At 43.6% G+C, this 118,685-nt stretch overlaps 4 protein-coding genes across 9 annotated transcripts; 1 reads left to right on the top strand and 3 right to left on the bottom strand.

Annotated features, from left to right (window-relative positions):
• Positions 1 to 2,595: 2,595 nt before the first annotated feature.
• On the bottom strand, positions 2,596 to 78,706 carry NUP93 (nucleoporin 93). Of its 6 annotated transcripts, none has more exons than XM_083870405.1 (22): positions 78,674 to 78,706; positions 74,050 to 74,263; positions 73,372 to 73,489; positions 33,525 to 33,587; positions 31,677 to 31,805; positions 25,118 to 25,192; positions 22,887 to 22,976; positions 21,385 to 21,524; positions 19,142 to 19,274; positions 18,001 to 18,158; positions 16,337 to 16,502; positions 15,476 to 15,569; positions 14,223 to 14,414; positions 13,891 to 14,017; positions 13,706 to 13,778; positions 13,332 to 13,376; positions 11,745 to 11,861; positions 10,997 to 11,115; positions 8,998 to 9,115; positions 8,544 to 8,627; positions 7,701 to 7,829; positions 2,596 to 2,972 (listed from the first exon to the last, which is right to left on the bottom strand). In XM_083870405.1, the coding sequence occupies exons 2-22, from the start codon at positions 74,226 to 74,228 to the stop codon at positions 2,862 to 2,864; spliced, it is 2,460 nt and encodes an 819-aa protein (XP_083726531.1). In that variant the 5' UTR covers positions 74,229 to 74,263; positions 78,674 to 78,706; the 3' UTR covers positions 2,596 to 2,861. The 6 variants fall into 6 exon arrangements, with proteins under 6 accessions (XP_083726531.1, XP_083726532.1, XP_083726533.1 ...); XM_083870406.1 differs by lacking the exon at positions 78,674 to 78,706 and adding an exon at positions 78,244 to 78,336; XM_083870407.1 differs by lacking the exon at positions 78,674 to 78,706 and adding an exon at positions 74,357 to 74,417.
• A 5,267-nt stretch (positions 78,707 to 83,973) lies between these two features.
• Positions 83,974 to 85,041, bottom strand: LOC310914024 (metallothionein-2). Its single transcript, XM_083869916.1, has 3 exons — positions 84,918 to 85,041; positions 84,761 to 84,826; positions 83,974 to 84,209 (listed from the first exon to the last, which is right to left on the bottom strand). The coding sequence occupies exons 1-3, from the start codon at positions 84,946 to 84,948 to the stop codon at positions 84,115 to 84,117; spliced, it is 192 nt and encodes a 63-aa protein (XP_083726042.1). The 5' UTR covers positions 84,949 to 85,041; the 3' UTR covers positions 83,974 to 84,114.
• Positions 85,042 to 88,829: 3,788 nt separating this feature from the next.
• LOC310913981 (metallothionein-1) lies at positions 88,830 to 90,243 on the bottom strand. Its single transcript, XM_083869855.1, has 3 exons — positions 90,113 to 90,243; positions 89,709 to 89,774; positions 88,830 to 89,110 (listed from the first exon to the last, which is right to left on the bottom strand). Exons 1-3 carry the CDS (start codon positions 90,141 to 90,143, stop codon positions 89,016 to 89,018), a joined length of 192 nt encoding a protein of 63 aa, XP_083725981.1. The 5' UTR covers positions 90,144 to 90,243; the 3' UTR covers positions 88,830 to 89,015.
• A 9,008-nt stretch (positions 90,244 to 99,251) lies between these two features.
• Positions 99,252 to 118,485, top strand: BBS2 (Bardet-Biedl syndrome 2; the record flags this gene model as incomplete). The annotated part of the gene is made up of 17 exons (XM_083870041.1): positions 99,252 to 99,368; positions 100,695 to 100,922; positions 101,303 to 101,428; positions 101,700 to 101,762; positions 104,240 to 104,317; positions 106,449 to 106,553; positions 107,418 to 107,504; positions 108,803 to 108,938; positions 110,788 to 110,927; positions 111,712 to 111,856; positions 112,436 to 112,607; positions 113,636 to 113,765; positions 114,368 to 114,499; positions 114,922 to 115,059; positions 115,503 to 115,615; positions 116,640 to 116,788; positions 117,455 to 118,485. 17 exons carry the CDS (start codon positions 99,252 to 99,254, stop codon positions 117,556 to 117,558), a joined length of 2,163 nt encoding a protein of 720 aa, XP_083726167.1. The 3' UTR covers positions 117,559 to 118,485.
• Between the last annotated feature and the right edge of the window lie 200 nt (positions 118,486 to 118,685).

Here is a 118,685-nt window from a genome sequence, read left to right as displayed (position 1 = left end):
TTGTGCTTGCTCTGTGTATAAAGCTGGTCTTGCTTTGTGTATAAAGAGCAGAACTCCACTGACTTAGAGAAGATTTGTCTGTTTTTACTCAGAATGAATTCAGCTCAGATGAACACCCCTGGCTTGGCTGCACACTGTGCACTACACCCTGTTGTAAAGGGAGTGCATGGTGGCACCACCTTTGAATAGGCACGAGTTTAGTGACACTCAAAAAAACCTTGCAGCACATAAGCTATTTAGAAAAGGCTAAGCTTGTAAATTAGTAAAGTCAGAGTGTGATGATGCAAAACCTGAGGGAACAGAAGCTGGTTGTTCTCTCCAGCATAATAAGCATGAAGTGGAGAGAAAACATGGACATCTGGAAAACCACAGGGGTGCCTTATTCAGCAAAGCATCAGAATGTGCATCAGCATCTACCTCAAAGCCCTTGAAGTCATGCAGAGGAGTCAGCTTTGCCAGAGCCAGGCTCAGACACTGATCTGGAACCTGTAACTCTGGGGAATGTGGGAAGATGAATGAGATGTAACATTCACCACCTGCACAAACTTAAGAAGAAATCACAGGGCAATCAGCAATAAATTAACTTCAAATAGCTGTGGCAGTTTCTGTTACACCCACAATCTCTTATCTTGACTGAAATGGGCCTGGTCTTACCTTTTCAGGGTTAGTCTTAGGACTTGGACTCTCTGGGGTTTATTTCCCATCTGTCCATCACAGAAGGATCACCTCAGATTTTGGAAGCATGAAATAATTCAGTTTCTGATTAGCTTAAAAAGGGACCAAAGGCTGGAGTCACAACCACTGGGCACAAAGGGAGCAAACTATATACAGACATCAACTTTCCCTTTTACCAATACCCAAGAAGGTTGATAAGCACCAGAAAGCACCAGGAGGCTATAGCCTCCTCAAAGGGCAGATGGAGAAGGGTAATGTACTGCTTATAGAAGATCCCCAGGTTCAACACTGGACATCAGAACATGCCAGTGAGGCAGCACAATAGCTCTCCTGAGCAGGGGATGGGCAAGAGACAGGAGAACAAGGCCCTGAAATGGCAGCAGTAAGAGCTGAGCCCCAAAGGACTTCTGTCCCTGCATGAATGGCAGATCAGGGAGAGGGAGTTACAGCAGGGAAGGTGGCCCTCACCCTGCTAGACTCCAGCAAACATTGTCCCGCTTGCTCAGGTCAGTAGTTGCCTGAGGACAGGTGCAGACTTGCCAGACTCTCTGTATGGGAGGTGGTTTGATGCTGAGAGTAACTTGGGGACAGGGGCTGAGCATCAGCAAGGAAAACACAGGAGGCAGGACATGTGGGGTGGCCTTGGCCCCACCACGACTGTCCACAAGCAACAGGTACCTGTTCTCTGGGGAATGGGATCAATTCTTACCTGAGATATGCCAAGAAGCATTTCCACACCAATATGCCAGAAACATTAGCCAACACAGCTTTCCACACTCACCTGTTGACAAGTTTGTTAAGCAATTCTATCCCACTCCCACTCCCAAATAATTCCTTAGTAACTCACCAACGCCCCTTTACTTGCAGGGTGTTGTCCAGGTCTCTCTCAGCCTTCAGTTGGGACAATCCTGGCCATGCTACAGGAGCACTCCATGCTGTACACAGTCCCTAGCTCTATCCTCTGAGAACCCAGCAGCTGGTTTGCTAATGCTGAGACACAGACTGGGGTGGCTGGCAAGCCCTTTGCTTCCTGTCCAAAAGGTGGATAAAACTTATGCTACAACATTTCTGGTGAAAAAAGTAATTGAAAAATTGTCATTGTGTCAGTCAGATATTCCTCCATCCTAGTAAACTAAGACATTGCAAAATGGAGATGAATTCTCTCCCATGATCATTATTAACATACAAAGGCTGAAATCAGCCCCTACATTTTGCTGCCTGCTCTGCATTCCAAACTCCACATGTTCTCATATCCCAGTAACACAAGAGGGTGAGACAGCACCAGGGGAGCAGTAAGAGTAATCACCAACATTCCTCTCGTTTTTTTTTTTTTTCAAAGATAGGCAGTTATATTAAAAATAAAAGTTTCTACTATAACATGCTCCTTGGGCTTTCACTCTTATTTAATTGTAGCTCAAAACATTTAAAGGTAACCATTTTTCAAGCTCCTTGCTTTTGTAGGGCTCAGGTTTCCTGCTAAACCAACAATAATATCCACCCACACTCAATATACCCACACCTGGGCCTCTCTGGTTCAGCTTCCTCACTTCTGACAAACTCAACAGGGGCCCACTCAAAATGCAACTGACTCAAAACTCACGTGTTGCTCACAAACTCTCCTATCAAAATACACCAACCCAGCTGCTCCTGCAAAAGCTTCAGCAGAGCTCCAGGGCTGTGAGCACCTTGTGCAGCACACAGAGCTCCCCGGCACCACAGCAGCACATGAGCCACACGAGACAACGGATGGACTGATGGCAGTGTCACAGGGGTGGGTGGGGCATCAGACATGTTTTCAACACTTAACATGCATTCAAAACCCCCTAAAGTTTCTCAGCTGTAAGTTCATTAAGCAATAAATCAAAGTTTTCTGCTCCATTTCCTCTTCTGCTATAAAATTCCATATTTGTGTCCCTACTGCAGAGCTATGACTTCTTTTTCTGCATAGCCTATTAACTAATTAAGAATAAATTTCTAAATGTAAACCAATTGAAAATAAAATTTAAAAAGAAACATAAAAGCACAAGAATCAGTGAAAATGAAAATGTCAAAAACAAATATCAAAACCAAAGAAATTTATTTCTGTCAACAAAAATACAGAATACAAAATGACACTGGTCCCATGGGCCCTCTGAACGTACTAAAGACAGGCACAGGCTGCTGCAACCCCAGCCAAAGCTGCTCTGCTAATTCATAAGGATCTCCATTTGCACCAGTCTTGCATTTGTGTCTCCCGATGTTCTGTATGGGATCATCCCAGCAAACATTATCAGCGCACGAGCTTGAGACTGAAGTTGCTATAAAACAAAAAAACAAAGTACAGTTACTTTTAGTATTAAAAAAACCCCAACAAACCCAACCAAAAACCAATGATACAATACTCTTCAAACCAGCACATGTAATATTTATTTCTCAGAGCTGCTCTCTGGAAAAAGAGTCCCTGCATTTTGAAGAAAATCCAATTTATTCCCTTTTCTAACCATTAAAAGCATGTCAAGTTACCATTTTGCTTAAAAAGTAATCTCATTTGTTTGAAAAAAAACTGAGAAAAAACATTTTTAGCAATGTGGGGCATTGCTGTACTGCAGCAATCTTGTAATTTCTGCATGAAGTGGGCTTTCCCAGGGCAACAGGATTCTGTCCCACCTTACAAAACAAAGTTGATCCTGTTGAAATGCAGCATTAATGTTCTCTAAGCAGAAGCACTAGAAACAAATCAGAGATGCCACACACACCTGGAGATCTCCAGCATCACCTGCAACATACCAATCTCCTCAAAGGCTCTTCCTGCCAGTAACACAAGGAAAGCAGAGGCACCAAGCCCACTCAGACCTTTGCCCAAAGCAAGCAAACCCCTTCTTGCACACCAGACAACTACAGAACAGCTGAAGGAATCCGGGAATAATTTGTTTTATTTGTTAAAACTGTTATTAAAGTAAAGGGAAAGTCATCCCAGTAAGTGGTAGGAGAGAGAATACAGAAAACCCAAATCTTTGTAGACAACTGTTCAGACTGCTTTGATTGCTAACAGGTGTTTCTTATTAAATATTAAGCATCTCCAAATTACTGTACTAGAAGTACATTAGTTACTGTACAAAATTACTGTACTAGAAGATCCCACTGTTCATATCCTGCTTTCACCTACTTACTGCAGGGAAAGCCAAAGTTTTTTAGGTTGCTGTTTGCATGTGGATGGTAAATCTGAGAGCAGGAACTTAAACTGAGAATTGACTGAAGCCCATTCCAATGTTGGGAACTGTTATAAACACCATCTCTGATGCCTCTTTGGCCAATTCCACCCCTTTTTCAGGATGATGTTAAACCAGTCTGTTATTCTACAGCCACAGAGAAGCTTTGTAGGCTGATAATGAAAAAGCTGGGAGAGTTTTCCCTAGATTGACCTAATTGCTAACATCTCCCAGGACAGTTTCCCTCCCAAGCTACCACCAGTGGACTGGCAACTTGACAAGGTGGCCTGAAAATCACTCATTCTGTTCCAGTCACAGTCTCCCAGCCTGCTCCCAAATGTGTTACAGTGAGGCCGTGTAATTATGTCTGAGCTGCTGCTTTTCAGTGGAGGTCAAAACAGGTGGTAGATGAAAAAAAGAGCATGTCAAGGTATGTGACTTTGGAGTTAAAGTATTAAGAGGAAAAAACTCTCACCATGACTAAGAAGGGCTGAGGAGCAGTGTGAGTCACTGTTCTCTTTACAGCAGCAATGATACCAGAGCTGGCTTATTTTTAAAAATCAAAACAATACTTTGGGAAGAACAAACAGAGGTTTGCAGAGGTTAAGAGCAGCCTGGAGGTCTAGATGTTCTATTGCCTGTAATTACTTAATGAACGTTAGAGTTACTTGCAATTTTAAGTAAGACCATAGATAATAAAGAAAAAAAGTAATTCCATTCCATTCATGACCTAATTTTGCCAAGATAATGCCCTTGGGCTGCTCCAGAGAGTTCACCACCCCTGACTGGGGTGAGGAGCCTATGACATTGCTGTCATGCACTCACAGCATCTGGGTCAGGGCTGTCACCACAGCCATGGTTTCTAGCACTGCAGGTTGGGGTCCCTGCAATCTCTGCCTGAAATCTGACAAAATGGATCAGGCCAAGTGGGACAGGACTTTGCTCCCTCATTCCCGAAACTAATTAGTTATATACATAAAAAAATACCTGAAACACAGCTAGGGTGATTTCATTCTGAAACAAACACAATGCAGAAATACCAGCTCTGACCCAAAACCTGATCCTTCCTAAGTAAACTCCAGTCCGCCTCCAAAGTGGGACAGGAAATGTTTAACAGAGAGCATTATTGGGTTCAGGGGGTGCTCCAGCAGTCCTACTCCTCCCATCCTGCCCGTGCTGCCAGGTCCATGTTGTTCCTGCTGAAGACCCACCCACAGCAGCAGGATCCCACTCAGGGTAGTTGGCAGAGCAGCGCTTGGTACCAGAGAACAAATTCAAGGGCTCTGATCTCCTCTCTGGGGGACGCTGTTCCCTGTTATGTAGAATAAGCCTCAGAGTTACAAACAGCAATTATCTTTTCTTATGATGAACCAAGGGATCTGAATCTGCCTTTTCTGATGGATCTAAAGAAAAGCCAGGGATTTCAAAGACCTATTCAAGGAAAGGTAATTTTTCACTTGCATTGTCTACTGGGCAATGTGCCAAGACTGTCAAAGCTTCTGAAAGGGCCTGATTTCCCCATAAATTTGCTTCCCCAGAGAATATGGAAATGCTACGCTTCTCCCAGGGAAGTTCAGGAGACAAATTCTTGTCATGCACAGCCTGCTGAAGCTCATGTCTGCCATCTCTGTCCAAGTGAATGAGATTTTGCTGAAGAAACACCTCTCTCCTCACATCCGTAATGCCTTCATTTCTTCATACCAAAACTGCCTGAGTTGCCTCCCAACTGAAACAATCTAAATTCCCTGCTCCTGCAGTCTTGGAAGAATTTCTTCAGGGTAAGAAAAAAGGGCAACACATGCTAAAGCCATTCTCACTTTACCTTGAATGCACCCATGCTTGGTATTTATTTGCACATGCAAATCTTCAGGCAGATGGGAGCTACAGGGTGGTAGGTTTTCTCTCTTACTAATCCTACATTAGCAGATTTACGCTCCCTTGCGACACTCCAGTCACAAAGCTGTTCTCTTATCCCCTCACTGACAACAGAGGCAGTGGACACTTGTTCCCTCTGATGGCAAAGCACAGCTTGTACTGCACATGGCAGCCAGAGATCTGTGACTCAGAAACCCCGTGCTCCCAACATCACTGACACCCTGCTGCCATGAGATCCCATCACAAGGCCTGGAGCTTGATTAACAAAACTTAAAACATGAAATAAGGAAAACTTTCAAGGGTTTTTAGCAAGGTACATTATCAGTTCATCTCCACAACTGTGATAGCACAGAATTTGAAGAGTGCATGAGTATGAAGTGGTGTTCACACTGAGCACATTGGGGATATGGTACAATATCATGGTGGCCTCCTTCCACACAAACCTCTGCCAGCAAAGCTGCTAATCCCGTCCCCAACCAGCCCATGGTATTCATTCTGAGCTGACACCTGACAGCACTCCACCCCTATGGAGATGGCAAATCCTTCTACATGAGGCATAAGACTGAAATCACAAAATCAAAACAAACAGCTCACTTGGAAAGCGAGGAGCTAAGGCACTCTTTGCTCAGTGCCAACCTTGTGAAGACATAGCAAGTAACAGATTGTGTTAGCCTGGGACTTCTTCACACGTGTAGAGTTTAAGATGGGAGAAGCCCAAGCAGTGTGTACCCTTCTCCAGTGCTGCTGATCTAGAGTACAAGCACTCCTGTGAGGCAGGATCCTGTAGCTCTCGCAGGCTGTGCCCCAAAGACAAAAGCTGCATCATTACCCGAGCCTTTTATTTTTCTATGTAATTTAAAAATGCTACTAAGACTTTTACCAATATTACAATTTACAGATCAAAGGCACTTCTGCAGCTGACTGAAGCCTGGAATAAAGCTGGCTATGGCCCAAGTTGGTTTTTCACTCTCATAAGGAGCCGATATTTATTTTCTAATCTGTTAAGACAGGATGAATAGCTTGGCCTTGGTTTCAAGTGCCTGCAGAAGCTTTAACTTAGTAAGAGTTACAAGACCAAACCTGGCTGGAATTAGGCTGTGAACCCTTCTGCTCAACCCCACATGCAGGCAGGAGAGTGCTCACAAATTTGGCTGTGCTGTTTAAATTCCACCTATTCTGCAGCTTGCTGGAGGGGCAGGCTCCCATCAGTGGCTTGGGGAAATGCCTCTGCACCAGCTCGAGCAGTGAAATCAAACCCACTGCTGTCATGCATTCCAACAGCAGCCAGACTAAGCACTGCTGCAAGCAAGTTGCCCACTTCCTGCAGGGGCAACAGAACAATGCTGGCATTCACCAAGGGGATGTGCTCAAGCATCTTGGTGCTTCACCCAAGAACATCTGGAAAATGTTGGCCTGCATCACTACAGAAGCAAGCTGAGGGGAAGAGTCAAGGAAGGCCTTTCCACCAGAGATGGGCACTTACTCAAATGAAAAGAGCGGCAATCAGGTTTTTAAAAAGCAACAGCTCAGTTGTCAAGGCAGCAACATTAACCATACTAGAGACACTGCACATTGCCCATTTGCTTTACTATCTAAGATTCCACTAAGAAGCAAGTTTTCTCCTGCTAGGAGGTGAATATAAAACTTTGCATCTCCATTGGCTCAATTTTTGCTATCCCCATTAGGTCAATGAATTTTAAAGCAATATCACAGACTCAGAACAGCTAAGGGTGAAAGGGACCTTAAAGATCACCCAGTTCCAATCCTTCTTTACACAAAGCTGAAGGTATCAGAGACCAGCCTTGAGACTAAGCACCTGGACAAGCTCAGTAGACCAAGACTCTAAGTAACTGAGCAAGCCAAAACCAAGACCATTAGAGATTCACAGTTACTTGAAGCCCAGTCTCTTGAAACCAGCAGAATACAGGAAAACTTGTCAGGCAGTGAGGATTATACTCTTACCGAATCTCTGTCTTCCATTACCCTCTGGGGTCTGGCAGGAGTGGTTGGGCTTGTGCCTTTCATCCTCTTATACTTGGTGAATAAAATATTCATGGTTGCAAGCAGGACCTCAGATAAATTGTGTTTGATCTACACAAAGGAGGGGGAAAAAAGACACATTGCAGCAAAAGCAGGTTGACAGAACCATGAGCCTTACTAAACAGATTCCTGTAACAGTCACAAGTGTAATGGTTATCCCTGCTTTGACTGCACCATCCAGCAGAAACACTTACCCAGAGCTTTAGGACAGACATGCCCAGTGCCTGCATCTTCATGTTTGATAGCAGCAGGTCAGATAAACCCCCCAAAGCACCCAAATACACACAACAACTGCCTAAAAAAAAGTGTCACCCTCCAGTTAAAACAGTTCAAGAGCAGTAACAGCTTTCCACTATGCTTCATTTGCTAATACACAAATCCATTAATTCCTGTAATTTAGAGGGAAGGAAACAAACACCCTACAAATGCTTAGTGACCATTAAAAGCACAGAAGAACTAAGTAACCAGCAAGTTAAAAGTTTTCAATATTCTGAATTCTTGAATGAAACTCAGTAAGTTCAGGGAGGCTCACATCTGCAGTTACCTTCTTCAAAATGGAGACAGGATTTCTGGGTAGTGAATTCTAGTGCTCAAAAGAGCAGCATTAAGAAGAAAAAGTTGTAAGCCAAGAGTTGACTTGTATGAAATCAAAATAATCTCATCCTTTTTCTCTGCTAAAGAATAAGAATGATGAGGTGACAAGGTTTTAAGATCCTTCTAACAAAGCAAAAGGCTTTAGGAAGCTAAACCCAAGACATTACTTACTTCATCGCTGAAATTCCGGAAGGCAGCGACTCTCTCCTTGACGCAATCTTGGCTAAGAGGTACAAGCTTCAGGCGTTCAATAATCTTCAAAAGGAAAAGCAGGAATCAGGACAGATAATCAGCATTCTATGTACCATATATATTAAATAAGTGTGTTTTTGAAGTGTTAATGAAATGCTTCTGTTTCCATTCAAGAGAAATAATTTCATTGTCATTTAATGATTTATCTCATCAATTTGTTGAGCAAAAGGAATATTTTGTTCAATGTCTACAAAAAGGCTCCAGGAAGATCATCTTGTTTATCAAGCAACAGGGAGAAACACCTTTTAAAATTCCTATAACATTGCAGTCCCTTCTAATTCATTAAATACAATTTTTAAAGTGATGTTATTTGAGACATGGCTTTCAAGGGCATTAAGAAGGCTACACTTCAAACAGAACTCTTGAAACTTACATCAAAGGCCCTGTCAACGTGACCAGCATGATATTCATCAAAAAATGTGATTAAGTCTAGCAGAAGGTAGAACGTGGAGTCAATGGATTTCTTTGCACTTATCCCCTGCGCTTTGTACCTGAAAGAAATTGTGTTACAATTTTATTGTGCAAAATGGCAACTGTTTATAATTGTGCCCTTGCAATTCTTGGAAGTGGAGACATCAAACTCAAGGACAGAGGGCATTTAACAAAGGACAGCTTTCATTCTCCTTAAGCAGGAGGCAGAATTTTCACAGTTTGTGCCTTTTTAAAAACACTGTTAATTACTTCCAGTTTTGCATCAAATCCAGCATTTGTTTCCTTTAAAATGTTTACATTTCCCACATTCATGGGGAAACAGTGCCAGGCAGCAGAGACCTGCAAGGCAAGCTCTGTACCAGCATGTTTAACACGCTGTTTTACAGCAGACAATCCTCCAGCACAACTGCCTGCTTCAGGCAAGAAGTTAAGACTTAAAGATGGATTAAGAGCTCCTGCATGATCTCAGGAGCTACACTGGCTATGGGATGAACTGGAGGGCTGCCTGCTCTCACTCCTAACTGCATCAGGGCACAAAGCAGCTGTTTCCCCAAGAGTGGTGCTGCAGATGGGCCATGTAGCCTCTTGACCGTTTTGTTGGGTGTCTCCCCTGCTCCAAAAGCATCACAAGAACACACAGGAGGAATGCTGCACCCCTACAGCACTGTCATCAGGACAGTACACAAGGAAAAGCCCTGTCTTACATTCAACTGACAAGAATTGCTCTGGCTTTGCAATCACCCAGATTTGCAGCTGTGAAGTGGCATTATTGCACAGTAGTATTTAGTGCTTTTAGACAGATCAAAGCATGTAGCAAACCAAAAAAGCCCATTACAGCCTTCGCTGAAGCTTTAACTCAAGTCATAGATTTAATTCTCTTTAATGTCTACCACCAAATCAGTCTCACTAAGTCAATAGGGCACCAATTTTCACTTGATCCCAGCCTGACTAAATGAAGGAAAGGCTGACTAGAAGAAGTGACTGGCAAATGCCACTTGTAAAAAGAAGAAAGGAAACGGCCTCTGATGGAAATCAATACATTTCTGTATTTGTCTTCCCAATTTCAAAGTGCCAGCAAGTGGGCTTGGTATATTTTTATTCTCTCTGCAGCTCAATGGTTGATAAAAACCAGTAAGGCATTTCTCATAGGTATCCACATTTTGCTCTAGTAAAATACAGGAATTGTCCCCGGCATTCACCATGGCAAGATGCACCAAAAGGTGACGATTTTAAAAAATCATGGGCATATTTTGCAACTACAGCTTTTCACAATCAGGTTATTTCTAACTTCTAGCTGCTAATGAATCTTGAGCATTGATGTCTCTCAAGCACATACCCTAATTAGTATACAGCAGGGGACATTCCTTTCAGTTGCTTCCTTTCTTTTCTGGACACCACACAGTACTTGGCTAATACAACAGGCTGTGGAAATGAGGTCCAGTGCTTGCATTAGCCATACACAGTTCATCTTAAATACTCCCTTTTAAGTTTTCATTAAAGCAGCAGTTTTCAGAGATCTACTGAACTATCGTCACAACGATGAATTACTGGGTTTGTAGCAATTTCAAACAAGTGAATTGCATGCAACAACTCAGTGACTTACAATATTTTGCTTTAAAATTAATATAAAACATACAATTCACAATATTTATTGCTCCTTAACTGACTCTATCTCCAGCTGGCAATCCTGATTCACCTACAGATAAAACTTCTTGCCAAATTTACCTGACCTGCCCCTGAAGATTTCTGGTTTCAGTACTGCAAGCCATCACGAGCAGGACAGGGTAAATTCTGACCTCTTCTTTGTCTTTCTAAATACACTGCAGTGGATGCCACAGTCCAGCCTGCAGAAACAATGTCAGGAGCTAACACTCATAGCACTGACAGCCCCAGGTCAAGTCGAGGTGAATCACCCAGTCCTGCCCTTACTTGAGTCTTACCTCTCAGCAATGGAATGGGCCATGTTCTTCAATCGCTCCTTGTTTGACTGGGGAGTGCTGATCTGGGGAACAACTGGACTAAGGAGCTTGTTCATCAGTTCTAAAACTTTGTCAGGGTTCTGTTGGCATTAAAATTACACAAATAAAAGGAGCATGATGGAACATAGTATCTTAATCTCACTGAAAAAGCAGAAAAGTCTCATGCAATGGTGTCCACTGTAAGCCCAGAGCCACTTCCCTCCCATAAAGAGCCAAGATCATACTAGCTGTAAGCAACATAATGATGCTGGGTCATAGGAAAAAGCATTTCCCACTAGTTTTTCTCTAAAACAGTGGTTATGGTTGTATCCACTTCTATTTTAAAAGGAAACAAGAGTACTCAGTATAAAGACTAAGTATTTTAGACTTCAGTTCAATGTCTATGAAATTGGAAGAGTACATTCCAGGTAAATAACTGCACTAGACAGAATTAAATCATGCATGGGGCACTCTTTTCAAAAGAGCACATTGATCAGGAGCCACAATGTCCTAAACCTAAATCCCTGGAGCACAATCCATCTGGATTTGCTAACTAAAACATCTCTTCATGCAGCCTGTGGCTCTGTTCTTTCAGCAGCAGAAATAAGCTGCTTGAATAAGGGCAATTCAATCTCTGAGATGGAATTTAACCTCCTAATCACAGGTAGAATGTTTGGAAGAGAAAAAGGTGAACCAAGTACATACTTCAGGCAGCACACAAGACATATACCTTTGCAAGGTCATACAGTTTTGCAGCTTCTTCAAACAATCCTTTATTTTCTGCTGCAGAAGCCACTTTGTTAATAATGGATTTTGTGTCACTTGTAAACTTGTCTATCACTCCCGGCTAAAGAGGTGAGACAAAAATGAAAAGAGAAAAGAGGAATCAGAAGGCTCAAACACTCCAGAATATTCTGTCAAGTCAATGAATATTTTACATGCTGGCTTATGATTGGAATGGCCTCTACATTTCCATGGGAATGTGCAAAAGTGAAACATTAAAAATAGAACAAGCTCTTGCAAGAGGGACTCTCTCCTAAACGGAGTCAGCACTGAGACATCCTTGGTTTCTAATTCATTCAAAATGACCCAGATAAAATAACCCAGAGTTTGAGCTGCTAATTGCTGATGACACAGAGAAGAAAACACAAAACACTTCAGCACAGAGCATTCCAAGGGCTCCAGGGATGCAGTTTGTCTATGCTGGCATGACAGATTGTGAATGACATCTCACACAGATAAATGAAAGGGCAACAAGAATTTTAAAACAAATAATAAACATGTAGAATAAAAGAGATGAAAGATTTAAAAATATCTAGAAATTACTGTAGTTGAGGATGCAAAAATAATACTATAGCATCTAGAAGAATTTATTTTAAACTTAAAATTGTTGGTTTCACACCAAAGAAAATGCAAAATAACAAAATATTTGTAAAGATTATCAAGTTACCTTGCTCTCTGGTATGCAATCTCACTGCTTTTGAAATGACAAAATAAAGACGTCTAAAAGAAATTCCTGCCAGAAATAACTTCCCCCCCATTTTTGACAGCAGTACGAGCCCAAATCTTAAAATTAAGATGTAAATGATTCTGAAGTCTGCTTTATGCAGGAATCTTGCAAAGCTGTCTCAGCAAATAGAAAAACTTCACTGGTGATCTAAAATGTTCATCATTTGCATGCACTCTCCTCTTTTGAGGTAAAACATTAAGGTTTCCTTTATCTTCAGACTGCGTAATCTTACATTTTGCTATTAGGAAACTGCTTTTGCACTGGAAGTAAGATCCATCACATCTAAAAATGGCTGAACTTTGATCCAATACTTACTCTCACCTATATGAAGGTCAGGGTAGCTGTGGCTATGCTTGTGGTATGTTAGTCCTTGTTCCTTTAGCTACAAGGATTTTTGAAGGACTGCAATACACTTCTTCTGTGAGATGAACTAGGATGTCATAAATCATTTTCACATGCACAATCTGGTTAACAGAACATTCTCACAGGCCCACTTAAACTAAATTCCATTTCCTATTGGGAAGATGAAATTCTGACCTCACTAAAGTTACCTGATGCCATTTGCTTCTTCAGTTACACCAGCTGTCTAGAGGAACACAGTTTGGTCTGCAGTTTCTGACCTGCCTTTTGTTAGGGCAGGTCACAGATTATTCTGTGAAATGATTTCATACTGGGAGAACTTGAATATATTCAAACACAGTAATAATTTAGCTAGTGAAAAACAAAAAGAAGTCAAATAGCCTCACAACTACTTTGGAAATCATACATAGGTTGTACTTTTAATGTAAAATAAAATTGTGAACTCACCTTCCTACTACCATCCTTTTCCAGCTTTCCAAGAATCATATCAAACTACATCCACATAGATGTAAAGAAAGAAAAAAGGAAACAAAAACAGAGAGATGAATTGCACATATATCATAACATAGTTATTATGTACAAAGACACAGTCATGAAATAAAAACCAGTGACCAATGTCAAAAGTATCTGTAACTAAATAACAGACAAAAAGACATGATTAAATGTCTTAAACATAAGGCCATTGCAAGACCTTCTGTATCTGGGTCTGCACGAGGCAGAAAGAGTAAGTAAGCACTCTAAGACTGTCCTGACTAATAAAGATTTTAATGAAGAGACAAATTTCAGTTTAACTGAGGAAGGTAAAGCATGGCCAAACGCACCTCTCTGCTTTCAATTACTATTTCACTAACGCAGCGCAAGAACATATTCTCTCCTTGGCTGTCCTTCTCGTTCCTATGAAAGAAAGAGAGGGAGGAAGGTACTTCTGTTTCTGAGAACCTTCCAGATAAAAATAATGAAACAGTAATAACTAGGAGAATATCTAAAGACATATATTAGCTCCTACCTGAGGAAGTAGAAGTACTGCAGAGCTTCCCTCGGATCTGTTGATTCAAACTTACGGGTGTAAAGCATCAAAAGGCGCACAAAATTTAAACGTCTGACACCAGGAGGGTCACCAGCTTCATGGCTTACTGCAATGTCAGAAACAGCACTGTCAGAAAATCTAATGCCAGGAAAATGCTGATCCTAAACTCATATTAGTCAGAACCATGACCCAGACTAAAACTATTAACTTTTATGAGATTGTTCTGATAAATCTTCAATCAATCACACAGACCTGCAGTTTCTAGAGGGTACTCTGAAGGCTGTACTTACTGTAAAGCAAGTAGGACTTACATAGCTGTGCACTCTGCCCAGATGCTTTCAGGAGCAATTTTAACTCAAACAGGACCAAAGCAACATGAACGGCGTGACAGCGCAAGCGCTCTGTCCGGAAAAGAAATGCAATTGCAGCTTCAAACTGTGCTGTCAAGAACAACACTTGGAAGTAGAGGAAAGGTGGCTGGTTCACTGCAAAATGTGATTCACCTGAAAAAAAACCACAACACATGTAGCATTTTCACATCATTTTCATGATTTTGCAACCAAAGATGACTGACAGTGGATGCTTCCTGTCACAGTGTATTGTTACTGTTTGTTAGGTGCCAGCCAAAACAAACACAGTACACAAAACTGAATTCCTAACCACACATCAGTGGCTCACCTACAACTGTGTCACTGCAGATTTATCACAAAGGAGCACAGCATAAAGGCATATTCAAAAAGTGAAACAGAATAAACCATTACTCAGAAAACTTCCTTTGTTCTTTTCAGACAATAAACCATCACCTCTGATAGATTCTCTAAAGACCACAATTTTTTGTCTTCATACCTACACCAAGTGGTACAAATGTTAAAAACCTGGATTTTCCTACTCAGTGACACCAACAGTAGCTTATTATATTTCTTTTCCACACATTTTTATCTGAGCATGAGTGATACTACAAACTAGAAGGCTGTGGAGAATCAAATTTGGTATGTTTTGGACAGTTCCAAGTGACTTAATTTTGATTGACTGAAAGACGATTACGGGAAAATGTATTCTATGGATGTTCTTAAAACCTTCTGAAGTGGAAGGAACTGTGACTTGGGTCCCCAGAAATTTGCTTGAAATACTAATGTAAAGGAAAAAACGAACATCAGATGCACACAGAGGAAAATCTTGGAAATACATGCCTACAATAGGTAATAACTGCTTTTCTGTTCCGTATTCCCAAAACTGGAAGTTCTGCTAAAGGACTTTTGCATATTTATGGTGAGAGAAAGCAACCCACAATTAATGAAAAAAGGAGAAATAGCAGCAGTGTTGTTCACAGATGAGTATTCACTCTCTGGATTGCTGGGAAAACATGGGACTCATTCATCATGTCTTACTGAAGTCTGCCATGACTCCAGGGAAGCAGGCTGTCCATGGACACCCTGAAGATGCCTATCATTAGTGGAGAGCTGCAGGGTTTTTGTGCAGTCTGAGGTTTGTGTAATAACAACTGGAAAGTGTCCTCAGCAGAAAAGCAGAGCCCCAAGCAAGACATCACTCTGTGGTTTCTCACCGTAGTCTTCCAGCAGCTGCTTCTGGAACTGCGATAACGTTAACCGGTCCTGTGGGGAGCTCGCGCCGCCATCATCAAAACACACTTGGTTCAGCTGAAAAACACATCCAAAAAAGAGATATTGCCCCTTGCACAAGCCATGCACTTAGAAGATATTCGTTCCATCTAAACCCCTCTTAGGATTTCACCAACTGACCAGAAACTGCATCTAGTCACAACATCAGCTCCATCCACTGTTGGGAAGATCTCTACTGCAGCAACAGCTGAAATCCATGCAGATATAACCCCAAAGTTCCATCTCCATCCATGCCAGCAAACTCTGATGCTAAGACTCTGAACACTCTCAAGCAGCATTTTCTGCCACAAATACGATATTAACAAAGACATCATTGTACCGCTCTTTTTCTGATAAAGGGGAGAAGCAGGTACCAACCAGTATCTATCATGCCCTCACCAAAACTGTAAGGACTTCAGAGAGACTGACAGTATTGTCTTTGGTCAATTCACACTGACATTTCAGACATCTACCCAGGACGGAGAATGCAAAAAATCCTCACTGTAGCAAGCTAATACTACTTGTAGAAACAGCTGACAAAGATCAGTGTCAAATGAAGAACATGACACTTGCAATGACAATTGTACCCAAACAAACACCCTGATAGCACACAGGGTAACAGAACAGCCCTGGGATTCAGGTTCCCAGCCTTGCAGTATCTTCAAGGTCAGGTCACAAGCACTACATTGATGCAAAACACCAGATCTAGAAGTAGGAAGGGTAGCTGAGCAGTGGAAAAATGTGGTACCATTTAGACCTGTTCTTACAAAAAGAAAAACACATCACAACCCTAACACCAGACTTACTTTTAGCCAAAGATAATCTTCTGTTTTATCAGCAACTTCACTCTGGTTGTCTGTAATGTCACAACGGCCAATAATACAATAAACAGCCCTTTTGTAGGGGTCAGTGTTATTTCTCAGAGCTCGTCTGTAATGAAGACGCAGTTTATTTTCTGTGGCAGGAGACAGTCTAAGGAAAAGAAAAGATTGAAGGAAAAGACATGAAACCCATTTTCCCCGTATGAGGAAACCTGGATACAAGTCACTGTAAATAGGTGCATATCCACAGCAAAGGTACAATGACAGTAAGCACTGGCCAATATTTCTTGCACTTCCTGTCCAAAACAGTAGATAAAAATTTGCACACATGAATTTAAACACATAATTAAAGTTATGAAAAATCATCTTCAAATGCTCACTTCAGGGAAAGAAACCACACCTGACAGTCTCTTTAGAGGTACATTAATACCGTGGCAGATGAGCTATTGTTGTCTGACTTTGCTATTACATAATTTCAGAAAAAGACAGCTCACAACATCTTTGAAAGCCTTTTGTTAGTAACTAGCAAGCGAGTAGGTCACTGTACCATGGGGTCTTTTAGGAGAGACATTTTCATCATTGTTAAACACTACCATAATGTTCTTTGTCACTCTTCTTTTTTTTTTTATTTTTTGCAACCTCTTGTTGAGAATTTTACAGAATTTAATCAATAAAGTGTTCTCCTAGACTAAGGCATTGTTTGTCAAATCTGTAGGCAGAACACTTCTTCATAGCTGTAACAGAAACAAAATAAATCTATTATCTCGCAGATCATAAAAGTGTTTGTAATGAAAACAGTGACAGTACCTTCAACAAGGTTTCTGCAACAACCTTGATATAATGAGCACTCCTAGATACTCTCTACAAAACAGGTTGATTTATAGAAGAATATCATGGCATACCATACTCAGTAAATGGCACTTGGATTTTTATCCTTTCAGTTTATTTTGTTAGCTTGGTTAGTTAATTTTTGGTTTTTTGTGTTTGTTTGTGTTTGTTTATTCACTGCAAGTGGAAAGATGGAAAATAAAACCACTGTGGAGTTCAGAGCACACTGTAGGGTGCACTAACTCAACCATTTTGCAACCACATCAGCAGCAGTTTGGCCAATGGCCTCTGTCCAGTGCTGGACAGCAAAAACTGGAAGATAATAAACACAAGAAAGATGTGAGAGTGAGGCCTCTAACAAACCCTGCTTGCTTTCCCTGTGTAGCATTCTTATGAAAACAGGTGTAGTAAAAAGTGTTCCCCAAAGGAAATTCAGCTAAAATAAGCAACAGGGGAAATAAAAAGATACAGGATCCATGACAGCAGCTTAAATCTGATCTATTGTATGCCATATCCCACTGTTACACTGGGCTCAATGCTTTTGGAAAAACATAAAGCTACACCATACTGTATTATTTTTGAAATGTAAATTTTTGAGTATTTTCAAACAAGTCTTTCTCTGTTGAGATTTCTCGACTTCAAACCCACAAATTAAAATATGCAAACTTCTACATGTAATTTAAGCAGGTAATATAAACATCAGGCAGCCATCACCACCAGAAGAGACCTGAGCTTTTTGTGTTTCTACCCAGCCACCGACAATTTCACTACTCTGCAGCAATTCCCACCCCTCACAAAGATCCTTCTTAGTTCCCAATTACCTTCTGTCTTTACTGTGCATGTACTCCTGGAACCAGGTTTTGAACTCCCCCAGCTGGTGCTGTGCCCGTTTCACCACGTGCATGGCTGCAGTCAGATCTCCACAGCGCATGCAGTAGTAAATCAGTGCCCACACAGGATGGCCCTCCACCTCACCATCCTGAAAAGAAAGTAGGACATACTTAATTTTTTTTCTTAAAAGCAACGTACTTGAATGATTTTTCTTTATCCTTTGCCTCTTTCATTGTTTCTGCCCTTATACCCACAGTCATATTGGTAAAAAATTCTGTTTGTTACAGAAGCCAGAGGTCGTGAGGGTTAAGTCCTGGCAAAGCTCTGTACATCTCAGCAGTGAAAGGTGTGATTCTCTTCTGCTTGCCTAGATTTCAATTCTGAGGGAGGTTCTGAGAATCCCAGAATTAGCATATTATATCCTCCCCACACAGGAGATTGAGCTGGATTAAGCCACCAAGGTATTAAAAACATTTTCAGTGAAACAGAAAGATATCAAAGTAATCACTGATCTCAGCAGGTAAGAGCCAGCTAGTCTTAGCTGTGTGTTCTCCAGTGTTATAATTTACTATTTCTTCATTTAACTTTTATATTTAACTTCTCAACCCAGACTGCCTACTTGATAATTTTGTAGATGCACAGCTATGCACTTTTTACTACATGCAAGTCAGAAGAGTTTTATTCAGATTCCTAAATAAAAGACCCAGGCCACAATTCAGATGAATTCATTACATATTTGGTGATGGTTTCATAATCTTAGAATAAATGTAAAAAAAGAAAAAGCAAAACAGGGAGATTAGGTTACTGCTTTTTTGAACTCTCATAGTGCATTTTAATCCTTGCTTGTTGATTTCTAAGATGACAACCAGAAGACACCATAATTTCTAGAATTAGAACTCAAGCTACTGAGCACCCACCATGCTTTGGGACTAGGTCTGAACTCAAGAGTGATTTTGTCTGTCATCTCTCATTTTCCTAGTGAAAAATTCTAAAGAAGGAGTAAGAGCCTGCTGCCCTAAAAGCAGCTTAAACAATAGAAAAGTCCCCAGAGGCTGCACTGGTTCCCCCTCTCTTCAGGGTGCACAGATTTGTGTTGTTATTTTGGCTCCCTGGCTGACAGTGCTGCCATACCTGCAGACCAGGGACAGACGCTGGAAGTTTGATGTTCAGGAAGCTGCGGACCAGTTGGTAGGTGCCTGGGACTCCACCCAGCTGAGCCTGGTGCAAGTTTCCAAAGACTGTCACAAAAGTGTAATTTTTGTAACTGAAAAACAACACAAGCAAAACAAACATTAACAGACTGAGACACAACTGCCACAAAAACATCCACTGCATTTCAGATCTGACAGAATTAACAATTTAATGGAAATTAACTTGATGTTCAAACACTATCATTGTAACAAAATGAGGCACAAATTTCAGTCAGTTTAGGAAGATCCTTGTATTTAGCAGTCTCAGAAGACATCATGTTTGGAGTCTGTGGTAGACTGCTCCAGGTTTAACTCTCAATTATGAAGTTCCTGTTATAAGATTCTTGTTGTATAAAGTTAAGCTCACTAACATAAATGGCAAAAAGCATTTCCACCCAAATACTTTAACTCTCAATCCTATCATGAAAGAACGGTTAAATACCACAGATGTGTTTGTCTCTCCTTCCTGACCTATGGAAAAATATCAGCCTTAGGGCTATGTACTTACCAGAAGGAAATACCAGAGAAAAAGGGAATTTAGAGAAATATAACTGATAATATACAACAAGGCAGCTTTAAGAAAACATTTTAAATAATCCATCAAAGCATTTAATCAAGGCAGATCAATTTGACAAATACTCATGTTTAGAAGCAGGAGTCTCAAAAATTTGTACATTGAAGGAAGACCTAAGTAAGCAGCATCAATATATGACATTAAGTTATTTTTCTTTCTCTGCAGCACGTTGGACTTGTGCACCATCAGAAATCTGAAAGACTATATAAGCAGGTATCAGAGTATCTTGATAACTAGAATTATGGCTGAGGCAAGTGCATACTCCTCAGGGCTTAAGTTCACAGTTGTTTCAAAGGAACTAATCTATGAACAGCTGTCAGTGACATTACATCTCTTCCATATAGGAGTGAGGGGCTGGTGAGGCATGGAAACACTAGTATTAGCCAAGTACCACCAGGGAGGAAAAGGTATGAAGCAAAGCAGAGTGTTTGGGCAAGGTTTTAATTAAAAAAAAACAACAACAAAAACCAAGCCTGAGAGGCCTAATCTCCACAGTTGGGAGCACTGGGGAAGTACTACACATAACTAACTCCTAACTTCAGTTAGCAGTTAATGGCACTGTAAAAATTCAGCAAGTTGGATATGTGGCAAACTAGGTTAAGAGTCACTGGCTCATCGCACTCTGCTGAGACTGAGGAAGTGGGAACAGAAGATCCTTCCCTTCCGATGTGTCAGCTCCTCTGGGCACAGGCAGCAGCCACCACCATCCCCGGGTGACACCGAATGCTGATGGGCTGTGACAACCAGCTGTCAGGGCCAGGAAGAGGCTGTGCCAGGACGTGAGAGCATCTCTTCCCACAGTGCTGTGTCAGAGCACAGTGCTTTCCATGCTCTGATGCAATCTATGTTCCTAACAAATGCCCACAGACCAGCCTGCAGTTACTGCTTGCATGGGCTGAAAGAGCCTGCTGGCATCACATTGCAGCTACTAGAAAAGAGACACTGCAATATCCATCCATGTGTGTAGTGAATGGGCATTTGGCTTTGGGCAGCTACACAGCCTGCAGTTCTCTGAGAACTCTATTGGTCAAGGAGCTTAGGCCCCCAGGGTACTTGTTAATACACACAGCAAACCACTTTCTACAGTCTGAAAATCACTGCTACATGTCTCAACTTTAGCTTCTTCACATTTTCCAAAAACTTTTCAGTGTAGAAATAGCATGATCAATGAGCTTGACTCATTGCACCAGGTTTGTCCCCATGCTGTCCTCACAAGCTGCTGACAGCAGCCAGCAACCAGAAAGGGAGAATATAGAAAAAAGGATATTCTTTTGCAAAAGAGAACTAGATCACTCTCCTCAAATGAAAAACCTTCACATATCACCATACATATATAGAATATTTATAAGCAACATAGAAGAAAGAATTAAAGTCTTTGCATCTTTTAAACCACCTCCCCACAGATTCAAAGGCTTTTAAACTAGAACAACTGTTAAACTAGAACAGTTTTTTATTATTATAGTGACTGCTGTAAGCCCTGTACAATAAAAAAGACAGGCAAGAGACATGTCTGCGGCAGCACGAGGTAGCTGACTCTGAGTGCTCTACAAAGTCATTCTGGCTTATTCTTAGGGAACTGTAGCAATCTGTAGTGAGAGGTCCCATCTGACCTTTCCTCCAGGTAGTGCAGGGCGTGCCTCACGAACTCCATTCGCACCTCCATGTTGGTCCGGACCTTCAGGGCATCGCTGGCAGGAACCAGGGTGACGTCGGTCATTTGTTTCACCATGGCCCACATCTCAGAGATGTTCTATAAAAAAGTTGTTCCATGCCTCAGCGATTAGTACAGAGATGAACAAGCAACATTGTTTTGAGCTACATTGTATTTTGATGCTTAAGAAAAGCATAAGAACACAGGAGTAATTCATGTCGGTTTAAATTTGTAATGGAGATACTGGACAGAGTCATGAAGGTAAGCTGCTTCTATCCCACAGAATTCAAATTTCACAGGCTTTTTTTTGCATAGTTCTTGTGCAAGGAAGATGGCTATAAATGTTGTATCTGCAATTGTCCCCAAAAATTGACAACTATTTCCAAAACTAGGCTGGGTACTTGGTACTCAGCCTCTTGCTCATTTCTAGTTCACACTTCCCACTCAATATATACCACAGCAGCATCAGCTTTCCATGTAAGCAATGGCTCTGGCTGCTGTTGGAAAGCTGTGCAATCAGCTGTGATAAGAAGCATCAAAAGGACACTGATCACTTGGACAAAGGCTCAGTTATAAATAAAGGTTGAAAACCATCCAGATCTGCTTATTCACAAGGACAAGATCGTATCAGTGTTTACAGGACTAGGGTGTCCCTGCTGAAATGGCAAAATACTGAGAACTAACAGAACTGTTCACTTGGGCAAGGGCAGCTCTTTGATCTCAGTGCTTCAAAGCCATCCAAGAACACTGAAACTCCCCGTGCTGTCCCTTGCAAAGCAAACAGAGCTATTCTGAGTGAAGATGCACATCTGTAATTCAGATCCAATTGAAGGGTTTGCCCTTCAGCTTCTGAGCAGCTTTTTGCTCTTCTCATTTGCACAGTTTTTTCATAGCTCAACCCTGCTGCAGTACTTTCCTCCAGGCATTTCTCCAAGGTTTGTGCATTTGTATTTTTTTTCGGGGTGGATCAAGGCAACACAATTAAAGGAATAGAAAAAAAAAATAAAGTAGGCAAATTGTTGATTTAAAGTCAATTCTAGGGGTTTTATGCTTTGCTATGAGAGCCTATTTCAGGTCTAGCAGAGTCTGACTGAAGACCCAGACCTTTACCCCCAACTAAATACCTTCAAATGACATGAAGACACCACATTTTGTAAACCAAACACAACAGAATCTATTTAAAATTAAAAGCAATTTTCCCCTCAACAGCTTATCACTTATGGTGGGACACCAGGTTTGTTTCTTCCTTGCTCTGTTAAGAAATTTTCACCATGACCAACTTCATTGCAGGTGGCCCTTGCTGTACTGAAGAAAATTCTGGTATTGCCTCTGTGTTTTCTGTGGAGCCATGCAATTTTTTTTGGCAATATCAGTATTTTTTTCCCCTGATGTCAGCAGGCTGTTAATCACAGCCTGAAAACAGCTTAAATACATTTCCTTATGTTAACTTATTGGCAGTACCTTATCATCCACGCCTGCAGTAGCAGCACAAAGATCCACCAGGTTAGGCTGCAGATGTCCATTCACTATCTTCTCATTATAAATATAAATCTAAAACATAATTAAAGTAAGCATGTTTAACAATATACATTATGCTCGGTTCCATTGCCAGCCACAGCAGCAAAATCTACATCAGGCTTCAAAAACAGTGCTCCCAGCAAATCCTTCTGCTTCTCTCCCACATCAGCCACTTCCAACCGAATGGCAGAGGAATGGGCATCAGACACCACCCAGGCTTGCAAACCACCTCAAAGCCCCAGGTCTGCCCCCAGGCTGGCAGCAGCCCAGCTGTTCAGGGGTTCTGCATGGCAGAGCACTGCGCTGAATGTCCTCTTGGACTAATTGCAGCTAATTGTTGGAGGACAAAGATTCAGAAGTGACCTGACAAGTGGATGGCTGTAATATTCCCCTGCATGGCAGCCTCCTACCTGCTGAAGTGAAATAAACAGGATTTTGCTGGTTTGTGGCAGCACTCAGGGAAATCTGAGACCAGAAATGAACTGAAATCTGACCCTTCAGAGCCTGCCCTTAAACGTATACACACACCTCCCCATTTTAATTCTTGATCTTAACTGAGCTTCATCTACTATTGTTTATTCTACTCTCAGTTCAAAGACCTTCCACTATGTCCAAAAATAATAATTCTCAATACTAGAAAGGCAATGCCATTGTACTTAACTCCATTTGACATGCAGCAGTACTACAACATGCCTGGGGTGCAGACATATGTAGAGCTCAGGACTGCAAACAGAATGCAGCCTCAGTGAAATCGTGTCTGTGGATGTCACCATGTTCCTGTGAGACAGTTTGAACTATCCATGAAGAAAAATTCATCACTTCAGTGTAATTAAAACACATTTCATGGCTGCTGATAAATGGAAGGAGCATGGATCTCCAGCTCTCCTGCCTGACCTCCAGCTCTCCCAACTCCCCACTGAAGCCACAGGAGCCCCACACAGACTGCTGACACTGGGTTATTCTTGAGCTGCAGCAGGCTGACACAAGCACAGCCCAGCCAGGCCAGCTTCTCTGGAGCCCTTGTTGGGAGCATGCAGTGACTGCATCAAGTGTTTTGGTGGCAGAAGCCTGGCCACAAACACCACAATTCCAGGGCACATTGCAGCAGTCTGTGCACAGCCCGTGACCCTGACAAGGGCCCACCAGCCACAGTGACTCCACAGCTACCCCAGAGCCTGGAATGTTAGAGAGACTGGGCTTCCCATAGCCAAAAACCAGCATGAAATAACACTGATGGCTTCAAAGCACAGACAAATATGCTTTAAAGAAGACCTTTACTGTAGGTATATTACAGTAGATATGAACTAAATTAATGAACTATTAACAGCAACTAAATAAAATGTATGCTTTATCAGCACAACCATGAATCTTTTGCTACTAAGTTTCTCCTCAGTTACCATAACTGAATGCAGATGCAGGAAAACAGATGCACAAGCTGCTCTCTGCCTCAGCACAGACTGAGCCAAAGCACACAATAACAGTAATTGTGTGCAAATTAGGCAACACTTTGTCTACGTCGTTTCACATATTCCATTTTGAAAAATCAAGTCCTTTTCTTTCATTTTGTTCTCAACAGTGCTAGTAAACAGATAATCTCAAATAACAACAGTAACAAATTGGTTATGTAAAGGTTTAACAATTTTCCCTGAAAATTTCCAGAGGGAGTCTAATGCTACCAGGCATATTAATTCATAGCTGATGTACTAAAGCTTCTCAAAAGCAATGTCATTAAAATAGGATATAATTCAACAAACATCAGGATTAACACTTCAGCATATTTTTTCCTACACATATACATGAGAAAAATGATCTTCCACACATGAAAACAAAGGGAATATAAAGCCTTCATTTGTAAACAAGTATGCACTGACACAAATCCTAAAAAAAATGCTTTTGAAAACTTAATTTCAGTTTACTTTATAAGCACAAATGCTTTCTACACTCATAAATGACGCTCAGGATCTCGTTTTGACAAAAAATATCCTATAGCAAACAGGTGAGTATGCTTCTAAAAACATCAAGATTTATGTGTTTGTCAACAGCATTTTATCTCTAGGCAGATATTTTCGTGTTTTACCTACCATATCTTCTTTTACACTAAGCTCCAGTCTTAATTTTCCCTGTCTCTCTCCATGTAGAACACAATGTTTAATTTTTTTTTTACTTCCACTCACCTGACGAGCATATGCCATCTCCACACTGTCCAAAGAGCTGCGACCTGGAGGACCCACCTCACCAACATAGCTGGGCTGTTTAATGACAAGCGTATAGGAAGATATGAAGTATAGAATTACCACAATGTATTTTACCAATACATCTGCTCCTAAAGAACAGCAAAACCATGTTCCTGACAGAACTAAGTTCAGGGTTTTGAACCATTTACAGAGAAAAATCCAGTGTCACTGTGATACCCCATTATCTTCCCAATATAGCTGAAACCTTCTAAAGTGACAGAAATCCTCCTTATTCAGTCCACAAACCAACCATTAGCTCTCTAGAATTAGGACATCAGTGTCTCTTGGTAGCACCTTATAATTTTAATTCTTTGCTTTTGTTTCTTGAAAGGTTGCTTCTTGTCAGTGTCTCGTTGTGAGGCATCTACTCTGAACCTCCATCACAGCAAGGACACAGAATTCAATGGATGACCTCAAAAAGATCCATTCTGGCAAATCTGATAGTCCAGTTTTGTCCCAGTACCATGATATAAACATACAATTGCAGCATTCAATTGTGTGCTGGAAAGTGCCCCACTGCTGGTCTGCTGCAAGACAAAGTATGCTGGCAATATCCTGACCTGAAAAATATAGTATTTTTACCCACAGAGACTATGCTAAGATTGAGATATTTTGAGTGTAGAGCAGGAAGAGACAGCCAATGGAACCATGGCATACAAAACTTACTCTTATAAAACTTGTAATACAATGCCATAATAGTATAATGCTGCATAAAGGGATTTTAAGTATTCACTACAAGGCACAGGTATGTTCTCAGTAAAGCCACCACTGAACATAGATGTTCAATACTCTGGAGGAAAGAATACTCCCAACAACGCTCTCTGCTATTTTCCTGTTTTCTAGAAGAATGTAATTCTTCATTTCAGCATCAATATTGCAAGTCTTGAGTTTGAAAAATAAAGTACAATCATTTTAGAGACAGATCCCTTTGAGGTAAACAGTCCTTTAATATCAGCTGCTTCAGAAGCCACGCTGTTCTGAAGATCAAAGCAAGACAAGCTCAGTACAGAAACATAATATTTATTATGAAGCCAACTGACATAGTTGGGGCAAGCAAAAAGGAACAGACAAGCTTTCAGCAAAGCAAGGTTCTCAGGCTTGTTACCATATAACTCAAGGCCATGGATATTAATCTAAACTGGAATCAGTAATTTTTTCCGAGAAAGGGCAGGTACATATGCAGAGTTTAAAAATTAAGCTTTTTACCATCAAAGTCAGTTACAACTGGCTGCACATCTTCATTAGCTGTTACAGTGCACCTAAGCAATACTGTCAAATAGCTTTACAGCTTCTTACACCAGTTACCCAGAATGTCAGCACTTTGCAGTACAGACAGGATCACCTCCAAGGATTGCTTAAGGACGGGCTCTGGTATTGCCTGGAAGAGTTCACTTAAATGTGACCAACTCACTGCCTGTACAAACAATAAAGCCCAAATGCAATAGGAAAAGCACTGTTTTCACTTCCAGTTTTATCAGCTTTAGAGTTCAGCTTTGCTGACACCTGTCAGACTGCAGCATGGCAGGAGAAATGTTCCTGCCATGACCTGGCTTGTGCAGATTTCAGGAAGAGATCCAGAAACGGATAGCTTTTCTCCAGATGGTGCCATCATTCAGTTTTTTGTTTCAAATGAGGATGAAATACTGGCAGTCTTCAAAAGAATCTCACTGTTTTTGGGAACTGTATCCCAATTTCAAAATGCAATAATACAAACATATGAACTCCCAGACATGTTACTGATCAGTTTTGCACTGAGCATTCTTTCAGTCATTCCCAAATTAATTTTCTTTTGGTATCAGTTTAACCTGGAACACCTACTGTGTAAGACCTCTCTTACACTCATGAGCATGTGTCCTTACAAAAACAATGACTACTCACTGTCCCAGTCCAGGAGTTTTGATCAGTAAAGTGTTCACAAGTTAAAATTTAAAAACAAAAAAAAGTTACACAATTGCAACGGGCAAGAAACTGTTGTGCACTGGCTAGGAATTTACACATGAAGATACGGGTACTGACCCTTATCAAGAAATTATAAGAGCTTTGTGATATCTGTGGTTACAGCTTTTTACACAACATGCAACAGTTGATTACATAATAAAAAATACTCAGCAGTCTTTATCCTTAATACAATGAAATATGAATAAAGGTACCAAGGATGAACTTGGACAATCCTTTAAAATGGCTGACATTAGTTTATTACTGCATTAATTTCTCACTAATAATGCTATTTAAATAATATTTAACCTGATTACAAAATCAGTCAGGTGCATTTAAACCTTAGGCTCTATAAAAACTCTTTACAAAAACCCCAAAAGCAATTTCACTTTTCCTTTCTGCAACTGAACTTACACTAAAAATATTCTTCACAGTCCCTCTTAGTGGGTACAGATATTCAGAAGCATCTGCATTTTTCTTTCAGTGCCAAATCATCTGACACAAATTCCTTTAAACCCACCTAAAACCCGACAAATTCTTTGTTCTAAAGAACAAAGAAGCTGTTAAAGCAGGTTTCCTGGGAAACAGACGTGATGGCAGAAATAGCGCTTTGCAGCCTTCCCCTGTGCTGAGCCAGATAAAATGCAGAGTTATTTAAAGTAATGATAAATTATGGAAGTTGTCATTAATTACGGATGAGGTTTCATCTCCTAAAGCAAGTGAAGACTAGTACATAGTGACTTAGTGTCACTTTTCAGCCCGTGCCCAAGTACCAGACACACAGGGATTGGGGTTTTGTTTTGTGAATCCGTTCCTTTTTCTGCTTTGCGGCACCAAAGAGCACCCACGTGGCTGCCACTCCAGAGAGTGGGGTGTGACTGCCAGGTTCAGACCAATTCAGGTAAGAATCTGAATTCAAAAGTGCACGTCTGAACCTAAGAAAAATCTGCTCTGGGGTTGGGTTTTCCTTTCCTTTCTCCAATTTTAGTTTTACTCTAACCATTATGCTAACACTTCTTAACTATCTGCCACAGCTGAGAACTGCCACACTGAAATTAAATTCTTTGTATTCTACTCACTTGGCACTTCAGGAAAAAAAAAAAATCAGGAAGTCTACAATTTGTCCTAATTTTCTTATATTTTTCTTTCCTATGGAAAAAGAGCCACAGAAGCAAGCTTATTTCCTATTTTTTCCCACCTCATGCGTGCATTCTGGCTTCACCTTTGAATTATTAAACTACAAGAAAGCACTAGCTCACTGAACTATATCATGCCTGTGCTAAAAGGCAAGTTCAAAAGGAAAACTAAAGCAGTGAGTCAGCATGGGGAAGGCCACTGCCCCTGCTCCCCCTGAACTGCAGAAATGGATGGCTCAGGCAGTCCTTCCCAAGAAGAGACATCCCCTACAAACTAACCAGGGGGAAATGGGGAGCGAGGAGGATATCCTCTGCTGGCAAGCCAGAACTTAACAAGTTTCAGGCAAGAAAAAGATAATGAAAGATGCATTTAAAACAGCAGTTAGGAGATTATGAGAAGAATCGTGTTTCAGGTCAGGTTCTGAAGTTTAACTGGAGCAGCCACAGAAAAAGCAGAAAAGTGGGGAATACACAAAGGACTGCAGAAGTGTAAGTGCACACACACAAATCTTGCCGTATCTCTAATCCAATATTGCCTGTATGATTTGTGCTGTTTTTCTCAACCACCTTTGCTTTTTCCTGCCCTGAATTTGGGTCTTTCCAAAACATTCTTCATAACTGTAATATTTATTCTGCATATTATCCATTTCTCAAAGCTGCAGCTTAGCTGCACTGCCATCACATTTTTATCTTTTAAATTCACTTAGCCAAACGATGCTGCTTTTCAAAGGAGCCCTCTTTCATTTGCACTCAGCCAAGCATTCAGCCTCACTTGCACACCAAAACCCCGTGCATGTGAAGATGCATTATTCATCACCCTCATATGCATATGCACATTCCTCAGCAGAAGTCTGGGCAGACATTTTGTCAGCACTCCAAATGGCTTGGCCAGTAGACGCAGTGCATATCTAGGCAGGAGACCAAGCTGGAGAAACACCATCAAAATACACTGTGGTAGAGTGGAAAGCATCTTGCAGTGCTTGGGATTTAAGGGTATGAAGACATGATACAGAGGGGCAGAACAGAAACCAAGAGATGCCTGTGTCTCTGTATCACTACAGGAGCATGCTGCTTGACAAGAGTGGAAGAGCTTATAGCAAGAGTGGAAGAAAGAAACGCCTGGAATAAGGAAAAATTGGAAAAGGACAAAGGAAATACCTTGGCACTTAATGACACAAACATCTTCAGACCATAGGAGTTTGATACCTTGAAGACAAAACTCAGCATTTCATCCCTTTCCCACAAGACACCCCACAAGAAGCACCTTTTAATCAGCTCTGGTTTTCCCTGACAAGAAGGTGGCCAGGCTGGAGGACAAGGAGGAACACAAAACCTTAATGGCAAGTCCTGCACTAGGTTCTTTGAATCATGAGCTTTGCTTGTTAATTGGTCTTATTTCCATGAATAATGTGTTGGTATTTCACTCTGCCCAAATTAGCTTGCCCAAAGCTTGAGAATTGGCTCGCAGGCAGACCGGCCCCCTGCTGTGTTTGGATCTGTGCCTTTTCAGCTGATTCTCCATCTCCAGAGGATATCAATTAAACCTCTACTATATTCTCCAGGCTGTGTCTGTTTGTGTCACATACACACAAAAAACTTATTTGACTGGAACAAGGCTTTAGAAGAACAACCTGCTGTGGGGAGGTTAGATAACAGGCTTTTAACACAGTAGATGCACTTCAAACCTCTCAGACCTTTGACTTCTTGAGGCTAAGACTAGAATATATCAAGGATTTTAAATGCTCCTGAAATGACATACTGCTACTATGAAAGCTTTGAAACAGAGAGTGGAGTATTACTGAGTGATAGTGTACATTCAATCTTTAAACTCATTCATGAAAAACATTAGGAGCTGAGTTTTCCCCCCTCCTCCCTCACATCAATTTGATGCTTGGCCTCTCAAGTGCCATGGACTGGGGGTAGTATCCATCTGACAATGAAATACCAGAATAGGGGTTTTACCTGTTCAGAGTGGGTTATTAAATTACTTTTGCTAGCAGTTAACATCCACACTCCAAAAGGAAAACCCCATACCAGTAACTAGCACATAAATCAAAGATGTTAGAAGCTACCAGTGTAACTGCCAAGTCTTCAGATTCATATCCTAAAATAATGGGATAGCTGTTCCTAGTTCTAAATTAATTCAGTCTGCATTATTTAGCATTTCTAATATTGGAAAGCTGGACAACCTTTGAGAAGTCCCAGTAAAGTATCAGTAAAATATATTCTGGGGAAGACAGCCTCTATAAAAAGAGGTATGCTAACTGGGATTAACCTATATTGAAAAGAACAGTAATCAGAAAGGGACATTTCATTAACAATTTTAATTATATTCAAATCCCTATACAGGTCATACCCCATGAAAAAAGCACCAAGGGCTTTTTTTTATTTTAGTATACTTGCAGGTCATCCCAATGAACAAGAATTAATTTTCAAGAGTGGAGAGCGTGGCTATAAACAATGTGTCTCTTTTTCAGCCTGAAAGCACAGCAACTTGCATCCCTCCACTCTCTATTCCCCTCTCCTCTCAAGGTGAGCATTTTCATGGAGCACAGTGCAGCAGCTGTGATGTAACTCTGTGCTCCAGGGATCACAGCTGCTGTCTGATGCTTTCAGCTCAGATGAGCTGAGCTCCCAACGCTCTGCACATAACTCTGCTTTGCTGTACTCATTTAACTGAAACATTTTCTTTACGAGAATAAACTGTAAAGGTTTAAATTGCAACAGAAGATAAAGGAATGTTTTAAGATGATAGTCAGTATCTCTTTTGTTAAACAAGGGGTCAGTCTTGCCCAAAGAGTTTGGTCGCTGCTGGATTAACCTGAACACTAGAGGTCTGAGCAGCACAAAATTCTAATCTGCTCTGCATGAGACAGCAAGATAAAAAGGAAAGCTTTTTTTTTTTGTTTGTTTATTCATTTGGTTTTACCAAGAAACCTGAGAGACTTCATCAGCTTCTTAAGAAAAGCCATAAATCCAGGCTAGCATACAGTGATAAAGGGGAAGAGACACTCTAAGACCTATGTGTAAGCACAATTGCACCTGAGAAACTCCCTGGTGTCAGATCCCAAAAGTTTCCTGAAGTCTCCAGTGTGTTTTCTGTCCCCTGGGTATATGACCTAGTATGTATTTGTGACTAAGTTTCCAGCCAGCACATATATTTTTCAAAACACAGCTTCAGCAATAGCAGCTTCATTGCCTGTACCCATCAGCCAATCAATAGAAACAATGACAAAGGTTTGATATTCTGCTACACAATGCATTCTGCTAGTCAGAGACATTCTAGAATTAAATAAGGATTTTATATGTCTCATTATCACACAGTTGAAGTTGCAGAATATTTCAGAGGTGGTTTCAGCAGTGCTGGAATGCCAGCTGTGTACAGTGCTGTGTGTGACTGTGCACAGCATTTAGAAAGACAGAGTTACCTCATTTTCCTGGGTGAAATCAAGAGCATCTTCCCCTGATGCAAGCAGAGAATGAAGAATCCTTTGTTTCACCTGTTCCCATTCAACCAGCATTGATTCTCGGTGATACTCCTCAGCCATGGCAAAAGTCTGTTGTTGAAGAAGAACAAGAGCTAAGGAACATATAGAAACAACCACCAGCCTAACTCTGCTATTAATAGACAAGCCCAAAAATGAAACAGAAAATAGCCACTACATAAATCAACCAGGTCAGCCCTCAAGAGCTAATGGTGTGCTGAATATTATTTTAACAGGCTTCCTGCTCAGGTACAAGGGGATTCATAAAGTAGGTGTATGTGGAATTAAGACAACTCTCACATACCCCCAGCTGGTAAAAGAGGGAAACTGTGTCTCTTCCATGGCACGAGAGCACAGGAATCTGAGCAGGCCGAAAATTAGTAGGCTTCCTTCATTAACTTAGCAGCACACACACAATGCCAGGTTCATCACTGATCTGTGTGGTTTGTTGAGACTTAACTTCTCTACTGACTACTAGCTTTTCACCTCCCTGGAGGCTACAAAGGTCTGACTTGCTGCATTCTTAACAAATGTGTGTGTTTATTGCCAATAATAATTTTCAGGTCTTTACCAGTGTTTTTTTCTTTTAAACAGGAAATAGGATAAAATAAAAATCAAAATATTAAGGGAAAATAAACAGTGTCAAAGAACCAGGAAGTCTCTTTCATCTGGAACATATCTCGGGAAAGCCAACAGGAAAATCATATCCCAAGAAAAAACAACCTTTACCTTTAAAATGGCTGATGTGCTACATTGTCTTCAGATCCAACTGAGGAACATATGGGAGGAAAGAGCTTTTCCCTCAGTAAGGGAAATATTCCCTTATTTTGGCAATACCATTAGGATAGAGAAGATGCTTCACTACCTTCTCTGTTATTGTTGAGGTGAGACTAACAGCCTCAGGTGTGCCAACAGAGGAAGTAAGAGAATCCCACTAATTCTAAATAGAGAATAAGCTATATTGTGTCTTCTACTTCTTTCCTGTTCACACAGATCCCTTCCGCAATGTACATAACTAAATGTCTTGGTTGGCTAAGTTTTTCATTTCATTGCAGTTCACTGTTAGGATATTGTCAATTAATGAGCAAAACATTCCTCAGAAGAAATGAATTTTTAAGAGAAAGTGACAGTTTGGCAAATATTTAATTACAGTGCATGCATGCAACTAGAGCTTAAGATTTGTGTTTCTTTGTTGTATTATAAAATTCACTTTATACGTTCATCACAGGATATACGTCTTACCTGTACCTTCACTATAATAATTTCAACCGTATTTTAAATGTTTCAATAGTTACACATAATTTTATGTAATTGAAATAATTTAATAATGCTTATGTAGTATTTCTTATCATTTGAAAGAAACACAGGCTCAGTTCTAAACCTGATGCCCCCAGTATACATGGAGGGAAACAATCTTAACATGAGCACTAGGAAGTATGGAATGACATTTCCAAGAAAGAGTTTCAAGACAAACAACAGGAAGTGTTTTTCCATGCTCCATAATTCAATTGTGAAAATCACTGTCCCAGAACATGACAGATACCAAAGGCACAAACAGATTCAGAAACAGGATTAGATGAATTTCTTATCAGAAAACAAGTTGCTGCTCAGATAATCTTCAGAACAACTATTTATTCAGAGATGAAGGTACAGGAGATGAAGAGGGGAAGGCCAACTGTCTTCTTCTTACAGACTAAGTACTGATGCCTTTCAAGGGAAGAATACTGGACTCTGCAAGCTTCTCCTGTTTTTATTTTTAGGCAAAAACCATGGTGCTTTCTTCCAGCTTACCCTCCTCCTAGACTCTTCAATGGCAGACAGCAATGCATTATCTTTTTCATTCTTCAGGAATCCCTGCAAAAAATGAGAAACAGCGCTTTAGCCAAAAAAAACAGCCTTGCAGAAATATATTGTAGTACTCAGCTCTTTCAGCTCTGAGAGGTGCTCAGAGCTCTCTCTGCAGTCCAGTCCCAAGAAGTTTAAGGTCACTTTACTTCACTGAAGGTACAGTAAGATGCCCATCCAGAGCAACGTGAAAATGAAAATGCATTAATCCCCTTTTTTAATATGCATTAAATCCTAGTGAAATGTCCTGCTTCTATTCTCTTTTATCTCTGTGTCCCAGCATCTGCTTCCTCTTGCTCTCCATTTGAGGGAGCTAGGATGAAAGCTGGTAGGAGTGATAAGCCAAGATAAGATGGTTGGACTTGAGTATCCTGAAAAAATATAAAACAGGCTTTGACTTGGCAGCTTCAGGCAGAAGTGGAGCTCTTGGAGGACCGATACAACTGTGAAAAAGAGCCTTAAAAATAGTCAGTTGAGGAAGGATGGAAATAACTGAACAGTTGGAAAGCATACAGAAAAAGTTTACCACACAGCTTCTCTCCATGAATACAACTGGAGTGGGTGAAAAGGAAGAACTGTATTTTTAATTCTCAGTATATGAGTAAACCTCAAAGAGGTCAGGTGTGTGTGAACAAACTGATTTAGATGAGCTGTTAGCTCCTTATCCCAAAGGTTACTTTTATGACCTATAATAGGAAATAAAAAATAAAGTTTTAACTTTAAACAAGTAGTTGTGGGGTAAACTGCAGTAACACACAGACAACAATCAGGATATGTTTATCACATTTTAACATGCATATCTTTACTTTGAATTTTCACTGTTAGATCACCAACAAAATAAACCAAGTTGATTTGTATACCCGGACTTCAACTTAACCATTATTGAGATCATAAAAAAGAAAAAGAAACTTTTGTATCTCTCTGAAGTAATCAGCTATAAATTATCAACTCCATTAAGTGCTAATATCTTAAAAATCTGTACACTCACTCCAAAGCTCTAAAACCAAAAGCTGCTAACAAACCCAGAGAGAGGGAACCCAGTGGACCATGCTTTATGCTTTTATAAAGAGAAAACACAGTTGCAGTAGTGTCCAACTGAATTTGTCAGGAATCAGGATGATTTTGTGCCTTTTAGTCTCCCCACCTTCATGCAAAAAATTCCTGTGGTGACACATGAAGATTTGGGCTTTTGGAAAATTATTTTTACAGTAGGTCTTAGAAACTTTCCTGCAGTAGTAATACACACAACCACAAGTATCACAGAGTTATACTTAGCTCTGGGAGGTGAGGAGCAATTCAAATCTCCCCAGTCTGAAGCAATCTGGCAGGACACTGTTGCACAGGTGTGCTGCCTGCTTCCTGCTCCCCAGCACCAGCATATGAAATAAAGGGCATTGCACCCTCTCCTTCTGAAATATGTAGAACAAGCATTTGAGGTACACGGGACAGGCTGTGACCCCCTTCAGCTGGAAATAAGAAGGTGACCCCTTTCTGTACACCAGAGAGAACAAGTCACCATCCTCCAAGAGATGTGCAGTGCAGCTCCCCAGAAACAGCCCTTGAATTACACAGGGAAGAGAGCGGTCACTGCTACCCAGCCTATTCTTCATTTCACCAGCCGACAGGTCCTGCTTTATTTTTAGACAATGCCCACAGAGAAATCACAGTTATAACCTGAAAAAAAGGAAGCTAAATCCAGATCCTTGCACACGTCTGAGGACCAACTATTACAGCAGCTGTCACTGAGACAAGGGCTGCCGCAGTCACCTAACTGGGCCAAGACCCAGCCTTGGCTCTGTGCAGGAGAGGGATGGAGATGTGCCTTGTAAGGCTTGTCCCTGCCTGCATGGGCAGAAGGACTTTGGGAGGGCAATGAGTTTTCTGGGTTCCTTTTTTTTTTTTTTTTTCCCCACCTCCAACTTAAAATAGAGAAAAATTATCTGGAATTAAAACAAGCAATCTAGACCTTCAAAGCACACACCAATACACAAGCAGAAGAGACAGACCCATTTCTGATGGTAGAGATCTGATGCTGCAGAGAGCAATGTGTTAGCTGTATTCTAACAACACTGCTAATTTTACAGGCAAAACCAGCCCACTGTCTCCAAGATGCAGCTCTCTGGATGATGATGGAGGGTGTGAGCTTGCAGAGGTCCTGGATGCCTGGCTCCCCACTCACTCTGTGAGCACTGGACTCCTGAAAACCCCAAGAGATGCAAGTCCTGCCTTTCCTGCCCTTGGTCTTCCCCTCTTTCCTTTCAGGGATGTGTGCCCTAGCAGCTACCTGCCTAGAAATATACACAGCAATGATGGCAATCAACAGAGTAATTTAAGATGTGCTTGAACTTCCCTTGATGTCAGTAAATCCAGGCTGAGTATCTTAATGAAACCGCCCAGCTCCCAGAGAGTTCTACTAGATCCGTTTAAGGGATCACATTACACTGAAGGACAATTAGAGGATGATAATTGTCTTTTTCAATCTCAAAAACTATTTCTTTAGCAAAATAAAATCCTCACGTATTCCAAATAACATCTGTATTGCCTCATTAAGGAGAAATACATTTTAAAAAGGTTGCCCTATGTCTTATGCTAAACATTATGAGTCTAGCATTGACAATTTCTGTTTCAATTAATTACAAGCTAATTGTTAAACCTCAGAAGAGGGAGTTTCAGTAACTGATGCTGGAGCTCCTGTTACTGCTTGTGCGAGCTGATTCTACTACATTGTAGTTAGGCCAAATAAGAGCTCCTGGGGGTGTCACTCCAGGCTTTGGTGGCCAGAACTGAGAAAGTGAGGTGTGTCCGGCTGGCTGCTGGATTCCCTGGATTTATCACATTGCCACCTAGTGGTGCACTACACTTTGATCACCAGACGTGATTTCACGGACATACATAAATGCACACAAATGTACCTCTGCTGCATGAAAAAGCAGAGCCCTGGAACAAGGACAGGCAGAAAGATGGCAGAGACACACTTTACACTGGAGAATTTTTGTCCTCAGAAATCCCAGGTCACAACTTAAAGGGTTCACATATCTCTTAAGAAGGCTGAGCTGTGAACAGCGCTGGTTGTGCTCACAGTTACATCTGCCCTAAAAGCTTTCCGCAGTCCCAGAGGCAGGTTTGACTTTGCCACGAACGCTGGCAGACTGTACCAAGGAGACAGAGGTGCAGTGTTCAGCACGCACGGGGAGTGCACGACCCACAAAGCAGGAGCCGCCCTCTCGGGGGAGATGCTGCTGATTGTACAACGAGTAACGAGACATTGCTTCATATTCAGCATCCAAAGAGAAAAGCAAGAGGAGAACAGAGATTATTGTTAGGAAACAAAGGCTATTTTGCAGAGGCAGATGGCAAAGATAGGAACAGCCAACACGAGCATTGCTATAATCTCAGAGGTGAAAACCTCACCTTGCAGCTCTCCGTGCACAAGCTCTGCCAGTGCAGGGATCCCAGTGTAGCCTAGATTTTGCTTGAAAATGAAAATCTTACTTCCCTGAGGCAGGTTTATGCAAAAAGCTCACAGAGCCTTAATGTCACATCACTCTGCCCTGCTTTAGTGAGTGGCTTTTGATTTTCCTCTCTGTTACTGTCTGACTCCCACACATCCTTCCTGCAATCTAGCTTGGAAGGGAAGCAGCATAACTCTTCTCCATCACCAGCTCTCTGCACCACTCACTGCTGAGTGTTTCCCACACACCATTTGTACAATATCCGATGCGATGGTGTTTGCAAAACAGGGACACGGGCATAGAAATACACCCACTCTCACACCTTCAGGTTCCCGCTTCTCACTTAGTCCTGCTTACACTTACATGTCTACTGACTCTCAGCATCTTTCCTAAGCACATTCCAGATCCCTCTTGGATCTCCCACACCTTGAACTTCGGCCTGAACTCAGCATCTCCCTTCTTTGATGAAATCCACCCTCACTCTGCCTCACTTGAGGACAGTTTGTAGAAGTGGCCTCACAGTGGAAGAGCAGGACAGGACCCCCAGCAGCCTGTGCTTGCTCCATTTATCACCTCTTATCTCAGATAACCATTGACTGGCACAGGCTGGTTTGACAGCAACCAGCACCTTGCTCCAGCTTGAATTCCAGCAAGAGAGCGTTCCAGTAGTTCATTATCAGTACAAAAGGGCACACGTGCACGCACCGATGGTCTCTTTTTGACAGGAGACTGAAAGTCTCTTTAATTTACTGCAGTAAATGAGGTTACTAAACTCTCCTGGCTGAGAGAAATCTCTTAATTACTTTCATCAGCCAGGCCATACTTTTAATACTTGATCTTAGCATTCAAGCTGTCAAGAGAAGGTGAATGTTGCCAAATAGTATATTGAGGCCCTGGATGTTGACAGCAATGGGTACTTTTCCACTGGCACAAAAAGAAAGAAGAAAATTAAATGAACAATCTGGGACCATTTCAAGTCAATTGCTCTTTGATTAAAATATTTCCAAGCGTTGGATTTCCAGTAGATCCAGTGAATCCAGAAGGGATAGTTAACAAAAATCACTCTTTGGCAACTCCAGGTGAAGCACCTGAATTTATTATTTCTACTAGCAATTCTAAGAAACAATTTGCTAAATACAATCCTATTGAAAAAATGGACACATCTGAACACTCCTGAGGTGGGGTACCCTGGCACAACCTTCCTGGGATATGTTCTCTCTGGAAACAGAAAATGAAGCAAAACTACCTGACACTTTTTAAATCTCTATTATTGTTTGTGCTGACACAGGCATCAGTGCTTGCTAGCTGGCTTTAAATAAACAGGCCAAAGGGTGAAGAGCCATGGCCAACTATTGTATTCCTGAGGATGGGGACACACCAGTGTAGCATGGCCAATATTTCAGTCTATTTACTCTTCCTTTGTATATGTGACACCACCATGTCTTGGAAGCTTCCATAGGTCTCCCATGATTTGTTTTTCAGAAAGCATCAGGTTTTTCGGCTAAAGCCATGCAGATGAGCAGCTTCACTACGTACCTTGGCCTGTGCAATACTGTGCCCTTCAAAGCAGCAAGGCAGATGCCCAAAGATCAGTTACCAAGCACAATGAGCCAAAAGCATTTGTGAAATCGGCTTTCTCCTTGGAGAGCTTCAGATGGGAAAACTGCTACGGGGCCAAAATAGACTCAGGGCAGAGACGAAGACAACCCATGGAAGGGTAATTCACCAGTCAGTATCATTTCAAAGCTGCGTGAGAGCAAAGCATTGTACACAGACAAAAAAGTCCACTGGAAAGGACAGTCTAAGGAGTCTCATCCCGTAGCTGTATATCTTGTCCAATTTCAGGATTTATCAATACAAAATTTCCCTAGCCTAAGACAGCTGTACTTGTCAAACTACAACACACATTTCTCAACTTCCTTACCATCATGTCTAGAGTGGGAAATCCTGCAACATTTTTAATTCCCTGCTGACTGAACAGGAGAAGCAGAGAGAAACCAGAAGGCTTTACAGTTTGATGGGACCTAAGAGTCAGTTGTTGCATCAGAAACTTTCAAAGCAACAGCTATGTTGAAGCTGAAAATGGAAGAGCACATAGCAACAGCTAGAATGCAAAACCGTGCTAATACAGACAAACACTGGGCTTGGGGAAGATCTTCTGCTCTGCTACCTGCCTTCACAAGGGTCAAATCACATCCCCCATGCACTGTGACCATGCTACGCTTGTAGCCAATACTCATGCTCAGCTTATTTGAGAGGCAAGCTAGGAGATTTCTTCCCCACCCTGCAAGCCAACAGCATTTGAGTGGCAGTAAGTCATTAAAATATACAAAGCCTGGCTTCATCTCTGCTTCCTTGCGTGACTAGTAGCAATTTTAAAGATTACTTCAGGGTTTAAGTAGCTTCCTGCTCCAGCAAAATCAAATTTTGCAGAGCTGCAATACTGTCTTCCTTTCATGATGGAGAAGCAGCAACCTGGGCCTTACCCCAGCAGCAGCAGGAGTCAATGCACGCCAGGCTGGAGCCCAGGAGCAGTGCAGAACAAGAGGGGCACTCCACTTGCCCACAAGGCTCTCCCTGGGGCTGTGTGCACCATGGAAGATGCACAGCAGCACTCTCTCCCAGAGACAAGCACTGGGGCAGGAATGGGTCTCTACTACCTCACCACTGGCACGCTTTGATGCAGTGTCCAGGTTCAAACAGTCTTTAATCTGTGTTACAGAGTGAGCCTTAAGCAAATATTTAAAAAGAGCTCTCTGCCACAGGTTAGTGCCCGCAATGCAAAGATCTAGTACTCTTTTGGTATTATTTTACTGGTTTAGACTGTTTGATCTGTGAAACTCATGCAGTTTTCACAGTAATCTTAAGACGGTATCCAGGAACATTGGATTTTGCTGTGTTGGATAAATATCATTATTCCTTCTAGCCGTGACAGGAGAAACTCAAACTGCCGAAAGAAGCGTTCCTTGGGAAAATCACGGATCAGCTCTAACATTAGCAGGGGCAGATGGTGCACGCTCTTTGACTCTTGCTGGGCCTGTTTGAATCTGGCAAGTGAAGACTGGAAATGTATTCTTCAGACATACAGGCTTGAAGGAAAGAAGAAATACAAACACCTCCTAGAGCTCATTTCTGCCAGGACACCATCCATTAAGCATGGGAGACTTATATCAAACCATCAGTTAATATCAAACCATCTCCAACACTAAGAGACACCACCACACCCCACACCCAACCGCAGTCCTCCAAAACACCTCCAAACCATGTGGCTGGCAAGAACAGTGCTGGTACCTGCAGTGAATAGAAGCAAAATTTTCCATGAAACATACAGGGAGCACAGCTTTATCATACTGGAAATGTCTAGAAAAATACCACTGTTCAGAGCTCCTGCAGGAATATTGTGCCAGGCACTCAGCAGCACCAAAATCAAACTCTCTGCTATGTGGCACTGCTTGTTCTGTGTATAAATGGAGATCATCAGTCCTGGCAAGAAACATGACTCTGCTCAATTTTAGTTTCTTCTAATTCAACACAGGATGCTCAGTGAGTTCATGCACTATGAGATTTCAGTATTTCATTTAAAACTGTACTTACAAGTGGTTTAACTCCTAACATAACATGAAAATTTATCACAGTGTTCCTGTGTATTTCAGATTTTACAAAACATATCAGAGACATTTCCAAGATTTAACAAATCCAAGTGCAATTAAAATGAGTGAAGCAGGATTTTTTTAAAAACATCACAATATACCAACCATCGCAATAATTTATATACTACTTACACAGCATACCTAATTATTAAAATATTATTAATTATCCATTAATTATCCATACTATTTGTTCTACCTTTCCCCTCCATCACAGTGGAGGGGAAAGACAGAACAAAATAACTTGAATTACACAAGTTACTTTCTCATTCTCAGACTCTAAAAATTGTTGCTGTGTCATGTTGGGCAGCGCAGCGCATGGGAATGCTGTTTAGTATGGTTTTTTTCAAAGTCACAAAGACTTTAATGGCGTAAGATTAAGATAATACATTTTTTAATCCAAAATTTTGCTCTCAAGTTGATTAGAATGAGGTTCTCTTTCACATACATTTACCAGCCTCCACTGCACAGCTCATTTTTGACAGCAATTGTTAATGCAACACAAAAGTAGTGTAAACAACAGTGCTACTTTCTCTAGTGATCCTGTCTTTCTCCCCAGGCACATACTCATTTTCCTTCTCCCTGTGATATAACTGGGAGTGGTTCAACAAGAATCCCAGGTCCTATCAAGGTAAAAAGCATCAAGGAGATCTGTGAAATAACAAAATAGAAAGTCTAGAAAAGCCCTAAATTGCTGAGAAGTCATGCAAAGAATAGGACTAACAATGAAAAAAAAATCTATAACTAGAAAGATACTATAGTCTTGATATTCCTGAATATTTTTTTCAGGAATATAAACATCTCTGTATTTTATTAATTTAAGGAACATAAAAATGGAAAACTAGAAAGAAGGTAGACAGACTCTCGCCAGCCAACTGTGGGAGTAGATGTTACTCAAGAAGGAGCTTGTTCAGCTGGCTAACACTGGTACAATTACACCTGAAAACATCTCAGATGGTGTTTCTGTTTGTCTTATAAAGTCACAAAGGCTATTAAACACAACACTACCTCACTTGGAATTACAGCTCGAGTGAGGGAATCTCTCCACACAGATCAGGCCAGCAGGACTCACGGGAAGCCCATCTCCTGTGGCACTGGCATTTCACCATCACCAACGGCATCAGCACAGAGAGAACAGACCACACAGTCAAACCTCAGCTCATTCATCGAGTTTCCAAATATGTTTTTCTCCACATTTTTGAATGTAGAGCGATGACCTCAGTGTGGGGCTTTGCTCAGTGCTATGATGAGTGGCTACAGCCTCTCCCCTGCGCTATACAAGTCCCCGCATTATGATTGTGATTAAAAAATACAAACCTACAAAAACCGCAAACGCATCAAAAGATCCACAATCAAAACAAAACTCAAGGCTTTGCCTCTTTTTGGAATTTATTTTAAGTAAATTAAATTATGAGGTAATTCTAGTGGGCTTGAGATCCACAGTGCAACCCATAGTAAAAATATTTATAGCATGCAAACAAAGATAATTTCTGACCATCCACTAGAATAAACTGTTATACCCGCCTCTCTGGTATCATGTTTTTTAAGGGAATACTGTGAAAAAACCTACAGATTTAAATGATTTAATACCTTAATTGCACAGCCATAACTAAGGCTGTAATGTAATACCTCTTGCTGGAAACATCCTCACATCAGGCAGGATGCCCTCAAATCAAGGCATCAAAACCAATTTCACTGATGACGCCATTTTCTTACTTCTTTCGCTGCCATTTTAGCATCGTGGTTACTCCACATTTCCTTGAGAAGTAGCTGTGTATTCTCCCTGCTCTAAGAGGAAACCATGCTTGAATAACACGGTGACAAACGAAACCTGTATGTCGAATTTCTGCCCGCGTCACGTCCCTGTGTGGCAGGGGCAGGGATGAAGCACAGTTGCCATTGCAGACCACACCTCAATTCCCTGCACTGAGAGCTGGTGAAGAGTCTCCCGAGAAGGTGCAAGCTGAGAAACCAGCCACTGGAAATCCATGGGCACCACACAGAAAACCAAAACAACTGAGGAAAGAGGAGCGTCCAGCCCTGTTACAGGAGGTATCTCTCTGAACCCTGCAGAAAACACTGGCTAGTAAGGGAGTAGTTTGAAAACAGAAGCGAAAGACATAAAGGAGGCACGCAGACAAGCTTGCAGTGTCTGCTGCTGGACTAATTGTACATTAGCATTAACATATAGGCAACCACAAAAACCCACTTAACCTGGCAGCAGAAAATTCATTTCTCAGGATCACATCCAAAAGCCAAACAGCCATCCCAGTCAATCGATAAAGTATTCCTTATCCCAAAATGACATTTCTGATGGATCACCAGCAAGAGGGGCAAATTATTAAACAAACCTGCTATTCATTAACACCCAACCTCCTGTAATTCACTTCTAAAAATTTTATTGCAGTCCTTCAGTCTCCCCCACCCCTTGTTAAGTGCTTTATCCTTCTGCTTGTCTGACTGGGAACATGTAACCCTTCTGTTTGCGAGAAACAGGGATGCTCTCAGGATTTCCTGAAAACCAAAACGATTGTTATTTCTACATCTCTTCCTTCACAATTTCAGATGAGTAGAAACAATTAAATGCCTTCAAGTTAATCTGAAACCGTAGGTAACTAAACAGTAATGAAAAAAATTGGTTCTCTTTACCTCCTCTGGATTCAAGTAGTGAGCCTGGCAGCACTGAGTCTGACACTGTCCCTGTTCTCAGGCTGACTCAAACAGAAAGATTTCGGCTGCCGGGCCCCCATCCCACAGCTGAAAGCCTGGGTACTGCCTTCCTGAATGTTCCTTAGGAGCACAAGTCATCTTTCTGCTTCTTGAAAAGAAATGCCAAGCAGCATCTTCCAGCCTCCATCTGCATTTGAGACAGAAAGCGACGCAGGCAGCGAACGCTCGTTGCCTCGAAGGGACAACGCCTGGTTCAGACATGAAAATCCTGTCAGCACTGGGAATGCGACAGCCAAGTTACACCGGGATGCAAATCCTAAACCAGCATAGGTGGCTTTCCCCAGTGCTGCACCTCCACAAAGGGGGTTCTTATAACATTTCTATTGCATTTTGAAGTCTCTCAGAAAAATCCATGCAGGGAAAGAAAACCTTTGCCAAGTTAAATTTACTTTATTTCTCTGATAGTGGGTAACATGACAGACACAAAATTACATTCACTGTAGTTTGAAGAATGTAGGTGTTTTGTTGGTTTTTTTTTTTTAACCACACACTGGAATGTCAAGAAAATGTGCATATTTGAAGTTCAGCCCTCTTAAATAACATGAGATGATTTGGCAAAATCATCCACCTGAGTTAAAAAAATAAGCCCAAGTTAGCCACCCCATTCTTCTTTAGTATTTGTAAATAAATCATAGCTACTTTGTTCACCTAATAGCTATTTTCAACATGACACCTTATCCCCTAGAATAAATATAAATATTTTACTGACAGTGAAAGCAAGCAATTTGGAGTTCATACATGTCACGATATCTTTAAATCCTCAATTTAAACATGCCATGGTGTTTAGAAATGGGTTTTCTTTACTACATTACTGATACATTTCACAAAGTTAATTATTTAAATTACATATGAAATATTAATTACAGATCATTAAAACAAGAAACAGAAGTCTGGAATATGTCTGTTATAATTATACAACTTATATTTAAAAATGTTAGACATTAAAGGGCTCAGAGAGAAAAGCATACATCCAAATTCTCTGCTGCAATAAATATGTTACAATAAACACTTTATCCCTTTTCAGCTTATTTCTCCCATTGTGTAATAAACCTAAGGTTTAAACTTTCCAGACTTGGGGCATAAGGCCGGTGTGCTGAGGATACACCAGAGACAATAGGTTTCCATTTTTCTCCTCTGGCTGTACTCCACCCTGGCTAAGGAACTGTCTAGCAGTGCATGCCTTTATTTGTGCCTTGCATTAACAAGGCACACAAGCTTTTGGACTTTAATGTAAATTAAATGTCAAGTCCAGATGCTGCCAACAGATATCACGGAAAACCCTGCTATAAGAGACCTACAGCTAATTGTTCATTACAGTGGCTCAGTCATTTATTCATACATTAATTTATGGAGCTTAGTTGAAGTCTGTCTCCCACCCACTTCAAACAAAGGAAAATAATTTGCCACACTGTACTAACTGCAAGGATAACTGAGCTGTTTCCCATACGGGGTCAGTGGGGATGGGATGGTTTCCTCCATGTTTTTACACAGGCAAACCACACATTTCATTGTCCTTTACTTGATTTTTTGCTGAGCTGCTTTTGTAGAAAGACCCCCCCACCTTTGCACAGGTAATCTGGTTGGAGAGAGGCAACTTTTTGGCCATGCTATGCCACTGTTCCACGTCTTCCCTCTGAGCATTTCTCAGTTGACAAAAGGAAGAGTGCAGAACATGGCACACAGGCACCTTAATATTTGAGGAGGGAGCCCCAAAGGAGGCAACTCACTCTACTGCAAGAGCCCAGGTGCTGTCCCAGGCACAGTATGTTCTATTAAACTGCTTCCTTTCATACACAAAAATAGAACTGAAAGGAAAGGAGAAAAACCAACCCATCCTGTACTTTTGTCCCCACACCAAAGCCAGGCAGAGCTCCCAGTTTCATGCAGCCTTTAAGTCCCCAGATCTGAGAGTATTAAATGAGCTGCCACCCACACAGCTAGTCACGGCCACCACATTTATATAAATGTTAATTCCCTGACTGCTTCCCTTTACTATGACTTTACTGGATTAACCCTTTTCATAATTGATCCTATCCACCTAAAAGAGAAGCGGGACCTAGGCTGAAAACTCCAGTTGACTAAGCAAATATGCTTCACCACCTCATTTAAGAAACTAACAAAAAAAAAAAAAGAGGCATATCTCCAAGTATCTTCAATTGCTTTGAAAGAGCAGAAATATTTTCTCTCTTATTTTTGTACTACATTTAAAATCCTTACTTCAAAATAAAACTAAAGAAAGTTTAACATGTCTTCTAAATAAATTGTAAGTGCATATGTAAGAACAGGGGAAACAAGAGTGGACTAACATCTCTGCACCACAATGAAAAAAGGCAGGAGAAAAAAATCATAATCAAGTAGCATCTTTATTTTTTGTTTAAAATACTTCCATAGACTTTTCATAGCCTAGGGAAGAGACAGCAGGAATAAAGGCTTTCAGAAAGTTATGCTACTGTATTTCTGCTTAAATGAAAAGCAAAGTCAGCAATGTCAAGAGGGTCTTTAAAAAGGCAACACATATGAAACCCAAAGCAGACGCTGGACTGCCCCACCCAACAGCTGCTCTAGCGAAGAACATTGGAAGGTAAAGGCACAAACCTTCCTGTTTCTTTTCTGTGAGCAAAGAACCTTTTCTCCAAAACTACCCACCTGTTCTCTTTAATTACTCACCTACAAATTAAAACAACCTGCAGCAACAATACAAAGAAAAACTGCCATAAAAGACACCTGAAGGAAAACTCTCTCTTATCAAAGCAAGCTTTTTACCTTCATTTAATATATTTTAAAAGATAGACATTCCTACCTGTAGATCTCAGTACTGAGGAGTTACAAACCTGTTAATGCTGGCTGTAACTGCCACACTTCAGCTGCCTGGTATTTAGGCTTACACAGCTGTATCTATTTCTATTAATTTTCAAGTTTTCTCATCTTAAAAAAAAAAATATATATATATATATATATAAAAATCAAACCTGCAAGTCCTGAAATGGCTGAGACAGTCAAGAGTCCAGCAAGACAATAAGAAAGCAGCTGCTTTCCACGGCTGAACACCACTGCCTGTAAAGCATCTATATATTTTTTTTCCAGTGGTGCTTTATTCAAATTCTAGGGAAAGCATCAGTCTGAAACCAGTAACTGATGGGAGTAACAGTTTATAGGTTACAGAAGGATATTTTATTGTTAACGGACTGTACCATGTAGGAATTAGGAGGGGGTGAGGCGGCAGGCAGGCAAGAGGAGAGAGATGCTACTATTTTTTTTTCCCCGAGCCACTGCAATTACTCTGATGTGAATTTTTGATGACTTCCGACATATTGCATGGTTAATAATCGTTTCAGCTGTCATGTTTGGTTAATGTGGAAAATGCATTTGCTGCATTGTGATGCAGCACTCCAGCCACAGATTGTAACACCAGTTGTGAAGCTATTCCCTTAACTGAGCTGCATGAATTTGCACATACCATGAGGCTGAAATAAATGGTAGTTTGATTTTTATACAGCAACTGAAAGCTTCTGCCATTTTAGACCTGCAGATCTGTTGGTACAACTTGTACAGGCAAATAATTTTACTGCATATTAATTGGTGTCAATGCTCTTTAAAGGGGAGCTTTGAGTCTCCATTGTTTTGCTGCTTGGTTATTTAGCAGTTAAAAGACTGAGATACTATTTACATTAAACATCGCTCTTTTTTGTAGCTTTACACAGGATATTTAATTGTAAGCATATATACATCAATGAAACTGTCAGCACTACAGAAATGCAGCTTGTTATTCATACAGGCTCAACCTACTTCTTCCTCCATATGATACTTAAGAGTATGTATATATAACCTTGTCTTACAAATGATTGCACATGAGGCATGACAATAAAATGATTGCATGTAAGGGGTGAAAATATGCTGCTTACAATCAAATAAAGAGAATTTTATTTGCAAAGTACCACTTCTTCACCTACACTTTAAACATCAAACGGAAAAGTATAAGGTTACATAAATACTCGTGTGTGCCTTTCACTGTCGCCAGTAGAAAAACAATGCTGCAAGCAATCATGCAATTACAAGAGGAGATGTAAAACGGCAGAGATGAAACCACGCTAAGAGCCAGTCACCCGGTGATTAAAGTCAGGCCAGTGTATTCCAGCAGTCAGGTGATGGTGCCATCATTACAGTGCAGAAAGTCACAGAAAAATCGAGAAACAGACCACCCCCATCTTCGAGAAAAAAATTAGAAGCACTAAAGGAATAAAGAATGCACTTGCTAATATGGCAAATGTACAACCATGAAGAAGCATTTCACAGAATGTGCATGTGTAATACTATGGGGAAGTTACTGTCACAGATCCCAAGTGCACATTTAACCCAGGGTGCCAACCCAGCTCCAGTCTGCAAACTGCTGGTGACACTCCCAAATTCAAAGTTCATTATTTTTACATTCCAGAACAACAGCCCTGCTGCCACATTACTTCATTTCACAGTTCAGTAATTCTGCTCACAAATGCACGTCTTGAATTTGCAAACACACACAGGCAAAAAAATCCAGACTTGGGATGTCTACATTTAATGAAGAACAAAAAGCTATCAGGAAAGTGTTCTACTGAGCATGAACACTGATATACCTGCAGAATCACCACCAATTCATTATTTCAACTTCTGTTTAAATTAAAACAACACTGCAATGTGTATGTTGGACAGGAAATATCAGAAAATATGTTGCAGGACATTTTATATGGAAAAAACAAGAGTCTCTGAATTAACATTGAACCCTCTGGTTTGAGAGCAATTCCCATGAACAGGGTTATGTCTGCAGAAGCTGCTTTGTGGCTCAGGCTCACCTACCCCAAAGGCATCACTGCACCTTGCACAATTCAGAGTTTCACAGGTGGCAGAGTGATCTCTTACAGTGTTTTGGCTTTGAAATTAGCAAACTATCAAAGGTGATTTTCCACAAGCAACTGCAAGGAGCAATCCCTCCCTGCTTGTGACCAAATGAACTCGAATATCTGAATCCTGCTACCAAGCATTTCATGAGTGGAGATGACAGGACTAAATACAACACTCTTAGTGGAAAACTGCAGTCAGTTGCATTGCAGGGAAAATTATTGATCACAGCCAGCTACACCCCATAGTGCAGGCAAAGTCCCTTTTGGGAGAGAAAGGTTAATACATTTGCAGGGATAATTTAACTCTGGCATTCCTCCTGCATTTATGAGCATCCATGTCTGGCACCATCCCTGCTGCAGGGCTTGCCTCAGTAACTTGCCACTCACCTCACACACTCTGCTCTGGTTTTGACGGCTTCTCCCCCTACTTACCTTTATTTTGCATAACCCACTAGTGGTGCAGAGACAGAAGCACTGAGGATACACAGAGCTTTTGCCTCCTAGCCAAACTTTGAAACAGGTGAAGGTACCTGGAGAGACAGTCGACTCTTCAGGACAGACAGCAGCCTCCCAGGGATTCCAAGAGCACAATCATCCATCTGGAACTGCTAGCCACAACTTCAAAGATGCTGCTTTTATCAAGAGACATTCTCTGTTATTTTCTGGCCCTGTAATGCTACTGCAGAAGGTCCTTGCAACTGCAGATGTATGCATTACAATCAGCACGATTATATATCTGTACTTTGTTTTACATATCACATTGCCAGGGAAAGCCTTCCCGGTGTGGCTCAGCAAAACACTGTCTCCAATTACCTATGGATTTCTTAAAGCAACAGCTTTGAGGGATATGAACAGAAACTACCCACCCCAAATGGCTGTTAGTGTAAACAGCTAACCCAGCTAAGATGTCGGAACTGCTATCTGTTTCACTGGCAATCAGTTTAGTGGAGCGTTCAGTCAGCTCACGCATCAATCACTTCTGCACTCTGATGTGACTGTGAGAGGAGAAGGAAAACTACTGTTCAGGGCTGCTGGGCCCCAGCTAAGGAAAACCACAAAGTCTTCCTTCTGACTAGAAAGCATCAAATCTCTAAGAGAATGACAATGCAAAAAGAATGCAGAAGGCGTTGGAGTAAGAATATCCTTCTCTGGGTCAGGATCATTCCCTCACTCTATCTCTGAGTGTCCACAATGACCTTCTGCCTTGTCAGGTAAAGCTTCATCTCTGCAGTGAAGGCGATTTCTTCATCACGACTACAAAAATCAAGATACAATCACCCTTACCTTAAAAAAAAAACCACCAACAAACCATAAAACATGGTAGCCTGCAATCAATGATATCATCTCCTTTTCTTTCAGTCTTGCACTGGACAGGGATAAGGTGGAGAATAGGACCAGCATTGCTGAATCTGCTCCTGTATTAGCTCCATTTTGAACCCCTACAGTTTCAAAGTCTGCCACTGCTGGTGAGCATTAACCAGCAAAATTAAGAGACATTGCTGGCAGTGAGTTGTAACAGTGATAGGTAGCTCCTTCCCAATATTTCTTCTCAGCTTAATCCAGCACTGTAACAGCAGCAGCAAATACTGCACTGTCATAGTGGCTCTGGAGAAAGCCTTAAAGCATTAGCTGGTACTCTGCAAGGCCAGCAGGGTGATTATCCAGCATTAATGACAGGCGAGGTCTCTTCCTCTGCCTTCAGCTCTGCACATTCATCCTCTCCCTTCAGAGGGATGCAGAAAGAACAGCCAGAGTGATCAGGAGTCCAATCCGAACAGGTTGTGGTAAAGAGAAGAGGAAAAAAAACCCAGGCTAACACTTCAACATCAATACAGTTATACACAAGCAGAGCAAAAAGTCAGGTTCAGTGTATTATGATGCTACTGGCCTGTCTAGCAGGGAATTTGGACTTTGTTGCAACGGGCTAACTTACACAAACTAAGACAAATGAGCCATCCAGAATCAAAACAAAAACTAGAACTGGGAAGTGAAGAGCTCCAGTAACATCCAGTATAATCATCACAGAGAGCCATCCTCCTTCAGTGTAAAAACCACCAATGCACTCACACTGGGAGTTGCTGGCTTCTTAGAGAGCTCAAAGGCAACCTGAGTTTCAACACAGCTTTGGAACTAAATTTGTACCAAACAAGAGGCAGGATGTAAAGGCGGAGAGTGGGAAACACCCCTGAGAGAACTGATTGAGGACCAGCGCTTTGTGTGACCAGGCAGATACATGGGGAAGTGAAACACAAATCCTGTAAAATTACAAGAGTGCTGGTCTCAAGCAGGGGAGAGGTGGGGGGAGCCCAGCCAAGCAGAGAGGATTAGCATCAACACTGGCAGAGCTGTTACTGCCATCCACACCCCAATTAGTGGTATCATTTGTCTGGATGAATGGGGAACTTGCACTCCATTCGGCAATTTGACAGGGTGTCACTGAACTACCTCACGTCCATATTTATCCAAGAGGCAAGTGCAGGAACCAGTTTTAATTAGAGCCTGTTTGACAAAGAACCGAGGGTATTACCCATGCTCTCACCATCAAGCGATAATTGAGATGTAATCGTTTAAACAAAGCGCAACAAGTGTCCATTTACCCAAAGCCATTGTTAAATATCCACTAGGAGATTATTTTCAAAATTATAATGTGCCATGAATATGCAAACCACTTTCCATCTTTAGCATTGAAAAGAATAATCACCTTTAAAAAAACCCACACCACCAAAACCCACAACTGAAAGCCAAACAGCTATTTTGCAGCAGAATCTGAGGAGTGTTTTAAACATGCCAATGCTAATTTAAAAGGAAGGGGGAGAGAAGTGATGTTTCTGCTTTGGGGCCATTAAACTATGTCTGGAAAGCCCTCTTTTGTACAGCATTAGCCTGCTGTAAGTCTGTAATTACTAGGAGAATGTGTTAATTTTTAATTCAGATTGCTAACCCCTTTTTTATGTACAAACCCTGCATGTCAATCCCTCTTGCAGATGACTGTAAGCACTGACATGACCAAATTCAACCCTCGGTGGTAAAAGCATGCTCTCCCTGGGAGGTTTGGCACTGTGCGTTGGAAAGCAACTCAACCTCGTAGTGCAATAGCTCTTTTATAAAACTGTCACCTCGGCATCGTGGCAAGCAAATCCTCTCGACCCACAGCCTATTAAACCAGAACCATATGGCCACTGATATTCACACCTTCATTTCAGCATTCTTCTGTCTGGCTACTGAAATTCTAACACAGCTTCACAGGAAGCTGAATTCCCAGATCCTTCACATTCCGAAACACACGGAAGCACAAGATGAGGAAGTTAACCTAACACTGCCTAGAGGCCCACACCAAGTTAATGGCTGTCAAACACTAAACCCATCTTTCATCTCTTCTGACTCCAACTGATGCCAGCAATCCATGGAGGAACCTGATTTAAGAGCATGCTTTGACACAGTCCAGCAATGAATTATTAACTCCAGCAGAAGCCACAAAGCATCAGCTAGGAGCAAACATGAGCCTTCTATGATTATTAACAAGAATGCAATTATCAATGCTCCTGCTAGTCACAAAATGTGTCCAAATTCCCCATCACATAAAGTCCAAAAGGCACCACACAGTAATGCACATCCACATGTATGAAAGCAGAAATAATTCTGTGCTTTTACCTTTGTTTCTTCAGGGTTATATTATCAGCTGTGAGTGGTCTGAGAGAAGAAAGCTCTGCCTTGCCACCTGCATTACTAGCAATTATACACGGACTTGCAACACTAACAGAAGAGTCATATATGCAGAACCAAGTCCATATTTTTATTTTTCACAGCAATTCAATCCATGGTGGACTGGATAAAATGCAGTCACAGAAACTTGCCTGCAGATTCAGAACCATCCTTGGCCATGTTATATCACATAGCACAAGCTGTTTGCAGCCCAGAGCCTGACTGGGCACATAGAAGCAGCTCCCAGCCTGCTCACCAACAGCAGACAGATGAAGATAGATGCATTCACCCCTTAAGACAGTGAGTGCTACCCAAAAGGGCAGTCCAGACTCCTTCTGAAAGGCACAGGCCCACCCTGACAGCTGGATCTGAGATATGCACCTCTAGCAGCATCCCACCATTCAGGAAGAACAACTTGCTCAATTATCTGCCAAAGGAATCCAGACAGCTCCCCATATTGAGGTGCTCCCCCCACAAAGTGTCAAGAGGTAAAAAATACTGGTGATGGACCTAAAAAGACCTGCTGAATCCCAAAATGCACAAGGATGTTTGCTTGGAATGGGGTGCCATGCCATTCTGAAATTAGCAGTGAAAAGCCAGGATGAAGACAGCTTTTTTACATTTTTCTTAGATGAGAAGATAAATTTGTGTTTTTCCTTTAATTACAGCTGCCAGCTCTAAAGAAAGTGGCACTAGAACTGCTGGCCAGCATGGAAAATGAACACCCACAAGCATGCTGGTTAAAGTGAACAACAGCAGTACATGGCTGCTTTGTCAAACTATCCTTGTATTTCTCATAGTGAAAGTACAACTGAAATCAGTATTGGCATCTCAGCAGGCTTAATTAGAAGTCAGGTCTACTCTATTCAGGTCTTTATACTGTGCTCATTACATTAATATCCAAGTGCCTTCCAGTCCCGTATTAAGTGACATGACTAACATCTGTCAATGTTGTTTGTTCTCTTCTCCATTTCCTGGAGGAGTGGAAACACAGTGTTCAAGCAGATCACAGAACACCCAGCAACTGGGAAGGGAGAGTCCTTCAGCCCTGGCTCACACAGAGCATGGCCATGTCTGCTTGGTTAATGGTTTTATATCAGAGTCATCAGCAGAATGATTAAGCACCTATACATATTAAAAGCACCAGGTCTCCTCCCAGTACCATTTCCATGCAAAATTGACACGATTGGAAGACAAACAAAAGTCTGTCCTTTCTGGACCAAATTAAGTCATTTGGAGTTTTATCATTTCATTTCTCTGCCTGAATCTCCTTGCCTTGTCATCTTACATTAGATAATGCTGAGGACACATCTTCCAGCAGAGGAAATAAAAGCGTCCATCAGTTGAATTTGACCAAAAAGGACAACAAAGGTATGAACAGCTTATCCTGCCCTTAAATCCCTTACAAAACCCACATTTTAAAGCTACAGAGGTTTCACCTGGCTATCAAAACTAGAAGACTGAAGTCAGTAATTATTACTTTTGTACTCACATGCCTTTCACCTTTCCCAATGATTATCCATCTATATATCTCTATTCTTCTGATGCTGAAAAGTACTTACATCACCATTTCTTCTGAGTTATAACCCAGTAATTCTTTGCAAAGACATTGTGAGGACAGAGATAGCTAGAGAATGGGAAGAGACAGAAGGAAAAGAACTGGGAGGGACTGAATCTTAGACTCAATCAAGATGATTAAGGATTGGAAATGCTATGTGTCTTAAGGTCAGCTAGCTGGGGTTAGGCAGATGCTTCCAGTAAAAGCAAATGCCTAGAGATAGGTCAAACTCAGGAACATAAACTCGGTAAAGACTGGGAAACAACGGGCTGCAGGGGATGAGACTGTCACCACCACCTTCTCATTTGTCCATCCAAATCTTCAAAACTGAAGGTAAAAGAAGCCCACTGAAACCAAGTCACCAGCTGTTAGATTAAGAGAAAAGCAAGGACTCATTCCAGACCAGTGAGGGGAATGCACAGAGCTTTCATTTAATGCAATGTGCATAGCCATACAAAACGGGGATTAGTTTTTTACAAAAAAAGAACAACCTTTTCAAGTGTATAGATAAAGAGACTCTCAAGAAGGGACAGAGGCTGACTCAGAAAACTATTAAAAGGACAAAGTGACTTTCAAATAGAGGTCACAAGTTCAAACACAAACTAGATCAGTAGTGGCCAAGACCAAAGCATCTAAAGACTGATTAGTGGTGTAAACAAAAATGTGTTGTTAATCCTCCTTGAGCTCCTGCTACACAGGAGTCCATATTGCAAAATCCATGCATAAAGCAATGCAGAATTTACTTTCTGTCCAGCCCTAGAGGAACAGCCAGGGCTTAGGTGGGTACCCACACACCAAGTGCTGTCCCTAGTCAGTGCAGAAGTGAGACAGATGCACTGCTCCCTTTGCTTAAAATGGCCAAGTTATTCCTTCTGGTTATGATACTCTACCATACTGGGCTCACATGTTTGTTGCTGGATACATATTATCAGATATCAAACTGAACACCCACTTAGCTTCTATAAACAAGCATTAAGAGCACATTGCAGGTTTCCAGTATTATTTTGTCAGAGAATTTTGTGAAAATACTTTGCTGATTCACTAATGTCATACAACTTATGTATCCATGAAAAACAGACCACCAAATGCCATTTATCCTTTCCCCCAACACGGCTCAGAAGACGCTCCAGTTATCCCTAGAGATCTTGCAGCACTGCAGACTCAGATGTATATTATGAGAAGCCTTACTGCAGAACATCCTTCCAGAGGACATCCAAAGAGGGCAGACAGTATTCCAAAACATACATTTCAGTAATGAAAAGCAGTAAACACACAATGTTTACCACTCAGGAGGTACATCCAGTGATGCAGCTGCTTTGACTTTGGCCATCAAGCACAACTTGGGTATCTCCCATCTCCCTTCACAGGGAATCACAGCTCTAATATATTCCACACCACGCTATAACCACAGACATCCAGTGAAACATTATCCTTCTCACTTTTACTGGGCACTATAATACAGGTTGCACATGTATTTACAGGGGGGGTTATGTCAAACCACTCTTCACCTACTATTAAGCAAACATTTCCTTATTGGCCTGCAGTTTTAACAGCACAGTCATCATTACATACAGTCATACATTACATACTTTCATACAAAAATATCTGTTGCTACTCAATTATGATATAGCATATTATTCCTGTACTACTACTAAACTGGGATCCTGCAAATAACATTAATTCCTGTGTCTATTTACTGGAAGCAAGGACATGCTAGAGGCAAAGATATAGACAACTTTATTACCTTTCTAAAAAAACTTTTATTAATGTTTGTTCCAAACAAGATCCTCCAGCTGCTGAAGTTTAATACCACCCAAAATGCATTTTCCCCAGGGTCCTCCATTATCAGCAAGGGCTTTTCTTGCAAGTCAAATCTTTTAAGATATTTTCTTTGCTCTCCAATTTAGGAGACAGGTATTCAGCATTCAAGAAATGCAATCAAATCCTGCCCCTTCCAGGCCTTCTGGGGCACCTATAATTCACTCTCTTGTAGAGAGGGAAATTATCATCCCTTCCCATTGCTAGTATTTAAAAAAGTAGAACAGAGCAACTTAAATTTGCATTGCAATTATTTAAAGTCTATAAATAGTTGTTGCCATAGTGTTAATTAAATTGCTATATGGTAATGTCCTTTCTTTTCTACCTTTTAAAGCTGAACTCTGAATAAGTCAAGTAACCTGGGACTATGCCTTGTAAGAGTCCATGGAAAGTGAGTACAAATGCTTAGACCTTGTATTGTACTCCACACAAAGATGAGCTGAAAATCTGAATTAGTAGCTTGTTATGATCTCTTATTCCCACTTGCTATGAAAGAGAAGAAACTAATTTCCAAACTCCATCATCTGTTTATCCAAACTCAGAATTTTGAAAAAATCACCATAAAATTTCACAGACCAACCACAGTAATTGAATGGATACAAACTGCATAGGCGGAAAAAAAAAAAAATCAAACTCAAGAAGAATGTGGACCATCACCATACTGAGAATTATCCAGGAACTGAGCAGAGATTACTGATGGTGCTGCAGGGAGGAGAGGGCACGCCCCACCTCACATCTAGAGAAGCATTACACAGTGACCACAACAGGCATATTTTTGAGTAGTGCTACTAACATGCAACACACTTGTGAAGCTATACAAATAAACTTTCCCCTAGAAAAAACAATAACTAGTTTAAAATTAATAAATTAGAGTATCCCTTAATGTCTGTTAGCAGCTCAGCAAATGCTGGACACGGCAAACATCAAAGGTGAAAAATTTCAAGAGACACAAACCTCAAAATATTAGGATTTCTGTCAGCCTCCCTCTGTCTTTTCAGTGTCTCTTGCTTCAGAGGTTCAATTCAGTATGAGAAGGTTAACAAATACAAAACAAAGAAACTCAAAACTTGCCTATTTATCTTTTCTTTTTTAAATCCAAACCACATTAGTACTTCTGGATAGACAAATTATATTATAAAAGTAGTATTTCAATATTCTGGCACCAAGCCACATTCTAATGGACATTCAAACACTAACTAAGGAAATGGCTGTGCATTAAGCCTATCAATAAGTCAACAATCAATACTTCAGTATTGCAGTAAAAATACAATGCACTCTTTATAACTGCCACTGGCCTCATCCTTCTTTGTCGAGCTCAGCTCCTAACAAAAAATGTCTTGAAGCAAGAAATGAAGCACATACTATTTCACAGTCATTAAGCATTTATCTTAAACTCTAGACCTAATTGGTCTTCTGACCTGTACAGATTTTTGTTTTTCAAACAGGGCAGAAGAGTCAGGAATAAAAAGGACAGAAGTTCAGACACAAAATTAATCAAGCAGCTCAATAGGTAAAAGTAGCAAAATAAAGAAAATTCAAACAGCAAAGCCCCAAGCAACTGCAAATTAGGAGCTGGTTCCAGCTTTATCTCCAAAAAGCATCTCAAAAGAAAAAAAAAATCCCATCAAAGCATACTAACATTTGTGTTTTAATCCAATTCATAGATTTTAATTGCCTGCACAACATCAGTCCTGCACAATCCATTGACATATCCACCCTATCAGTTTGATCAAATGAAGGCAAAGGCAACCTCTGCAGAGCACAAGTTTTGGACACTCTCTGGAAAGCAGGACCATCAGGCCATACTGCTCTGCAATAGAGCAAATGCTTTAAATTTAGTTAAGTCTGGCTTCCCAGTCGGAGCCACGGCCATAATGCTGAGCCACCAGTATATTTCTTGACAGTGGAAAAAAACCCACAGTTTTTGGGTGCTTTGAGCAGCTTTGTATGTCTGCAGAAAGGTTCAGGGTATGCTTTACAGCAGGAAAAGTGGCAGACATTGATCCAATCCTGTGAAACCTGAATGTAAAAACAGGAGGACAAAGACAATCAAATTGATCATTTTTATCTCCACAGCCTAGTAAGCTCAGTACTGAAATGGAACTTCATCATGGAATGGCTAAGCCAGCCTAATAGTTTGGGTAAACAAGCCAACTGAATTCTCCATTTTCTTCTCCAAGTCTGCAAATACACAGAGGGAAACAGAGAATGATTGTTTCAGAAATCCCTCCACAGATCCCTTACGTTTATTTGCTAAAACCATCTTGCATCCCTGGGGTTTCAGCTATAAACAAGCACAGGCATGGCTGGGAATTTGGAAGGACTTTTGTTTTTTTTTTTTTGGAAAACTGATATTTTGAAGTCAGGACATCTGCATCTTGAGGTTGAGCTCTGCAAAAGCAGCCAACACTGCAAGCCTGGCAGGTAAGGGGCAGGAATACCCAAGCCCTCACAGACCATAGAGCAGTTTGCCAGGGCACAATCCAAGATCAGGAGCAGAGTGTGCACCCAGCAATAGCTAGGCCAGACCTCTGACCATCAGGTTTTTCAGCTTCAGCTCACTCTCTACATCAGGCACATCCTAAATAATCCATCTCAAGGGAGAGTTACCACACTACTAAATACTGCTGCATAAAATGATTATATTGGGTAGCCGGCAGTAGCTGTATTGACCAAAGCTTCAGCCTACAACTCTAAACTGCCAGACTGAAAGGCTTTTTGTGGCCACAATTCCAGCTCAGAGCACCGACTAATAGCAGTCTTTGCACAATTTCAGCTCAGAGAAGTTAAAGATCTCCAGAGCAGACTGGTGACAGCCACTGCAGCTGTCTTAATGACAAAAGGGTGGCAGAGCTGCCAGTGGACAGGTGTTTGTAGCACAGCTTCAGATTCTTGTTTCATGTGGGGAATGGAGCTCTGCTGACAGTCTGTACCACAGGGGGAGCCAAGGACTGTGCTGTTTAGCACTGCCAAACTAGAAACAACTGATGGAAAGAAACAACCTTACTTTTTTACAAAGTTGGGTGGTGTGTGAGGGAGGGAAGCTGGAGGCCAGCGAAGTTGTCCAATATTAATCAGGACTCTGAACAATAAAGAGGCCTGAAGAAATAGGAAAAAGAAAACCATCCATTTAAGCTTCCACTACAGAATTTCACAATCTTGTGAGAGCCAGTGGTAAATGCAACTTTTAATTCTCAGGAAAGCATTTCTTGAACTCAAAGTCAAGCATAAAAATCATGACAAAAATTGGATCAAAATCCAGCTTTCCCAATTTCCTGCTATGAAAAGCAGCTGCCACAGAAGGCCATTTTCAAAGTAAATATATGCATCAGGGGCTGCCAGTCAGGCAATGATCCAAAAATTCAAGGGTCAGGTGCTATTCAATATTTGAATCAGTACAATAAAACACTGCATAAATATTTAAACTAGCACTCTTGCTCCAAAATACTCTTGGAACGTATTTCAGCCACTTGCTTTCAAAGTTTATAACCAACATTCCCTTCTTTCTTCTATCCTGAGGAATCTCTGAAAAAAACCAACAACTCATTCCTTGTTTATCCACAACACATCTGACAGCAGTTTGCTGGTTTGATTTGAATGTGCTGCTTTCAGTCAGCAAGTACAAATAGATAAATCTCAAGTGCTGAAATCCTATATCCTTGGCTCTTTATGAGCTCTTGTTCTAAATCTACCCTCATTTCCCTGAAAAACCCAAATAAAAACCAAAACCTGAATCTCCAGAGTAGTCTCCATTTTTACATCTCATTTATAACCTCTGTCTTCAAAAGCTAATTGGTTGGGCTCCATTTCAGTTGTTTTCACAAAGTGTGCCATAAAACAATGTAAGATGCAGTCTGTCATTAGACACAAACTATGGAGGACACACATTTGCTTACATCTCAATATAGATCTCAAGAAGTCAAAGGCCAGGGACAAATGCATTTTGATACTCTACATGCAGTTGAACCTTCCAGTTGTTTTAGCCAGTCATTAATATAAGTTATGATCTTGTAGAGCAACGTTTCCCGACCATCAGTCACTGCCTGTGCTGCCCAACCCAGCCCCTACTTTTAAACTACACCACATTCAATGAGCTGGAAGTTGCTGTAACTGGAGGTAGAAGCTCAGCAGATGTGCACTGTCAATAATCCACCTGGCTGCACACTCTAACAATTCAATACACTGAATTGCAGCTCTGCTGGAGATTCCCATCCTGACATCTCCACAGTTACACTCAATATTGATTTGCATGAACCTGTTCCTATCTCAGCCTTCATTTCCCTGTGCTTCTATGTCCTAGGCCTGTCAATGCACCTAAGCTCCAAAACAGCAGAAGTTTCTCCTGAAAATAAAATTTAAAAGTCTTTTAAAAGACATTTCAGTAACACATTCTAAGAATTGCTATGTTTTCTTTTGTAATAAAATGATTATATTATATGATTAAATTAACTACTGACCACAAAAATCTGACAATGCATCTGACACCTGCAGAGTTTTGCTTCTACTGCTGGTAGCAACAGCTTGTTCAGCAGATGCCTCTAGTAGCACCTAGGCAAATTGTTCAGAGATTAATAGCAAAAACAAACAAATAAAAATCCAGGCCCAAACCATTGCCAAAAAACAAGGGACAAAAGAGGGCTCTTTCAGTTTCACTGGGCTATCAGAAGTAACAATTAACTAAACCTTTGGTATTAATGCAAAAGGAAGCTCTGATGATCCCACAGGTAAGATTACTCTGATTGAATGTACCACAGGATATCAAAACACTCTGAATTCATACAAACACTTCAAAAGGTAGTTCTATACTTAAATTATTTATACTCACGACAGCCCTGGAAGAGTCCAAAGGAATGAGCTGTGAGACTGCCAATCTGAGTAAGCAAGATTTAGTCTGTGAAGCTGTGCCTATCAATGAAAGCTACAGTCACTAACTCACTGCACTCATTTCACAAAGGGTATTAGAAAGGTCAGTACTTCGGTCTTTCAGATCCAGCACTTCATAGGGCCAGCAGCCTTACACTAAGCAGCATCACTGTGTGACCACGTGGAGTCTCTCTCTGTCCGAGGAAGAAGTTGCCACCTGTGGTGCTGAGAAGGTGTCACTCCTGATTTGCTCTGGAAGCTGCTAGTTCATTTTTTTTAAAGATAATTAGTCAATTATTTTTAAAATGATAAATGGCAAATGGTCCAGTGGCAAATGATGCAGTGCTACAACTGTGGCAAAGGGTTGTTTCAAGATGTAAAAAACTTGAGTAAAATAAATCAGTAAGCTTGGGAGTTGTTTAAACTCTGAGGTCCTGCCTACCTACTCTCCCTGCACAAACTCACATATTTAACACAGATCCTTAGCTTCTCAATGAAGTGCACTGACTACACATCTAGCTTACAAAACCAAATTGCAACACTCTCTGAATAATAAATTGTGAAAGACACAAAAAGAACTTTTCCTTAGTTGCATGTGGAAAAGACTTTATTTCACTGTCTATTGCATGCATTTTCCATAAAGCAGAGAGGTACACGATATTGGTCAAGATAATTTTCAATTTATCACTCTGGAACTTCAGTTAGGAAAAGGATGAGATCAGTAAGCTATTGCCTTTGACACTAGAAAGAGCCTCACTAATGGAAGGCTCAGCCTGCAGAGGCATGGACCAGATAGCAACTCCTGCACCTGCCCATATAAACTGCTTGAAGTCAGTTAGTCAGCATATAAAAGAGCTCCAGCAAAAACCATTTGCATTTTAAGCAGTGGCCATCCTTCTCCTTCAGCATCTGACCTTCCAGTTTCAAAGTTTCCATGTTTTTTCTGGATGACCATAACCACCCAGCATGCTTTGCCACAGGACAAACACTAGTTTGCAAATGCTCAGTACCAAGGTGTGTTCTTTCCTGTAAATGACACCAATCAGGAGTGCTGAAGGGAAAAGGATCCACTCAGAGATCTGCATAAAATCAAAGGATTTAGAAACTCCTCCAAGATGGCAAGATGAACCTTCTCTGGATCCACAGGGGCACTTCCCACATGCAACATGTTCTGCTGAGCTGTCTCTGCAACATGAGTCTTTGAATTGCGCTTCCCACCTTCCTCTCTGAATATGTGGTTTCAACATTTGTTGCCAGGATGCATTGCTAATACATAATATATTGGCTGGAAATTAGTATTTCATCTCAGAGAGAGAAAATGTTACAGCAGCTTTTGCAGAGGCAATGCATGCTGAAGAATTTGAGGAAGAAATTTTCTAAGGCAAACAGAGCAAACTTACAACCAAGAGAAGACAAATCTAGTTGAGACAAACAACTAAATTCTCCCCTTTAGGATACACTGCAGATTCAACCCCCTGCAGGAAGAAGATCTGTTCTGCTATTCTGCTGCAGAAGAATGCTATTTCTCAAAGTTTACCTTTGGGTATCTATTATAGGAATAACTTCTCTCTGATGAGCAAGACTTCCTTCTCTTTTCCTGGTGATGCTTTGCAAAAGGCATCCCAGTTCTGGCATTTCTGGGGATAGATGGACTCATATGTAATGTTTCCTCCCCAAATCCAGCATCCCTAAATATCTGTAAGAACTATCCAGTCTTCAAAAACAAGCCCCAGACTCTTTTCACACAGAGGATTGCCCCACTGACTGGTGGACTCAGCACACACCAGGGGGCAGGAAGGCCTGGAGATGGGCAGCTGCCTCCTGACAGCTTTCAAGAGACACAGTGTAACACACCCCTACACCGTGGAGAGATTTCTCTGAGGGAAAATGCCAAAGCAAGGCAAAAGCAAATAGAGTAACTCAGAGAAAGTAAGAAAAAGGAAGAGATAGCTAAAAGTTCTGCTATAGTGATTAACAGGGATATAACTGAGTGACAAGTTACTGTCAACTCTCAGCCAAAGATTTCACACTACTAGTTGATGGGAATCATTTTCAGGCCAACTTTCCCCTGCTTCCAGCCCAAGCCACAGGTGTCTACCTTGAGTGCTTATTTCATAATAATAATTAACAAACAAACAAAACAACAAAAACAAACAAAACAACAAAAACAAACAAACAAACCAACCTCACAAAAATCCCCACAAACCAACCCAAAGTTTTCCTCAGAAAAAGAAAACAAAAAAACAAGAGGACATTAGAAAAGGTAGAGAATAAGGCCTTAGCATAACTTTAGCTAATTATGTACAGCAACGTCAGACACTTCATCTTACCAGGAAATATGAAGCCAAAACATTAACCTCAAGTCAAACAGCAAAACAAAAATAAGAGAAGTAATATTGATTCACCGTATCTGTTGAGTAATCAACATTCTTACCATTAGCAATGAGCTGCAAATTTTCTGGATAAGCCATTTTTAACCTTGAAAAAATTAAATCAAAATAGGGGGGTTGGATCTATGGAAAACAGATGAAAACAAACCAGAGTACAAGGTTCAAGTGTGTAATCCCACAGTGAGATGGATCTCTGTATTCAGCTTCCAGCATTTAGCTTTCACTCAAACCTAAAGATGGTCACAGTCTCATTTAGTCAAAACAATGGTGAGTCTTTTGACTACTGCATTAGCACTTATTTCACATTCATTAAAACCTTCAGGTTTTTGTATCTACTTAACAGACAGAGTAAAAGGATTTAAAAATGCCATTTTCTGCTACAAGCCTTGGGGCAGGAAAGAAATAATGAATGTTTCAGAGTTACTGTATGGTAACCATAGCAGGCAAAATCAATTACTGCTCAGAGAATCTGAGATAACACACAGGTTTTATCATCTATTTGAAATGTGGTTTGTTTTTTTTCCTTCTGCATTTCCTCCCCCACACTCTTCAGATATTTCTTTTCTCATACATTAGAATCTGGCCCAAAGAATCTCACTGACTTGTATTTAGAGATAAGGATTTGTCATGATACTGTACAGTATTCCCACCTATGCACTCCCATTTACCTGAGATTAAAATCAAATCCTTCACAGATTACTACTTCTGCCTTTCACACTGAGTTTGGCTACACCAAACATCATTATCAGAAAAACCAAACAAACTGGTGTTATCAACAACACTGTGTAAGCAGGACAGACACTCTCAAAAGAGAAACTGCAGGACACACTCAGGGAATTGTCAAAAGCATGTGACAGGGTCTGGGAACACTTTTGGGATGAATAAAATTACAAAAAAGAATGAAGAAAGAGCTGGACTTTAAGTGAAATGTTCTAGAAAGGGCAGATCTTGAAATGCAGTTTGTATAGGTCTGAACAAAAAGGAAACAATGTCTGTGTAAATGATGCCAAGCTCAAAACCAATAAAACAAAATAAATTTTAACATAATCTGTAATTGGATTGTGGAATTTACTGCCACAGGAAGATGGCACGGCCAAAACCATAATGGGATTAAGAACTGACTCAGTATGTATATTGATATTGACAGTATCTAGAGCTGAGTTTTAACACTGAAATTGTGGAAAGAAATATTCCTCATGCTTCAGGATAACCAGTTTCTAACCACTAAGGAACAAGGTGAAGCCTAATAAAGCAAGTAGATACCCCCATGAACATCTTTGTCAGAGTTAAAAAAAAAAACAAAGAGTGGAAGAAACATGAGAAATAAAGGATAGAAAAGACAGTGAGAACAGTAGTTATTCCAAAAATCTAAACAGGCAAAACAAATGCATGTATCCTTAGTTCTACCTCAAAAGGCTGCAACTTTCTTTCAGGAACTTATCTTGGCAGGAATAAGAATTCCATTTTGACTTCAAAAAGAAAAGTCAAAAACATCTCTGCACACAACCCAAACATTTCTTCTGCAAACTGCCAAATTTTCAGGCTGCTGTTTTGTATGGGGAAGCTTAAGTACACCCACGGTTTGATGCCCAGTCACTGATAAACAGTTGACATGCTTCTTAGTTAGTGACTATTTTAAACCAAAGCTTGATAATGCCTAGGATTAAGATTTTGGATGTGGAGTCAAACTGACTAATTATGACAGGGGAGAGGAGGGCATGCACAACAACATACCTGTGGCCTTTTCCACGCTGCTAAATTACTCAAATGATTTAGTAATAAACCCCAGTGGAATTCATCAGTCGAGTAACACTTTCAAGAGCCTTGAGTAAAAGAGGGGAGCTTGAGAGGAGGGGAGGGAATTAAGAGTTGCAGCAGCTGCTGCTTTTCCTAATAATTTCAATGAACTGCTTCACTGAAAACACGGTGTCCAGGGCTTTATGCTGTTTGTGACCACAGGAGTTCACCAAGAAAGTCTGGCCCACTCACATTACAGATTTCCCCTGTGGAAGAGTGATTCGCTCAAGGCACCTTGAGGGATTAGTTGAGAAAATGGTCAAGACAATGCTCATGTAATAAAGACTAGCAAAAAACCCCACAAAAACAATAGCTCAGGAGAAAGGTAACAATTTCACCTCTCTTACAGGTCAGATCCAAGCCCCTCGTCTCATTTCAGACAAGTTTGCTGAAGATCAGAATTCTTTTTTTCTTACTGCAATTTAGAAACTTTCTTTAGTTTCTTTCTCCCCTTTTTCAGAAGAGCCATATTGATTTAAATAGGTAAATGTTGATTTTTCAATTCCACACCTATGGCTTAACTCCATTAACCCAGCGCAACCCCAGGACTGAAAGCTTCTGCCATCGGTGAGAAGTCCCCTCAACAACACCCTGTGTGGCTGTGAGCAGGGCTTCCCAAAGCCAGGAGCTTCCATTTCCAATTTCCACAGAGGCACCAGGTCATACCAAGGTCCACTGAGGAAACTGGATTGCTTTAAAAATAAATACGTAAAAAATAATTACCCCCCCTCCAAATTATGGTCTTACACTGCTACTACAAAAAATGCTGTTCATGTATTAGAAATCTCACTTACCTTCTTGTTAATTTTTGACAACTTTTTTTCCCCTTAAATGCAATACACACAAACTGGGTTCACTTCTGTGTATAATCAGTTCCACTGTGAAATTCCAGCACAGCCCTGCAAATCTTTCATTTCAGAGATAAAATAAAGGCACTGGAAAACTCCAAATGCTCTCCTATAAGGTTTATGCTTTATTCATAATGTTTTAAAAAACATTACAAAACAGGAGTTATTTTTTGCAAAAGCTACATTTGAACCTCAAATAAATAAAGAAAACTATTTCTTTAATCCAAGTAAGTGCTATATCACACGATATGCGGAGGGGGCAAGTTGCCAGGTTGCATCTCAGCATTGTTTCTTCTCACCAATCCGTATAAATGCAGAGATTAAACCCTTCTACTAAATTTTTCCTGCACCATGAAAACACCAATTCCAACAGTTCATTTGCACATGCTGAGCACACACTGTCTAGGTCAGCAGTCAATAAAGACCTCAGCGAGCACTGAATTAATGGGACACTGTGACACTAAGGGGGACCACATTGCCAGAAATTATGTCCTCCTGGTCAGATGCAACACAGATCCTGAAAGTCCTTAATGACCCCATAGTACTTCTTGCAATAGTAACATTGCAAGAAGTTTCCATTTACAAGCAGGGTGTTGGGGAAATTCTGGCTCAGGTCCTCACACCCAGGTCTGCTCCTGAGTTCCAGCTATGAAAGGATCCTGCACTGCTACCAAGAGAAGTGGAGACGTCTACATCTCAGCCCATGAGAGGCTGCATTTTGGGTATGTGATGTCCAAACTGCCTTTTTATACTGTATTTGCTCCTTCACAGGAATACGAGTTAACATTCAATTAGAAATTGAAACCTTTTTCAATCAAGGGCAGAGCTACATGGCAAAAAGAAGAAAAGCATGGGAGGGGAAATGAAGTCAAGCATTATGACTCAAAATCTGGTATGTTTTAAGATGTTTGAAGCATCTGTTACACATACATTTATTAAAAGTTTACACTTGTCCTGATTTGAAATGCAAAGAACATATCTGGATCAAGCAGACAGGAAATGTGAAATGTGCCAGGACATAGCAGAATTCAAACAGATCAATAAATACAGCAGAGTTCCCAGTTTTTCCATCTCATGACCTTGTATTAGCAAAAAGTTCCGAAATATCTTTCCTACCCTCTTAGTTACCCATGATAAAAGAGAAAGGCAGATCATATATCTTTTCTTCCTGTTCCCAATCCCGTAGGGTTAGGAATCCATGATCAGAACCATCATGAACTGGAAGATCACCAAATAATTACCCCAATTAGCATGCAACCAAACAAAATTTAAAATAAGTCAGTATCAGAGTATTTACTGAATGACTGTAACTTGGCCAATTAATGAAACACCTGAGTATTCCACATTAAAGGTGCCATGGTTTGGGGTTTTTTGGGGTTGTGGATATTTGTTTTTAAGGTTAATAAGGCCAGGGTAATTTAAAACTGCACTAAACCATGCCACTAAAGCAGTAATGAAAACCAGAGAAAACTGCTGCTTACATGTAAATTACAAATGTAAAGGAAAAAGTGACAAAAAAATTCCCAATGTTTTGGCCTTTTTTCTCCTCCTTTTTTTCCCCTATAGTGTTATTCAATCACCTTCCTGATGTCAAAAATATGGGGGTGTTTTGGTTTTGTTGAGTTTTATTCTTTTAACTTAAAACCAAGACAGACCCCAAAACCTCATGCTGGCTATAAAATAGAAAAGCCTGCACTCTTAAATCTACACACACCTTGGTACTTCCCAGGGCATCCTTTAATCAGCACAGGCCTTGGGAGGCTCTGGGCCAGGCTGTTCATTCAGAGGGGCCCTGAGAGACTGCCAGTGTCAGGGAGGTGTCAGACAGGCCACTGATCCCCTGGCTGCTCTGCCAGGGCTGCAAGCTGCCCAAGGCCCTGCAAGCCAAGGAGAGAGCACAGGCAGGCTGCAGTCTATGTAAAATTGTTACATATTACTTAGGAGACATCAAACACAGCAGAGATGAGCTGAGAAGTTTCTGTAATTTGTATTTCCAAGGTCCACATCCCTTAGCTCCATTTGCTGCCTGTCAAAATACTCATTCATTCCCCACCACTGCTTTCTCCAATTGTGTGCAAACTGCCTCTAGCCACATTTAATTACCAGGATATTTATATTCTTGATTTACATGCCTAAATGTGTACATTAAGGCTCAAATCCTGAAAGCAATCAGCGAGACGACCTAGGCAAAGATGACAGCAGGGTTTGATACTAGCATGCACTAGTAAAGGGAGGACAAAAAATGACTTCTAAGAACCTTTGAAGAGAGGTATTTTTGGAGCCAAACATTTCTACAGTTTTTGAAGAATTCCCAACTATGACCACAAATAGTATTTTTCATTTGGACTGCAGCAATGCAAAAAAACAAAACAGCTAATGACCAACCCTAAAAAAGTCAAGGTCAAAGGTTGTCCTCTTGCATTCACCACCGTGGCTGTGCAATGGTTAAAAGGACCCCACAGCTGTGCTGGCATCATTGATTAGGGCGAACAAGGAAGCGACAGAAAAATGAAGCCACCTTAATTTCAAGCTCCATTAGAACTGAAGGACTTGGGGGCGGGAGGAGAAATCAATGTTTGGCAAATGAGAAAGGACAAAATCTGCAAAAGGAAAAATGCATTTTCAGGCTAAGCTAATGCAAGCAGTGGATGGTGAACAGCACTTGAGGTTGGCCCTTTAAGGTTGTGTCAGCATTTCCATTTATAAACTCTGATTTTAGTTACACTCTAGCAGAGCACCACAGGCTTTGGTATTATTCTAGCAGATACCACAAAGTATATCACAAATGGTAACAAAAAATAGCAGTAAGAGCTCAATTGTTGAATAATGCACCCTTTCAGTACCTGATGTCAGAGTAAGAATTTTTCAGTTGCGAGTCATACACACCCAGGCACACAAACAGAACATACAGAGCTGGAGAGAGGATGCTGGGATCCAGATTCTATCAACACTTAAATAGAAGTTAAAGTACCTTTGATACAAAACCTGTTTACAGTACTTTGGAAAGCTTCAAAATATCACAGATACTTAATTTCAGTCTGTCTCTCTTCCCACTTGGAGTGATTTCAGTCTAACCCTCTGCCCTCATTTAGATAAAAGCTCTTATTTCTGTATCTGGACCTCTAGAGAGCTACTCAGTCAATACTCTGAGTACCCACACCCAGAAATTAAAACCAAATCCTAGTATGCAACCTTTCATTTCAGTTCTGCCTAAGTCAGAAGGCCAAGGTGAAACTTGTACAAGTGAGATAATTCAACATAATTTTCCTTCAGTGTAATGGAGCTAGGCCTTCACCTCAAACATTCTAAGCAGAGAAGCAATGCATTCATTCTAGCATTCATTTCACAAATCTGCACAGAACTAGACTGAGCCAGAAAAATGAGAGCAAAACCATTTTTTTTAATTACCACCATGACTCTGGGCTTACATTTTCCAAAACAAAATACAGAGGGGACTAAATCCAGTATCAAACTAAGTGACATGCTCCAAATACAAATCCCACAGTAAAGCATGACATACATTGTAACCAGTCAAATTATCTTAGCAGGAATAAATCAGGCCTTGATCTAGCAACTAACTCCTACCTGGTACCCCAAAAATCAGTCTGACAGAGCAGCACTGAACCTCTCTCTGACCTCCACACATAAACCAAACAGCACAAGTGCAGGGGCCAGGTCCCACCTCACACCTTACAGCCAATCCACAGTCCTGGAATAATTCCTCCTCTGGCTGCCGTTACTGCAGCCTGAGAGAGGATCTGCTATGACAGTGCTCATTTGAAGAGGACACCATAGTTTGGGAAGAGTGAAGAAATACACCTTTTCTGAACAGAATGGCAATGTTACCCTTATATGCACATAATCCATCTTTGGGATACAGATTTGCATGATCAAGCCTTACCTTGGATTTTTAAAAGGAAACAAATGAAAAGACCCAAGCATATAAAAACATGCTAAATATGAGATCAAGAAGCACTTGACTAACACATTCAGTTTTGAAAAGATTTTGCCAAAATAGGGCATTTCGACAATTTAGAAAAATCTTGATCTTTATAAACTCCTGACATAAGAATTATTATAAAATGGATTTACTGCAAGAAGCGTTTGTTGTTCTGCATGCAATTTAATAACACAAACTTTGAAATGAGAGAGGAAAAATACAAATTCCTATAATTCAATGGCAAGCCTAGAATCTTTTACATAATCTTCCCGGCCTACTGCTCTAGTGGGAGATATTTCCTGGACTCACAACCCTTTTATGTGCAAGCAATCTACATTTTACAGCTGATAAATAATTCAGATAATTAACTGAGCTGCAATTTGGTGCACTTTTTAGTCAGCACTATAGACTACCATTTAAAGAGTTTCTGTACAGAAAGTCCTTCCTGCTTGTTAACCCAAGCTGAGACTTCTATTAAGGTGAATTCCTAGATTCTCTTAACACTTTCTGAATGTCTCCAGCATCCTGGGACTTCATGCCCTAGGATGCTCCCCTCTGATTTTTCTTGCTGCTTTACTCTCTATATAAGAAATAGGGTATTTCCTGGCATTCTCCTTCTGCAGTGCTGATTGCCGTCACTTGAGAGATTAGATTGTAGCATATCTCTCTGTGATGGCCTCCCACAGGCTGCTAGAACAGACTGCACTGGAAGAAGGAACAGAGACAATAAATGCTTTAGGTAATAATGCAGGGAAAGCTCAAGCAAACTGCCAGAGAAATCTCTAGATGCAAAGGAGTGACGTGGGAACACATTCCAGAAAGTCTAAGGAGTATTTTCATGCCGTGAGAGCTTTGATAAAATTTAAAAGTCAGCAGAACTCTAAAATTCATACAATAAAGACTTAATTATATTTGTAGCCTTCGCACAACTGCAACAGTCAGCAAAGGCTGTGCATTAGGTCTGTGCCTCTGGTCTGTGCCCATATTCACCACCATCTCCTGTGCCTGGTGCACAGAGGCTGCACCAAGGCAGCCCCAAGAACCTCTTGTGGGGGAAGAGGGCACAGACCTCCAGACTCAGGTGCTCACCCAAAAAAAGCTCCAGTCTCTTTGGCAAATGATGATGCAAAGTATTTATGAATTGATACATGTTCAAACTGAAGATTAAGGGACAGATATGAGGAACCACATAGACAAGAATAATTGAAGTGTTAAGGAATCTACAAATGGCAATTAAGTTTCAGATAGGATTTCAGGCTAAAGAAACTTGCTGCAAACTACACAGGGTTATGAGTGTGCTGAGCATCATGAAAAACAGGTCTGAGGAAGGACAGTTGAGCCTACAACACTGATGATAAAGTGTAGACCAAGTTAATTAGGAATATGTGAAGAAGTTTTTGTGGAAAAGAGTAATGATAATGCCAGAAGGCACAGGCTGAGAGCTTTATGCAGAACAGAACAGGCCTTCCCAATTCACAGAATTAAAGCTTACCAGTATACCTGTGTAAATACTGAGTAACAGCAGAGGAACAGTAAAGTCCTGTAGAGAAATAAAGCAGACCCCTCCTTTACATCACTCTGCATACTGCCTTCCAGATACAACAGGAACAGCTTATGGATGAACTACTGTGCACTACACAGTGCACAGGGATAGCTTCAACTGTCCCAAAACAAACACAACATATCTGAAGAAGACTTAAGAAACTATCTAAGAACAAGGAAAAGAAATGCCAACAATCATCAGAAGGTGTAAGAAAAAGTAACATAGAAAGAAATTTTTGCAGCACATCTTTATCTAAGGCATCAAATAATTTTAAGACCTTATTGATTAATAGAGGTAATTATAGGAGTGTCAGCAGTGTCTAACACAAAGGTCCTCTTACATAACTAACAAAAACTTTAAAACTGTTCTAAAAGTGCTGATGACTGTGTAACCTACAGAGGGGTACAGAGACTAGTCCATATTATAAGCAAGTAACTTTCAGGTGCAGACAACAGTTGACACCAGCCCGGCAGCTTCAGATGTGACTGCAAATATCCTCAGTGGAGAGGATGATGTTCTGCAAAACAGAAAATCCTTGCACCCATTAACTGCAAAAACAAGCAGGGACAAAACATTTAAAACTGACACTTGGCTAATGTGCCTCCAGGATAGTCTGAAGTGGAGCTGTGTGCCATACCCCTCCTTGCAAATCACTTTTAGCTAACTGACAATTAATGTTTTCTGCACATGGCCTGCAAAAAAAAAAAATGCAAGTTTCAAAGCACACAAGTATTAGGCCTCAGAGATGAGTTGTGGAAGTGGTCAGTGATTAAATCACTAGTGTTAATCATGGTTCAACACAGCAAATAGGGTACTTTGATTTAAATGATTGATTTTAATCCTGTTTCTCATTTGTACTTTTTAGCTGTTTCCCTGAAGAAAGGGCTGAATCTCATTGGCTGATTTGGCCATTTAAAATCATTGATTTGCAATTAACCATTGGGTTTATGTTAAATTTGGAGCTTTTCTGAACAAGAGGATACATTCAAATATTGACGAGGATGACTAAAAAAAAGGTAGCGGAGATAAGAAAACATACCAAGATCACTACCAGAATATCCCAGAGTCACCATTTCAAATTAGGCCTTGAGATCTGGTATAATTAAGAAAGAAGAAAATCTTCACTTTTTAGTTAGGTAACCAGCAATAATATAAAATAGGATTATTATGCAATCATATCCATCTCCTCATGTGCCACAAATCTCAGCTCCAAAGAGTCAAGTGCTCTACTGCTTCCGGGCTTGAGAATCTACACTAAGACTCTTCTTAAAACAGAAAGGAAAAACAGTAGAAATCAAAGAATTAACAGGCAGTAGTAAATCTAAAAAAAAACCCCAAAAAAACCCAAAACAACAAAAGAAACAAAAAGGAAACAGAGGCAAGAGTTGTTGAAAAAAATCTAGACAGAATGAGGTCAAGAAAGACATGTACCAAGTTTAACATCACCAATTAGAAAGACAACATCAGAGATTGGAGCAAAGGGATAAAACGAGAAAAGACAAAGTGAACAATGCCAGTGGTTTAGAGCTCTCACTCTATAATCAGGCATCAGATGAAGTCTCCAGAGACTTCTAATCTTCAGTGAGAGGCCTTAGAAAACTGAGGTTAAATAAGTCTGCCTGAAGACAGGACACCACAGGGCTCCTAACGCTGGAATGAGATTCAACTAAGGGCCCTGCAGCCAAAATGGATAGCACCAAATACAAAAATAAAACATACATTAGATAAAATGGGGTAATTTCACATGCCTCCCTTCCCCTCCTGAAGTTAAGTAGTTTAGCATATTACTTCTGCAAAAAAAAAAAAAAAAAAAAAAAAATAAAAGAAAGAAGAGCTTACAACTCTTCTGACCCTCCTAAGTGAGCCATCTGCCAGTAAGGAGAGAAAAGATGAGCATCAAAATAATTAATCAGTAATTCAGACTGTTACCTTCAATGCAACCCACATCAATTCCATTACCAGCTCTTAACTGAGCAATGAATATTGCAGGTTTCATCATGAAGATATTCTACAAAGGCTGGCAATGATCAGAAAGCAAAACAAGATGGGTCACAATAATGTCTAAGACACACAGGGAAAATTTACAGAAAACTTTACAAGATAAAATCACCTGGTAAAGCATTTGAACCACAGCAAATTCAGTCTATCAACAAGACAAGGTTATGACATCTGTGATACAGTGAAAGAAAAAAGCTATACTCACCTCTTGATTGTTGACTTAAATGCCCCCCATTCCAACACCTCAAAATTGTCTCAAAAGTGGTTCCACATGTGTTTTTCCAATCAGACATAAAAAGGGTTTCAAAACTATGAGAGAGGTATCGCTGTGCAATTTAGGCTTGCAAGGCCAACAAAGAGAGGCCCACAAAGGGAGTAAGTATGCACCTAGTTCCTCTTGGCTTCAGCAAGAATTTGGAACTTAAAGTACTTCTGTTATCTTGGTACTTAATGCTGCTTCTCATGGCTAACTCAACTTAACTTTCAGCACTGAAAGCAGCATCTCCCTTCTGCACTTCCTCTAGCCAGTAAATTAAACAGAGAGCAAGATTATCTTTACAGAAGCCTAGAAACCACAACATAGGAATGGCAGTGGCAAGGGCAGTGTAATTCACATGTCAAAAATGCTCCTACCTGGATGTCAGTGTCCTTCACTGGTTCAAGAGGCTCAAATGTAGTGGCTGCACTTAGACTCTCAAGCCTCTGAGAAATGTGGGATATATCAAGCCCTTTAGACCCAAGAAGAACCGATCTATAAGGAAGAAATTGTACAGATATGAAATTAGTATTGAACAGACAGAACTCTAAACCAGACTCACTGCCAATATTTAGGTCAGCAGCTAGCCATGCACAGACAGTGCTCGCAAACGTGTTACAAAAACCGCACAGAACCAAATTTTGAACAGCTCTGTGTGTCTACGTAAACACCTCAGCCCTGCTGAACTCTTTCTGCTGTTCCACTGCAGTGGTGCACAGCTGCCAAGTCCTTCCAAACATAAAAAAAACAACGTACACCATGTTGGTAAACATCTTCAGCAGCAGCCAGAACCAGGTACCACACTTTTCAGCTTTAGTGTCCAAAATCAAGAATAGTAGTTCCTCACATAAATCCTTCAACTATCCTATTGCTTTTTGGAAGTAGGAGAAAAGTCGGAAGGGGAAAAAAAAAGGAATCACAGGGTTTGCAGTCATTCTAAAAACCAGCTTGGCAGCCATTCTGTTTCTCCCAGCAGGACTCCCCCCACGTGGAAGCCAAACCTATGCACAGGGTCACCCCGCGTGCAGTGTCCGGCGGCAGCGCTCCGCACTTACGCCTTGACGTTGGCGGTCTCCTGGGAGGTGCGGGTCAGCGTGCGGGAGCGCAGCCGCTCCCCGGCCTGCTGGATCTCCTGCAGGTTGCGTTCCACGTGCGGGAGCTCCGAGATCCCCTCTGTCTCGGCCGCCAGCTGCTCTGCCTGCTGCAGCAGCTCTCCAAAGCCTTCCGTGTCCATCTCCGCTGCAGGCTTCGCTCAAGACGCACAGAAACCTTCAGGGAAGAAGGGAAAATTCTTGCTCAGCTATAAACAGTTTCCTATGCATGTGGGGTCACAGACAGACCACATCTTCTAGAACAGCATACACTGCCTATCCAGGCATTAAACATCAAGGAAATCCTTTCAAGCAGACTCAGAGAGCTTTCCCTTGCAGTACTACAGTCTATAGACCTGTCAGAAGTGGGATGCAGATGCCATATCACAGTTCATGCTTTACCTTAAAACTTAAAAGGAGGGTGAAAGCAGAGAAGTCCCTGTGAAGAATTTGGTGCTAATTTAGCTATAAACTACTTGCATACACATATAAATAGGTTGCTTGGAGCACTGGACTCCATGATCCTTGTGAGTCCCTTCTCATTCTATGATTCTATATTTTTATATGTTATGAAGAAAGATGCATACATGTGCAAGCATAGGAATATATGAGGGCTAAAACCACACATAAACATGAAGTTAAATTAATAGCAAAACAGTTGAGCTATAGATGCACACAGACAGCCATAATTAGCTATCTGTTAAAATGTGTTGCTCCATATGTCATTAACCTCCAGATAAAAGAATTAAGTGCATGTTCTTCCAGTTTAGAAAACCTGTGTCTAAATTCAATGCCTGCAGGAAGCTTTACCAGTGTGAGAATTCCTTGCATTGACTCAGTGACAGAATAATTAAAGAAGTTAAAGCACAAGGCAAGGGCTGTAACAGAAGAGGCATTAAATACACCATGCAGTTCTAAACTAAGAATGGAGCCTGTTATTGTTACAGAAAGGAAAAAAACATACATGCTTGGGATCACTATGGAAAAAGACACATCATTGCAATGGTGACTACATTAACAAAATATGAAACACAAAACCTCAATTTCACACACCAAATCATGGTTTGCAGCTAAACCAGCTACAAGCAATAAGCATCAGGCACCTCTGTAAGGCCACAGATCACAGATCTGTGGTGCTGAATGGTGCTACAGAGATGGAAATCTTCAGACAGTCCCTCTCTAGCTTTTGCACCCCTCAATAGCTTTTGCACCCAAATCCTGAGGGTGTGGGATGAAATAAGAGAAAACAGATCTCAAGCATTAACTCCTACTGTTTATCATTTACTCAAAAGAAAAATCAGTGGAGACTATCTGGTTCAAGAAGAAAACAGGGATTTTTAAAAATCAACAATAGCCTGCAATTCAAATATTTCTTTATACTCCTCAACTATACCAAAGCAATTTTATAGTAGAATTTGAACATTCCTCATGTTCTCAGTCTCACCACCATTCCCAAGTACAACCACCCAGCAGCAGTAGCAGCACTTTCCTCTGTCTGGACAAATGATTTAAAAGCACTGCATGATGATTCATTAAGACATATGCAGTTTGAGAGAGAAACCGATCCCTCCTGCCTGGGTGCCAGGACAAACCCTAACAGCAGCATCCAGGAATGGAGAATTTCACAAGCACTCCCCACACATTTCTGGAAAGCTGAGGGAGGGAATGATTGTATTTGCAATGACTTGTTAATCAGGTGAGATAGCAGAGACAGATCTGTTTGAACAGATTTGCCTGCCACCGAGACAGAGTGGAGCAGGGAGGAGGAGGGTGGAAATAAGCAGTTTCATGCCCTGCAATGCAGTACAGAACCTCTTCCCAGTGTTTACTTGCAATAACTCAGATGCACCCCTGCCAGGAACAGCCTCTGTTGGCAGGCACTGACCAGAACAGTCACACTCCTGTACATTCAAAGGCTGATCAGATCCTCCAGGAGCAGTGACTGTGAGAACAACACAGACACCAGCTTGATTTGATCTGATCTGGTCCACCTCCTCTCCTCATTACCAAGATAAAAAGCTCGGAGTGTAAGAAGCACCAACTCCTCAGACTACTGAAACCAAAAGCGTGAAAAATCAGTGCTACAGAACTGCTCCCAGACGTGCACTTTTACCTGCAGACACCACATTAATACTATGTAAGATCTCTCACATAAATTTGCGTGTGTAGAACAACTGCAACAACTCTCTGAGACTGAACCCATTCCATCAAATACTGAATAAACTGGTTATTTTGGAGCAAGTTAAAGTACTTGCTTTATTATAACCAAGCACTGGAAGCAACTCAAAACTCAGAGAGCCAACATTAGCAGCTTTTTCTAAGTGACAGAATTCAAACATTTAGACTGAATATTCATACATTCGTAACAGTGCAAACAACTTTGTCTCCACCCTGACAGAATTTATTGCATTCATGAGACTGCAGTCTGACTCTTCTCTGCTGCTGTGCAAGATGGAAACTGCTTCCACAGTAACGAGCACAGCAATGGCAGATTTTCATGTCTGGCTGGGAAAGGAGCACAACCAACACCTAAGAGAAAGAAAATACTTCAGAAATTAAATTAACTTCAGCAAGACCAGACTGACCTTGGGCTAAAAGCCAGGACTGAAAAAGCTCTTCTGTAAAACAACTTTGATGACTTATCAATAGAAGCTGCTGCATTAGACTACAATTCCATTAAATCCCAGCTTAATTTCCCCAACATTTAAAACCACACATAAGCACTATATATTGCACAGGTTGACTAAGTTTAAGCCACAAGAAAACAGAAAAGATGACAGGTTTCTTAAGTCTACTCAGACTGATTATAATTGATGAATTCTTACCTAAAACCACTAAAAACTCCTCAAGAGCACTACAATGCTATCTTAGGAAGAAAACTGCAGCTATTCTACTCCAAATACGGCCATGATGAACATTTTACTGTACTAGATTCAGAAATGCACTAAGCTAAAATACTCCAATGCATGTGCAGGTGTCTGTTGTACTTCACACATTGACAGGGTTTGTGTCAACTTATCACTTAACTTTGAGAAACAGTAAAAGAATTAGTTTTTTCCAGTGGTCTGGGAAAAAGAAAGGAAGAAGATGTCACAGGGGAGAAGGAAAACCTCACCCACTACATTCAGAGTAGCTGATGAACCAAGAGTTCCACAAGTTGCAGAAAGACTCTTCAAAATGGGGGAAAAAAAAGGAAGAAATCAGTGTTAGCTTCTCACAGAGGCTCCCACCCCAAAGTGCTCAAGAGACCCAGTCTGATGAGTCAGGATCAGTTTCTTGTGGAAAGAAAACACAAGAGCACAAATAGTAAGAGCAAGCCAGCAATGCTCTACTTCCTACAGCCGAGAGCTGAGATAAAAGTGCTTTTTTGACAGGCTCCAAGCCTGAGCTGCTACCAGAGTGAGGCAGTTTCTGTCTACTAAGCTAAACATGAATCAGTAAAAGGTCCATTTTGCAGGCCTGGGGAATTCTGTCTGAGCAGCAGCAATAATACTGAGCTCTCACATGGCACATGGCATAAGCAGACATCCAGACATTTCAAAGAAGTCAGCAATGAAATCCTCATGTTACAGACAGGGGAAGTGATTAAGAAATACAGAGATGATAATCAAAGAGGAGGTGGACAGTTGTACAACACAAATATCTGCTGCACATTTTCAGCACACCATCCTCTTGTCTGTAAAACACAATAATGTTTATTGAACCTAAAAGAGAGAAAGCTTCCACACCCTAACTACACTAAACCCAGATAAAATCACAACAGGCCACCTTAAAAATAAATACCAAAAAGCTTCAGGCTATATTTGGTACCCCATCTGGTACAACAGCCTGTTCTCCTTGCAACAAAAAAGGGGAAATTTAGGTTTAGGGAGAAAATCTTTACCACTGTGAGGGTGGTGAGACACTGGTATACGTTGCGCTGGGAAGTTTTGACTGTCCTATCCCTGCCAGTGTTCAAGGCCAGGTTGGATAATGCCTTGAGCAACCTGGTCTGGCAGAAGACCTGCCCATGGTGGGGGGGGTGTGGAACCAGGTAAGCTCTGAAGTCCCTTCCAACCCCTTACCATTCTATGAATTCCTAGGCACCGACGAGCAAACCCACGGTGGGGAATAACGACCCCAGTGCACAAAACCCAAAACAGACACCAAATCACACACCTACACAAACCCGTTCTCCTGAAATCTTCCCAGACAACCAACTTCTGCTTCCTAAAGCACCAACACTGTACTCTGGTTAAACACTAAACTTCCCTGCTACAGCCGGGCTCGGCACTGCTGACCAGCACAAACCCGCTCGGCAGACCAGAGCCCTCCCGGCGCACCCACAGCCGCCCCGCCGCGTTAGCGCGGGTTATTGACAGCGGCGGCTTCCGGGGAGCCCCCACGAGGAGGCCTGCAGCGCTCCCAGCCAGCCTCCCGCCACAGCGGCCTGCACGGCCCGGAGAGGGAGCCATGGGCGGGGAGGAGCTGCCGGGGGCTCCGGACGCGGGGGGGAGCGGACAGCGAGCACCGGAGCCGGGGAAGAAGCGGGGGGAAGATGCGGAGGGACGCCGAGCCCCGGCCGGCCCGCGCGGCGCCCGCACCTCACCTGCGTTCCGGGCCGCCCGCCGCACCCGCCGTGCCCGCGCCGCGCGCCACCATTGGCTGCCCTCCTGCCCTTCCCCGCCTTCCCATTGGCCGAGCTGCCGCGCATCCCGGCGCCGCGTGCTTCTATTGGCCCAGCCGCCGCTCTCCGCCTCGTGCCGGTTCCCGCCCCCTCGCGAGAACAACTTTATTGAGGCGCTCGCAGGGGGGCGTGGACCGAATGTGAGGGGGCGGCTGCCTCCGGAGGCCGCGGGTTCGAGACTGCGTCCCGCCTCCCCGCGCTGTGCCGAAATAAGAGATACACAGACAGAAATAGTGATTTATTAAAAAACTATGGACATTGATCTAATACCAATATCCAACTATGACGGACAAAGACTCTCTAACAGTTTAAAGTTAGAAAGTGTATGTTTATTACGACGCCGGGCAGCGTGCGGGATAGCTCCCAGAAACACACGCGCAATTTACAGATCATCACAGGGTCTTTTATCTACAGGAGTATTGAATACACAAACTACAAATGCATATTCATAGCTCTGATACCTCCCATTCCCCGCTTCGTATGGTAATTAGCCCAAAAAGCCACCAAGCATGCGTAGTTTGTTCTTTGAAATGGGTTGGCGGTCTTTTTTATGGGGTGGGGTCCCAAAATGATGAAGTAAGATTGTCTTCCTCAGCTCTGACTTTTTAACCTTTAGTGTTTGTGACAGCTAAATCCTGTTTTTCCCAGGACTGTTTGATTTATGATTGTATTGTATTCATGGGGTCTATTGATTATTCAGGATGCAGAAGCCCTAGTTTGACAGCTCCTCTGATTGATCGGTTCCTTCCAAGGATTATCAGTTCTTTCAGTCTGGCTTCTGTTAGCAAAAGGGAAGTCCTAGCTACATTATCTCAGCACTATCTATTTTGACTACAGTCTTTAATTCTTCTAAATCTATGCCTCAATAGCATGCATGGGGTTGCTCCTCTCTGTTCCCCTTCTCCCTTCTTAGTCAGCACTGATTCTTGCTGGCAAACCCCGTCTGTGAGTTGATTCCTTGGGAGGTAAAATGAGGATAACGAATTCATCCTGATTTTGCCTCCTATGGCCGCATACACCAGCAAAAGTACCAGCCTGAAGGTACTCTGACCATCATCACCTGTACAATGGTGTCCTGAGGGTGTATAGATGTGTTTGGTCCTCCTCGGGCACACATACAATAGCCCTAAAACAGATATTACCAATGACACGGGATTTGTTGGGCAAAATCTGGGAACTGGGAAAGGCCTGCTTGTGTAAGAGATGATGTCAGGGCCTTGCAACTGTTCCAAAACATCATCCATCAAACCTTCAAAGCTGAATAGATTTCCCAGTTAATACAGTCTCTAACTGCAAGTTTTCCCATGTAAAAAGCAGTTCCCAGGCCAGAGGCAGGGCTGGCACGGGCTGCAGTGACTCCTCCTGATGCCGAGGACGGGCAGGGGGTCACGGTACATCCTTGCCTGTGGCTCCAGTTCAGGTGGAGCAGCTGTCCCCGGCAGGGTGCCCTGGTGGGACGGTTGTCACGGTGTGAGGGGTGTCCTGATGGGTGCCCTGATGGGATGGGTGCCCTGGCAGGGTGGCCGTGCCGTGCACATGAGGGTCTCAGCACAGTCCAAGAGAGCACGGTGTGGTACAGAGAGAAAAACTGAAATATCCATTCAGCATTGTTGCTTTGCTCCCAGGAGTTGTTTTTACCAATTTCAAATAATAAATTGTGTCTCTATTTTTATTTTTTTTTAAATTTTCTCCTAAATAGCTTAAATTAAAATGACAGTCCTCTCTTTTTGTTTGTTCTATCCTCAAGCTCTACCACTGCACCTGCCCCTTGAAAGGGTCACTCTGGGTGTCCAGACAGACACAGGGCCAAAAGAGTTGTACTTCAACTAGTGCCCAAGAACATGAGAAATAATTTCCTGGAGGAGAAAATTATGCCCCTGGTTTTGTCATTAGGGAGGCTCCACTGTACTGTGCCATAGCTTCTTTTTCAGCTCTCCCTGAGCCCTTCCAGGCTCTCGGGACACCTTTCCAGAGCGAGGAGAGGCCTGGTCTGGGGCGGGATGGGGGAACAGGGTCCTGGGGGGCCGGGACCGGGACAGAGCAGAGGCAGGGACCGGGGGAGGCGGGCACGGGCAGGGCGGGCGGTGCTGCGGGCAGGCAGGGGGCAGCACATCCCTGTGCAAGGGCTCGGCGGCACCGAGAGCGGAGAGAGCCGTTCCTGGGGCGGGACCTGGGTCCTCTGCACAGGGACAAGGGGTGCTGTACCCTCTGTGGGTGCCTGTCCTTCTACACTGGGCGCACATCCTGTTCCCTTGCCCAGGATGCGCAGGGTGCTGGTCCCCTCTACTTCAGATACTGTACCCTCCATACCGGGTGCCCATCCCTTGAGCATAGGGTGCTTCCTATCTCTGTGCCAGGGGGTTTAGACTGGATATGAGTCAAAATACTTCACTGAAAGTGTTGTGAAGCACTGGAACAGGCTGTCCAGGAAAGCAGTGGAATCATCACCCCTGGAGCGATTTTAAAAACATGTAGATGTGTCACTTGTTGTAGGGGTGGGCTTAGCAGTGTTAGGGTAGCAGCTGAACCTGATGATCTTAGAGGGATTTTCCAACCTTTCCAATAATTCTGTGACTTTGCACTGGGTAATTTCCGCTCCTCACTGGGTACATTTTCCTTTTGCCCCGAGTGCACGTCCCCCGAGGGCAGGGCGTTGTTTCCGCTGTGCACACGTGCCTGTCACCTCTGCACAAGGTGTGTTTGTTTACTCTCTGCGCTGGGTGCACGTCCCCTCTGCACACAGCGCTTGTCCCCTCGGCACAGGACAATGTCCCCTCGGCACAGGACAATGTCCCCTCGGCACAGAGGCGCCTGTCACGTGTGCTCAGGGTGCTGGTCTGCTCTGCACACAGCGCATCCTCCTCTGCACAGAGCGCACATCCTTTCTGCACGGGGCACTTGTCCCTCCTGCACACGGTGTGTGCCAGCGCCGCATCCATCAGCCCCCTGGGATTCACACACAGCCAGAAGAAGTGGAATTGGATGCATGGGCAGCTGCAGGGCTGCTCGTCTGGGGCTACATCCAGCACCCCCCTGCCCTGGCTCCCTTGGGTGCCCGGAGGGGATGCACAGTCACCTCAAACCACCTCGGCAAACTGAGCTGGGCTGGGCTTTTCTTCGCGGGGCTGGATAAAGCACATCAGCCTCTTGGACCAAACAAATGTTCCCCTCCACACACACCCCCCCACACCCACACCCCCCACTTTACAGAGCTATCCGAGCTGTCCACAGGCCGAGAGCACCTCCTGCTTCATCGAAAAATTCCTTTATTATTATATTATATTATATTATATTATATTATATTTTATTTTATTTTATTTTATTTTATTTTTTCAATAGAAAATACTCCTGAGGGGACCAGAAAGCCCCCACCCACTTCGCTGAGAGCAGCTACAGGCAAGGGCAGGCATTAGGTACGTCCCTGACCAGCTCCTCACATGGATGCCTGCATCCACTCCGCTGCTCCTGTGGCTTTCCTCGCCCCAAACCCCTCCCGGGGAGGCTGGAAAGGGCACCAGGGCTGAGGGTCTCTGCCGGACGGGCGTGCAGGCAGGACCGGGAGCAGGCAGGGCAGGCTGGCACCGGCACGGTGCAGCAGAGTGTGCCCACGTCCCACCCGGGCACGGCGCTGGGAACGGGGAGTGGTTGATGCCCGGGGCGCTTCCTGCGAGGGGAAACCCCATCCGCGCCCGGCTTTGTTTCTGGGGCAGGATGAGGGCGCCTGGCCCCGGGGGGCTCAGTCTGCAGCCCCTCGCTGCCCTGGCCGGGGTACCAGCCCTGTTTCATATGGCTCCAGCAGCAGAGCCATGCCAATCTTCTTTTCCAGCAAAGCGTCTTCCCACGGAATTGTTTTTTATATGCATTTAGGGCAGGGCAGACCCTTAAACCCATTTCCAGCACTACAGGTCCGTTGCAACGAGGCTGCTTAGGCAAGGACAAATTGCCTGATGCAATAAGGCAACACATTTAAAAGGCAAATGGGTGCTGAGCTAGGTGTTGCTTTTCTCACTGACAAAGTTGGGTGCTGAGCAATCTGGGCACCCCCTGCAGAGCCATGTGCTGAAGCTGGGCAGACTTTGGGGAAAGGGTGAACCTAGATCATCCTGGATGCCTGAAACATCCCTGGGAACTGGTATCACTGTGCTCGCACTGTGCAGACACCCCACCTTGTGCCACCCAGCCTAGCAGAAAGGACTACACGGATACCCAAAAATGACCAGTTTTGCTGATTTTTAAATGTATCTTTTCTCTGGTGCCTTGTCACCAAGGGCTGCAGGAGATTTTCCTGCCAGGCAGAGCTGTCCCTTTGCCTGAAGAGGCAGAAAACAGGTGAGGGCAGCACAGTTGGGACCTTACATCTGTGGTGGGGCACACCCAGGAGACGTGCATGGGCAAGCAGGTGCCTAAAAAGTGACTCTTTCACTTGGCAGAGACTTTCGGAAGCAAAACACATCCCATGCATCTTCCCACTGCCCTCCCTCCCCCATCCCTGCAGCCACCCCAAATCTAGGCAGCCAAGCATTGCATTCATGGCTATGGTTGCCTGCCCTCATGCATCTGGAGGTCATTGCAGCTTTAAGCAAGGTGCTTCCCAAAAATGAGCTGGAAAAAGGTGCTGGAGGCTTTGCCCACAGCAGGAGCCAGGCACTGTGGGTGCAGGTATTTGGCATGGGGAGGCTGCAGGGAAAGTGTCCCTTTGGGGATGGATCTGCTCTGCAATGGATTGGTTTGCAAAGCATGAGCTATTGAGGAAGGGAGGTTTGACCCCACTAGAACTTGTCCCAGTGCTTTCCAGCAGCAGCTCAAGGCAGGGCATCTTGCCAGCACACATCACCTCCCACTTACCACACTTGCTCCTATAAGAACTTTCACCCAAAGGAAGCCCCAAGTGTGGTGCAGAGGCACCTGCCATGAAGCCAAAGAAAGGCTGGAGAGGACTAGAGCCCCTCCTTCCATTGCTTGCCCACACTTCTGGGTATGTCACCTGTCCTCCCTGGGAGACCAGCACCTTAAAGATGCCCAGAGCAACCCCACATGTAGAATGAGGTCCATCTTGTGCCCTGTGAAACTTCTTTTCTCGCTCAAGGAGGTGCAAAGCCCACTTAGGGAAGGGCATGGGGGTATTTGTGAGCAGCCCTCTCCCACCCCACAGTGACAATTCCCACACAGGTGTTCCAAGTGGCAAAAATGCTCCAACCCAGCACCACAGCAGCACTCGTACCTTCAGGCAAACTCCTTTATTTCCATCCAGTTTCACCACTGGTACAGAAAATACAAAACATGAAAAAACCCCCAAAAATAGGCTTTTCCGTGCCCCCCACCCCCCGAAGCATGCCGGCTATTTACAGGCAGAGACGAGCGGCTCAGTGGCAGCAGCTGCACTTGCTGCTGGTCGGCTCCTTGCACACGCAGCCCTTGGCGCAGTTGCTGCAGCTCGCGGGGCAGCAGGAGCAGCAGCCTGGAGGGGACACAAGAGTTAGGAGGTAGGTGGAAGGGACTGGGAGTTCTATGAGGCAGAGGGACCCGATGGAGAGTGGAAACAGCACCTCTGCATGAGCAGGGCTGATGATTCCCGTGGGTTGGGAGATTTCCATGAGGGTCCTGCAGGGCAGGAGCTGGGGCAGACCCCCAGAGGGGAGGGTGTGCTTGTGTCTCAGTGGGCCAGGGGAAGAGGGAAGGATCCCATGAGGGTCCTACAGGGCAAGAGAGGGAGTGGTGGGGTCTCCGTATGGGGTCCGACACAGCAAGAGAGACTGTCTACAGGGCAAGAGTTGGGAGGTCCCCATTGGGTCTGACAGAGCAAGAAAGAGTTCCCTTGCAGGACAGGGAGGTGTCCATGGAGTCCCACAGGGCAAGGAGGGGTTCCGCTATGGAGCAGCGAGGTGCCCAGAGAGTTCCACAGCTCAAGTTTCCCAGTGGAGCAGAGAGGTGCCCGTGAATGTCCCACAGGGCAGGGGCAGCTCCCTCCAAAAACAAGGCCGGGTCCCCCCTCCCCGAGCCCCCACTCACTCTTGCGGCAGCTCTGGCAGCGGCAGTTCTTGCACTTGCAGGACCCGGCGCAGGAGCAGGAGTCACCTGGGGGGCGAGGGAAGGGAGGAGAGCGGGATCAGCGGGAGTCAGGCAGCCGGGGTCAGGCGGGAGCAGCCGGGACAGGACGGGCACTTACCGACGGCACACGTGCAGTCCTGGGGGTCCATGGCTCGGCTCGGCTCGGCTCAGCTCAGTCTAGCTCGTCTCGGTTGGGCTCGGTCCGGCGGGGCTGCAGCGGTGCCGACCAGCGCCGGCCGCCCGCTATTTATGGGGCAGAGCGCGGGGCGGTGCTGGCGCTGCGCACGGAGCGGCGGGGCCGTGCTCACCCGGGCCGTGCCGTGCTCACCGGGGGCGGTGCCGGGCCGTGCCGTGCTCACCCGGGCCGTCCTCACCGGGGCCGTGCTCACCGGGGGCGGTGCCGGGCCGTGCCGTGCTCACCCGGGCCGTCCTCACCGGGGCCGTGCTCACCGGGGGCGGTGCCGGGCCGTGTTCACCCCTGGGGCCGTGTTTACCCTCGGGCCGTGTTCACCGGGGGCGGTGCCGTGCCGTGCCGTGCTCACCCCGGGGCCGTGTTTACCCTCGGGCCGTGCTCACCCCCGGGGGCGGTGCCGGGCCGTGTTCACTTTCGGACCGTGCTCACCCCAGAGCCGTGCTCACCGGGGGCGGGGCCCTGCTGTGCTCTCCGGGGGCCGTGCTCACCCTCGGGCCGTGCTCACCGGGGTCAGTGCCGTGCCGGGCTTACCCGGGTCACGGACCCGCCCGCTCGCCCCCGCTCCCTGCCCGCTGTGGAATGCCGGGGTGCCCCTCCCCGGCACGGTGCCGCACTCCGGGAGCCCGAGAGCCCGGGACGCTCGGGGTGTGCGGTGACAGCAGTGGCTCGGCACTGCCCCCGGGTCCTGCACACCTGGGACAGTCCCCCTGTGCCCAGCGCTGTGGTGCAGCGGTGCCCCCACCGCAGGGTGGCTGTGGGGTGCTCCGGGCTGTTCGTGAGGATGAGGCAGACTGGTTCAGCACCCCACAGGAGGGTGGGATGGCCCTGGGCAGCCCCCGTGGGGCTGGAGGGCTCAGTTGGCTTCCCAGGAGGGGTGCATCATACAGCACCCTGAGCTGGAAGAGACCCACAAGGATCACCGAGTCCAACTCCTGAACCTGCACAGGACAACTCCAGAAAACACACCATGTGACTGTATATGTTGTCCAAAAACTTCCTAAGCTCTGTGAGGCTTGGTGCAGTGACCACTACCCTGGCGAGTCTGTTCCAGGGCCTGACCACCTTCTGGGTAAAGAACATTTTCCTGATATCCAATCTAAACCTCCCCGACAGAGTTTCATGCAGTTCCCTGGGGTGAGCATGGGGATGCAGTGTGGTAGCTTGGCATTGCCAGCTGGGACGTGCTGGGAATCACTTTCTCATCCCTGTGAGTTTTCCAGGTTGTCACAGGGTTTATGTGCCGACTGGCTTCCAGCACCACGCAGGTGCCCTTGGCCAGTTCAACATCCAGCATGGAAAACAGCCAGGGCCAGGCTGTCCCCGTGCCTCCATCCCCTGCTCTTGGTGGTGTCCCAGATGGGGCAAGGCTGGGTTCAGGGGCAGTGCTGTAAGCGGGGTCCATCCCCTGCAGCCTGGGCCAGCAGCTCTAGGACCAGGAGAGGCTCAGTGACCCGGGGTGGCTGTGCCAGGGAACGGCTCGTGCTCGTTTGCAGAAGCACAGAGTTGTGGAGTTGTTTTTTCCTGGCAGTGTTGGCCGGCAGCAGCCAGGCGAGGCCAGCAGGCATTGCACACGGCACTGGCTGAGCGGGAAGGAGGAGAGGCGGAATAACCGAGCACGTGTGGTGTCACTGCACATAAACACGGGTTGTGAAATCACTTCCCTCCAGGACACCCCCAGTGCAATGTTTCGGGAATGTGCTGCACCCTCGGCCCCCCCTCTGGCGGGGCGGGTTCTGCTGCACCCGTGGCCGAGGAAAAGAGAGCCCTGACCACCCGAAATGGGATCGTACATCCCCACACCAAAAGTGGGATGACTGTGCAGGGCCAAAGCTGCAGGGAAAGCAGGAGAATTCCCGGATTGCCGGGAATCCCGCATATGGTATATGGAGGCGCTGTGCTGAATGTCGGGACACATTGTCCTGGGCCCGTGTCACTGTGAGCGGGAAAAGGCAGCCCAGCATCCCCGCAGAACTGTGTGTGAAGCTGGCATGGGAAAAGAGCCTGGAAAATGCCCGATTGCCCAATTTGAGCATTTCCACTAAATGGTGAGGTCATTCCGCAAGCAGAAGAGGGAGGGAGGGAGGAATGAATGAGTATCCCTGAGCTGCGGGCTTGCTGAAAGGCTGTGCCAGACATCAGTGGGGAGAGGAGAACTTGGAGGAGTCTTCTGTATTACTGCTGGTATTCCAATCTCCCAGGGCACGGAGTAGTTAAACCCAAGTCTGTTCCCATGTAAGAGGAGTGCCAGGTCCAATTCTGGTTTTATAACAGTCACAAAGTGAAAGCAGAGCTGCAGCTGCCCAGCACGGGTCTCAGGGCTTAGAGTTGGGATGCTGGAACCTTTATCCTCCCCACCTCCCTCCCCTAATTCCCCTGAAGGCAGGGGACAGCATCCAACAGCTACTCTCCATGATACTGCCATGGGGCACAGGGATGGGCACAGCACAGAGCCATGGGGCAGGACCAGTGTAAACCCACAGGAGCCAGCAAAGCCAGAACAATTCTGTGAGCTTTGCTGGTTAAACCAGATATTTGGTGATAAATCCCATTAGTAACCTCTCCTTCAGTCTTGTTGTGAGCTCACCAGTGATGTTTTTGTGTGGTTGGTACTTAGATCTCTCTGGGTTGGAAGGAATAAAGATAACCCTGCTCTTTGCAAAATGGAGTTTTGTGTGGTTGCTCCATGCCTGCCATGTGCCTGCCCTGCCTAAATTCAGCTGACATTGGGGTGGCCTTTGCACATGTCAGAAGTATGGGGTGATGGTGACATCTCAGGGGATACTCTGAGGAAGGAGCCCTCCTGGAGCAAAGGGGTATCCCCTAGGGATTGTCCCCGTGAGCAGCCCGTGGGCAGGGGTGCTGTGCTGTAGGCTGTGCCAGATCCCTGTCTGGGTCCTGGCAGTGGTGACTGGGTAGGTCAGGAAAGGTTTTTAACCCAAAAAGTGGCAATGAACGGCGGCATTTGAGGAGTGTGGGACAGGTAGAACCTGTCGTGTTCCTGGGAAGCAGCAGGGTGGCACGTGACACCTGGGGTGCAGTGTTCTGGCAGCAGCATATCTGTGCTTGGGCAGAGTGAGCATCACACCCTGACATTGGCATTGTGGGCATCACATCCCACTGTGGGCTTTGCAGCCTGGCATAGGCACCCCATCCCACCGTGGGCATTCTGCCCCATTCCACCTCATGCTCACACACGTTGCACCCCATCACATCCCATCATTGGGGTCCTGGTATGGGCATTGCAAACTACAGTGGGCATCACACTCCAGTTTGGGCATCATATCCCATCATAAGCACTGAACCCCACTGCAGGCAGTGCACCCTGTTGTGGGGATCACACCCCCATTGTGAGCACTGCACCCCGTGGTGGGGAACCAGGTCACCTGAGGCTCCCCAGGAGCACCCTGCCAGGCTGGCAGAGGTGGCAGGGGGATAAGCAATGTGGTTCTTCCAGCCAGTTCAACTAAACTGCCAGGAGGAAAACTAAACCTGTTTCTCTGCCACCCCACCTGCCATGGAAATATTCCCCCTGGAAATGGGCAGGGCTGGGGTGGTTATTACAGCGAAAGCTTGTAATAACGAGCTGCTCATTAGCCCCGAGGGTCTCTGGTGGAGGAGACAGCATGGGATTTGCCCTTGGGTAACAAGAGGGTGGAGAGGGAAAACATCCCTTACTGTGTAGGGAAAGTGTTAAAACAAGAGTCAGAACTACTGGTAGGGAGAGCAGAGCCAAGATTAGAAGACAGGAGCAAAAATAAGACACAGGCTCTTTGCCATGACCTCCCACACGCACTGTCCTCCTGCTCCCCAGGGAAACAACAACACCCAACAGAAATGCCAAGTTCCTTATGGACCTTTATATACACATCACTTTATTTAGGTAGCTTATTACATGTCAAAGTGACAAACACTAAAGAAATCTGAACACACATATAAAAAAAGACAACCAACATACACAATAAGGTTATTCTTCTTTGGCCCCCCCAGATGTGCATCACCCCCAGATGTGCAGCCAGGGGTCCCCTATTTGCAGCAGCTGCATTTGGCAGATGGAGGCCCCTTGCAGACACAGCCCTGTGCACACTTTGCACATCCAGCTGGGCAGCAGGAGCAGCAGCCTGTGGGAGAGACAAAAAAAAAAAAAAAAAAAAAAAAAAAATATTAAGGACATTCTCAGGCTGGGGCTTGGGGGGGGAGGGTCTCACTGTTTTGGAGACCTCCCATGTATTCATGTCATTCCCTTGCAGCAGCATCCCCATTCTTGGCAGTGTCTTCCAGGGTGTTTATGCAGCCATGGCTGGCACTGAAGAGGCAGGGGGAGAGTGTGTAACTCCCAGGGGCTCACCAGGATTCCCTCAGTCCCTCTCTTTGCAAACTCTCATGGCACACAGCTCTGCTGTGGGTGACAGCATCAGGAGCACCCAGAGGAAAACCCAGTGCTGGTTTTCTCCCCAGCATCCCCTTGTGCTGAGCCTGAGGGGCTATTGAGGGGAATGCTCAGGTTTAGGTGGTTCTGAGCGACTTGTAATGCCTGGAGAGGGGGTGGGATTCACACTGTGCTCCTTTGGGGGAAAAAACCATATGTGAAGAATAAACTTGGCACTGGCAATGCTAAGACTGATTTGATTCAGTGCATAATGGATGTGTAGTGAAAACCCCCCGAGTGTTTCTGCCCCTCCCTTCCCCCCCGGGGGGGGGCTCACGGATCCCTCTTACCTTTTTTGCACGACGTGCATTTGCAGTTTTTGCATTTGCAGTTATCCCCGCAGGTGCAGGTGCCACCTAAGACATGGAGAAAAGGAGAAAAAGAGGTTGAGAAGAAGTGGTGGGAGGGGTTACCAACAACCCAGAACATCCGCGGGGAAGAGCAATGCCTCCCTTCCGAGCATCCCCTGATGCTTCAGCCTCGCTCAGAGGAGAGGTCACGACATCCCCAGGAGCTCTCCAGTGAGCTGCTCCCAGGTGCCCCGCAGTGCTGGGACAGGACTCCAGCTCTTGGCCCAGCCCGTACGAGAGAGAACATCGGGAATGTCAGAGGAGGCCGCGGGCAGGAGTGTCGGTGTCCCCGCTGGGATGCTGCGGCTCCCGCTGCCCCGGGAGGGAAGGAAACGCTGCCTTACCTGTGGCACAAGGGCAGTCCTGAGAGTCCATGTCTGTCTGGGCTGGGTGCCTGCTGTCGGGCGCGTTGGGCGGCGGGAAGAGGCTTTGGCAGGACTCGTAGCCGCCTCCTATTTATCCTTGGCCAGGCGAGAGCGAGTGCAAAACCTCCGCCCCTGCAGCCTGCGCACGGCTCGGCGCGGCTCAGCCCCGGGCGCTGCTGATTCACTCCCCGGGCGGTGACCCGGGACTCCCGCGGCCCCCCGCCCCGCCCCGGGCTGCTCTGGCAGCAGGGACGGCTGTGGGGTCACCGCCCCTCTGTGCTGAGAGTTTGGAAGGGGTGCAGAGAACGGCCAGATCTCATCACACAGATGACACCTGTCTCAGGAGTGTTGCTGCACTCGATGGGGCTGGGAGCTGAGAGGGGGCACCCAGGGAGTCCCCCAGAATCCAGCGATTGATTGATTTATTGATTGATGCCAAAATCAATCTGCCAATCTGACTTGGAGGATACATAATCCAGAGAGTGCTGCCACTGCTGGGAGATCTCACTCCCCTCCTCTCAGAGCTGGCACAGTGGGGTGATGGGGAACTGCAACTATGAGGTGACAGGGACTCAGTCCCTGCTTGAGACCCTGTCCTTTGGTTCCTACACCCTCCCTGCAAGCAGGAGCAGCAACAAGCTGGACTGGCCTGGCCAGAGCCTGCCATGCCCTCCCAGTGCCCCAGGACAGTGGCACCCACGTCCCCTTGGCGCCGTGCATGGCACCTCGGGGCCCTGTCTCCTTCCTGGCTGTGCTCCGTCCCACTCGTCTGAATTAATTTCCGTGTGCCATTACCTCCTGGGTGTGCAGGGGAAGAGGGTGGCAGGTGAGCTGCCATCACCCTGGTCAAGTCCTCCAGCGAGTTTTACCCACCCACTCAAAAGCACAGGGAGAGTATGGAGTGGGAGGCACAAAAATAAAAATAAAATAAAATAAAATAAGCTGATTTTTTGGTGTGGGGACAGTCTACCTCATGTGAAGGAGGCACTGTCAGCCATGGGGCATCCTTCCTCCTCATTTCTGTGTTTCTATAAGCTCTTTGGTGTCAGTTATACCATCCCAGCTGCCCCCTGCTCTGAGACTCCTTTGCCTTGGGGTTTTATCCCAGCTGGGCTTTTGCCTGAGGTTCCTGGCTGAGGCAGTTTGTCAATGCTAATCCAGCCGAAACAGCAGCCCAGGGAGTATTTTTACCACTCAGCTGTCTGGGCTTGTTGGGAACTTGTTGGGTGACCTGATGGGGAGCATTGCCAGCACCCCAACTAAGTGTCTCCTCCAGCATCTCCAGGCCAGTGTGGGAAATCAGAATAGAAAAGGTCTAAGAATGGCAGAGCCAATGACCCCCTTCCTCAACTCCTCTACCCTGGAGCAGTTTGTCCATGCCCTGACATGCCAGTCCTGCAGTCGTGTGAGTGTCACACTGCTGCTGATGCACTGGGACGTGATGGCAGGGGATGGTGCCAGGGACCAGGTGAGTGCTGAGAGTGTTATTGCTCCTGAGGGAACAGGGAAACACAAACATGGGAAACACATGTGCAAACGGTCACCTGCCACCCTGGCTACAGCCCACTGTACTGTGTTGGTGTCATGACAGGGGGGCAACATCTCCATGAGATCTTGCATTTGCTCTGCTCCTTGGCTGAAATGATCAGCCAAGCACTCCTGTGGTGCAGTAATATGCTGAGGGAAATACTTCCTCCCGTATTGTGATGGATTAATGGGGAACAGCAATATCACTGTTGCATCTGTTGTGTTTTCTGCCACTGCCTGGCACCCTTGGCCACCCAGGCAAAAATTGGCCCTGTCCCCAGCTGGTGGTGGCCCAGGGATACAGGGACAGGTGGCTTCTCCAAAATGGTCCCTTTTCTCTAGCCTAGGGGGAAGAAGGTGAAGCCCACACAAAGGGAAGAGAACAATCTCTGCCATGAAAGGACAGGGTGCAGGAAAAGCTCTCCAGCATCTATTTTTAGTCAGACCCCTGCCCTTTTTACCTTCTTTCCTCTCTTTCTGCACAAAGGAAAAAAGCATCTTCCAGGTGATGTAGGACTGGGATTCAGGACTCTGGTAAATCTTACATTGCTCCCGGTCTATTCTGTAATTGATTTGGGATACATTCTGTAATTAATTTGGGATTAGACTGGAATAGTGGGTTGTCAGGCAGACACATACCAATCAGACCACCTCCAGAAGCAACCTGTGATTGCGGTGACAATGATGAGCTGCGGACACCTTCCTGCTGTTTAAACACCTCTGGTGACAAGGTCTTGCCAGCCTCAGTTTGCTTTCTGGCCCCTGCCCTCCATTTGCCTGGGGGTTCTCTATCATTCAAATGTGCCTGATGGTGCTCCCCAGAGCTGAGCAAAACAGGCAGGATCGTTGCACAGAATTTATTCACCAGCCCTTACCAAGCTGTAACCCTTGGCTCTCATGTCTTCTGCGTGGGGTTCCTGGCTCTGTCCTCAGGCACATCCGTGGCAATTACCCCCGGAGACTGCTGGGTGGGTGAGTCAGCATGTGATGCTCCAGTGCTCGAGGCAGAGCCAGAGATGATTTCCACTGAGGGAATGGTGATGGCTGAGCATCACCATGGGCACGCCAGGGACAGGGCTCCCTAGAAAGGAGAGAAGGAGGCTGACAGCTTTCAGGACAGTGTGGTGGAGACACCTGTTCCTGTGACACCTGAGGTGTCAACAGCTGATTACTGAAAGCAATCTACAGGACAGTGTCAGGGCTGGTGCCGATGACTGGCACTGACTCAAGGCTGGTGCCAGGCAGGCGAGGAGGGAGGCACAGCAGCCAGCTCCCATGGAGGTGAGCTGGCACAGGTCTGCCCTGGCTCTCTGCTGATGAACACGTGGCTCCAGTCACCTGTGGGCACACGGAGCTGTGTAATGGACCAGCATCAGCCTCCAGCTGCCCATGGTGCACCACCCAGCACGTCACCTTGTGGGGACCCTGCAGACTACTACGAGTCACTCTGTCATGACACGAGTCCCCCAAAGCGCTTGCTCTGGGCTCATCATCCCCTCCGGAGCAGTGATGGGTTTGGTGACCCTTTGCCTAGATACAACATCCCAGGCAGCCTGGGGGGCTCCTCTGGCAAAGCACCATGGCTTGGTGGGTACAGTCTGTGGGCAGGGGTGCAGGGAGCTATGAACCCTGTGTGGGCACAGCACAAAGACCCTGGGGGACATCCCTGGGGGTACCATGCCCCTCACAATTGCCTATTGCTTGCCAGGCAGGATGCTGATGCAGGGTCACCTACATCAGCTGACACTGCAGCAGCAGCAAGGGCTCTTCCTGCTCTAGCTGCTTCTTTGTGTTGGTCTCTGGGCAGGAGAGCCGTGGCTGGCCAGGGCTCAGCTGCCAGAGGTATATGGAACCACAGCCCACATGGGACCAGTCTTTTAAACCCAAATAGGGAAGATAAAAAGTATTTTAGCACCCAGCAAACACCCAGCACATGCAAGTGCTGAAAGCCAGCAGGAAGCCTTAAGACTGATTGCTGCTTAGAAAGCAGGCTTGGCTTTGATCTGAATCTCAGGTTATTGTTTGCTGATGATAAACAAGTGTTTGAAACACGGGAAATAGGTGCTGACGTAGTTTTATTTTGCTGGCGCTTGCCAGGCCTTTGGCAGAGGAGGAAGAGGGTGAATCACCCCTTGTCTGCCCTGGGAAGCCATTCCCAACCACTCCCCATGTGCATAGGCAAAGCCTTGGAAACATTGGGGAGCGAAACCGGATCAGTGGGGTGACCTCAGGCTGTGCAGATTTCTTTCTTTTTCCCAGAAAACTGGGAGCAAGGACTTGCCCTGCTCTCAGTGGCAGACATTAGCTAAACTCATTGTCTGTTCTCTCTCCTGGCATCTTCCTGGGAAGCTGTCTGCTTCCCTGCCAGCACCTTGATTGTAGGTTTAGGAAAATACATCCCAGCTAGTGCTTCTCCAATATCAGCCATCAGCAAAGACTGGCATGTCCCATTTTCCTGGGGAAATGCCCTCCTTGGGGACTTGCTGGCCCACATCAGGTCTGTAACCATAGGAAGGCACCTTCAGCGAGGGCCCGTGGCAGTGGGAAGGGGACGGGCATATTTCCATTAAGCAGGAATTGCACGGCGTGCAATCCTGGGACGCTTTCACAAGCCGGCAGCACTCTTTGATGTGGGCTCTTTGGGAGCCGCCTTGTGACCCAGCCGGCTGCGCTAGAGCTGGGACTCCCAAGGCCAGGATTATGAGTCGGGCTCAGCTGCCGGCTCATCCTATGGCTGCAGGCAAGGGCTTGGCCCTTACTCCTTATTTTTTATCTGAAACAGAGCTATCGATATTACTTTCCCCTTGAAAAAGCAGTGCGGAGAGGGTGGGGATTGGCTAATTACTGATTTTTAGGAAGAAGGGAAAGGAAGAAATGCTGAATTGATGCTGTGAACTGGATCCAGGAGGGTGAACTGTCCTTGTAAAGTTCCCGCCAGTTTTGGGACATGCATCCTGAGAGACCCCAGCACACGGTGGGAGCTCCTGCCTGGCAGGACAGGCTTTTGGGGCCAGGTGATGTGCGTTGGGGCATGTCTGGAAGATCAAAGGGTTGATTCTTCTTTTGATCATGAAATTCTCATAAATGTTAATGGGAATTACTTCGAGGTCTAACGAGGGTTGAATTGCAGCCCCCAAGGGAAGGAAGGGGGTGAGGACCAACCAAGCTTTGTCGGGGGAATAAAAATGCTTGAATTTACCTTGTCCCCCACCTGTGAGAGCACAAAAACAGTGGGTCGGGGGCTGCCCAGCATCCTTCCATACTCTTCTGGGAAAGAGGTTTGCCAGGTGTCCCCCACTTTGCCAAACACTGCTGGCAGCTGCATGACAGGCTTTAAGCATCACCTTAAATCTAGGCATCATTTTAATTCACCAATTTAATGCTTTCCCAGTGTACAGTTTGGATTTTTTTTTTTTTCCTTACATCTTTCCTTCCCTTTTGTGTCTTTCAGGTTCCCACAGACTTCAAACTCACCTGCTCCAACTACCCGCCGCCTCCCCTGGCTGAAACGTGACCCAAAGTTTCCAAGTATCGTTACCTTGGGCATATTTAATTATTGTATTCCCCTTTAGTTGCTAATTAGAAGCCAGGAGTAGAGGGGATGAGTAATTCCCTGGGATGTCAAGTACCTACTTGCCTGAGCTTGCAAAGAAAACATCAGCCCCCTCAGTATAAAGGTGTGAAATAAAAGGATGTGATATTTTCCTTGATGTTTTTATAGCCTTGCTCCTGAGATCCAGAGATCCCTGTTGTCTATCCTGGGAATGATTCATGGCGCTGCTGTGCTGGATCCTGCCTCCCCCAAGAGCAGCAGAGAGGGCAGAATCTGGCACAACAGATCTTTACATCCCCATCCAAAAGTGTCTCCCATCCCAGGAATGGGCATGGGATGGGGGGGAGAAATGCTGCTCCAGCTGGGGCACCAAACCTGGAATGGCAAAAGAGAAAAGGCCCTGCAGATAGGGTGATCCTTCATTTTAAGGAGTACTCAAGTGTGCAGATGCAATTGCTCATCCTTTCCCACTCCCTCTAGCCATATAATCCCCCTCCTTGAAGGATGGAGATGGTTATTTTTTGCCAATATTTTCCCAAACTCAGTATCTGAGTGTTCTTCAGCATTCCTCTGCCAGGCAGATAAAGGCATAGTGAATTTTGTTACATTTCAAGTCTTTTCCAAGAAACAGCTTCTGGGTGTATGATAATTCTCATACCTGTTGTGCTGTCAGGTCCAGCTTCTCCATGCAATCTGTCTAGAAAGCCAACAACCTGTGCCAAGCATGTTTGATTATATAATCTATTGCTATATCTAATTTTATATATTTATTATAGTAAATCATAGTGGCTTAAACAGTGTTTTATTAAATGATTATAGCATATCAATTATGTTAGTAGGAGCTAGAAAAGAGCAAACACTGGTCACAGGGCCTTGCCAAGCCTGTGCAGAGTAGCCAGGAAGCAGGATGATGATGATCTCTTGCTGGATTTTAAGACCCATGCTCTAGTGAAGAAACTGAATAATCCCTCAACTACAGTCAAACTAATCCTGGCTGCAAAGCAGACCTTTTCTGTGCAGCAGTGAAACCCAGGGGCTTAGTGAGGATTTTATGGGATTTCCCCCTCGTAAAAGTGGGAAAAGACTGGATGCTGTACCTTTGGATGTAAATAATTTTTATGTTTTTTTAATTTTATTTATAAAATAAACACATTTAATTTAATTTTATAGATGATGAGCCTTTCAAACAAAGGGAAATGAGTGCTAAAAGCCACGATTTCAATATTAAGAGTTTCAGAGCCAGCTGATTCAAAGTGGCAGCTGTAATTTAACTGTGTTGCAGACGTGCCAAACCCAATACCATAATTAGTGATTCAAAATGATATTTACAGCTCAAATCATACATATTTAGCAAGAAGTTGAATTTTCCATCTATTTACAATTTTACCAGCTTAAAAAGGTCTCTAAGCTCAGCTTTCCCCCCATTTTACTTGGTTGGGTTTGAAGAGCCTGGCAGAGCAATGCTCAGCACTGCTGGGAGGGGAGCTGGGGATTTTGTCACTGCCCATGGCACGGGGTTGGAACTGGATGATCTTTAATATCCTTTCCAAACCAAACCATTCTAGAATTCTGCAATTTTCCCTACGAAGACAACAGTGTTTGCTGGCCTAGAGCAACATCCCACTGCGTGCCTGAGTTCACGCCAGTGCTTTGCCTTTGTGCTCTGGTACCCAAACCAGCATGAGGGAGGGGGGACCCACTGCACGGCTGGCACTGACACCCACGCTCACCCCAAACAGAGCCACAGAGGGGAAAAAACATCCTCCTTAACATGCTGCATGCGATTGCTGCCTTGTTATCCACAAGTATAATGGCACATTGATAGGGGTGCCAGAGAACCTTGGTGAAAACAGTTAAAAAAAGAGGAAAAGGAGGTTGTCACATTCAGAATCGCGTGATCCCTGCTGGAGTGGCTGCTTTTTACAGCCCTCCTTCGCATGCGGGGCAGGGACGCCGCTGCCGGCCTGGCCCCGGCCAACGCACGAGGAAATTCCAGATGGGATGTGTCTGCCAGCTCTCCTAGAAACAAATGAATCTGTGCCTCAAACCAGTGGCCTTTGCAGGGAAGGAAGAGCTGTTTTTCCAGTGCATCCTCTTCCAAACCTGCTTCTTGCTGGGATGGAGGTGGTAATGTCCCAGTGCAGGTGATGGATTCAGGCACTGTCAGAGAGCATCATCTATTTACAGCACCCATGAAGGTTATTGTGTTAAAATATTTCTTAAACCTAAAATAATTTGAGAATTTCTAAAGTCATAACCTTGAGCCAGGGTTTCCCTATCTGGTCTGTGTCTGGGCAGGGAGTGGGCACTGCAGGGAGACCCATGAGGGTCTAAATACCAAAATCCACATCAGGATGGGCACCAGCATCACTGTTTACACTGTGGCTCTGTGAGGGTTTGCCCTCTGTTCCCCTCATCTCCAACCTCCTCCCAGTGCCCCAGTGGCTGAATTCTGTAGGATCCAGAGCATAATCCCACAAAACAGCACTAATGATGTTCTGAGGCTGTGCTTTTGGCTTCACGGGACATTGTAACTCTGGGTTGGGTTTTACTGGCTTGGAGACCTCTCAGTTGGAGATGCTCCTGGCAAAGTGTAAGTAAGGGTGTGTATGGCAGCCGGCAGGCAGCAAAGGGTGAGGCAAGGGTGTTGAGGACAAAGAGAGGACAGCCCCTGGCCCCAGCTGGGTCCTGACCCTGCGGAGAAGCTGGGACTGAGGTGGCAATGTGGGTGTTGGAGGCCACTGCGGCTGCCCAGGGGGGAAATTGCCTCTGTCCTCCTGTCCCCATTGCCCCCCAGTACCTCCAATTGCTCCACCGGTTCTCCTCACCTCTGCAAATGCCTGCCCTAGTTCCACACCTCCCACTGCCCCCCATCTCCCCTAACTGCCCCCTGCATCCCAAACTGCCTCTCAGCTCTTCTGACCTCTGCATTTGTCCTCCTGGCCCCCTAATCCCACACTCCAGCTCTCCCAGATGCACCCTAATATCTCCAGTTGCATCCCCTACCCTCCTGTATCTGTCAGTGCCCCTCACCTCCTCCAGTCCTACACTTCAGTTGACCTCCAGCTGCCCCGACCTTTGCAACTGCCCCCTAGTGCTACCCCATCTCCCCCATCTGCCTCCACCCCTGCTTCACCAACTGCTTCCTCAGTCCCACTGCCCTGCTGCCCAGTCCCCTTGCCCTGCTGCCTGGTCCCATCTCCGCCATTGCCTCCGATCTCCCCCAGTGCTCCTGGTCCCACTGCCCTGCTGCCCAGTCCCATCTCTCCCATTGCCCCCAGTCCCACTGCCCTGCTCCCTGGTCCCATCTCCCCTGTTGCCCCCAGTCTCCCCCACTGCCCCCGGTCCCATCTCCCCATTGCCCCCGGTCCTATTGCCCTGGTCCCCGGCCCCATCTCCCCCATTGTTCCCGGTCTCACTGCCCTGTTCCCCTGGTCCTATCTCCCCCATTGCCCCCGGTCCCACTGCCCTGCTGCCCAGTCCCATTGCCCTGCTCCCCGTCCGCATCTCCCCCATTGCCCCCGGTCCCACTGCCCTGCTGCCCAGTCCCACTGCCCTGCTCCCCGTCCCCATCTCCGCCATTGCCCCTGGTCCTATTGCCCTGGTCCCATCTCCTCCATTTCCCCCAATCGCCCCCACTGCTCCCCAGTCCCATCTCCCCATTCCCCCGGTCCCACTGCCCTGCTGGCTGGTCCCATCTCCCCCATTGCCCCCGGTCCCATCTCCCCCATTGCCCCCGGTCCCATTGCCCTGGTCCCCGGTCTTATTGTGCTGCTCCCCGGTCCCATATCCCTCATCTCCCCAGTTCCATATCCCCCATTGCCCCCGGCTCCCCCATCTTCCCCTCACACCAACCCCCCCCCCGCCCCGGCCCACAGCGCCCCCTGCCGGCCGCCCCTCGGGCCGCGCCCCTCCGGCTGACGCGGCTCCCGCGCGTGCGCGGTGCGGTGCCGGTGCCGGCGGATCCCCGTCCGGCGCGGTCCCGCGGCCCGGCCAGGCCCGGCTTCTCCCGCCCCGCCCCGCGGCCCCTCGCCCATCATGTTGGTGCCCGTGTTCACGCTGAAGCTCAACCACAAGATCCTGCCCCGCATGGTGGCGCTGGGCCGGTACGACGGGACACACCCCTGCCTGGCAGCCGCCACGCAGGCGGGCAAGGTAACGAGGCAGGAGCAGCCTCGGCGCGGCCTGGCCCGGCCGGGCAGAGCAGCCCCGGCAGCGGCCGCGGAAGCCGCGCTGACCCCGCCGGTTCCCCTGCACCGGGGCTGAGCCCAGCCAGGAGCTGGGGACCCGTGGCCCAAACCTCCGAGCTGGGTGCGGGCACGGGGTGCTCAAGCCTCGCTCCGCTGCAGCGGCGAGCCTGCCAACATTGATAGCAGGTGACCAAGTGCAGTAGCAAAGAGAGGCTGTGGAATCTCCAGCCCTGGGGATATTCAAAAGCTGTCTAGACACAACCTGGAGTAACACGCTCTGGGGGACCCTGTTGGAGCAGGAGGTTGGACTGGATGACTTCTGTGGCTTCTTCCAGCCTGAACCAGTCCACAAACCCAAGTCGCTAAGGAAAATCGCGTTTTCTAGCCGACAATGGGATTTTTTGAAGCCATGGGTTTTATCATGCAGTTCTCGGAGCAGCAAGCCTTGGCACTGTTACAAACCAAGCTCTGTGCTGATAACGGGGCTGAGGTTTCTGTGGGTGATGCACAAACGGCTTGACGGGAACAGAGAACATCCTGTGTGCTGTGTTTGAGTTAGAAACATAAACAAAACAGGATTAAGTACAACCTGAGTAATAAAGCATAGGTTGAAGCATAAACCTACAGAGACACTCAGGTTGTTAATGCAAACAGGGTTCATCTTTGATGTTTCCCTGCATTATTAATTTTATTTTGGCACCTTTAGGTACAGCATAGAACAATGGCTTGTCTGAGGGACAGACTACACAGCCAGAAAGCAAACTGAGCCTGTGATCCTCTGACTTGGCTCCAGGCAGTTACAGTGACTGAGCATTGGTCAGTGAGAGTAAAACCGTGTTTATCATTCATCCCTTTTAAATTAACCATGTTCACCTACAGATGGAGGTTACAGATATGTACCAAGTAAATTGTCCTAAATGTTTGAGGTGTTTTGGAAATACTGCTACCAGCTGGAGGTAATTTGTTTAGTTTGTTGTTACTCTCTTTGGTTTCCTATTTTTGCCTTATTCTGAAGACTTGTCAGTTGTCATTTTCATAAATAAACAAAACAATGATGTTGCAACTCCACTGGCCAGAGCACTGTTTTTCCTGCCATTTCCTTTTCTCTAGTATGGTGTAAAGAATAACTGTGAGGAATACTATTGTCAGTAAAACCCCCTGTCTTTTGTCCACATTTAGATTGAGTGAATGCCTTCTCTGCCATCGCAGTTATTATCCGAACAATAGTCTTTACTGTTTGTATACAAACAGATACATGTGTGTATTTATATTTATATCTTTGTTTCTACAGGTTTTTATTCACAATCCTCATGCCCGAGGACAGAGAACGAACACAAACCGAATGGTGCAAAGTAACCAAGATTCAGACATTTCTCTTCTGAACATTAATCAAGGGATCACTTGTCTGACTTCAGGGGTGCTGAACCCTCAGCTGGGTTATGATTGTCTTCTGGTTGGAACACAGACTAATTTATTGGCCTACGATGTGTATAACAACTCAGATTTGTTTTACAGAGAGGCAAGTTGATTTAACTGTCTTTTTTTTTTTTTAGTAGCTCCATAATTTTCTGTTTCTTTGGGTTGTAAAGATTACAGTTTTTACATTACTTTGCCAATTAATTATGTGTCTGTGCTATGCATTATTCCTACTGCTATATTCAGAACATTTTGTCTCTAGAATATCTACAGTATTTCAAAATTAATATATGAAAATTTACTCTTGCACATACATTGCATTCACATGTCACATCCCCTAGCCAGACCAAATTAAAAAAAAAATAATAGGCATTCAGAGCTTAGCTAAACTGACATTGATAATATTGGAAGCTCTCTTCTTCATTTGTGTGGTCTGATGTATTATTGTCTGCTGTTTCTTTTTCCTTTAATGCTTCTCTGCAGGTTTCAGATGGAGCCAATGCAATAGTTCTTGGAAGGCTGGGAGATATTTCACCTCCCCTTGCTATTATTGGTGGAAACTGTGCCCTGCAGGGCTTTGATTATGAGGGAAATGACCGTTTTTGGACGGTAAGACCATACATAATAGTTTTGATCTTATTAGAAGATTCTTTCGATGGCACTAAATCATCTTGATTTTTTTAAAAATAGGATAACTATTAATTTAGTTGCTGATTGTTCTTAATTTATCTCAGCCTTAAACTGTATTTTCGCCATGTATTCAGTGCAGTCAGATGTTGCTTGAACACTGTGTCAATTGTTCTGTTGCAGTCGAGATAATAAAAATAATTCAGCTTCTGACAGCAATGACCATCAGTGAGTACTGTCCTTCTCTTTGTAGGTTACTGGAGATAATGTTCGTTCATTGGCACTCTGTGACTTTGATGATGATGGGAAAACTGAGGTTTGTAACCATTTACACATAAATTCAGCTGTTCTTGTGGTCTTGTAGTGAAATGATAATAGAAAAACTTAGATTATCAAATACAACTGACTTACATAATCAGTTATAGTTTCTCATTTTTATTTGTGTCAGGAGTAATACAATGAAATGCCTGTGATCATCAGTTGGCAAGGCATTTATTTCAGTGGTATTTCTTGAATATGGTTATGAACTGTTTTAAATTTCAGAGAAACAACTCGCAAGCTTATATGTAAAAGTGAACTTTTAAAAAGCTATTCTTTTGAAAAGCTTCACTTACCCTTGGTAAAATCCAGAAATCTGTCTTCACATCCAGCCCTTCTGTTTCCTTATATTGGCATGGGGAAATGAAATACTCTTTGTTTGCCGATTTAAAATTATGATAACTTGTAACACACATCTTGTTGATAGCGATGTGAGACAAACAATAGGAAACAGCTGCCATTCTGATCATGCAGGCTGCAGGAGATGGGTGAAATTGTGAATTTGTGTTCAAATTCATTCCCTTTTGGAAACATTTCTTTGTCCCAAATTAACAACTGTGCTTCTAAATATGAATCTTTAAGAAGAGAAATGGCTTCCTAGTATATATCAAATGCAAATCAATAAGAAGTTAAATCATTATGCTAAAAATACTTACTTTTGCAATCTATCTTAAGACTTTAAACATAATTGAGCTTCCTTGTTTAGGTCCTGAAAAATCCTCATTTGAAATATCCCGTTGGACTATGTAAGAGTGATGTGTAAAGGGCCTCAATAGTTTTCATGTGCTTTTTATTAGCACTAAACTGATACAGACCCTGCTTGATTGGGATCTTCAGGAAGTGAGATAGTTTCAAGTTTTCAAATCAATTTCTGCGCAGCTCTACTTTGTATTTTTTTTAATGTGCTGAGAGGTGTTTGTAGAAAGTAGAGACAGTATATAAGGATTCAGAGACCAGGAAACTGATCTATGTTACTAATTGCAACTGGTTTGCACTTGTGCTTTCAAATGGGTTTTGTTACATTTTTCTGCTTGATAGAAGCAGTTAGTGTGATCTGGTGCTACTTTGAGCTAAGTAGAGTAGGATACAATATCCAACTAACTTGTTGTCCAGTCACCCCAACCTTCATTTACTGATATGTTTTCAGGGTTCTTTTTAATCTTAAAATTATCTAGGTGATTTTAAAGGGTTTTTACTTATTTATTTACCTTTATTTGTGGCTTTTGTGAAGCTGCCTCTAATTTAAAACTGAAGTTCTGAGAAAATGCACAGAAGCAGCTTCCTAAATGATCACTTTGTGTCTTGCCTGGTAAATGACTATGTTAGCTTCATTTCTGTTCTTTCTGCCCCAGTTAAAAACATGTTCACATTTTAAATTGACTGATTTTAAAACTGCATGAATATACTTTTAGCAGCTAACAGAATTAACTTGTCACTGCTTTCCTCAGGATTTTTAGATTCATGAAGGTTACTTTCTGCCATCTTGCAAAAGACTCGTGGGGCAAGTCTTTGACTTGCTCTTTCAAATTTCTGTTGAGTGGAATGAAAGTCACTGAGGTGGATGTTGTGAATCAAACTAACAACAACAACAACAAAATCTAGAGACCTCTGGAAAATCCAGCATCACCAGTAATTGTTTCAGGATTGTGTGGTTTTATCTGGTTTCCTTTTGCTGGTGATTGCAACTTGGTCAAGAAATCTCTGCTTCTTAAATATGTTAACTGTTGCAAATTATTTCAGTAGCTGCAGTAGACTTAGCTTGGTGTGATTTAGGTTGACATAATCTGAAGCATCCTTACTTGGGAAGAAAACCAGCCTTTAATCTTTTTAAAAATCCAACTTTGTTATGGATTTGTATCTCTTTTGCCAAGTAAAGATGAAAGACTCATGGGTTTCTGTGGGGAGAAGTACTGCCAGGTTTTGTAGTTTGATATGTAATTCTGTTTGTCATTGATTTAATAGATGACTTTATGGACAAGGTACGGATCAGATCTGTTCCTTGGTTTTTCACTTTGCAAAAGAGAATCTGATAATTATCTCCATCTTCATTATGAACATTTCCACTGGGCTCTTTTCCATTTAATGCCTTCTACTTGGTGAACTAGGAGACAGTAAAAGAACTAAAATGTAGGAAATATTAAGGAGTGAGGATGCAGAAGACCCAATTCAATGCCTATTGGTATAATCATTTACAACAAGATAAAGCAAATTTTAGTCCTACTTTGCAGTAGTGGCAGCTACCACTTAGATTGGAGGAGCAGAGGTGGTTGATACCTGAATTCATTGGGGTTTGTTTGTCTTGGGTTTTTTTTTGTGTGTGTTTGGTTGGTTGGTTTTTTTTTTTTAATTAGGGGTCTTCAGTAGAACACTGGGAGCATTTCATAGGTCTGTTAAAAGTTTTTCTGGCTGGCTGGATCCTGGTGCTTATGTCCTTAGCTTGAATAATTATTTTTAAGGAACATTACTTCTTTTCAGCTTCTTGTTGGCTCTGAAGATTTTGACATCCGCGTGTTTAAAGAAGATGAGATTGTGGCAGAAATGTCAGAGACAGAGGTAAATTATTTCTGGCTGGTGTTTATTATAGTTGCTGACAGAGCTGAAAGTTGTATACTCTAAAGCTTCTCTGGTTCAGATTTATTGTGTAGTTAAGTAGTTACTCAACTATTTGGCACAGTATCTATTCTGCTAGAACTGCAAAAGTTCGAGTTTAATAATGCCTTTCATTATGCAGGGGGCTTTTTGCTTTGTTTATTTACAAACCTTTCACCCCACTGAGAAAAGTGACTATTCTTGGCTGACAGTCAGGACCCTGTGCAAGGGTGATTAAGGTTGCTGCATTGCGGTTGAAGCTCTTAGTGTCCTGTGAGTAAAAGGATGTGTTCTGCTGTTTTCCTCATATGTTTTTGATGGAATCATGATGATGTAACTTGTCCCTGTGGTTATATCCAGACAGTGCATGGCAGGGTAGAAGGGGAATGCCCAGGCAAAACTGGAAGATTGTATTGCGTTTGGAGTTACACACTGGCTATATAAAAAGAGCTGTAGTGACTAATGTAAGGTATGGGGCAGACAGGTTTCCAGAGGGATAAATGAAAGATGTAGGATGGCTGTTTAGCTTTAGAACTGAGAGAAGATGCCCACTGATTTTGGTTTCTAGGAAGGGAGTAAAATATCCTTATCACTGCATTTAGAAGTGTTCTCAGTCTTCTCACGGCCCTTCTGTACCCAAGGTAGAGTAAGGTCACAGACCTTTGTCCTTAAACATTTGAGGCCTCCCTGCTGCTCAAGATGGGACTAAAAGGCTTAGCTGATAAACCACTTATGAAGAGCTATAAAAGACAAAGCCACGTACTGTTCTGGAAAAGGAGGTTGTTACTATCATTACAATTAGAACTGGCTCTGTAATATGTCCTGCTATCTGTGCAGTGGCTAGTCTGGTCATTAGATATTTCTAGTTAAAGGGATGCTAAAGGTCTGCCACTCTCAAGCATGATTTATTTCCAGATCCTCAGTAGAACTGTTCTAAATTCACACCTGCAGTCATAGGAGGCCTGTTACAATTCTACTGTTCTAAGATAAAAGGACACAGCTGAATCAAAACCTTTCTTTTTAGGAAGGTAAATTCAGGGAACAGTGTCTTTGTACATTATGTTTGATTTGGAAGTCTTGGATACTTTTCATTTTCTGTTTTTAATCACTTACTCTGGTGAAGCTGAAGCTATAGATTGTTGTGCTTCTTATAAATAGACAATAAATGTGGGTTTATTGTTACCTTTGAGTTTGTCTGTTGCTGTGGTCTTCTGTCCTTACTGGGTGCTTGTAATTGAGTTTGATACTTAGGAAAGATTCTGCAGAAGATTGTGAGAGGAAAAGATAAAGGGTTTGGAAACAAAGTTTTGTGGTAAAAGATCCAAGGAACACAGTCATATGATTTTAAGTAAGAAGTTTGGGAAGAATTTAATTCAAGGAAGTCTCCTGTGCTACATTGTAGAAGACCAGACAGATGATTGTAATTGTTCCTCCTGACATTAAAATCTCTAGTCTCAGTGTGTGGAAAAACCTGCATTTCCAAGCCCTGAGAACTGTAGCTCAATGAGGAATGGGTCTTAAAAGGATGAGAGACAGGCCAAGTTCTTTCCCCAGAGCTTATTCAGGTAGGACACCTAGCCTGGTGTTCCAGTTTTGTTCCAAAGGAGTCCAGCTGTGGGAGTTTTTAATTTTTATCTTACTAGTACTGGGCAAAGATTCTCTACCAATAATATTTCTGGGTCTTTCCTAACCCAGTCAAGTTGAACTTTTGGCATCATCAGCTCCTTAAGCTTAAGGAATATTGTCTGTAGTTTCTCAATGATGACCACAGGAATCCTATGAGCAGTTGTTTTGCTACCTGTGGTAGGAAATAGTTGGTCAAAGTACACAGTTTGAGGGCAGTTCTGCAATCCTTGCTGAAGTGTGTCCTAACACTGGCAATACAGCTTGTGTGAGGAAATCCTACAAGGCCTTCAGTGATTTCAGACTGATTCTTAAAAGTAGTTAATTCAGTATTCAACACTTCCTACAACAGATTGACTTACCATTTAAGAAATGTAGGATCTGTATGACATATCTATAGCCTGTTCCCTGTTAGTTGAAGTTGCACAAGTTCTCACTCGTGTGTCCTGTGTGTCCCTGCCTTCCCCACTAGACTGTCACTGCCCTTAGCCCCATGTACGGCAGTCGCTTTGGCTACGCTCTGGCCAACGGCACCGTCGGCGTTTACAGCAAGACTGCGCGCTACTGGAGGATTAAGGTTAGTCCACTGCTGGAGTATCATCATCACTGGAGGCTTGAAGACTGCCAGGAGACTTGGTATCTAATTTCAGGTCATTCTGATGTTACCCTTAGGTGAACTTTGCTGAGCAGAGAACTTAATGTAATTTTGTTCTTACAAAATCTACCTGTTTTTATAGGCTCATATAAAAATACCAGGTCAGTTCCTACAGTACTTTTGGGCTGTTGGTAGTGATTTGAACAAAAGTGATACAACCAGGGATTCTTCAGCTTAACAAGAGATATTCGAGTTCATGTTAGAAAGTCCTCTGGTTGAATCAATACACTCTTTTTCAGAAACTGAAATATTTCATTGTCTGTGTTCAAGGTTAATTTTTCTCATCAATAGCAATTTCCTGCTGCAGCAAATCAGTTTGGCAAGATCCTTTCCTGATGCTCATTTTAATATTCTTAATATAACATAGAATAGTATATTTAGTAGTAATAAGAAGATTCCTCAAGAGGTGTCAGGAAGAGGCTCATGGTTGTCCTCAGTAGTCTAATTTTATGACAGTGTTGAGGCCCTGATACCTTTTTCCCTAGAGAATTTGGTTTTTTATACTTTGTTTTTGTGAGTTCTAATCATCTGCTTGGATGGAAATATATTTAAGGGAACGATCAGGTCCTTTGAAAACAGTGTACTGGATTAGTAGTGCAAGGGCTAAGATGTCACATGTGTCTGTGACCCTAGAAATAGTAATGCTCAAACTTCCTGTTAAGAGGCATGGTTGTATTCCTTTCTGTACTCTCTGTAGTCTCACAGTCCAGTGTTTTCCAAGAGGCAAGCATATGATGTTTAGAGAATCTACCCAAGCTTAATTTGTCCTTTCTTTCCTGCCCTCAGTCAAAAAATCAAGCAGTGAGCATACACGCGTTTGACCTGAATTCTGATGGAGTGTGTGAGTTGATCACTGGCTGGTCTAATGGGAAGGTGAGTCTATACAGGGGGAAAATGAGGAGCTGTAGAAATAGGGACTGTGTTTGAACAAGGCTGTTAAGTTATCTGAAGAACAGCAACCAAAAAATGAGCAATACTTTGAAACCTGAGCACTGCAGATCTCTTGCAATAAATCTAGTTTGGCTGGTGAGTCCTGTGCCAAGTGCAAGATCAGAGAAAAGCTGCTTCCCCTGCTTAGCTCAGAGTCAATTGCTAAGGTGTGGCAAGTTGTTTCCATGGCAGCAGAGATCATATGCCACATCCTAGAGTTCTTGAGTGTCTCTATTCAGGTGTGTCTTGAGGACACGCTAATAATCCTCTGCAGTGTGTTCTGAGTGTTCCCAAACTACAGGGAAGACAAAGCAGTTATGTAACAGGAGAGCAGTGTCAGTCTTGACTGTGGCAGGATTAATCAAGCATTATTTCATTTTATGTAGAGGCATTCTATACAGCTCAGTTTCAGTCTTTCAAGCCGGTTCCTTGGTATTCCCCTTTGTCAGAAATGACTGTTTTAACTGCCACATCTCTCCTGGATGCAGCTTGCCAGGTTTTTCTGTAAAGCTGTGCTTTTTTCTTCACACCTCTTATTACTCTCGTTAGCCTGCGGCACTTTAATAAATTCATATCAAGCTGGCAGTCTGGAGCCCAGATGTGTTGTAATTTACATTGGATTAGATGTGTAACATTGTTAAAGAGAGAACCTCTCCTTGCTTTGCTTCTGTTGATTTTCCACTGGTTGTCTGTACCCAATTTGTTGGTCTGAAGCAGTCCATACTCCATATAAAGAGTAATGCTTTGACCTGTGCTTTCGAAAATACAAAGTGCATGGAACTGAGCCCACCTCACCCTTCTTATCGAATTAAAGATAATTGAAGGTTGTGGTATTTGTGTATAAAAATAATTCACCACACAAAGGCTGCAGCTGAGAGGAGAGGTTGTAAATACTGCATTAAAGTTATTTCTGGTTTAGTCCCATCATTGCTGCATCATATGTGCATAACCTTTCCAGTGCAGACTTGCAGTCCCTTTTATTTCCTTCCTTTTTTAGTTTTGTAACTTAGGGAAGGATCTCTGAAGAGAAGTTCCTTCTAGCTCCTTCTAGAGTCTGCCTAGAGGTCATTTCTTAATAGTACTTTTTTCACGTGTGGTGTTTGGATGAGCAGAGCTGCAATTTCACCTGCAGTTCTGTGAGCAGAGCTGGGATTCAGTTAACAACTCAGAGTATGGCATGACATGTGTTTTGGAGTTGGCTTTTCTCTTCATGCCAGGGCTTGGAACTTTTGTTGTTCCAGGTTGATGCACGCAGTGACCGGACAGGGGAGGTCATCTTTAAGGACAACTTTGCTTCCTCGATTGCAGGACTGGTGGAGGGGGATTACAGAATGGATGGGAGCACCCAGTTAATCTGCTGCTCAGTTGATGGTGAAGGTAAAAGTGTTGTTCAGGATATTAATGTAATACACAGCAATATCAGGCACATCTCATCATCTCAGGTTAGCTAAACATCGTTTTGGTTCCAGCGTTTTGTGTGCCAAATTCCCACTGCTTTATCTACAGTTAGGGGAATTTTGAGTTACGCTATCTGCAAACAGGATTTTGAATGTTGCCTTCCCTATGAGGATCAGCACGTGTTTCATTATGATCCAAGAAACTATCAAAATTCATTTGTCTAATGGAAGAAACCCCATCCTAATTCAAATATAATGATATTCAGGACAGACTCTGGTTCTTCAGGCTACATTATAATAGATGAATGTATACGAAATCTTTTTTTTCTATGTTTTAATTTTTTGGCTGCTTTATAGTAGGTAAAAGGTGATTAAGGAAATAAGGGTGTGTGTGTTTTGGTCTTCTGCAGACAAAGAATTTTTATATTAGAAATTTTAGATGTTAACAGCACTTTGTTTCCTGGAAAATGCTATCCTGAGACTGGAGAAGTGGTGGATATATCCCACCATGCATTCAAGAAGTCAGACCTCGTTATTGTGAGTGGAAATAAATACGATCACAGATGATTTAAATAAGCTTAGTATGAATTTACAGGGATGGCTCTGGGAAAGACACTGGTGTGATTATCCGACTCCTTGGCGTCAGTGGCCTGAGACAAGCAGGTCTGGCACAACCCATTTGAAACAAAAGCCTGTCCTTGTTAAATAGCAGTCTTCTGCTGTCTGTCTTAATCACAGGCTGTGGGGATTTGCTGCACTTGGGCTTCAGCTCATAAACTTTTTTTCCCAAGCTTATGGAAGGGAAGCATTGTAAGCAGTTCTGGAGGATCTTTTCTTAGCAGAGTTTTGTAGGTTGGTATCACTGAACATGATCATCCTTTTCTGAGGGGTCCATTGTAAACAAGCCTTGGCACGATGGGGCTCCCTTTAGGCCTTGATAATTAGTTATATGAGGTTATATAGACAATATTATTGGAGTTCTATTTGGGACCAGCATCCTTTTACATGAGGCATTCTCCTGTGTTGCAGCAGTTCTTCTCTTGCTCTCATTTTAAATAAATTATTTGCTCTCATTTTAAATAAATTATTTATTATTTGAAATAATAAAATGTGTCCTTTCATTGGAGGACAGTGTGGAAACTGAATGATTTCAAGTTCCATACAACTTTTTACAGGGCAGCAGTCATTTGCAGTCAGGCAACATATTCTTCCCAGCTAAAAGATTTTTGTCACAGGCTTTTATTGTCAGAGCTGCAATCAGCGCGCACAGACTTAGAGCAAAATGAAAGTTGTCTCCTCACCTGTTCAGGTCCTCTGTGTCCACAGACAGGTATTTCCATAACACTCTGCTCCACTGGGTTACAAGTCTTACCCCTTGAAGTGAAGTATCCCTTGATTTGGGGAAAAACTAGTGTGGGTAAATCTTGTTTTCTGGCTGATTAACAGTGACTTACAGTCACTTCCAGACAGCAACAACAACTCTGACCAGCTGTAGAAGTCCAGGTATACATTTTATTAATTTTGCATAATTGTAAACTTGCCTAAGCACCTGAAAGAATGATTGCAGTGGGAATCCTGTTGCAAAACGACTGGGTGCTGCACTTGTTTGGTCAGGTGAGTACAGCTTAAAAACAGGTTGGAAATTCACTTTTTTTTTTTTTTTTTTTTTTTTTTAATGTGCAGTTCAATGCTCAGGTTTTCAGCTGAATAGTACTAGCTGAAGACTAGAACTGCAGAGGTGGTACAAGGGAATCATGTCACAGAAACTGAAGTTCTGGGCAGGCTTTTGAAGGCTTTGCTGAAATGGGCTATGTTTTGTTTTTGTGCAGTCCGAGGCTATCTGCCAGGAGGTGAGGAAATGAAAGGGAACCTAATGGATACAAGTGCTGAGCAGGATCTTATCCGAGAACTTAGTCAAAAGAAACAAAATCTGCTTCTGGAGTTGAAAAATTATGAGGAAAATGCAAAGGTACTGCTTAAATAACGTGTAGGGCCAAGACACACCTTCCTGTTGGTATAAATCCAGAGTAATCTGGGAAGCGGTTGTGGGGCAGTTCAGACAAGTCAGAGCTGTAGCTTGTCAGGATGCAGTGAGATTGTCTGCTGGGGGCTCCAGCCTCTGCATTTGGCTTGCTCGTTGTGCAAGTTCAGAACTTGCTTTCTGTATTTTAATAATGCTTTCTTTGCTTCTTCCTCTTGCTAGAGCAGTTGTGTTTAGAGCTTGATCCCCTTCAGCCTTGTGCTTTGGCTTATGACTGAAAATTGTAGTTTTGAGTGCATAAGCCATCTTGGGAGTCAGAGGGAATTGTGTGAGAGGATTAGATCACTGGGTGAGGGCTGGGAGCACTGCCAGGATGTAGGAATCACACTTGTGGCTTGATGGTGAACATTTCAAAAAGCAGTCTGAGGAAAGAGCAAACTCATATTTGATCAGCAAATGACCACCATGACAGAAGCTTGGAATTCTGTAAGATTGTGTTTAAAATTGACTTATGTGAAATGTTTTTTGAGTAAAAGGGTTGTGTACAGAGCTGAGGTCCATCCATAGTGAAGCACTCAAATGCATTGTAGCCCATGTGTCCATAGCTCCATGACTAATCCAACCACCACTCAGCTACTTGGAAGTGCCTGGGACTTGCTGTAATGCAACCATCTTCTGAAAGAGAAGAGAACTGACTTGTGCATGTGTTTTCTTGGTTTTTTGAATGAAAATTTTGAAGTTCTGATACTGAAGGGTATGTGTTCTGTAACAGGCTGAATTAAACACTCAGTTGAAGGAAGCTGATGAGGAGAGAGGTGTGATTCCAGCAAACACCCAACTTCAGACAACCCTCTCAGTTAATCTGGGCTCTGACAGCCAGTCTGCCCATGTGGAGCTGTGTATTTCCACCACAAATGGTGAGTGGTAACCTGCAACCATTGATATTCACTTCAGGTAAAATCATGCAAATTTTTAGTTATATTTAGCTGGTGATTTGAATGTCTCCTCTTTATTGTCTGCAACGTCCCTTTTGTGGTTTCTTTCCTTTCACAGAGTTTTGAATCAAGCTATGTTCCTTGGATGGGTCTTAGGGGAGAGGAGTTTGATGGAATTTGTTTCTTATTATGTGTTATTTTCTGAGGCAATTAACATTTACCTTGGATGAAACCAGCCTTGGTGATCCCTGCAGCACTTCTTGTATTGACTGTAAACACCAACCCACAGCTGCATTAGTGAAGGTGTTGCATAAATGCAGCTGGATCCCAGTTGGCTTTACATGCCAAACTGGAACTACCCCAAGACAGCAAATTGACCTTGCAGCAGGCATGCTAGGATGCAGTCAAGTCCAGATGTGGTAGTCCTGGTTGTCTGAGATATTTTAACAATTCAGAGGAGGGATATAAGGAGTTGAACATGCTTAATTCTGAAAACAGTGACAGTTTGTTGCCAGAGGACAGCTTTTAATTTGGGAACTGCTTTTTCTTCCTATTGCTAAGACACAATCATCCGTGCTGTGCTGATCTTTGCTGAGGGCATATTTGAAGGAGAGAGCCATGTGGTCCACCCCAGTCTCCAGAACCTCTCGGGCTGCGTTCGTGTTCCCCTTACTCCACCCAAAGATGTCCCTGTGGATTTGCACATCAAAGCCTTTGTGGGTTACCGAAACAGGTGAGTTCTGTGGTGTGATCTCTGCTGGTCTCTAGAACTGTGGGACCAGGAAACAGCAATAATGTGGTTTCGTGCTTGTCCCATTGGAAGTGCACCGTTAATTTCTGGGTGTCCCATTCTTCTGTCTTACTGAAAGGAGAGCTGGGATGCTTTCTTAAAAACTGATACTCCTGTGGCACTGGCTCTTTTCCAGACAAAGTCTAAATGCTCTGAAATGCTCTGTTGTGTTCTGGTTGTGCCTTTAGGGAAGGAATGCACATTTGTCCAGGAGATGTTTTACTGTGGGTATGTGGAGGGAATCAAGAGATGAAGAGACTCTATCGTGTTGTCCCTAAGGGACTGGGCCCTGGATGGTGGCTGCTCTGGAAGGAGTACTTGAACACTGTGGAGACACAGCTTTGTCTCTCAAGCTATAAAGTAACCCTGAATCCGTTTGGCTTTAGGGCAGATAGAAAGTAACACATGCTTGATTTCAAGACAACATTTTTCCAGTCTCCCATATAAATATCTCTCTGTAGAAAATAAAATGTCTCTTCATATACCCTTGAAAACAGTTTTCTTCCTGCTCACATCTGTCTGCCAGAGCTGTTGGTGCCTGAGAATGCAGCATTCTTTCCCTGAGCAGGGAGGCATATTTTGAGAGCTAGCCACCCACTGCAGAAAGACTGTATAGGACTGAATTCCCTTTCTGTTTTCTCTATTTGCCTTTATTATTTCTTTTCATGAGACTTCACTGAACTTGTAAAGAAAATATCCAATCATAAAGTAAAATTGTACATGCATTAGCCTAGAGAGTACACTTCAGTAGAAGGATTATTGAGAATGACAGCAATGGGGAGGTATCATACAACCTCGTGATAGGCCTGGAATTTCCAAGTTTCAGTGTTTCTTCCAGGGAAGCATTAAGCGGCTGATTATGTAACTGGAAACTGTGGCTGTCAGTCCTCAGCTAAAAAAGAACCAGGAACCATTGGAATAGGTGAATCCCTGTTGTTTCTAACTCTGTTTTTCTGTTGGATTGCTTCCAGCACACAGTTCCATGTATTTGAGCTGACAAGACAGCTTCCCCGCTTTTCCATGTATGCCCTGAGCAGCCCAGACTCGGCCACAGAGCCCCTGAGCTTTGTTAACTGTACCATGAATGAGAGGCCACAAAGGGTGAGTTTCTGCTCCTCTTCCTGGTTTCAAGTCTTGCGTAGGTGGAGGGTTTGCAATCAGCTTGAGATTTCCAATAGCAAAGGAAAAATTATGCTGTGAACTGCACTACTGGCCTTAGGAGTCTGTGTATTTCAAATCAACCCTGCTTTCTTCTGTCTTTAAAAGATGATTCAAATGAGGCATTCCAAGCATCAGGAATTCCTGCAGGAACTAAAGGCCTAGATCAGAAGGTGTTTCAGATATTATCTTGTTTGCTGTGTGCCTGCTGACAGCAGGAGACCTGTAGTGAGTGTTGAATTTTGTAAATGAGCAGGTAACTGGAAAAAGGCAGCACAGTGCTCAGGTAGTGGCTCAGTTTTGTAGCAGTCTCTGATTATTGGATTTGATTATTTTAGGAGTATTCAGCTTTGGTGGAAGGATTCAACTGTCCTCATTCTGAGAAGTTCATGACGTGGGTTTATGGGATGAAATTTAGTAAACGAAATTTCCAGGGTATCCTGGACACAGTGTTCTGGTGCACATCGTGTGCAGGGACATTGTGTGGTTCCTGAGGCTTTCCACCCTGAAGGGATGGCTGATGCTCTTAATTTTATTTTTGCAAGATCGTTATGTGGCTGAATCAGAGCTTCTTGCTGCCAGAGGATGCAGAGTTTCAGAGCGCTCCCTTTCAGGTTTGCTTCACTTCCCTTCGTAATGCAGGTCAGCTCTGCATCAAAATCAAGCCTGGTGGAGAGGTGAGTACCTCCCTGGATACCCCAGTGAAAACAGTGTAGTCATATTGCCAGTAGGATGCAGGAAAAGTGAAGGATGACTAAACAGGCAGAGAAAATACTCTTGTTTTGGAAACTTCTGTGTCCGTTTACTGTCGGTGGGTAAAATTCCAGGGCCTGATAGTGAAGTAAACTGCTTAGTCTGCGGATCTGTAGGAAGGAGAGAAATTGTTTCATCACAGAATTGTTTCAGGGAGCCATAATGTGAGGCACAAAGCTGCCTGTAACTTCTGCACTGGTCCCGTGTGCACAGATGCCTATCCCAAACCTGAATAAAAGCCCCCTTGAAATTGTGTCTTCTTGTCTACTGAAAGCTCTAGAGCTTGCCCATGCCCACTTGATAAAAAGACCTGCTTTCAGCCTGGTCTTTCTTTCCTTTCTGACAGATTTCCATCAACACAGATGATATTGATCTAGCTGGTGACATTATCCAGTCAATGGCCTCTTTCCTGGCCATTGAAGATTTGCAGGTGGAAGCAGATTTTCCTGCATATTTTGAGGAGCTGCGGAAGGTGTTGGTGAAGGTGAGGAGGCTTTGGGCATTTCTAAGTAGGCAGATGAGCAGTCAGTGCAGTTTTTTTATGAGAGGATCTCTAAACTGCTTTATTTTTATTGCAGAAATCAGCCCACAATGGCTTGCTCTTGTATATTCTGTGGGACACCCTCAACTTTCTGTCTATTTTTGTTCTGTAGAACAGGCCTTGGTCCCCATCAATTGGTTGTTTAGGATAAAGTAAATATGTTGCCTGGGAGACTGAGCTCTAGGTCTAGGTCATCATGCTCACCCCTTCTAGGGGCCAAGTTACTGCTCCTGCAATGGGGAGTGAGGGGAAAGAGAACAGTGTCAGGGGTGCTGGTTGATTAGGATGGGATGTTATTTCCTATTGCACTGGGCTGAGGTTTAGCCTGAACCCTGTGTGCCCAGGGTGCCAAGGACCCTTGCTCATGACTTGTTTGCCTTGGACAGGTGGATGAGCACCATGCAGTGAATCAGAGGCTCACTGCTGACATGGCTGAACACTCCAACCTCATCCGCAGCATGCTGATTCAGGCGGAGGATGCCCGGCTCCTGGGAGACATGTGAGCAATTGGTTTGTGTGTTTGGGGTTTAGAATGGCCAGTCTTTGCTTTTCAGGCAGAAAAGAGCACAGAAAAACATAGGTGTGATACAAGAGTTGCCTAGTTAGGATTTTTGATGTAGAATTGTACATTAGATGCTCTCACCTTGAGCTCTCCTTGAACCTTTTCAGGTTCTTAACGTGGGAAACCAGTCAGGGGAAGGCAAGAGGGCAAGGGTAGGGACAGGTGTGGTGATTCTACTTCAAGACAGTGAGATATGTTAGATAGCTTTTATCAATATGATTCAGGACAGCCAAGTGATGTTATGTGGAACTCGGATTTCTTTGGAGGGCATTATAGCAAAGTTTATTGAAAGACAGCTTCTTTTTATACAGTATTTCAGTACAATGAATAGGATTGGTCCTTTAGGGCACCACCTTTTTTGTAAACATCCTACCAATAAACAAGTTGGAAAAACAGCAGGTGTCAGGAGGAGGCTATCTACAGGGATTTTTTTGGGTTCCTCCTCATGATTTCCCAGGCCAGCTTTCTCACAGGCTTCAAGCTGCTACTTGGAGCCTAAAATCTATTTTCTGAGCACTGTCAGTTCCCACAAGCTTTTCCTGCCTTCTTCCCTTAATATATCTGTGGTGTGTGTACTTTTGAGAACACCGAGGAAGAAATGTTAGGTGTCAGGTTTTTACTATGATTGCTGTTTTCTGCTAATGGTTGGGCTTTACTATGAAGAGCAGCAGCAAAGAGGGCCAAGCTACTGCAAGGCAGTGGTACTTTTCACTGGGGAAAGTGGCATCTCCACTTTGTCTTGCTGGATAAAGTAACTGCAAAAATAGACTGTTGAGGCTTTTTAGTAAAATAATGAGTATAACCAACATGTCTAGACAAGTCTATTGTCTTGTAGCTGGCAGACATGCAGGTGACTGTGGTAGCCAACACAAGCCGTGTATTTCTACACCTTTATATTGACAAACCAGGAATGACTTTCTTGTCCTCAGAGATGCAAATAACCGGACTGATTTTTCCCCAGGAAAAACATGAAGACACGGTACAGCGAGCTGTATGACCTGAACAGAGATTTAATAAATCAGTACAAAATTCGTTGCAACAATCACACAGAGCTGTTGAATAATCTGAAAGCTGTGAATCAGGCAATCCAAAGGGCTGGGCGGTTACGTGGTAAGTCTGTGTTTTTGAAAGCAATTTGGAGTCTCAGACCCCCAGTGAGGCACGTGTGTCCCACAGGTTACCTGGGTTAGTTAAGTGACTTCAGGCTTTTTGGCCTGAAACTCAGTTACTAGAAGTAATATTTCATTCTTTAGTCATAGCCAATTATGTGTGACAGTCAACTGTGAGCATCTAGTATAATCTGGGATCACAGTTCTAGAAAGAACAATTTGAAATAGTTTGAAGATTTCTGAATGAGGCAGAAATTGATAATTTTATTGAACATACTACTTTCAAAATGTTTTTAGAATTACTTCATTTCTTAGTTTATAATTCTTCAGTTCTTAGTTTAAAAAAAAGTAACTACTAATTTAAGCAGGACTGTTTTATCTGCATTATTAGTCCTGTAGGTCTTTGGGGAGGGAGGTACTTTTTTGTATGTTCATAGCATTCTTCTTCAAACAAGCTCTCATAAAACAGAGCTACAGGGGTTTCTTCTTTAGAGAAAGGGTTTATGTACTAGAAAAAAGGTGGTGTTTCATCATGTGTTTAAAAAGTATTTGAAAGAAACCCCTAAATTTTCAGACTGGATCAAAGAAGTATTTTTACCAGATTTTTACTCTGTAACTGAGTTTGTTTTTTTCTTTTCTTTTCTTTCCTTTGTTTTCCTCTTTGCAGTTGGCAAACCTAAAACACAAGTGGTCAGTGCTTGTCGGAATGCAATAAGAAGCAACAACTTCAACACACTGTTCAGGATAATGCGTGTGGGAACAGCTTCTTAGGGAGAGGAGCAGCAGCTGTGCAGAGGCAGTGATTCCATGCACTGGGCAAATAATGGATGACAAGCAGTTGATTCAAACCCCTACTCCACTGTAGGGTGAAGTAATTACAAAGGTAGTGGTGTAGTTATGTTGTCAGGTGAGAAATACTACAGAGACCAAAGCTCCATGAAGAGAGCATCAGAGTTTAAGTGCAGATGTGGTATTTATGCAAGACAGAAGTTCACACTTATTTTTTATTACAGTAACTTATTTATGTATTTAAATATATTTTGTAGTTAAGGCATTGCTCTTTTCCATTAAAACATAGACTGGCTTGACTGATTTTATTCTGATTTAGTTGGGGAGATGCGTACTGCTAAGTTTATTTGTTGAAAAAGCCCAAGCCAAACAACTTCTCTGGTTTCTGCTGCGTAGTTCCTTTGCACTTGAACTACCTGTGCTGGAGAGTCCTGGGTTTCATTGCAGGGATGTGTGGCTGTCTAGGTTAACTGCAGAGCAGTGCCTGAAAACCACCAAAGGGTAACATCTTGCTGGCTCTTAAGCCAGAAGATTTTTGACAGGTATCCAGTTCCGTGATCTGTGCAGGTAGGAAGTGGTCTGTTTCATATCCAGCATTCTCCCCACACCTGGATTGCAGAGTTTTACTTCCAGCTACTGGTTCTGTGCTGCTGCTGGAAAAACTGCACATACTGAGGTGGGCAAGGATGCATTTCAGGAACAACAAAAACAAACGACACACCCAAGCTTGGTGCATAATCATGAAGAGCTGGTAGTACTTAATGGGATCAAAAGAAGAAGATATTGGAAAATGACTTGGCTCCTGGCGCAAACCTGTTTAATTGTGTGATCTCTTAGAATTGGATTAAAATATTACAGTAAGGCTCTATCTCAGATCTAAAGGTATTTTAGAACCTTTGCCAAAGCAAATTTCTTTTGGAAGCTAAAAATAACCTGCACAGGATGGAGGTTGGGCCCCAGTGCTCCTGCATCAGCATCATCCTTGCCACCATATGATGGTATTTGTGACGTGGGCAGGGAGGAGTTGGCCCATCTTGAAGTGATTGGGTGGCTTCTTGGGGCTGTCAGAAGTCATGTCCTCTAAATGGTCTCTCTTATGAGCCACTACT

Source organism: Zosterops lateralis (genome assembly GCF_965231275.1).
Source record: "Zosterops lateralis genome assembly, chromosome: 12".
NCBI classification, from domain to species: Eukaryota; Metazoa; Chordata; class Aves; order Passeriformes; family Zosteropidae; genus Zosterops; species Zosterops lateralis.
Note: the sequence above shows the minus strand (reverse complement) of the source record. Positions and strands in the feature narration are given on the sequence as shown.

Excerpts from the sequence above, each read along its gene's own strand:
- NUP93 (XM_083870405.1), bottom strand. The coding sequence starts at position 74,228 with ATGGACACGGAAGGCTTTGGAGAGCTGCTGCAGCAGGCAGAGCAGCTG. Across the intron at positions 25,193-31,676 it reads ATTTCACCCAGGAAAATGAG|CCCAGCTATGTTGGTGAGGT; the intron begins GTAACTCTGTCT and ends GTCATTAAACAG. Across the intron at positions 19,275-21,384 it reads CTGCACTACCTGGAGGAAAG|TTACAAAAATTACACTTTTG; the intron begins GTCAGATGGGAC and ends GTTGTTTTTCAG.
- LOC310913981 (XM_083869855.1), bottom strand. The coding sequence starts at position 90,143 with ATGGACTCTCAGGACTGCCCTTGTGCCACAG. Across the intron at positions 89,775-90,112 it reads GGACTGCCCTTGTGCCACAG|GTGGCACCTGCACCTGCGGG; the intron begins GTAAGGCAGCGT and ends TCCATGTCTTAG. Across the intron at positions 89,111-89,708 it reads ATGCACGTCGTGCAAAAAAG|GCTGCTGCTCCTGCTGCCCA; the intron begins GTAAGAGGGATC and ends TCTCTCCCACAG.
- LOC310914024 (XM_083869916.1), bottom strand. The coding sequence starts at position 84,948 with ATGGACCCCCAGGACTGCACGTGTGCCGTCG. Across the intron at positions 84,827-84,917 it reads GGACTGCACGTGTGCCGTCG|GTGACTCCTGCTCCTGCGCC; the intron begins GTAAGTGCCCGT and ends CTCGCCCCCCAG. Across the intron at positions 84,210-84,760 it reads CTGCCAGAGCTGCCGCAAGA|GCTGCTGCTCCTGCTGCCCC; the intron begins GTGAGTGGGGGC and ends TGTCCCCTCCAG.